This window comes from Arctopsyche grandis, chromosome 9 (assembly GCF_051622035.1).
Source record: "Arctopsyche grandis isolate Sample6627 chromosome 9, ASM5162203v2, whole genome shotgun sequence".
Classification (NCBI taxonomy): Eukaryota; Metazoa; Arthropoda; class Insecta; order Trichoptera; family Hydropsychidae; genus Arctopsyche; species Arctopsyche grandis.
In genome coordinates, this window is record NC_135363.1 from 1,356,447 (window position 1) to 1,500,625 (window position 144,179).

The 144,179-nt window shown below is 35.2% G+C and overlaps 13 protein-coding genes across 17 annotated transcripts in view; 7 read left to right on the forward strand and 6 right to left on the reverse strand.

Annotated features, from left to right (window-relative positions):
* Positions 1-326, reverse strand: part of LOC143916883 (uncharacterized) — a 1,481-nt gene extending 1,155 nt beyond the window's left edge. Inside the window, exon 1 of the mRNA XM_077438144.1 lies at positions 1-326. This exon is cut by the window's left edge and continues 111 nt beyond it. The gene's annotated coding sequence lies outside the window, so the exon portion shown is untranslated.
* A 5,519-nt stretch (positions 327-5,845) lies between these two features.
* LOC143916869 (uncharacterized) lies at positions 5,846-6,561 on the forward strand. The gene is made up of 3 exons (XM_077438128.1): positions 5,846-5,860; positions 5,930-6,259; positions 6,328-6,561. The coding sequence occupies exons 1-3, from the start codon at positions 5,846-5,848 to the stop codon at positions 6,559-6,561; spliced, it is 579 nt and encodes a 192-aa protein (XP_077294254.1).
* A 2,411-nt stretch (positions 6,562-8,972) lies between these two features.
* On the reverse strand, positions 8,973-13,542 carry LOC143916328 (uncharacterized). The gene is made up of 4 exons (XM_077437358.1): positions 12,579-13,542; positions 12,311-12,508; positions 12,134-12,237; positions 8,973-9,694 (listed from the first exon to the last, which is right to left on the reverse strand). Exons 1-4 carry the CDS (start codon positions 13,396-13,398, stop codon positions 9,107-9,109), a joined length of 1,710 nt encoding a protein of 569 aa, XP_077293484.1. The 5' UTR covers positions 13,399-13,542; the 3' UTR covers positions 8,973-9,106.
* A 1,816-nt stretch (positions 13,543-15,358) lies between these two features.
* On the forward strand, positions 15,359-19,908 carry LOC143916870 (coiled-coil domain-containing protein 39-like). The gene is made up of 20 exons (XM_077438129.1): positions 15,359-15,468; positions 15,536-15,644; positions 15,706-15,853; positions 15,929-16,086; positions 16,148-16,267; positions 16,338-16,439; positions 16,510-16,701; positions 16,783-16,908; positions 16,986-17,075; positions 17,171-17,276; positions 17,337-17,437; positions 17,501-17,728; positions 17,839-18,037; positions 18,085-18,241; positions 18,862-18,937; positions 19,004-19,163; positions 19,236-19,401; positions 19,474-19,621; positions 19,698-19,775; positions 19,891-19,908. Exons 1-20 carry the CDS (start codon positions 15,359-15,361, stop codon positions 19,906-19,908), a joined length of 2,592 nt encoding a protein of 863 aa, XP_077294255.1.
* On the forward strand, positions 19,236-20,789 carry LOC143916333 (uncharacterized). Its single transcript, XM_077437364.1, has 5 exons — positions 19,236-19,401; positions 19,474-19,955; positions 20,025-20,155; positions 20,229-20,280; positions 20,358-20,789. The coding sequence occupies exons 2-5, from the start codon at positions 19,910-19,912 to the stop codon at positions 20,528-20,530; spliced, it is 402 nt and encodes a 133-aa protein (XP_077293490.1). The 5' UTR covers positions 19,236-19,401; positions 19,474-19,909; the 3' UTR covers positions 20,531-20,789.
* On the reverse strand, positions 20,567-22,255 carry LOC143916331 (protein lifeguard 4-like). The gene is made up of 6 exons (XM_077437362.1): positions 22,181-22,255; positions 21,852-21,937; positions 21,615-21,778; positions 21,433-21,538; positions 21,216-21,367; positions 20,567-21,150 (listed from the first exon to the last, which is right to left on the reverse strand). The coding sequence occupies exons 2-6, from the start codon at positions 21,918-21,920 to the stop codon at positions 20,898-20,900; spliced, it is 744 nt and encodes a 247-aa protein (XP_077293488.1). The 5' UTR covers positions 21,921-21,937; positions 22,181-22,255; the 3' UTR covers positions 20,567-20,897.
* A 4,183-nt stretch (positions 22,256-26,438) lies between these two features.
* On the reverse strand, positions 26,439-35,708 carry LOC143916325 (putative phospholipid-transporting ATPase IIA). The gene is made up of 18 exons (XM_077437353.1): positions 35,522-35,708; positions 35,266-35,380; positions 32,818-33,020; positions 32,514-32,744; positions 32,223-32,443; positions 30,771-30,978; positions 30,472-30,694; positions 30,173-30,401; positions 29,972-30,087; positions 29,588-29,902; positions 29,339-29,509; positions 28,459-28,653; positions 28,190-28,379; positions 27,942-28,117; positions 27,753-27,857; positions 27,421-27,547; positions 27,142-27,345; positions 26,439-27,067 (listed from the first exon to the last, which is right to left on the reverse strand). The coding sequence occupies exons 1-18, from the start codon at positions 35,590-35,592 to the stop codon at positions 26,925-26,927; spliced, it is 3,243 nt and encodes a 1,080-aa protein (XP_077293479.1). The 5' UTR covers positions 35,593-35,708; the 3' UTR covers positions 26,439-26,924.
* A 3,062-nt stretch (positions 35,709-38,770) lies between these two features.
* Positions 38,771-42,882, reverse strand: LOC143916332 (uncharacterized). The gene is made up of 4 exons (XM_077437363.1): positions 42,517-42,882; positions 41,472-42,464; positions 39,407-40,628; positions 38,771-39,354 (listed from the first exon to the last, which is right to left on the reverse strand). The coding sequence occupies exon 2, from the start codon at positions 42,390-42,392 to the stop codon at positions 41,673-41,675; it is 720 nt and encodes a 239-aa protein (XP_077293489.1). The 5' UTR covers positions 42,393-42,464; positions 42,517-42,882; the 3' UTR covers positions 38,771-39,354; positions 39,407-40,628; positions 41,472-41,672.
* Positions 42,883-43,802: 920 nt separating this feature from the next.
* LOC143916326 (putative ATP-dependent RNA helicase DDX23) lies at positions 43,803-46,710 on the forward strand. Of its 4 annotated transcripts, XM_077437357.1 has the most exons (3): positions 43,895-44,128; positions 44,426-44,596; positions 44,690-46,710. In XM_077437357.1, the coding sequence occupies exons 1-3, from the start codon at positions 43,909-43,911 to the stop codon at positions 46,576-46,578; spliced, it is 2,280 nt and encodes a 759-aa protein (XP_077293483.1). In that variant the 5' UTR covers positions 43,895-43,908; the 3' UTR covers positions 46,579-46,710. The 4 variants fall into 4 exon arrangements, with proteins under 4 accessions (XP_077293480.1, XP_077293481.1, XP_077293483.1 ...); XM_077437355.1 differs by having other exon boundaries at positions 43,822-44,784; positions 44,827-46,710; XM_077437356.1 differs by having other exon boundaries at positions 44,255-46,710.
* A 975-nt stretch (positions 46,711-47,685) lies between these two features.
* Mic26-27 (MICOS complex subunit 26/27) lies at positions 47,686-49,507 on the reverse strand. Its single transcript, XM_077437360.1, has 6 exons — positions 49,428-49,507; positions 48,932-49,098; positions 48,689-48,855; positions 48,512-48,621; positions 48,303-48,438; positions 47,686-48,223 (listed from the first exon to the last, which is right to left on the reverse strand). The coding sequence occupies exons 1-6, from the start codon at positions 49,428-49,430 to the stop codon at positions 48,048-48,050; spliced, it is 759 nt and encodes a 252-aa protein (XP_077293486.1). The 5' UTR covers positions 49,431-49,507; the 3' UTR covers positions 47,686-48,047.
* A 3,247-nt stretch (positions 49,508-52,754) lies between these two features.
* On the forward strand, positions 52,755-91,038 carry LOC143916324 (FERM, ARHGEF and pleckstrin domain-containing protein 1-like). 2 transcript variants are annotated; one of them, XM_077437351.1, is made up of 27 exons: positions 52,755-53,006; positions 56,800-57,026; positions 57,104-57,261; positions 59,143-59,247; positions 59,325-59,547; positions 59,635-59,758; positions 59,837-59,901; positions 59,976-60,154; positions 60,225-60,385; positions 60,523-60,597; positions 63,043-63,170; positions 64,096-64,268; positions 64,343-64,426; positions 64,505-64,613; positions 83,280-83,426; positions 83,503-83,617; positions 83,688-83,877; positions 83,951-84,205; positions 84,280-84,469; positions 86,016-86,168; positions 86,257-86,354; positions 86,441-86,570; positions 87,822-87,962; positions 88,042-88,172; positions 89,129-89,271; positions 89,347-89,463; positions 89,541-91,038. In XM_077437351.1, the coding sequence occupies exons 2-27, from the start codon at positions 56,942-56,944 to the stop codon at positions 89,599-89,601; spliced, it is 3,540 nt and encodes a 1,179-aa protein (XP_077293477.1). In that variant the 5' UTR covers positions 52,755-53,006; positions 56,800-56,941; the 3' UTR covers positions 89,602-91,038. The 2 variants fall into 2 exon arrangements, with proteins under 2 accessions (XP_077293477.1, XP_077293478.1); XM_077437352.1 differs by having other exon boundaries at positions 52,765-52,925.
* LOC143917487 (uncharacterized) lies at positions 64,757-76,270 on the forward strand (the record flags this gene model as incomplete). The annotated part of the gene is made up of 4 exons (XM_077439074.1): positions 64,757-65,601; positions 65,665-67,000; positions 67,166-75,101; positions 75,210-76,270. Coding segments are annotated over 4 exons (11,178 nt in total), but the record flags the coding sequence as incomplete, so codon positions are not given.
* A 4,860-nt stretch (positions 91,039-95,898) lies between the features above and the next one.
* LOC143916329 (adenylate cyclase type 8-like) overlaps positions 95,899-144,179 on the forward strand; it is a 79,862-nt gene continuing 31,581 nt past the window's right edge. Inside the window, exon 1 of the mRNA XM_077437359.1 lies at positions 95,899-96,191. The gene's annotated coding sequence lies outside the window, so the exon portion shown is untranslated. The remainder of the gene's footprint in view (positions 96,192-144,179) is intronic.

Here is a 144,179-nt window from a genome sequence, read left to right on the forward strand (position 1 = left end):
AAATGTTCGTTTTCGATTTTATTGCTTGGTCCTTGATATGGGCATGTCGGATGTTCGATCTATGTCCGTCGGATGTTCGTGCGAGCGAATGAAACTATGTAGGTAATGGAAAATTCTTCGAAAGAATGTCGATTGCATCACAACGAAAGGGTTAAACGAGTATGAGGGCGAAAAAAAACGACGAAAATATTCGTTCCACTTTCGTAAAATGCGGCGTATGTTACGCCATCCGAATATTTTTACAATTGACGTGTGCGATTTTTTTAAAAATATATCAAGCGTGAATGTTGATAATTGGTATTTATTTTCAAACACACACTTTTTCTACCCATAGTTCCACTTTATTATGTGACAATATATAAAAAATATTTGCACGTGGAAGAGATGGAAATTTCCCTGGGGGTCATCTTTGGGAAAAGTCAAAATGGTTTTCTATATATTTTACCTGGTATCTAATGCCTAAATCATCTCCACGTCTTTATATATTGCTTCTCTCCAATTTTAGATCCTTTGTCAAGTCTGTATTATGACTTAAATAATCTGCCATGTCATTTCAATGCATCAATTCAGTGGTTTGAGGTTTGACATATATATTTACATAACTCTTAATACACCACACTCATTTCCGTCTTGGCTTTCTTGGCTTGTCCTTTTTGATTTCCCAGTTGAAATTTCTTTAACCCTTTGAGTGCTGATGTATTTTCTATTAAAATCCGCCATGCTGAAAATTTCACCAACATTTCCAACTAGAATTATTTTAAAATCCAATAGAAAGCAGATATAAAAATTGTAGCTAATTCAAATAAACCCTAGATCACTACCACCGACGATTTCGAGTTTTGTAAAAGTATGCTTAGACTCTCTAATATATCTTGTAGCAATATAAAATAAGCAAAAGAAGTCTATTAACGAATGTATTTTTCCAAAACTAGTTCCATATTTTTCAATTTTGTTAAAATGTAATGCTCACAATCTAAAATACCCAGTAGTTAGGGATTTCCATTGGGAAAATCCGCCATGGTTATGGATTACACGACCTATGTTTAATGCATTTTTTTTTCAATGCTACCTGGAAAGGCTTGAGATTCTTGTTGACTTTGTACAAAATACAAAGTTGCGTTGTTCAGCATTCAAAGGGTTAAGAATAGTACATCAACTGGAATGACTCAATGCAAACAATTAAGGGTTTAAGGTATACTTAATTATTTTATTAATATTTTTATACATGAACACTCCCCATTACAGATCGCTCCAAAGCGACGAGTACGCATAAACAGATAAAATGCAATCAATATATGTATATGTTACACCGAATCCGTGAAATTGTCTATTACACGCATTCGGCAAGAGAATTGCCGAATGCGTGAAAAATGCAAGCATGTTGCCCAGTTCACGGATTTGGCAAATTTTTTGGCGAATGTGTGTATTCGGCAAGAATTTGTCTGCTCAAAGCATGGAGTCGGCAAATAGACAGCAGCGCTCCGGTGTTGTTTTTTAGAACTGGACAGCGTGGACAAGTGTCAAAGTGACAGCTGAATGAGGATGTTTAATTTAATTTAATTTACATATTATTATGTATAATATGACTACATACATATGTTTCGATCATCTCATATGACTTATACGTAAATTAATGCCATTTTTATACATTTTGATCAATATTTTAACAGTGAAACATATGTATGTAGTCATATTATACATAATAATATGTAAATTAAACATCCTTATTCAGCTGTCACTTTGACACTTGGTTATAATATAACACGCTGTCCAGTTCACGCATTCGGCAAAGAATTTACAGAATCCGTGAACTGGGCAAAGTGCTTGTATTTTTCACGCATTCAGCAATTCTCTTGCCGAATGCTTGTAATAGACAATTTCATGGATTCGGTGTAACATATATAAGCATATTATACAATGTGAATTCATAAAAACATCCACAGTGACATCTATGGAGAAATTTTTGCAGCATTTTTTCAATCAAATTGGCGATCCTCAAGACGCCGAATAACTTGAGATTAGCAAGAGAGATGAGAAGTGAGATGCCAATTTTACAGGAACCGTTTCAATGAAAATCAGAAAAAATGGCAAAAAATTTGCCAAATCCGTGAACTGGGCAACATGCTTGCATTTTTCACGCATTCAGCAATTCTCTTGCCGAATGCGTGTAATAGACAATTTCATGGATTCGGTGTAACATATATAAGCATATTATACAATGTGAATTCATAAAAACATCCACAGTGACATCTATGGAGAAATTTTTGCAGCATTTTTTCAATCAAATTGGCGATCCTCAAGACGCCGAATAACTTGAGATTAGCAAGAGAGATGAGAAGTGAGATGCCAATTTTACAGGAACCGTTTCAATGAAAATCAGAAAAAATGGCAAACTCTGATAATAAACGATCGACCTGGAGTCGCAAACCAAGGTCTGGCCAGCAGCGGGACTCTAGTAGAAGTCAAACCCGTGATCACTCTGCCCGAAAGCATACTATGCCAACCACTGGATTTAATTTCCTATTTCTTCATTCCAGTTAGATGTAATCATTTGGTCGTTGTATTGAATAGTGATTTTTGAAACTTTTATTGCAAAAGTTAACTTTAACAATTATTCATCAGACTTGACTTAAGTAAATACCTGAATCTAACCTTTAACTGAATACTTCCTTCTACGTATGTCTGAATAGATTATTAATACGTGGAATAAGGGACAAGTCTGAAGCATATTTGATTGCGCGCAGGGAACAAGAAGACGAGTTGAATCCACAATACTGATATGAAGAACCAACAATACACAAATTGATCTTATTTGGTGCAAACTTCAAACCTTTGATACTATGTTGTAATTTTCTTTAGCGGATAATTTTACACATAAAACATTGATATTACATACTTGACATTGGTATCTGACGTATTTAAAAATTCATTGTGCGTATTTGAGTTCACTATAAGGATGTAACGCAATCAAAGCCCCCAAAACAACGCCTGAAAAATGAATATGAATTAGACGTGGCATAAATTTAACATCAATAAAATGTGGCAGTAAAGTCCGTCGTTACGGTCTGGCGGATAAGTGCGTTAATATCTTTAATTAATTTCAAGGTGTCGGTATATAATATTACATTTTTCACGCAAAACTATTGTTTAGTAATACACGAGTGCGTGAATCGAGGGAATTGTGTAACCGTCACGGACGCTTGCTTAGTTACGAGCGTATCAATTCATCCGTGCATGGGTAAGTCTTCAGTGTCATCACTGTTAGCCAATTATGTGCCATAATCAATAATATATTTTGCCAATTATTTGTATTTTTATAATTGAATGAGTCGAAATGATTATGTGAATGAATTGAAACATTATTTTGAACCCACGGGTAGCCTTATCTTCCCTATAATATTTATTCTAAATATGACGGGCTGAAAACCAGACTGGTACAAGTGACATTTTTAAAAAAAGCTGGTGCAAGTGCTAAAATAATAGCATTTCATATATGCTATTATTTTAGCACTCAAACCCATAGATATATAATACACATAGATCCGCCCTCACGCTTTATACTGGTCTCCCTTTTGGCGCATGCAAAATACATGGCGCATGCACAGTTTCTCTCAGTAGGTAGGTAGGTACCGCTGCGTCGTAGGAAAAAAAACCAACTTCCCCGCTAGTTAAACCCCCCGCACCCCTCAGTTAGTGAAGACAAGATCTCCGACCAAAATCACACGTCAGGGCCCATCTAGTGTATTATACATCAATGACTCAAACCAGATTTTTTTAAAAATGTCACTTGTACCAGTCTGGTTTTCAGCCATGAGAGATCCTAGAAATTTGTATTTAGCAGGAAAGGTTAGAATTTTATAAAGCACATAGATGTTTTATAAAGCACAAAGGTGTACAGAATGTTTTATAAAGCACGATTATGGAACATAAGGTCGTTGTGGGTGGTATGTAGGTAAACATGGTACAAGATATGGGTACCCAACCTTCTTAGGGCGAAATCACACAGCGTGGGACGTGGGACGTGGGTTTTTTTTTAGATAGTTTTAAACATATAAAAAAAATGTGGCATACGTGGTAGCATACCTAGTACAAACGAAATATTTGAGCTGTATCGTTGAAATGTGTAGAAGTGTTTATCCTTACTTGACAGTGATATATACCAAAAAGGTTTGGGGCATCCGCTCTAAAATCGCCAGATTAACAGAACGGCAGCTTTAAACGTAATTCTCGTTTTCTCGAATGATAGATTGCACATCAGATGACGAGTAACCTTTCGATGTGCACAGATGCAATTATTAAAATTGAGTTGGATTTTTCTGGCGAGTTTAATAAGGCAAGATTCGGAACTTATCGAATCTTGCCTTATTAAACTCGCCTGAAAGATCCAACTCAATTTTAATAATTACCATTTTAATAATTGCATCAGTGCACATCGAAAGGTTACCAGTCATCTGATGTGCAATCTATCATTCGAGAAGATGAGAATTGCATTTAAAGCAGCCGTCCTTTAATCTGTCGTTCAATTTGTCTGGCGATTTTAGAGCGGATGCACCGCATCCATACCAAAACGACATTTTCGGTAAAATTTTATCCTTGCTTGACAGTGGTCGATAACGGTGTATCTACAAGTTCTTTAAATATGGAATATACTGCTATCGATCACTGCCAAGCAAGGCTAAAAAAATGACCGAAAATGGTCCACAGGGCCGTTTTGGTATACATATATCACTGTCAAGAAAGGATAATCACTACTACACGTTTCACCGAATCAGCTCAAATGTTTTGTTTGTACCAGGTATGGTACCACGTATGCCACAGCCTTTCTATATGTTTAAATCTTAAAACAACCACGTCCCACATCCCACGCTGTGTGATTTCGCCCTTAGGGTGAAATCACACAGCGTGGGATGTGGGACGTGGGTTTATTTATCGATTTTCGAGAATAAGACTATATATATTTCGCCAAAACTTTTAGTTTCACCTAATTTTGTTCTGAAAATTCCAATGAAATAGGTGTCAATTTCGGAAAAATTTATTTAGGAAATAATGAAAAACTTTCAACTCATACAAACTAGTGCATCGTTGCTTAGGCAATCAACAAATTATTACCAATCTAATATAGCCCGATAAAACATATCACACAATTGAAGCAAATTCGGTTTTTAAAAACGTTAATCTAATGAAACCTGTATCCACCTGATTCATCATCAGAGAAAGAATTTTAAAATAAATGAAATGATCATTATAAAATTTGAATTTGAATCAAATATAAGCGGGTTAATATAATATGATCTTAATATTAATTGAGCAAAGCTCAATCTTCCAGATATTTTTTTACCATTAAGTATAATACAAAAATTATTATATTTAAAATAACCATTATATATATGTATGTACATCAATGTATTTTATATATAATATACCGAATCTATTTTTGTCAAAGTATTCTTAATACTTAAAGGTTACAATTATACTTATTTATAGCGTCGACTTTGAGGTTCTTCTTTTCAATTAAAATATAAAGTCCACGAGAAAGGTTAATTAATTTCTATTTTTAGCGTATTTATTTTCAATTTGAGAACAAAATTAAAATATTCAACTCGTACGAGTCAAGTCAACTTTCAGGAATTTGCACTAGTAGTGCTTACTTCGAGAATTCACGCTATAAAATTTTCAATGTCGAGGAAAAGCCTTCGATTTCGCGCGATTTCTACTTTTTAGCACAACCGGAAGTTCCACTACCACCATTCGGGCATGTATTGGCTACATATAAATATGTGGCAAATCGACACATTCAATATCAGTTACCAAGTGTTTGCCTTTTGGGAACAACACAACAAGAACCATGGTATTCATCAAGGTATGGCTTCAAACACTTTAAACATAACCAATTCTAATCAAATCATTAATATTTTATTATTTTTGATAGGTTACCTTCTGCCTTTTGGCCTTAGCTAGCGTATGCTATAGCCATGCTGTATCTCATAGCAACATGGTCAAGAATATAGTCCCAATTCATGGCGTATCAAATATTGGGTACGGATTGGGAGGTGTAGGATACGGTATCGGAGGATTAGGTTACGGATCTGGAGCATTGGGCTATGGAGTTGGGGCTTTGGGATACGGTGGTCTTGGATATCAAGGATTGGGCCTGGCAAACAAGGGTCTTGGATACCAAGGATTGGGATACGGTCTTGGATACAACACTTTGGGATATGGCGGTCTCGGATACGGAAAGCACATTGGATTAGACCACTATGTAAGTATCCATATTCAACTGTGATTTATAACTTTTGGGTTTTGTATTTATTTTTTTGATTTTTCTAGGCCTACCCTAAATATGCTTACAATTATGGAGTGAAAGATCTGCACACCGGGGATGCCAAGTCCCAGCATGAGGTTAGAGACGGTGATGTAGTGAAGGGACAATATTCCTTGGTCGAACCTGATGGTTCCGTGAGGATTGTGGAGTACGTCGCTGATGATGTCCATGGATTCAATGCCGTAGTCAAGAAGTTGGGACCCACCATCCACAAGATTCCATACCATCATCATTATTAAACGTGCGATTTTATGATCATTTTGTACATATGTAAATGACTTGTGACTCCTTGGCGACTGATTTTATTTTATTGTATTTAAATATATTAATAAATCACAACTAAAAAACAAAATCGTATTTTATTTTCTCAATATGTATGTATATGTAAGTTAGTACAATTTTTATAGTAAATTATTAAAAAAAATATATTAATATATGTAGTCTTAAAATTAATATTAAATACTTACATAGAATGTCGTTCAATAAATTTATAAAATATAACTGAACATATAATATATTAAATGACTGGACATATGATGTAAATACATATGTACATTCCAGTCATTTTCAAATCACATTCACCTGATTCAGCATCATCATTTTTATAATTATAATCACCTTTCATCATACACTATGGTTAAAGCCTTTTTAATTTTCTTCGAAATTTACTCGAAATCAATTATGTATATACGTATATAACATTATAATATGGAATATACAGTATATCAGCGGTGGCAAATCTATGATATGCAAATTTGATGGTTAAAAAATAGTAGGCTTACTTTAAAAATAAAGTAATATTTCACCTTATGCTCCTTCTAAATGATATACAAAATAATTATTGCTTAAAGATTTCTTGCAAAATTGATTCATGAAATGACTTGGACAATATTGAGCAAGAACTTTAAATTTGTATAGTAAAGAAAAATGCAAAAGTAGCGAATAATATATATAAAAACGGACGCGATGTATGTATGTTTGTGGGTATGTGGCGGACGCGTTGGCCAGCTGTCGAGGAGACGTGGGGAAGTAGGGGGGGGGGTGTGGATTGTCATTTAACGTAAGGACAAGCGACGACAGGCATGTGCGACGTCAGACCGAGCGACACACACACACACATTCATTCATCATTTTGAACGGGTTGGATTGGTGAGCGTGTAATGCGCGCACTTTTTATAATATAAATTGCCTTACATTATATATTTATATTTATGTATATGTATAGCATATAACTTTATTTTAATTCGTGTATCCTTTCCGAAACCACCCGTTAAAATCAACGAGCACAACACTAGTTTTAAATAATAGTTTAGTTCGTGAACGTTTTGTCTGTGAAAGTTTTATTATAAACAATTCATCGTATATATTTTGTCGGGAACATTTCGTCGTTGAACGTTTTGTCATGAAACCGATTAAAGGTCTGTTCATACCTATTCAGCACGAACCGACAGCAGCAGGTATCCTACAAGTACGGAAAGTATTCTTTGGTAAATTATATATGAACGCGTATTAAATAGCAGAATAGACTAGTGGTTAGCATATAATTCTTTGAACAGAGTGGTCACGGCTTCAAATCCCACTGGTTTTTGCTGGCCAGACCTTGGATTTGTGACTCCAGGTCGATTGTTTCCTATCAGAGTTTGCTAGTTTATCTGATTTTCATTGAAATGATTCCAACATATTGGAAACCTTACCCATTTTCTCGCAAAATCTCGAGTTTTCAGCAATCTCGAATTTTGCTGAATTGTATAAAATGCTGCAAATTTACAAATTTGATAATAAATGTCTCTGTGGATATCAATTGATATTTATTTATGTACTTTGTATAATATTTGTATCAAATGTACAATGTTTCTGGCTAGGAAGTCGCATTGGGGCTACCTTTTAGGCCTTCTTGATAAAATAAAAATAAAATAAATGTATGAATGCGTGAATGCGCAGTAATTGGATTATTAATCACATCACAATCGCCCAAAAGACAATTTTTGCCATGAAAATTGCGAATTTTCATGGCACTTCTTCATGAGTTCTCGTTAGTATTAGCCTATTAGTATAGCCTTTTCGGCTGCCACATGTTCCGTTATAGAGATTTTAGTGAGTTTTGGGCGAGCGCTTTGTGACCAATAATCACCGAACCGAATGTGCATGCGCGAATGGAGTATGAATGCGTCCATATGATATGTACCAAAGAATACTTTATCTACTTGCATGTTGCCTGCTACGGTTCATGCTGGATAGGTATGAACAGCCCTTAATACGCTAATCTATTCAAATCTGAAATTTTAAATTATTGGCACGTGGATGTGCCCAATGATGTTCGCCACCGTTGTATTATATATACAATAAGTGTTATTAATATTATTTCATTGCAATATAAGCCCCGTTTTTATTATAACATACCTCATTTACATTTCACTTTTTACCTCCTATCCGATCGTTTTCATACTTTGCCATATTGCTCAATTTGGTCATCAATATAAGTAAATGGATCCTCCGCCATTACGATGGTGCAAAAATATCGTGTAAGATGCGTTTGAAATCTGCCCGGCAAGATAGTCCCAGACGTCTGTCCAATTTTTAGTTTTAAACATAGATGGCGGTAGTATAATAAAATTATTGGTATTTTTATTCAAAATAATAATTTTTTGTTCAATAGTGTTATTTATTCCCAAATAAATAAACGCAAAACGTGTCGCAATTGAGATCGCAAACTTCATCGCGTATAAAATGTATTTGGACGTATTTTCCGACAATTTCCCGCAACAAACTCGACGACGCGAAGCCTTAAGGATAGATTTGTCCGAAGACAGAGCCGTCGTGAAAAATGGCACTCGAGACCGGGTAATCGTGCCTGATGATACCATCTTTATGAAACTGCTCATGCAAAAAGCTGAAACCGTCGCACACATCCGCGTTCGAATTTATCGTGGGACTTCCGTGATTTGACGACAGTTTTAAATTTTTCAACTTTTCCGACGGAGATGGCAGATTTTCCGGCGAATTCATCGCGTACACCTCACTCGACTTTCGGTACGGCTCGGCTATCGTTTCGTCGAAGTCTATCTTCTTGATGGAGTCGTTCAGGATCTCGTCTATTATGCTCTTTCCCTCGTCTTCGATCTTCCTCTTTGTCGTCGATCCATCCGTTTGGTCCCGTTTGATCGTCGCCTCTGAAAAGTCTAGTTTTCCATCCAAGGCCTTGTCGTCCATCGTCATCGACAGTTGACAGTCAAGTAACTGCTGATTGTTCTTTACATCCGGGTCGCTAAATACGTCAGTCTGGTTCTTGATTAATTTTAGCACCAATTCTCCTGACTGCCGAACCACTGTTCCTGGAGGCTGTGCTGTGCATTTGTGAGTCCTTTGGGATACCTGAAATAATCATACTATACATATTATATACATTTTCATGGAATCCTCATTTAAAAAAAATATGTTATATGAATCAAAAGGGTACAAAGGAGAATTACAAAGATTTCTTCTGAACTTTAATCACTTTCTTATACATTTAACGAAAGGTTGAAAAGAATGAATCTCACTACACTCTGGAGACGTGAAGAATAAAAGGCGACTTAATTGAAGTCTTTTAAATAATCAATAATCATTATAATTTTCATTTGCCCAAACTTATTACGTTCAATGAAAAAACTCATCTCAGAGGTCATACTCTCAGACTCCAAAAAGAAAAAAATCGAATAAATTGATCAGAGATTCTTTCTTTTCAAACAGAGTGGTTTCAGTTTGGTAGTAAATAAACCTTAATATTTTTAAAAACAATATTTAATTCATTAAAGTATTTTTTAATTCTTCTTTTCCAATATCTTTTATATATTTTTGTTTGCTCTTAGTTATGTATTATGTTACCGTTCCAGGTACTTTTATTTTTATTCCTTTTTACCTTATGGTATTTTCTCTTATGTCATATTCTTTTTCGTGTTTACTTTTTTTCTTTTATCATATTATTGTCAAGAGTTTTATTTTATTATTTATTAAGCCTATCGGCTTTGCCGCCTTCCCCATGTACATATTCTAAATAAATAAATATTAATATAATTTAAATCCATTTTGATACGCTTAAAGTAAAAAATAATTCCGGTCTCGGACTTCATTGCATATTCAATTGATCCCAATACAAAAAATTGAAACCATTTTTTATTTACATTTAATTAATGAAATAAACATAAATATTGTTTTTCAAAAATATTTTTTTTAACTGCTGAAAATTTGTTGGAATTTTAAATTACCATAATTAACATATCTTGTATCTAGGGATAATAAGTGAAATTCAAAATTACTGGTATAAAATATCAAGTAAGCATTTCTTAATGGAATTTTCGTGGAATAAATTTCGGAGGATTGAAGAATTTTCAATTTATAAGAGTTAAGTTTGGAAATCTAAAGCCTGGCGAATATTGTAATTAATTTTAATGATCATTTTCTTCAAATATACTAATTTGGTGGAATTACGTATTTATCGATTTTATTCCACACTTTAATACGAATCTATTTATGTATTCTGTAGTCTTATTTTACGTAAATTTTATATAGGTAGTAAATTAGAGTAAAAATAATTTAAAAAAAAAATCGTCACCATTATTAACAGACGAATATATGAATAACAAGATATTTTCTTATATATCACTCAAAATGTACCAAGATAGTATTTTATCTATTCGTATCTGCCTGAAGAAAAAGATTTTCGATCAATGTGTTTTGCCAGTGATGACGTATGGATGAGAAACTTGGACATTAAATGTCAAGATGCTACATAAATTCCAATGCACTTAAAGAAGTATGGAACACTGTATGTTCGGCATAACGAGGAGAGATAGGAAACGGAATACGTGGGTGAGAAGTATTATGTACAAGTGTAGTGGATATAGTGGATAGATAGAAGAGATTGAAATGGCAATGGGCGGGTCACGTGAAAAGAAGAATGGACGAAAGGTAGACAAAAGAAGTACTAGAATGGTACCCGAGAGAATGCAAAAGGGTAAAAGGAAAACCACATGGAAGATGGGTAGACGAAATGGAGATGAAAAACAGAGATGAGTGGAAGCGTGTTGGAAAGGCCTTCATCCACCAGTGGATGGTGAGCGGCTGTAGATGATAATGAGGTAATGATTAGAGGTCGGAATCTGAAGGGGCCGGAAACGTGCCACCTATTGTTCCAATGTTGTAAATCCTTTGTAAAAAAGGTTCGGCAAACCTTTAACAATGCATTTACAATCTTTGAACAATAAACAGCCCCTTCAGATTCCGGGCTCTAGTGATGATATACTATATGTTTGTGGATATTCGCTTGTCATACTTGTTTTAGCTCTCGTACCTGCTTTAAGGTCTGTTCATACCTATCCAGCACGACCCGAATCCTGCAAGTATCCTGCAAGTACGGACAGTATTCTTTAGTACATTCTATATGGACGCGCATGAATGCGTAAATGCGCATGCGCGAATGGAGTATGAATACGTCCATATAATGTACCAAAGAATACTATCCGCACTTACAGGACACCTGCAGGATACGGATCGTGCTGGATAGGTATGAACAGACCTTTAAACGTATCCAGAATTTTTAAAAATGCACATATTATATATTCAAATTAATTATTTGTTTCCTAAAAATATAATAAAAAAACTAATTACTCTTTTGTTAGTTTAAAAAAGGCTGTAAATATGTACATATACCATGAATTGAACGGTATAATCCACATGCTCATATTGCGTCACAGTGAAGACCTTTAAATTCTCCCAAATACTATCGTATTTATGTATGTATGTACTTAATAAGATTTACATAATAAATTATACCTTATATCTAAAACTTTTATCGCATGCCGTGCATTTATAAGGCATCACACCAGTGTGGATGCGTCGATGTACCAAATATGAAACACGTTGTCGGAAACACTTGCCTAAAATTCAAAATTAGCAATGAATAACACATGTTTTACATAAAAACACATATGTACATATGTATTCACGTACCACAGGATTCGCACGAGAACGGTTTCTCTCCGGTATGGATCCTCTGATGGTTGTGAAGCGTGGACAACTCTTTGAAAGATCTTCCACAGTGAGTGCAAGTGTGAGGCTTGTCGTCGTTGTGGTATAGGAGATGCTTATGGTAAGATTGCTGAAAGGTGAAAGTCTTGTGGCACTGATTGCAAGAGTATGGCATCTCGCCTGAAAAAATTAAAATTGCAAATTCAATACAAATCGAATGAAAGTTTCGAACATTGAAGATTAACCTCACCTGTATGCAATCTTTTGTGTTTCTTCAAGAAGTATTTGGTGGTGAACATTTTATGGCATATATCACATTCCCACTGCTTATTACTTGCACTGCTGGTTGTAGTAGTAGTAGTAGTAGTGGTGTTGTTGTTAACTTCTGTGATGTCAATTTTGATAGGAAATTTTACGTCTATAGGTTTGATGGTGAAATTTTCGACTTTCTCTTGGGTCGGTTTGTCTGAATGTGTGCCGTTCTCCAAGTGGACCATCCTCAAATGCACCATGAGAGATCCTCGCATTTTAAAAGTCTTATCGCACAAGTGACACGCGTGCTTTAAGCACTTCACTTCGGCCTCTTGTACGTTATGAATCAGCTTCTTGTGCATTTGAAGTATATTTTTACCCAAGAAGTAAAATCCGCACATGTCACATTGTTCCGATAGAGCTTTTCCGTTTTGATTCGCATGATTGTTTCCGTCTGAAATATTGCTGGGTATGCCTATGAAAGGCAACGTGCTGAACACTGGCACTTTGTTTACAGGTTCTTCTTGTGTGCTGATCTCGTTGTTGACTTGTGTCTTTTGGTATTTGAGCTTTTTATTTGGATTGTTGGAGTCTGTCGAAGCAGTTCTGACGTTTTCAGTCGTTTCGGTGGTTTCTGTTTGAACTTCGCAGTGGCTGAACAAGTGTATGGTTAGTTTGTCCAAGCCCATGAAGGTGTCTTTGCAGATGGGACATACCAGATTTTCGGTGGCCACTTTGATCAATCCAATTCTTAGGGATTCCAGGGAGTTGAAGTGAGGTTGGGAACACAAGGGACACGGAAGTAGCGTGGTGCACATCTTCAAATTGCATTTATTACGCAAAAATGATGCAATATATGGCACAAACGTGGTAGTTGTGGTCGAGTCAAGAGTTTACGAGGTGTTCTGAGAACAGTCAAACATTGAGATGTGCGCACCAGAAATAGATTTACCCGAAATAAACCAAGTACGCCATCTTGGCACCGGTCGCCACACACTTCAAGGATTTGCTCGAATTTCCCTGTGACTTTTGACGATGTCGAACATTAATTTAATCAATTAGTAAATTATGCAATGTTTCACTTGAATAACGGAATCGTTCATTATCGATTCAGTACATAATAATTACACACTTAAAGGGAATAAGTTGTTACTTTCGTACATTTCATTTAAAATATCAAATGTATCAAAACATAAACGAGACTTTTTCTCATCATTTTAAAATACTCATTATAATAATAAAAAAATATATATTAAAAATCATACACACAATCGTTTTGAATTATTTGATTGCTCATAATCATACACAATTCGACCATGTCAAATTATTTATCTTCACAATACATCTTATATATATTTTAATAGCTACTGATCTACTGATCATTTTCTATTTTACAATTTAATTTAATTTGGTTAGTAATCATAGCATTATATTATTCTAATGTTAATCTACATCATAATAGGAAAAAGAGCTCAAAAACCTATTAACAATTCTTAAGAGGGCTGGACACCAGCGCCTTGTCCATTCAAACGTATTACACTTCTGCCTTCCTCAATTATGGCACTAGAGAAATTATTTTTGAATATGCTATGGATATCCACCATTGGGATGCATCTATCGTTTTATTTTTTTGATTAGTTATTTTTTATAGGAGCTAGGTGCCGCCGAACATCTATAAAATCGCCTCATTTTTACACCCACGAAAAGAGTCCAGCGTGCTTATTTAACGGTCAATTTAAAAAAAAAATACGCACATAGTTGCACAGAAAATATCTTTCTCATACCGATGATGAAATTTTTTTAAAAATTGGTCTAGTTTTGGAGGAGAAAATAGGAGAATACGAAACCTCGATTTTGTCGATTTTAAATACGTATTATCTGGTCGAAGCGAAACTGTCGCATTCACTAAATATATATATTGATATATATTGTCGCATTCACTCAATACATATATCGAATAAAGGAACGGCAACAAAATGAAGGTTTCAGGTGTACAGCCCTCTTAATGTCAAATTATAAAACTTCTGGTATCTAGGAAAAATTTATGGTTGTTATTCAGTGTACTATGTAGTGTTTACCTTTTAAATATATTTAGTTTAATATTTATATTGAATTGTTTAATATGAAAAAAAAAATAGTAAAAATGACCTATGTACATATAAACAATATAAAACACCAATAAAAAAGTAATTAATTAGTTAAATAAATTTTCAATAGATGGTGTTAAATACCCAGAGACTTGATTCCCTAGAGGAAACATTGGTAGCAAACAGTATATATAGAAGTTTTTTGTTGATCTGTTATTATGTTCGTATTATATTCGTACGTTTTTTTGACAGTGTTTTAACTGTGACGTATGTATATATGTACATATGTCGAATCGAAATGACTATTATAGTACGGCGAGCGTTATCTTATACAGATAAGACACACAGAATAGCGCTATTATATATGTTATATGTATTTAATTTTATTTTTAGCCCCTAAATTTGATAGATCTTATTGATGTAAAGCAAATTGCAAAGTCCTTAGTTACGGAGGGTGAGTTAAATGTAATACATGATACATTTGTTTTTGCTTTTATTATTATCGATATGTTCATGACAACTGATTCAACATTTTTACATCAAGTATTGATTTCATACAACTTTAACAATGATTATAAACATATAAGTAACCGTTGCTACGACAACATAAACACTTCTCAAAAATCAATTGCATAGTTTGTTGCAAGGTGAAGAGTTCAGTAATATGAATACATTTTGCTAGCCACTAAAAATGGCTCCGTATCTCAATAATATTTTGGAAAATTTGGGTTGGAGCGATGGAATGTATATTCCAGTTGCAAATGAGGAAAATAAACTTCTGGAACAATTACTAAATTCCAGGTAAATTTTGATTGAATTGAAATGAGTTATATTAAGTTTTATAAATGTATGATTGTTTTAAATTTAGAAATAAAGAACTTCAACATCTCAAGGAGGAAATCGAACGGCAAAAGATAAAAGATGAAGAGCTTAGCTATCATAAAAGAAACATTCAAAATGAGCATAAAAAGAACATGGTAAGATAAAAGACTTCAATACAAATTTTGAATGACAGTTAACTTAATTTTCTTTTAAAAGCAACTTCTGGCTGTTTATAAAGAAGAATTAGACAAGGAAGAGAATCACAACAAACTCATGTCTAGTGAATTATCTAAAATTTCACAAGATATTGCCAATTTTAAAAAGCAGAGTAGCGAAATAGATGATAGAAGCGAACGTGTTCAAGGTATACATATTGTTGTTTAATAATGGTAAATAATATAATGTATCACGTGTACTAAAAATTACTGATATTTTACAGCTGATATTGCTAAGGTTTTGAAAAAAATCGAGTTACTTCGAGCATCAGTTGGTGAAGAACGAGGATCTTTGGATGAATGGAGAGCGGCTCTTCAACGCAGTGAAAATGACATAACCACTTTTAATAGTTTTTCCAAAGAAGACAATGCACTCATTAATGTAATGATTTTTAAATCAATATTAGAATACATATGACATATTAAAGTATTTGAAATTGTAGGATTTGGAAATTAAAAGACAACGACTAAAAATGGAATATGACAAAAAGCATCACAATCTTATTGAATTATGTGGAAATTTGGATGCCGAAGAGAAGAGTGCTGAAAGAGTTTCAGAGCAGGTCATATTTTTGTACTTTTTATTATAGAGTACGCACATTTTATTAAATTATAATATAAGAATCATTTCAGGTTGCAGAGGCTTTAACCCGAAGACGTCATATTGTATCAACATGGTCTGAAGCCATAGAAAACCTTCGACAAAGAGACAAAAATATAAAGCATATGAAACAAGTATTGATAATTGTCAATAAAGTGATGTTAACATTATTGAGCTTTTAAAGAATTATTTGTATGAATTTAGGAGTTGCAAATGTATCGAGACTATGCCGATTCTAGAGTGGCTTACGCTCAAGAAAAACAAGACTTTTTAAACATGCAAAAGGCTAATAGTGCAGAAGCCGAAAAAGAATTGATGGAAGTTAAAGCAACTTTGACAAATAAACGCCAAGAGTTGAAACGTATCAGAGAAATAGTCAAAGCTTTAGAAAGTGAGGTAATTTTGTAGCCGTAGAATGTTTGTATCTTTTAATAAAATACATGTATTGTAACTACCTATATATACTTATATTTAAAGCTCATTTGTACTAAAAGAGAATTAGTTAATTCCTCAAATGAATTGAGCAACTGTCGTATTGATAATAAAAAACTCGCTAAGGAAATACAAACTAAAGAGAAAAATATTGAAGAACTGAATAATCAGGTATTTATAAGCTGTTTTCCATTTTTGAGCTTTAGTTTAGTACTATTATAATAATAACCATGTTTTATTCATTTAAGGTGAAAAAGTATAAGGAAAAGTTGACTGAACTAATGACGGGCTCAAAAACTGCTATGCAGCGTCTGAACCAACTTGAAGAAATGTTTACTGTGAGTACAATAATTGAAAATTTAATTTGAATATTTATAAGCTGAATAAATTTGTATCAATGATTTTTCATTAGAATGAAGAAAAATATTTTAAGCAAATTATTGTCGAGACTGAAAGAACTCAACATCGCCTATTGAGTGCACAAAGGCAATTAGCAGCTTTGAAAAATGAAGAAGATTCATGCTTGGTTGACATAAGAGGTATGAAAGTACATTACAAATACAGAAAAGAGTGAATAATAACAAAATATTCAATTGCAGGATACAAATCGTCCGTGGTCCATTTGGAAGGAGTTCAAAGTAAAATACAAAAGGAATTATTAATGCAAGAAGAAAATCTTTACAATGTGGTGAGTAAGAGGGTTAATTGAAATTGTTGTGATTACATTTTTACAAAGAATACAATTGTATGTATAATGTTTTAGAACTATCAATTGGAAACAGCTTTGACCCGTTTAGGCAAACTTGAGGGCGAACCCGTAGATAACGTAGACTACGAAATGTACAAAGAGAGAGCCATACACCTTAAAAGTGTCTTGGAAGAAAAGAGGGCCACCGTTCAACTTCTAGCCTCTCAAATGACTAAACTCGAAGGCGAGCACCGTTTGCTGATCAAAAATTTATCAACGCGACAAAAACAATACGAGAATTTGGTATGTGAATCATTTATTTTGGGGCTTTAACAGTGGAAGTAGAATTATAATCCACACGTTTATTGACATAGTGTCTTTGATTTCTTATAATTATATCCTTACACTTGAAGCAAGATCGCTTGAGAGGTTTGATGGCGGAGACGGACGGAGCGTCAGCTGAACAACAAGTACTTCAAAAGTCAGGAAGGGCACTTCGTGCTGATCTGAGCGGTCTACAATTGCAGACGACACACACTGAGCAAACTGTAAAGAAGCTCTGCAATAAAGGGGATACAGTGGCCAAAGCGCATCTTGATTTAAACGCTGCAAGTACTTTTAATTTTGTATTCATATTTGATGTAAATATTTGTATTTAGAATTTTTCACTATACAGGCTGTAAGTGAAAGAATTGTCGAAGCTAAAGAGAGGCAAGCTGTAATACTTACACACAGAAGAGTCCTTCAAGAAGAGCGCGGTTCATTAGTCGCGTCGATCAAATCGGAGCAGACTCGATTGGAGCAATTGAAGAAACGGTAATTTATTTGTGTAAAGTTTTATAGGACGGGTTAAAGGTTTCGACCGTTTCCCGGCCTATGGAAACTCAGTTGAGTTTGAAAGAGGATCGTTTATTTTTGTTCAATTGTTACAATGGTTATTGTATGTACGAAGAGGTTGAGCTTCGGAGAAGTGATCTGGTTGAACTCCAGAGGTTCACTCTGGTGTTGGGAGCTGGTGCGTCGCTTTATACACGTTCTGGCTTGAAGCGTGCCGTGTGCGGATGCTTTGTCTTTGTTTCCAGGACACGTGTGTTAGAGACGCGTGTTGGCCTGTTTTCGAGGCACGTGTCTTCGGTACACGTGTGGTTTATAGCTATGGGGTCAGCGCCAAGACGATGTTCGTTTGAGAATGGGGTTGTGTGCCACGCGTAAACGACTTTTCAGGACATGTGTCGCCTGATGACATCACTGTTGGGTTTCGTTCGTTTTACGATCGAGCGATGAACTCTTTCTTCTAGAATGGTCGAAGGGGACGTTGCCCTTGATTTATGCGTGTTTGTACAGGATCGATGATGAGATCGCTGGTTTTGATTCTTAATAGCACAAGTCGTGCTATATTCCTACAGTTTGGTATTTAAATTGTGATTTGTTTTCAGATATGAAATATATGTGTCTACTTTGGGCGAGGATGAAAACGGAGAGGCTTTGTCCGTTGCATACTTCAAAGTGAAGGTAATTGAGAATGTATGAAGTGTTGTGTTTTGGAAATATAATTCGATGTCATTTATTTTAATTCAGAACGCACAAGAGAAGTCAGAACTACAACAGGAAGGCGATAATTTAGATGCCGACATCAAAAAGGGAGAACAAGAAATAGCAGCTCTGGAAGCCACTCTTCAAGTCGTCGATGCTACCAATAGAAAGTTCATTCGAAGTCTAGACACAGTAAAAGAAGATGGTATGATTTAATGGTTAGTATTAGACGTTGTCAATTATATATTTTTAATTTGAGTAATAAACTGTATTTTAGATCCAGAAATAATAGAATACAACAGCTTGTGCCAGGCGTACAACCATGCCAAAGATTTACGGTCACAGATCATATCACAAGTTCGATTCTGTTCTAAACGAATAGAAGCTGCACGCAAAGAAATTCAAGAGCTCGAAAAACGCACCGATGAACTTCATAATGCTAGGTAGTTTATTTTTTTTTTTATATATATAGATATTTTATTTGACAGGTTTGATTTTTTGTGCATTTTTATTAGAGATGATTTGATAGACGAGTTCAAATTAATCGAGAAGGACCTGAAAGAGCAAACAGAAAAACTAAATCGAGCTAATGAGTATCGCAAGAAGACAGGGACTAGTGCTAGGAGGAAAATTAAAAGCACGGAAATATGGAACATTCATGAGGCTTGGACTGCATTTTGACGTATCATATAATCATCACCGTGTATTTAGTGTTTTCAATCAAAATTTACTTTTATAGAAAGACATTCGTTCGAGAGAATTGTGGGAAGCTAACTGTTCAGCCGAAACTCAGCTCAAAACAATCAACGCAACGCTGGTGAATAAACGAGCGGCCGAACGTGGCATTAGCTTACCTCAGTCTTACAGGTTTGCGTTTACAAACAGATTATATTGTATGTGTATTACATTTTAATTATTTCTTGCTTTGACAGTGCACCGTCTGGTGTTAAGATGTCGGAAGCAGCTTCGAGTCAAAGCAGTGTATTGTCGGAACAAGGCAAGGCGAATTATCTTTTTAGTATTTTCAGATTTAAATGCATTGTAATTATGACGTTAATTTTTATAGAATCTTGGATGGAACAATCTATGGAAGAATCTTTTTCTGAACTTTCTGTCAATCGAGAAGAATTTTCGGAGGCGTCGGATACGAAAAATTCACCGTCATCTTCAAAGTCGTCTCAAATTTCATTAAAACAGGTTTGGTTTTGGTTAGGTATTAGATTATTTTTATGATAGGAATTATTGTAATACATGGAAGCTAAATTTTCAGGAAAAATATGGTGATTCTTCGCAATATAAAAGCAAACATCGTCCGCCGCATAGTGAGTTTTCTAGAATGCTTAGTTTTGAGATTGTATTTACTACATTTTAGAGTATAAAAGATGTGTATTGATTTTAGATTCAAACAGTTGTATGCCGATAAATGTAGTTATGCTAGGAATGGATGCACCGACTGTCGGAACTTCAAGAGAAATCCGTAAGAAGAAAGATATCGGTAAAAAGATTTCCAAGAGCAACATTAATATATCGTTGAGCAGTTCAAAAAATATTCCACCGCCTGAAAAATCTTAATAAAAAGAAAAATTAGAATAAAAATAAGATAAATTTCAATAATAATACACTAAAATGGTTTATTATCATAAATTGTTAACACCAAAAGTGATTAAATCTATACGGAATGCTATCAAATGCATATTGAATCACATTTTCTCGCACATTTAAAAACATTACAACTGTGCAAATTTTATTTCAGCTAGTATAATATACGTACATACAAATTTCTCTAAACAATTGTGTTTTGACTAAACGAGTAAAGTTGTGCTTAATACATTTTTCATTTCTTTTTTTTAATACATCCAAAATTTAATACACATATATGTATTAAGTATATAATATACATATATAAATACATAAATATATATATAACACTGAAAAATCTCTAATTACGATTTGCCGCTTGCAATATTCTCAATATGTAAAGGAACAAATTGAGTATATCCATATATAGATTGATCGTTGCTAAGATATACTCCTCGGGAGAGAGCGTCTTCATTAGCATTTGTGTGTCATAGACGATGAATAAGCTGAAGACCAGAGCTCCACCAATGCTTATTATGAACTCGAATGCGGTATTTTGAATGAAAATCTGTAAGATTCCACCGACTAAAAGCACGCAGAGGCCGGCGAATAATCTACAAAGACAAAAACTAGTATAATTACACGTTTTGAAGTGAATAGTTTTAGATAATACACATACGCTGAATGCATGGAGGAGAAGTCCCGCTTGGTGTTGAATGTGAATAGAGTTATTCCTGCGACAACGGCCAATGTTAAAAAGACGGCTTGCAATACAATTCGCTGTTCGTAATATGAGACTAGTACGCCGATGGTGTAAGCTTGGACGACCGTCTGAAAAGTCAAATGAATGTTATATTAAGAATATTACAATATATACAATGTATATGAAAACTTACAAAGGCTGCCAAAAGAATCAAATTGGTTGGGGTTTCTCGTCGTTTGACGTATAAAGCAACGAGTATTGCGATACTTGAAATAAATGCAACTAGTATCATCCAATCACTGAAATCAAACGATTATTATTATAAATGTTCTGTTGAGAATGTTCATGTATGTTTTCAAAATGAAAATGATATACTTTTGATGTATAAAAAGTTTAACGGGTTCTACGGTGCTGAAGACGGCACCGATGATGACCGTAGTCAACAGTTGCAAGGTCAGAAGAGAATATACTTTTCGAATAAATCCAAGGCGAATCTCTTTGTTTGCTTGTAGAACGTTGTTTTTATAGGCAAAGTCATTCTATGGAAATCATCAGAAAGGTTATATATTATGCTCCGTTGAATACGTAATGTATGAAATATGAAAGTTTAACCTCAATGTCGTCTGATCCATTTTTGCCTCCTTGTTCACAATCATCGTCGGCCAATAGAAGAGTCGTCATCTTAATTTATTCTGTTGCTGAAATTTAAATGAAAGCCTACAGTTTAATCGCAAGCTGTTACAGGTTGTTATGCGCGAAAAAATAATGTAATCAATTCAATTGGTAAATAAAGAGTGTCACAACTACGTCATTGACACGTATTTATTTCGCAAATTATGCGAATTGGTTATTGATTTGACCTTCTAATGATTCATGTGTATGTAATGTTTTCAATTATTGATTATATTGTGATGATAAATAAGATAATGGTATAAACATACGGTTGATGACTTTCCGCTGACACTTCGATAAAAACTTTGACAGTTCTAATATTAAAAAATTTGGTCGTAAAAAACAGAAACACATCCGTGCCTAAGTGGGTAATGAACTAATAATGAAAAATTTTCAGAATGAAATTTTTCTGAAAATGAAAATTTTCACTGACCTGAAATTTCTCGATACACGTTTATTCAACTTTTGCGTACTTTGTTGTCGATTTTGTACATATACAAAACATATGTGTATAAGAAAATGTTTATATAAAGAATAGTTCAAATTGAGTAACGCTAATTCAACATATTCGTTGTATGACGGTCCTCGAGCTGCTACACGCCTTATTTCAATTTCTGTATATATACAGCTTTCTGTCTTTATACAGCTACCGCGAAATCCGTTTGGTGCAGCTATACATATATAGCATCAAATATGAAAAAATAATTGGCTTTTGTTCGAGTTCCTGAGAAATCAGTGTATATATCTGAAGGTAAGAAAGTTAACTGATTCAGTGAGACCGAGACGCAATCCAGAAACAACGTGTGAACTTAACGTCTCTTTTGGCGTTTCTCTCTCGTAAATCATAACTATAGGCCGCTGCGACCCTGCCCCCCATTGTCCATTTCTATTGTGAACCTTTTTTTTGTTGCTCTCTCGCTTTGTAGTTTGCCTTTGTAGGCGGAGTACTGTGTGTTGACCGTATCCCGGCCTAACGAAACACTGTTGTGCTAGTTTTATAAAGTTTTATTGTTTGCCTATGGTTGTACAAAGGTATTATATTTGGGCAAAAGTATGGCGTTCAGCGGTCTCTGGATATGGTAGAGTGTCGCTGGCTCGGCATTCGTTTATGTTCAGAAGGTCTCTGGATGCGGCAGTGTGTTGTTGGCTCGTCGTTCGGCTATGTTCAGAAGGTCTCTGGTCTGCTGCTGTGTGTCGACGCTTGCTGCTGTGGGTCGACTGGCGTTGTTTGGGTTGTACCTCCTTTTATAGTGTTTCTGGAATCACCTGACCGATGGTGGTGGTTGTTGATGCGTAAGCGAGGAATTTGCTTTTGTCGAGGGGTAGAATTTTCTGGAACGATTGGCGCCGTTCCGCTCGATGTAGTTTAATGGTGGCGGCGTGTTTCGACCGTTTTGGTTCCGCTCGACTGGTAGGGGCGTTCCGCTTGAGTTTAATATAATGGCTGCAGGAGTGCGTCGTCTGGGTTTCGTTCCGCTCGAGTGTGAGGGGTGGAACATTCTTGAAGGTGTAGGCGGGGTACGATGTGTTGACCGTATCCCGGCCTAACGAAACACTGTTGTGTGGTTCAAAGATGGGGTCACCAATGTAGGCGGGGTAGCGATGTGTTGACAGCGCTGTTGGATGATCAGAAGGTTGCGTAGATCACGTCGGAGTAGTACCAATGTAGGCGGGGTACGATGTGTTGACCGTATCCCGGCCTAACGAAACACTGTTGTGTTAGTTTTATAAAGTTTTATTGTTTGCCTATGGTTGTACAAAGGTATGGTATTTGTGGGCAAAAGTATGTCGTTCAGCGGTCTCTGGATATGGTAGAGTGTCGCTGGCTCGGCATTCAGCTATGTTCAGAAGGTCTCTGGATGCGGCAGTGTGTTGCTGGCTCGTTGTTCGGCTATGTTCGGAAGGTCTCTGGATACGGCAGTGTGTTGCTGGCTCGTCCGGCTGGTTGATCTTCCAAGTCCGCGTAGTGTAGTGGTGGCTGGTCAGGAGCTGTATGTTGACTGGTCTGCTGCTGTGTGTCGACGCTTGCTGCTGTGGGTCGACTGGTCTGGTGCTGTGTGTCGACGCTTGCTGTTGTGGGTCGACTGGTCTGGTGCTGTGTGTCGACGCTTGCTGTTGTGGGTCGACTGGCGTGGTTTGGGTTGTACCTCCTTTTATAGTGTTTTTGGAATGCTTGATGGAAGTGGTTATTGACGCGTACGAGAGGAATTTTGTTTTCGTCGAGGCGTCGAATTTTCTGGAATGCTTGATGGAAGTGGTTATTGACGCGTACGAGAGGAATTTTGTTTTCGTCGAGGCGTCGAATTTTCTGGAATGCTTGGCGCCTTTCCGCTCGATGTATTTTAATGGTGGCGGCGTGTTTCGACCGTTTTGGTTCCACTCGACTGGTAGGGGCGTTCCGCCTGAGTTTAATATAACGACTGCAGGTGCATGTCGTCTGGGTTTCGGGAATGTAGTTTGTTGTTGCGGAATATTCTCGAATGTTTCGATGACGATGACGACGACGAGATTCCTACAAAGGATTTGGCACCGTTCCGCTTGAGTTGGATTTGGCACCGTTCCGCTTGAGTTTAATATAATGGCTGCAGGTGTGCGTCGTCTGGGTTTCGTTCCGATCGAGTGTGAGGGGTGGAACATTCTCGAAGGAACTGGCGATTGATTCCAAGAAGTGCACGTGTTGTGTGGTGAGTTCTGCGAGGAATGTGGTTTTTTGTTGTGGAATATTCTCGAATGTTTCGATGACGATGACGATGACGAGATTCCTACACCTTCTTTCCTAGAAAAGCACCCTCTTGCGCCTATCTCTAGTCATACCAATTAACAAATAGTAATAATTAATAAAAAATACTTTTTATGTGACACCACCCCTAGAGACGCCACTGACATAGTAGATACTTATTTTGCAAGATAAACATTATGGGGCGTATAGAGTGAAACGACGGATATGTTAAGGCACGACTGTTTAATGTGACGGGCGGGAAGAAAGTAAAGGTTCGGTGATTACTGGTCACAAATTACTCGTCACAAAGTCACTAAAATCTCTATAACGGAACATCTGGCAGCCGAAAAGTCCATCATACTATCGATAACTATCATAGTAACGAGAACTTGAGTGCCAAATATTGTGTATTCGCGATTTTCGTGGCAAAAATTGCCTTTGTGACCACCCCAATGTGACGAATAGTCCAATTACCGAAAGTAAAGTAGCAACAGACTAGCATGGCCAAGTTGGTGCCAACTCGCAGGATGGTGACCGAAATTCGACCATGTCGTATAGCCGCCACTATTAAAAAAATATAGTAAGAATTTGCTTTTACATTTTTTTTTTTAAATATTTTAAAGGTATATCAGTTGCTTAAAAATCCATGAATTATCACAATACGTCTCGTAAATTAAAGATATTACAGAAAAATTATGTATGTACATATACAAACTGCTGTTCAAGCAGACCAAAAGCCGAGAAATTTCGGTAGAACGGAGCGCACCAGCTGAAACGCTACAGTTGTAGGTCAGTGTGAAATTGGCCTCAATAAAAAAAATAATAACCTTTCGCATCAATGATGATGTTCCTGTTCACTACTAATTGATTGCAATATATTATTTGCCACTAGTTGGGATAAATTTATGTACATATGTATTGTTTTCGGTCAAGTGGTTAATAACCATACACTGGCTAACAATTTTGGATTGTTCATCATGTTTCATAAATTTTATTCCGTTTTACAAGGTTTTTATTATTTAATATTGTAACGTGGGAACACGAGAGAGTATCCACTGTCTAAGTGTATTCGGGGGTTAACAATGAAGATCCCCGAATTGGCCTAACGGGACTTGGTAAGAATAGGCTGCTAGAATTCTCTGAACCTGAGATCGTGAGACTCACTTAAAACTGTACGATAGATACATAAACAGATCGGGGAAGCTGTGGTGAGCAACTTGTCTTTTATAAGGAGGTACTTAGGCCATATCAGATTTATTTATTTATTTATTTTATTTAAATAGGCACACATACAGAATAAAATATAAAAGAAAGACTATAAGGGTGAAGAAGCAAATCAACCACATATTATTGTCTTCACCTTTGTCCTAAAAATACTAAAAGAGTCTCTAAAGAGGTCAGGACAATCATCTAAGCTATCGTAAATACGGCATATACGAACGATTGCACTATTGAAAGAGGTGTTGCTTTGACAAATAGGTGGATAAAAAAGATTTGTGCATCTGGTGAATCGGGCATTAACGTTAAAATTAATCTCACTTAAAACAGACGTGTCAAGAATACCATTAGCAATCTTATATAAAATTAACAAATCAGAAACCCTTCTACGCTGAGACAAACTTGCAATATGGAAAAAAGAAATTATTCTAAGAGATTATTCTGGAGCGAGCGCTGGCTACATGTGGACCTCCTGAATCATTCAATAAATGCTGTGAAGCAACTTTGGCCTTTCATTTGGATCCTGAACACACCCCTACGCAACAATATCGAATTGCTTTCACTAAAATTTCAGAAAAGAAAATTAAAAACACATTTTACAAAAATTTGTGTATTTTATCAATTATCTTAACAATACAAATAAAATTTCTTAACATTTCTGAACACATCGAAGTAAACCATTTTGTATTTACCATTGGTTTACAATAACACAGCATTCTTTAAATACCAATATAAACAACTTCAATTATTGTACTTAGGTCATAAATCTGACAAAATATAGTAGGAAAAATATTAATAAATAATTTTGTTCAGACAAATAACAATATAAGTTCAATTGTCTATCTATGTTAATAATTTAAAAATTTTCATTACATTAAAGTCCATGCCAAGATTTGTGACTTATTAGAATTATTAACATGCAAAATATATATTTACATACATAATACTAATACAAAATACATACAAAAGACAAGAAAACAATACAATTTCGTACATAAATAAAATTATAGTCAGGAATATATCACAACATCTTAAACATTTCAAGGATAATTAAAATGCAAATTCAACTAGGTATGTCATGGAAAATTAGCTGCCTTTCGACTGCGTCTTTGAGAGATTTTATAAAATATGTATTTCAGCAAATAGAGTGGCAGGCACGAAACCAGCGTGATCACGGCAACTTTCCAGAAAAAACTGAACGTTATTATAAACTCAAGATCTGAAATTAATAAAAAAATTAGTACAAAATAACCAAACAGAGCATTTTAAGTGTTTATATGTATTACAACTAACCAAAATATTCATGGAATATAAGTACAGCACACACATAAATTATTAGACTGATGACTTCGGCTAATATGATCAAATAGTGCCAAGTATGTATAATCAAAGCTGCCACCAACAATTCAGTGAGTATCAGAGCTGAAAAACTGATAGCTACGATGTGAATGAACTCATCTTCGAACATAATCAATGCACCATACATAATTACACCACCTTTAATTACAAAAAAAAAACTTTATAAATCATCATTTCATATATAATAGCAGAATCAAAACACGAAATACGAACCTTGAAATATCGATAAACCCACCCAAATAAAGAACATCTTATAACTAAACATCCTCTGCTTCACTAGCACTCTGTAAAGTATCGGCTTTTCTAATGCTTCTTTGCTGCTTATATCCTTATCTAGTACCTATAAAAATAAGTATATTGAGTCGCCTCATAATAAAAATTAGTATGTTTAAGGTTGTATTGATTTGACGATTCTCTAAATTGCAATCTAAAGTGCGTGCTTTCGGTCAACTGAAAACACTTAAACACGTGACTGCCAATCTCTTTTGGAACAGAAGACTTTCTAAAATTTCTATAAAAGCGATCTCAGAGCTAGTGATACGTACAAGTGAAAAAACTGGAAACATTGTGAAAATTGACCCATAGCCGACCATCAGTAAACCTTGATACAATGATACTGACGACAAATAAAACACCGTTGAGAATATAGCCTGAAAGCATACACACAAATTTATAATACATCATCTTCGAATTTATATATTATTGTATATATAATATTAATGTTTATACATTACCTGCATAGTAGATATAATTAATCCCCGATGAATAACAAAGAAACTGAGAGTCGAAGAGCGTAGACGGGAACGTCTCCCGTGCACCAGTAAGAGTCTACTGAGGCATCGAAATTCTTTAGCACTCACATCACCAGCTAGAGCTGCAGCTCTACCTTCTTTACCTTCTAAGCCGATTCCTAAAACAAAAATTAAACAATTAAAATAAAATCATCCAAAGCTGATACGTAATAAAAAAAAACGGAACATACCAATATCAGATTCTTGTATCATAGGAACATCATTTCCGCCATCGCCGACAGCACAAACAGACCCTTTGGAATTTTGCTGCAATAAACGAACTACGCTAGCTTTCTGAGTTGGCGAGCATCGAGCTACAACCACCGAAGAACAGCCCAAAACAGCTTTAGAAATAGCCTCGTCGTGAAACTTCAAACAATACTAGCACAACAACATAAGAACGCACATTAAAATCACCAATCAATTTATCATATATAGTCCGTAGTTCGACTATAATCACCTCTAAACTATCACCTTCGATGATTAAGGCAACACCGGAACCTTCAGCATTGAGTCTATTTATTTCAGCATGAGTATCAATTCGGTTGAAGCACTGTGCAAACTCAAATATTCCTTGTCCACCAACGTTGATTAAATGCAACGATTTAGCTATGCATAGAGCCGTTTCTAACTTATCACCGGTCAACATCCAAATCTGAAACAATACAAATATACTATCAATATATTGAAAAAAAATTCGGATGTGACCAAGACTTGTGTAACTTCATCTATTTTTTTGAGGAATATATGTAAAATGTATAAATAAAAAATAAAATTCGATAATGACGCACACATATCGGCTATGAGAACATTTTCGATAAAAGTTTCAGCACTAATGAGTTCGAAATTTCGCATGATCCCAAAACTTCATCTTTTATTACTGTTGCGTAGGGGTGGGTGGAGGATCCAAGTAAAAGGCCAACAGTCGTTTCACAGCATTTATTGATGATTAAGGAGATACACGCACTGGCAGTGCTCAGTACAGAATGACCTGATATCGCCTACGTACCGCCTTATAAAGGGTAGATCTCTCAGGACGTCTAATCTGTTTACCTGTTGTATATTCACGTATTCAGATATGTATTCCCACGACATTGGGTCTCCCCGTACCGATTCTGAGAAAGGACTAATAACGGTCATTGTTTAGCCTAAATGCACTTAGAGTCCAGATATAATCCTGGAAGTAAGTACAAGCACTTAGTTAATCCGTTAACAGATAACCCTTGAACGGTCACATAGTCTCTGGGATTCTATTCGCTTAATCCGCGGCGTACGTAACATTACTATATACATACATAGATAAAGTAAATATACTATATTATTGTTAAATATATAAAAACCTTTATTCCCGCCCTTCTCAATATGTCAATAGTGAGTGCTGCATCGTCTGCAAGACGATCTTCAACACCAGTAATAGATAAGAGCTGTAAATCGGTATGCAACGATGCAATGCACTCTTCAATTCTTTCCATGCGATTGTGGGTAGACTGTCTAGCAGCTTTGTATTCATCCTAATAAATAAAATCATACCATTCAATACATCACGTTCAACAAAAATCAATCTTACTATATAAAATCAATAATAAAACCTCAAAACTTTTATACTCCTCAAGGGTAAGGCGTTTCTTGGCGAAGACGAGCGTTCTCAATCCTTCGTTGGCCAAATAGCTGATCTGACTCTGCAGCCAAGACGGGTTGCCGACCAAAGGGCACAGTACAATATCAGCACCTTTCAAAAAAAAAGTAATCTCGCACGTGTCAATGTCTTGCACGATTATTCCCATGCATTTGGTTTCACTCGTGAAAGGAAACATGTGCAGTATATTGTAATTGACGATCTCATTGGCGGCACGGAGTTTCAAAGAAATAGTTGACAAATCCCGTTGATACAGAGAGACACCCATCTAAAAATCACGTTGAAATTAAACACGTACATTAAATGGAGAATAATTGATTTAAACCATTGATTTTACATAATCAGTCCATTTAACGAGGGCAACCTCGTCAGGACTCGCGGCTTGATAGTCGCATAGTTGCTGCTGAGGCACGGAACCACCTTTACTCATCGACATCATTGAACTCGTCGTATCTATTCATACAAATCAATTCATTTATTATAATATATATTCAGTCAAATAAGCTTTCATATAGTGTTTTCGGAATGCAAAGATTACCTCCATCAGCTAATGAAGATCCCGCAGCTTCATATTGATCTTTATCGTACACGGGAGTCACGTTGTGACACAAAGCCATGCCGAGCACAGCTTCCCAAATCTGTCTACCGGTCACTGGCGGTATACGAAAACTCGAAGACAAAGAATTGACGATATTGAAGTTTTCCACAGGAGTCATGGGTAATGAAGGTCCCTCTTTGGTTATGTATTGAGTTAATAAAGTTTCCACCTATGAAACACTACTGTTAATACAAAAGAAATACAATACGTAATATTTGAATACTGAAGAAGACAAAGACCTCATGAAAATTATTCTCCTCGTAACAAGTATCAGCTAAGGTGATTTTTTTAAACGACATTTCATTTTTTGTAACGGTGCCGGTTTTATCAGCAAGCAAATACGACACTCGTCCCATTTCTTCGGGTATCGTAGTGGATCTCATATAAGTGCCGTCTATTTTCTTATCCCTCTTTATGCACCAGGCGTAGAACGATTTGCCAACTTCTAAGTTTACACGCAAACTAAAAAAGATGCGTTCAATATATGTAAATTCTACCTACAGATGTTGAAATTTGTGCGAGATTCTTTCAAACTCACCTAATAGGAATTATATACGAGAAGAGTAGAATAAATCTGCAAAGATATCTGAACCATGGGCCGGAGAAACCTTTCAGCGAAATCATCAAAACTGACAACAAAACGACTACGACGAACAGTACCTTCATCATGTCGTTTACTTTCAAATCAAACTGTCCGACTTTGGAACGAGGCTTTGAATTATTCATGACACTGCGAGTTTCCGCTCCTGAATACACAAAACAAACCATCAAAAGAACAATCACATCAACATAACACATATTAATAATTTCATACCGGTATTTCTAGATTTTAAAAGGGCATTTGAAACGATAGATAGGGATATTCTGTTAAAAAAATTGTATAAACTAGGAATAAGGAATATAGCTTTAGATTGGTTTAAGTGTTATTTATGTAATATAAAACAGAGGGTGAAATTAGGAAAAGAAATATCTTGTGAAGTTAATATACCCCATGGAGTACCACAAGGATCTAAACTGGGACCTCTGCTTTTTATTTTATATATTAACGATATTATTAAAACAGTAAATAATTGTAAGATTCATCTTTTTGCGGATGATACGTTAGTATATATATTAGGTAAGAATGCAAAAGAAATTTATGATATTTTGAAAGTGGAATTGAACAATATAAATAAATGGTTGTATGTAAATAAATTAAAAATTAATATTAATAAAACAAGAATGTAATAGATAAATAATAAAACTGGTGTAGGTGAAGTGAAAATGGATGACAAAGTAATAGAGATTGTCGATAGCATTAAATATTTAAGTATTTACATAGATTCAAGACTGAATTTTAAGGTACACACTGAATATATTATAAAAAAATGGCTAGAAAAATTGGTGCTTTATGTAGGTTAAGAAATGTTTTAAGTAGAAAAAGTAAAGTTTTAGTCTATAATACAATTGTCTTTCCACACGTAGTGTATTTCGCCATTGTGCTTAACTTGTTTAGTGGCCAAGATTTAGGGGATATACAAAATAAAGCTATGAGAGGTATTTTGAATGTTGGTAGATTAAAAAGTATTAGAAGTATGTTAGATGAATTGGGATCGTTGAGTATTAGTAATAGTTTAAAGCTAAGCACATTATCGTTTGTTTATAAGTTAGATCATGAGTTATTATCCGATTATTTTAAGGATTATAGAATAAGAAATAGAGATATTCATAATCATTACACTACAAATAAGAATAATTTAGTTGTAGGTAGAGTAAGAAAAAGAAAGACAGCTGGGGGTGTCTTTCACAGGGGTGTGCTAATGTATAACGCCCTCCCTGAGTGCATCAGGTCTTCTAAGACCATGGATGCATTCTTGCGAGGAGCGAAGAGACACCTCTGTGAGGGACAGTACATATAAGTTAAATATAGAATTTTAGATTTCAGTTATTAAGATGTTTTTTTTTTAATTAGCTAATAGCTAAAATTATATATAAATAAATAAATAAATACCGGTATAGATAATCATTCCGATAGCATGAGACGACTCCAAAACACACCCCGACCACAACGTATGTTGTAGTTCCAATTCCATAAAATGTCCTGTATCGTGATTCGTCCAGTTTCCAATGAACGAATGAATGTCAGACTGAGGCTGCTCGGCAAAGACGGTTACGTTCATATTCAACAAATCAGCATCAGTGAATATTTTATGACTCGATACAACGGCGATCCTATCAACAAGAATATACACAATACATATCGTGAATTATAACAATAATGCAGATTATAAAAGACACATACCTGACTTTCCAATCGGTCTCACCGTCAAGTTGATCGGTGGCGACGAATATTGATCCTGTAGAATCGTTGGCATGTAAAAGTAATAGATCGGCGGGTATCCTTTGATTTCTTTTTAATACTAATATGTCGCCTACACGTAAACTGCTAGCTTCTACTTTTTCTTTGCATCCTTTTCTATCTCCTTGTAGTATTATGCGTTCGTATAGTTCACTGTTTATCAGACGATCCCGTCTTAAAAGGTAAATAAGCATCAGTTAATGTATCGGATACTGTGATAGTAACGATTTAATGGTAAAATAGTTACCTATATCGACCAATGTCGTCGATTGCTTCCCGGAATAAAGTTACGGACAGGACGAAAGCTAGCGGTCCCCAATATGTGTAAAGGTAACCGATTCTAATTTCAGGTATGAATTGACTTAAGGCCATTAATAGAAAGTAGAGATTTAAGAAGAATTTAAATTGTTGATATAATACTATTGGAAGGAATGTTATGATATTATATTTCTGTAAAAAATTAAAACAAGAATAAATATAATACATAATTATAGTCTACTATTACAATCTAGAAAATGTATACAAATAAAAGACGTTGAAAAAGTTCCAAGAAAGATTCGTAATTCGTAAACGGAATATTATTTTATTTTATTTTTATATATGTAGATACTAGTGTTACGCGCGTTGAAATTTCAACAGGTGATTTCGGAAACACATTGATATATGATTTAAAATAAAGTTGCAATATGAATAGTGATAATTAAGCGGAATCGGAACTAAAACAGAAATCGGGAATCGGTTATGCCAATTAAATTATGCCATAAAAAATAATAATAAAATTAAAAGTCAACATCGAAATCAAAATCGGAAATCGGATAATATGAAAAGTACGTATATTTACATCGCTTCATTTTTCTACTGGTCTAAAGCGCAATGGAGCAACAGATCGGGCCAGGTTCGATCCACGGTCTGCGACTTTGAATTAATTTTATTTTTCAAATATCGTTAAAATATCAATTAATTTCAATTAAAAATATATATTTAATTGGTTAACATGAAACAAAAAAAAATGGTTCAAAACCTCGCTAAATAAAATTATTATTAAGTATTTTTATATGAAGAGAAGGAAACAATTTCAATTAATGTTTAAAAAAAAATAGGACAATTGAACATTCGACGTTGGCTTCGTGGCTGACTCTCTGAAGTCAGATATACCTATAAGAGGATATTTACGGTTTGTTTGGGTTTGACACGCGTCTCGGCAAAATGAATTTATACAAAGTTTAGGCTTTTTATCGATTCATTATGTTCGGCTAGCGTTAGGACACACACATTCACAATAATATACCAGGAAGGCCTAACAGGTAAGCCCCTATGCGCCTTCCTAGACAATTAATTACAAACATTCCAGTATTTTTATTATATAAATCGCTGTATTTCGCGAGGCTGAAGAGCACGAAATTAACAATTAATTCATTAATGGATTTATCAATTGAGACATCTATGGATTTAGACTTGTACATACATTTTTACATATTGTACATAAATCAAATTCAGATATTTATGACATAGCGGTTAAGATGGTTTTCGCAATTAGATGGAGGAACCGTTTCAACAATGAAATCAGATAAATAGGCAAACTCTGATATGAAAAGATCGACTTGGAGTCACAAATATTCAAGTCTGACCAGCAGCATTAAAGATTAGCACGGGATCGAACCCGGTAACTTCTCAGTGCTATACATAAACGCAACCACCAAGCCATACTGCTGGCTTATACTATATTATATTACATTTAAAACTAATTGATGCGAGTGGATTAATGGTTAGCATATATGCTTTCGAACATAGTGGTCACGGGTTCGAGTCCCACTGGTTGCTGCTGGCCAGAACTTAGTTTGTGACTCCAGGTCGATCGTTTCCTATCAGAGATTGCCAATTTATCTGATTTTCATTGAAACGGTTCCAACAAATTGGCAGCATTTATACATTTCTCGCAATTTTCGAGTTTTAAGCATCTCGAATTTCGCTGATTCGTATAAAAATGCTGCAAATTTATCCATAAATGTTCCGAAAATTACTAGTTTTTCAGCATCTCGAAATTTGACCATTTACATACAATATAAAAATGCTCAGAAAATGGAAGTTTATTAAAAATGAGTAAAAATATTTATCCATAGATGTCTCTATAATGATTTGTTAAAATTATTCTAAAAAAAATGTTCGTAACCTTTACCTGTTAGGTTTTACTTGTTAGGCCTTCCTGGTACATATTTATGTAAAATAAATAAATTTTAAATTTGGTATTTGCGATAATACTGGTTTGGTTAAATTGGTAGCAAAAAAATCTGATCTAATTAAGGCTAATAAACGTGTTTCAATCTACACTTAATGAATGAATGAATCATTTTAATGAAATTCGATAGAACATCAAAGATGACTGTCAACTTTAATTTCTAAAACAAACCTCCGTGTTGTGAAAGATAAACAAATAGAGATCAGCAGAGACCGTTTTAAAAGATGAGCTAAATTCAAGCAAGCTTCGATCGTGATGGGTCAAAAGTCATTGCGCAAAATGAAACGATTTTTAAAGTGCAGTGGCTAAAATCAAAGAATAGTGTTTAAGACGACATCAAATAGACTACCGACAAATGTTTTGATTTAAATGTTACAAGTTTTCCAAGAACTTTCTCGACGGCCACCAATTGTACATAATATCGAGATAGAATTTGAATCCAAGAGGTGGAACGTTTACCTGGTTTCTGATTTTGTTCGGTGGGAATTTATCAGCGGGAATCTCACCCAACGTGATAATTCTGTGGATAGGTTTTTTGTTTCGCCCAAAACAAGATAGGATGCCATTTTTCAATCTGTATCAAAGAAGAATGTATGTAGAACAAAATATGGTCGATAGCATTGTTCGTTATCGGAACGGCGTAGTAGTGTCTGTGTGTACGTGGAAGAGTGCGAGTGAGTGAGTGTGAGTGAGAGTGAGAGTGAGAGTGAGCGACCTGGTGAAGAGGGCAGGGCGAGGAGGCTTGGGAAGCAGCGGGGTGGAGTCCATCGCACCGGAAGGACGCATCGTCCTTCGACTGCAACCGCCAGCTCCAGCTCCAGCTCTAACTCCAGCTCCAGCTACAGCTCCTACCCCAACTACTTTCCAATACCAATTGACACTGACAGCGAATTGTTGTTCAAATCATTGGCCATAAACATCCCCACTTTGTGCCACTGAGCAATATCAATCAAAAAGTTCAAAAGTTTACAATTGAGAATAAAAAATTTAACATCTTCCTAGATATACACATAGGTATTGTAGAAATATAGCTAAGGTTGTCAGATTTCATGCAAGTCAAACCGGGACACTCCCCCCCCCCCCCCCCCCCAAAATTAGATCTTTGACTTTTCTATAGATATATTTTTCAATCGAAGTGATAATATTGTGGCGGGTCGCTAGTCGTCTCACTCGTTCATCCTCCATAACTGGTGACCCCCGATATCGAGCCACGCAGTCTCCCATCGCCCATCCCAGCCTCGCCGAACCAGGCGGGTAAGCTATCCGCCCGCCTTTGACGCAGCATAACAACAACAACCGAGCAGACAATGGCCACCTACCTACAACTAGCGAGTCCAGCGTATAGGAACGAGCCGCCACTGCATAGGAATGGGGGAGCGAGTGAGGTGGCGATCTTGAAAGCTGGAGGCAGAGTCATGCACAATCCAGTACATATAGAACAGCCATCCAGCACCACAACATTCATCACACAATACAAACAACCTCAGCACCATCATCATCATCATCAAGGCCCCGTCCGTCCCCACGAGCGTCGTCACGCCGGGACGGGCGGCAGTTGCCACAACACCTCCACGAGCCACAACGACTCACGATTCAGCTCCGAGTATCATCAACCATATCGATGCCCCTGCCGCCCCCGCCGCCCCACCAACCGACATCAGACTCAGACGAGCGGCGCCGGCGCAGCATCGCATCGCCACGACCACCGGACGACCCACCGTCCTGCTCGCGACGTCACCGCCCTCGAATGTACCGACCATCCAGGGCGGAACACCAACACAGCGGATGGCCCACGTCAACAAAATTTTTTCTCTCCCCACTTTAATTTTTTTTCTCTTTCTCTGATTATATAATTGTATATATTGTATCGCTGATGCTGAGGGGGGAGTGATGTAGGGGCTCGCTATACGACATGGTCGAGTTTGGTCACCTTCCTGCGAGTGGGGACCAACTCGGCTGTGTTCAGAGTAGCTACCTCATTCTGCCTTCAGCTATCATACATAAAGCACGTGCATCAACATGCCAGTCGTCTCATTCTTTCATCCCCCATAATATTTAGAATATTGTAGGAATATAGCATGACGTGCTATTACGAATCAAAACCAGTGATCTCATCATCGATCCTGTACAAACATGCATAACTCAAGGGCAACGTCCCCTTCGACCATTCCAGAAGAAAGAGTTCGTCGCTCGATCGTAAAACGAACGAAACCCAACAGTGATGTCGTCAGGCAACCGCAACACATGTCCTGAAAATCGTTTACACGTGGCAGTCGTTTACGCGTGGCACACGACCCCATTCTCAAACGAACGACGTTCTGGCGCTGACCCCATAGCTATAAACCACACGTGTACCGAAGACACGTGCACCAACACGTGTCCTGGAAACGAAGACAAAGCATCTGCACACGGCACGCTTCAAGCCAGAACGTATAAAACGACGCACCAGTTCCCAATACCAGAGTGAACCTCTAGTGTTCAACCAGCTCACTTCTCCGAAGCTCAACCTCTTCGTACATACAATAACCACTGTAACAATTGAACAAAAATAAACGATCCTTGTTCCGACCAAGTCTTCATGGTCAGCTTTCGTGGCGTTACGACCAAAGGAGCCGTTTTTGGAGGGAGATCGGCGCCGAGCGCGCGTCCCCGCCTCCTATTCGTTTTCCGCTTCGGTCGAGTGAACATCTCTGTTCGCTACCGAGTTTGTTCCCACCACCGAGTCCCGATCAGCTCAGCCTGGATCGGCAGACGATACTGGAAGTACAGCTTCAGTATACGTCCGGTGAGATGTGAGGAAATCCTGGTCTTTCTTCGTCGAAGTCAGATCACGTAGTCACGTGAGGAGTGAGGTTATCATAACCTCTCGAACACGTGCGCGCTAATTTCACGACGGTCTCCCTCCCCCCTGTCCCCTCTGCTTGATCTCTGTATATACATATATATATAAAATACAGTCACCATACAAACAGAATTACAACCTGTTTTCATTATTACAATTCCCCCCTTTTTCCACATCACGCATCCCACGCACATTACGAAGGAGAAAGGGACATAGCAGAGCAGCCGACATCAGCAGAGACCAGACCACCGACGACGAAGGAAGGCACCTTGAGGAAACCAGCCCCGCCCACGCTTACCACGAGCTTCTACAAAACCGACTTCCGGGGTGCTCTCGAGTTGAACATCCCTGGAGTCTGTACAATCCTCTTACAATCTACACAGCATGTGTTTCGTTAGGTCGAGATACGGTCAAAATACCTTCCCTGCCTTACAATATCTATAATTTATTTTTTTTCCTTCTATTTTTAATATATTTAAATGAAAAATGCTACAATTACAACGAAGAAACCAAAGATAGACTTCACTGAGAGGATTAGTGAAAAAATCTAATAAGGTTTTTGGTACTTTTTATATTCAATATTAGCTAAATAACAGAAATATTTTAGTCTTTCTGTTCTAACGGTGTCTATTCCACATCTGCGTGTGATGAATTATTCAGAGTGTTAGAAAATTATCGATTCAAGATACATGGATTGATGCCTGATATACATTTTTTGTCTCCCTTCTACACGTAGTTCTCCAGAAAGTATAAGACAGAGACAAATAGTTCATTGTTGAATATTGCTGCAGTGTTTACCAGACTGTCTGGTCCAGATTCGACTTTTAGTTTATAGTTTATGGCAATTCTGAGTTAAAAACTTCTATACGAATTTAAAAAGTAGTAAACCGGGACATTTGGGCGTCCCGAGAGGTTTGTTTGGGACACCGGGACACTGGACTTAAAACTGGTGACAATCCCAATTAACGTCTGTTCATACCTAGTCAGCACGTACCGACTTCAGCAGGTATCCGGCCGTACGAAAAGTATTCTTTGGTACATTTTGTATGGGTATATTCATACCAAACGTCACGTTTACGCCACGGCAGGCTTACAGCAGTATCCGACATTTCCTGTTCATACTGTAGGAATCTCGTCGTCGTCATCGTCATCGAAACCTTCGAGAATATTCCGCAACAACAAACTACATTCCCGAAACCCAGACGACATGCACCTGCAGTCATTATATTAAACTCAGGCGGAACGCCCCTACCAGTCGAGTGGAACCAAAACGGTCGAAACACGCCGCCACCATTAAAATACATCGAGCGGAAAGGCGCCAAGCATTCCAGAAAATTCGACGCCTCGACGAAAACAAAATTCCTCTCGTACGCGTCAATAACCACTTCCATCAAGCATTCCAGAAAATTCGACGCCTCGACGAAAACAAAATTCCTCTCGTACGCGTCAATAACCACTTCCATCAAGCATTCCAGAAAATTCGACGCCTCGACGAAAACAAAATTCCTTTCGTACGCGTCAATAACCACTTCCACCAAGCATTCCAAAAACACTATAAAAGGAGGTACAACCCAAACCACGCCAGTCGACCCAGAGCAGCAAGCGTCGACACACAGCAGCAGACCAGTCAACATACAGCTCCTGACCAGCCACCACTACACTACGCGGACTTGGAAGATCAACCAGCTGGACGAGCCAGCAACACACTGCCGTATCCAGAGACCTTCCGAACATAGCCGAACAACGAGCCAGCAACACACTGCCGCATCCAGAGACCTTCTGAACATAGCTGAATGCCGAGCCAGCGACACTCTACCATATCCAGAGACCGCTGAACGACATACTTTTGCCCACAAATACCATACCTTTGTACAACCATAGGCAAACAATAAAACTTTATAAAACTAGCACAACAGTGTTTCGTTAGGCCGGGATACGGTCAACACACATGTAACCCGCCTACATTGGTACTACTCCGACGTGATCTACGCAACCTTCTGATCATCCAACAGCGCTGTCAACACATCGCTACCCCGCCTACATTGGTGACCCCATCTTTGAACCACACAACAGTGTTTCGTTAGGCCGGGATACGGTCAACACATCGTACCCCGCCTACATTGGTGACCCCATCTTTGAACTACGCAGCCTTCATAGCAGTCAACAGCGCAGTCAACATCGCAGCCCACAGCGCAGTCAACATAGCAGCCCACAGCGCAGCCTACATAGCAGCCCACAGCGCAGCCTACATAGCAGCCCACATCGCAGCCTACATAGCAGCCCACATCGCAGCCTACATAGCAGCCCACATCGCAGCCTACATAGCAGCCCACATCGCAGCCTACATAGCAGCCCACATCGCAGCCCACATAGCAGCCCACATTGCAGCCTACATAGCAGCCCACATCGCAGCCTACATAGCAGCCCACATCGCAGCCTACATAGCAGCCCACATCGCAGCCTACATAGCAGCCCACATCGCAGCCTACATAGCAGCCCACATCGCAGCCTACATAGCAGCCCACATCGCAGCCCACATAGCAGCCCACATTGCAGCCTACATAGCAGCCCACATCGCAGCCTACATAGCAGCCCACATCGCAGCCTACATAGCAGCCCACATCGCAGCCTACATAGCAACCGCAGACTTCACGCAACCGCAGCCTTCAACGCAGTCTACAACGCAACCCTCAACGCAGACTTCAAACGCAGTCCGCTACATGTCCCCACAACTAGTGACCATGTCAAACAACTCCGCAGCTTTCGCCACAACAAAACGCAACCCGGAGACAACAACCAAATGGATCCACTACTGTTGATCCGCCAGCACCGCTCATCACACCTTCGATGATTCATCACCTCGATGAGCCCATGCAGGACGCCGCAGCCTGCACAACAGCACCGTCCAGACCGACACAAACCTTCACTACCATTGTAACGACCGCAACAGTAACATGGTGTGAAAGTACATATGGACCAGCTACCAACACAACCCGCTGTTGAGTCAACCCACTCCAGCACAACCGGCGAAACAAATCGCCACTGAGCCAACTAGCTCCAACGCAACACAAGATCCGCTGTCGAGACAACTAACTCCAGCACAACCAACGAAGACCAGCACTCAACGCACTTCGTCAACCAACGTTCTTCACGCAAGATCCGCTGTCGAGACAACTAACTCCAGCACAACCAACGAAGACCAGCACTCAACGCACTTCGTCAACCAACGTTCTTCACGCAAGATCCGCTGTCGAGACAACTAACTCCAGCACAACCAACGAAGACCAGCACTCAACGCACTTCGTCAAACAACGTTCTTCACGCAAGACCCGCTGCCGAGACAACTAACTCCAGCACAACCAACGAAGACCAGCACTCAACGCACTTCGTCAACCAACGTTCTTCACGCAAGATCCGCTGTCGAGACAACTAACTCCAGCACAACCAACGAAGACCAGCACTCAACGCACTTCGTCAACCAACGTTCTTCACGCAAGATCCGCTGTCGAGACAACTAACTCCAGCACAACCAACGAAGACCAGCACTCAACGCACTTCGTCAACCAACGTTCTTCACGCAAGATCCGCTGTCGAGACAACTAACTCCAGCACAACCAACGAAGACCAGCACTCAACGCACTTCGTCAAACAACGTTCTTCACGCAAGACCCGCTGCCGAGACAACTAACTCCAGCACAACCAACGAAGACCAGCACTCAATGCACTTCGTCAACCAACGTTCTTCACGCAAGATCCGCTGTCGAGACAACTAACTCCAGCACAACCAACGAAGACCAGCACTCAACGCACTTCGTAAACCAACGTTCTTCACGCAAGACCCGCTGCCGAGACAACTAACTCCAGCACAACCAACGAAGACCAGCACTCAACGCACTTCGTCAACCAACGTTCTTCACGCAAGACCCGCTGCCGAGACAACTAACTCCAGCACAACCAGCAAAACAATCACGCGAATGACTCCACGCAGAACACAGCAGCCTGCACAACAGCACCATCCAAGCCATCACAAACCTTCACTACCAACGCAGCTCGCCCAAAATAAGCAACCTGGTAGAGAACAAGACTTGGACCGGCATGCAACACAAGACCCGCTGTTGAGACAACTTTCTCCAGCACAACCGGACAAACAACGACGCCATCGAGTCAATAGACTCCAACACATCAAGATTCCCACAAAATCACACACATCGTTAACACTCACCGGAGAGCCATGTAGGAATCTCGTCGTCGTCATCGTCATCGAAACCTTCGAGAATATTCCGCAACAACAAACTACATTCCCGAAACCCAGACGACATGCACCTGCAGTCATTATATTAAACTCAGGCGGAACGCCCCTACCAGTCGAGTGGAACCAAAACGGTCGAAACACGCCGCCACCATTAAAATACATCGAGCGGAAAGGCGCCAAGCATTCCAGAAAATTCGACGCCTCGACGAAAACAAAATTCCTCTCGTACGCGTCAATAACCACTTCCATCAAGCATTCCAGAAAATTCGACGCCTCGACGAAAACAAAATTCCTCTCGTACGCGTCAATAACCACTTCCATCAAGCATTCCAGAAAATTCGACGCCTCGACGAAAACAAAATTCCTTTCGTACGCGTCAATAACCACTTCCACCAAGCATTCCAAAAACACTATAAAAGGAGGTACAACCCAAACCACGCCAGTCGACCCAGAGCAGCAAGCGTCGACACACAGCAGCAGACCAGTCAACATACAGCTCCTGACCAGCCACCACTACACTACGCGGACTTGGAAGATCAACCAGCTGGACGAGCCAGCAACACACTGCCGTATCCAGAGACCTTCCGAACATAGCCGAACAACGAGCCAGCAACACACTGCCGCATCCAGAGACCTTCTGAACATAGCTGAATGCCGAGCCAGCGACACTCTACCATATCCAGAGACCGCTGAACGACATACTTTTGCCCACAAATACCATACCTTTGTACAACCATAGGCAAACAATAAAACTTTATAAAACTAGCACAACAGTGTTTCGTTAGGCCGGGATACGGTCAACACACATGTAACCCGCCTACATTGGTACTACTCCGACGTGATCTACGCAACCTTCTGATCATCCAACAGCGCTGTCAACACATCGCTACCCCGCCTACATTGGTGACCCCATCTTTGAACCACACAACAGTGTTTCGTTAGGCCGGGATACGGTCAACACATCGTACCCCGCCTACAATACCTTACAGCAACATCCTTCAACGTATCGTATCCGTTTTTTTGACCATCTTGGAAATATACACGCGAATTACGTGCCATGAGTCTGCCGCTTTGCTGTTTTGGACCAATTATCGATAGTGACAGTTGACAGCTGTTCAATCTTTCGACATGGTTTTGGCGCGAAATATTTAAAAAATATTTTAAAATTTTTTAAATTTTTTACGGAAATATTTAAAAAAAAATTGTCCATCATCCACAAGCTCCTTATACAGTGTCCAAAACTCTCCTTCGGTTTTTCTATTTTTTAACATGGGATGCACATCAAAACGCCTCCGTGCTTTTTTATTGCCTTCTTGAGCTTCTTCTTCCAACAACAGCGCGATTATACATAATTTTTCGTTCGATAAACGTCGAAACATTTTTGCTGACTTGTATTCTGACGCGTAGCTACGAATGCACGTGTATGCATTCATATTGCAAGTACTCGACAATACGAAGTAAGCAATATTGCGCCGTATCGTCATGGCCTCTAAAGTATAAGTAAGCCGATTTTGCCTTGCACTCGGCCAAATTGCTGTAAACGTGACGTGACCGCGACGTTGGTAGATATGACTAGAAATGTAATAAAATGACATATTTGAAACGGAGTCGTGCAGTGCTGTTAAGTATGAACAGACCTTTAATCGGGACGCCTGACAACCCTAAATATAGCACAACTTGTACTATAAGAAACTGGGTCGATGATATCACCTATTTCCCTAATCGAATTCATGAGTACAAAAGTTTTTCAGTAAGTTTACGGGACTCTTAATTATGATTTTTAAATCCAATCGGCAGAAGTAAGTCAGCTACCGGTAAGTCAATAGCTGAATCATTTCTCTCAGATGCTAATTTCATTGGTAAAAATTAAAAATGTCGGTTTTGTTTCTAACGCGTATATCACATGTAATGTTACATATTACGGAACGTGCGTCGCGTGTTGGTCTTGTCAAATAAACAGTTGCGGTCGTTTGCGAGCGTTTATTTGACGTTTCCTTTACTTTGAAGAATGGTGAACGATAAACGTCGTCGATCTCGCTCCAGGTCTCGCTCCAGATCCAGATCGAGAGAACGACATGAACGGGACAAGGAACGTGAACGTGAACGTGACAAGGAGCGAGAGAGGGAAAAGGACAAGGAACGCGAAAGGGATCGAGATAGGGATAGAGATAAGGATCAAAGGATAAGAAACAAAGAGAGGGAGCGAGTGCCCGAACGAGAACAGGATCGCGACTTTTACAGGGATAGGTTGAAGAAAAAAGAAGATCGTCCTGAGCGTACAGAAAGTACAGAACGAACAGAACGGCCAGAACGACCAGAACGTCCAGAACGCCCAGAACGCCCTGAACGTCCAGAACGTCCAGAACGCACAGAACGCACCAAAAGCCCACCGTACAAGCGTGATCATCGCGAAAGAGAACACGACAGGGATTCAAAGAGGGGTGATTCATCAAAAGACAAATCAAAATCGTCCAGAGACGACGATAAAAAGAAGTCTACAGATGCCGCTCAGGCTCAACTGGAAGAGGAAGCTAAAGATGATGTTAAACTAGTCAAAAGGGAACCGCTCTCACTCGAGGAGTTATTGGCTAAGAAAAAAGCTGAAGAAGAGGCCAGGAGTAAACCTGTGTTTCTAACCAAAGAACAGAGAGCTGCTCTAGCCCTTCAAAAACGGCAGGAAGAAGTAGCAGCTATCCGTGCCAATGTCAACCGTCCTACATTCAGTACAATTGATCTCACCGGGGATGCCAAACAAGCAGATGATGATCGGAAAAAAGCTGTCGATAAAGAAATGGAACGGGACAAAAGGGATAAAGATTTGGACAGGGATAAAAGAGATAAGCGATCTGATGATAGAAAACCTAATTCAAATTCTGACAGAAAAGCAGACCCAAACGATAAAAGGAGGGACAGGTCAAATGAAGAGTATGCAAAGAATAAAGATAAAGAACGCGAAGAAGAAGCTATCAAGGCTAGATATTTAGGCCTCGTCAAAAAGAAACGAAGAGTTCGCCGTTTGAACGATAGAAAATTTGTATTCGATTGGGACGCCTCTGAAGATACGTCGAACGACTACAACGTTCTGTATAAAGATAGACATCAAGTTCAATTCTTTGGCCGAGGTCACGTCGCCGGTATAGATATAAAAGCGCAGAAGAAAGACCACAGTAAGTTCTATGGAAATTTGTTGGAGAAGCGAAGGACCGATCTTGAAAAGGAACGCGAAAAATTGAGACTGAAAAAGGTCAAGAAGAAGGAAGATAAGCAAAAATGGGACGACAGGCATTGGTCTGAAAAAGATCGGGATGAAATGACCGAAAGAGACTGGCGTATATTCAGAGAAGATTACAATATCACCATCAAGGGAGGTAGAATACCAGATCCGGTGAGGTCTTGGAAGGAAGCTGGATTCCCAGACGAAATCATGGACATTATAAACAAAGTCGGTTATAAGAGTCCTACTCCCATTCAAAGACAAGCCATTCCGATAGGACTTCAAAACAGAGACATCATCGGCGTGGCCGAAACTGGATCCGGTAAAACTTTAGCATTTTTAATCCCACTTCTTATGTGGATTCAATCTTTGCCCAAAGTGGAACGACAGGAAGACGCAGACCAAGGTCCTTACGCAATAATCCTAGCTCCAACCAGAGAATTGGCTCAACAAATTGAAGAAGAGACTAATAAATTCGGTATACCTCTCGGTATTACGTCTGTAGTCGTGGTAGGAGGTCTTTCAAGGGAAGAGCAAGGATTCAAATTGAGGCTTGGATGTGAAATAGTAATTGCAACACCGGGTCGTCTCATCGACGTTTTGGAGAATCGTTATTTAGTACTCAATCGATGCACTTACGTAGTATTGGACGAAGCAGATCGTATGATAGACATGGGTTTCGAACCAGACGTTCAGAAAATATTAGAATTCATGCCTGTGACCAATCTAAAGCCTGATACAGAGGCTGCCGAAGACGCCACCATACTATTGGCAAATTATCACAGCAAGAAGAAGTATCGACAAACTGTCATGTTTACGGCAACGATGCCAACTGCCGTTGAGAGATTGGCCAGGAACTATTTGAGGAGACCTGCCGTGGTTTACATAGGATCAATAGGCAAACCGGTAGATAGAACAGAACAGATAATCTACATGGTGAGCGAAAGTGAAAAACGCAGAAAGCTAACGGAACTATTGCAGAGAGGTGTAGAGCCGCCTATCATCATCTTCGTCAACCAAAAGAAAGGTGCAGACGTTCTGGCTAGAAGTTTGGAGAAACTGAGCTTCAACGCTTGTACTCTCCACGGTGGTAAAGGTCAAGAACAGCGTGACTTTGCTTTGGCGAGTCTTAAGAATGGTTCTAAAGATATATTAGTGGCCACCGACGTTGCCGGTAGAGGTATCGATATCAAGGACGTGAGCATAGTCATCAATTACGACATGGCGAAGTCTATCGAGGACTATACGCATCGTATCGGTAGAACTGGACGAGCTGGAAAGACCGGCAAGGCTGTGACTTTCCTCACCAAAGAAGATTCGATGGTGTTTTATGATTTGAAGCAAGTTTTGATGGCCAGCTCGGCGTCGACATGTCCTCCCGAATTGATGAATCATCCCGATGCACAGCACAAACCGGGAACAGTAGTCACGAAAAAACGACGCGAAGAGATGATATTCGCCTAATTTATATTAAAAATGTGTTGATTCTAAATTAAACCTACACTTAATTATGTACTTTAGATCATTTTCAAGGATTGTAACTTAATATTGATTTTATTTTTGTAGAAACTGTTCATTAAATCCAATTTATAGATTACAATATTCACTTGTTATTATTTTACAGTAATTCCCATATAATGTGTTTTCTTACAACACGGTTTCTATATAAGATTTTTGGCGGGAAAATAATTGTGTTTTGTATAAAACATATAACCTTCAAATTTTTTTCAGTCCACTTTCCATATACATAACATGTTTTCCCATTACATGTAATTAACAGTTTGCCCGCGGCCGTCTTCTATGGAAGCTTTGTGCGACAAGTCTGTAACGCGACTGTCTTCCATAGAATTTCTGAACTTTGCACGGGATTTTGAAGCTTATATGCGCCTATTTCAACTGTTTTAAGGTTCAAAATTGGTTGAATATATTACTGAGAGTTGAATGCCATCTATTTAATTTGCTTAAAATGAATATATACCAGTCAAAATTAGTTTTTTGTGGAACCATAATGAAACCTCGTTAATGTGACGTCACGTCTGTTGAACAATGGCGACGATACGTCTCAATTGTATGAAGAGTGATTATTTGACAATTAAGCCAAAACTACGAGATATATTATGTATTTTACTGTTTAAAATAATACTTTATGTGTTAATTAACATATCTGGTTACTTGAGTAAATATTAAAATCTGTATTTAAGGTCGAAAAATCGATTGCCAAATTCGCGAAAAAGGTGCCGCGTACAGGGCTTGTTCGCTATATTTATTGCCGTGGGCAAAAACACTGAATAGTACAGAACTTCATGTTCTTAGATCCACGCTGTGACAGTGAGTGTTTTCCAAACCGAATTCGGGTGTAGTTGCACATATTTCTCTTACATTTCTTCAAATATGGGATTATCGATCACTGTCAAGCAATGATAAAATATCACCGAAAATACTCTAGGGGATGATTTTTAAATATTCTAGGGGACCATGTATATGAGCTAGGGGTTATTATATTATGTGTATGTTTAATGGTAAGTTTTAAATGCTACAGGATGGTGAATATTGAAAATGTTTACAATAATATAATATGTATGTATGTTCATCATAAATTTTTATTCCTATCCATTCTGTCAAAATTGATTTTGTATATTTATATATATACATACATACGATATAATTGGCTAAATAAATACATTCTGATACTTAAAATTTATATATCAATAAATACATAGTAAAATAAAAATGTACAAATTTATGTTTTAAAAAAAAAACATTCACAATTTGGAACGATTATGCAGAAAATCAAAGATTTACAAATTCAATCGGATAATACTTTTCGTTTTGTCATATATGTATGACACATTAAGATAAAAATAATCCCAAAGACATCATTAGGTGTTCGTGCTTGCAATAAATAAACATACATAGAACTAGTATGTGACACTCTACTTCTTCGTTTCCTCAGGTTTGGTTGAAGCTTCTAGGGGAGACGCTGTTGGAGGCATTATAACATTCTTGGCAGATTTACCTACATTGCCGACTAAACTGATGAGGTCGTCAAAATTTTTAGGTATAGAAATTTCCGGAAAGTTAATCTCTGGTTGAGGATCGCCCGGTTTAACTGTAGACGAATTTAAGAAAGTATAAATACACGACAATTAATAAAAAAGGTAATTAAAATATCATGTAAAAAATAATACCTCCATAAACGAAATTGTAAATAATATTAGTCAACAATTTTCCTTGGGCGACTCCTTCAGAAGCGTACTTATTAGTTTGTTCTGGAAAGCATATTGCTCCCATTGTTCCAGTTCCGACTAAAGTATAAGTCACTTTCTGCAATAAAATATAGTATTAAATAATAAAAAAAGACATACATAATCAAAATTGATATTATGATCAAAATTACTTTGAAGAAGCCACCGCGTAGTCCAAATATAAGACCAGTCAAAGCACCCATGGCGACGGCACCGACACGTTGAGCTTCATTGTCCTCTTCCCTCAAATAAGCAACGACGACTGAAATCAAAACATAACGATTCAAAATTTGGATAAGCACAAAGCTAGATTACAAAACGATACTAACAATTGAATTTATCGGCACTTTCAGATACATAATCCCCAGTTTTTGTCGTTAAACCCTTGACTTCCTTTAAAGCGCTGATGACTCCCACACGGACTGTGCTTATGGGTTCTAATAGGATTTTTTCTAATTCGTTTGTTTCTTCAATTTTTACTTTGTTTACGGTTGACCTGGAAAGTAAGCAGCGATAGTAATTTAATAGTAAATTTAATATGCCGTTGCTTGATTAATTCCATTGTAACTTACATATTAGTGGGATAGACGGGAAGCTCTGAAGGTCGGCATACTATTTTGTTGGAATCGTCTTGTGTGTCGGGTGTTTCTTGAGATTTTATTATGGGAGTAGCCGCCAGCATGATGGCTGGCGGTCCTAATATATAACTGGATGAACCGGAAAAAATTTTGCGGGCGAACTGTGAACATAAAAAAATGATTATGATTTCATTTGAAAATTTAGTCAATATTTCACACTATCTAAATTTCAAGTTGAAACTATGAGCAATGTTGCAATTTTACGTCGGTTTATATTTTCATATAATTGATTTATTTGATTTTCGTTTTAATTGATATAGAAAATTGTATACATTGAGGTTAAATTTAACGACTGAAAGATTGATTGATCGTTTTTGAAACGTTAATTTGACAGTTGTGATAGGTTCTGCCGAAACGTCAGATCAATGGAGAATTTGTGATTACAACGTGCAAATCGTTTGAATTCGTCTACAATATAGAAACATCTTACCATTTTAAAGATATTGCAGAAATTACATAAAAGTGTCAGCTGCCACTTGGGTGTACGTATTCGTAATTTTTTTTTGGCCTTAACACATGTGTTGTCAAAACTTTTGATGTTTTTTAAAAATTGAATTTAACGATTCAAATAGATTGAAATTGTGACAAATTTGGCAATAATAACTTAACCGATGTTTAAAATGCTATGTAAAAATAACAATACTTGCTTTGTCTCTACATGAATGCAAAATATACTTTATCGAATAAATATAAACAAAAAATTCTTTAAGCGTAGTATTTCATTGGAACTATTTGCATTTTCTAGCGCTTATAAAACATGAAAATGAAAAATGTTTACATATTTTAGTGGCTGGCTGAAAAGGTTTTACGTTAGGTAGGAAGGTATGTAGGTATACTTGTTTGATACAATATTGAAAACTTCAGCTGCTATCAACATTTCTGAAAACCTTTTTTAATAAATATAAAATTGGATGATGTTCAATCGACTGTGCGACTAAAAAATATTGTAAAAGGTCATATTGCGGGCAATACATTGTCATGAAAATTTTTGAAAACATTGTCATATTCCGAATTCCGATAAAAGTGGTTATAATTTCGTGGATCCAAATGATAGTGAAATACATACGCAAAATGTGGAAAATATGTGGATGCGTGTGAAAAGAAAGATGAGGCGTCAATTTGGCACAACGCGTGCCCGTTTTGATTCATATTCAAATGAATTTGTATTGAACCACAAACGAATGCGTGTATATTTCATTCGCAATGTGTGGAATATTTCCGTACGCTGCCCAACCGTCCGAAATTATATGCGAACCAGGCAGTATATGTCGGAGTATTTCATCAGGTAAAAGTCGAGTTAATTCAGGGCACGGCAATACTAAAGTAGTCGCAAAGATTAACCAATGACAGGAAGGAGCGGGTCGACCAAGCCTCGCTTCCGAGCCTAGAGCAGAGCATCGTAACCTCTGGATATACGACTCGTAGAGTTTGTCAGCTATGTACTTCATCGGCAGTCGCTAGTTATTCCGTATATGCATAGGTGACAAAATGCTGTTGCGTAGGGGTGGGTGGAGGATCCAAGTAAAAGACCAAAGTCGTTTCACAGCATTTATTGATGATTAAGGAGATACACGCACTGGCAGTGCTCAGTCCAGAATGCCCTGATATCGCCTAAGTATCGCCTTATAAGGGATAGATCTCCCAGGACATCTTCGACGTCTAATCTGTTTACTTATTGTCATCATAGATGTATAATACATAGATCTGCCCTCACGGTTTATACTGGTCTCCCTTTTGGCACATGCAAAATACATGGCGCATGCACACTTTTCTCTCAGTAGGTTAGTAGCTTCTAAGTAGGAAAGGTCGATTGCGGAGATCTTGTCGATAGATATGCGGGGATCTTTTCATCTTTTCGTCACTAACTGAGGGGTGCGGGGGGTTTAACTAGCGGGGGGAAGTGAAAAAACGCCAACCGCTGCGTTGTACGGGAAAAAAATTTTTTTTCCCAACTTCCCCCCCCCGCTAGTTAAACCCCCCGCACCACTCAATTAGTGGTGACAAGATCTCCAATGAAATTTGTTGTAATGCCATATCTAGTCTATTCTAGATCTATGATTGTCATGGTCACGTATTCGGATATGCATTCCCACGACATTCGGTCCCATGGTACGGTCAGTTCTGAGAAGTGCAATCATTGTTTAGCTTACTTGCACTTACATAGTTTGCAACTAATCCTCAAAACCAATTATCACGGTCGCACGGCCTCGACGCTTTGACTTAATCCGATTGTCCTTAGGCCAAACCGATCCGATTGTCCTTAGCGCGATAAACTGTCGCGCTTACTATGAACACTATTAGATATTAGTATGAACAGCGACACTTCTGCGACTTTGTCGCAGCGACATTGTCGAGACTATGAACAAGGCCTTAACCGGCGGCTCTTTACTAACCTCTTATTTTAGTATACGTAACAATGCTAACTAACATCGCTTTTCTCCCTAACTCGCACGCATTAGGCCGAAGTGCTGTTCGGGGAACACATATGGAAAAATGTGTAATTGTGGTTGTTAATAATGATTCCTTTCTGTTGCTTTACTTTCCTTTATTGAAAAAGAGAAGAGGGACTGCCGGCTGGTGTGTAGAGATTGGCACATCACCTATCGAATGTTAAATTGATACTAATATTAATGAACCCAGTGCACCGTCGGTAGCCCTCTATTTATACATTTATACTAAATATCTGGTGGGGAGCGACCATAACAATATGAAGATTGTCCAACATATTGTTACGTACGCCGCGGATTAAGCGAATAGAATCCCAGAGACTGTGTGACCGTTCAAGGATTATCTGTAACGGATATCTGTTAACGGATTAACTAAATGCATACCGTGAGACTGGTATAAGTGGTTTGAAGGATTAGCGACAAGCTAAGTGCATGAAAGCTAAACAATGATTGCACTTCTCATACCGTGGGAATACATATCCGAATACGTGACTATACAGTAGGTAAACAGATTAGACGTCCTGAGAGATCTACCTCTTATAAGGCGGTACGTAGGCGATATCATGTCATTCTGGACGGAGCACTGGCAATACGTATATCTCCTGAATCATCAATAAATGCAGTGAAACGACTGTTGGCCTTTTACTTGGATCCTCCACCCACCCCTACGCAACAATATTGTTACGTACGCCGTGGATTAAGCGAATTGTACTTAGACCAACGGATATCTGTTATCGGTTAACTAAATGCATGCACTTACTTCCAAAGATTATATCTGGACTCTAAGTGCATTTAGGCTAAACAATGACCGATATTAGTTATTTCTCAGAATCGGTACGGGGAGACCCAATATCGGGGAAATACATATCCGAATACGTGACTATACAACAGGTAAACAGATTAGGCGTCCTGAGAGATCTACCCTTTATAAGGCGGTACGTAGGCGATATCAGGGCATTCTGGACTCAGCAGTGACACTGCGTGTATCTCCTAATCATCAATAAATGCTGTGAAACGACTGTTGGCCTTTTACTTGGATCCTCCACCCACCCCTACGCAACAATATTATCGCGTTGCACAAGTTACGATGCTCTAGCCTAGAGGGTCCACCCTGTCGAGAATTCCGACTTTTACCATTTTTGGTATGAAATATTTTCAAAATGCAAACATTGAAACTTTACAACTTGGTCGCATGCAACCTCTTTTGTGATACCGTTAGGTGGATGAGTGATGAGTGATGAGTGATGAGACCCTCGCTCACTTCAGCTGTGACGGATGAGCGCAAGAGCTGAAAAGGTTAAGCATCGCTCGGAGCGGTACGTGTGGGAGTGCAGGAGTGTGGGTGCGAGCGTGTGCGTGTTTCGAGTGGCGAGTGTTTGTATGTAGCCGGTAGCGGCGCGGAGCGTCTTGTCAGTGGGGCGCCGCCCTGCGACTCGGGACTCCGCCACCACCCACCATCCCCCTCCACCCTCACCCCGCAAGTGAGTGACTCAAACGACGAGTGATGACGGTGACGGACACGGACACGGACACGGATACACCCCTAGTCGGTGCGAGTGTAGGTGTGTCTCGTCGTAGGATCGCGATCTCGCTCTCGCTCTCGCTCTAACGCGCGCTCCCCGCATCTCTCCGTCCCGCTCCCCCGTTAGGCGGGGGCGCGCCTCTGACCCACATTCGGCCACGGCTATCGACATCCGCCCCTCTCCCTCTCCCTCTACCCCTGCACCCCACCCCACCCCACCCCCCGCGCCCCAATCTTCCCGACGGGCTTCCGGTGCGCGTTCCCCCGCTTCCGGTCGACGAGCGCCTGAAAAAGATAATAAACTCGCCTGTCAACTTGGCCTGTCATCTCCACTAACATTGCACGTCCATCATTTACTATGTTCATTCATGATTTCGTTCCCAGTGCGCGAGTGTTAGTGTGTGCGTGCGCGTGTAATACACATACGGGGTTTAATTAATGAAATCGAATTTGTGTGCCATTTCATTCTTAGAAGATCGATTCGATCACCAGTGGCGTGGCGTAATTTGCCCTTATATTTATTTATTTTATTTATTTATTTTATTTAAATTGGCACACATACAGTGAGACAAAATAAATACAAATATAAATGAAAATATTATATTCCATGCACGGTGAGCACCACATAGTAAAATTAATAAACAATGAAGGTGATCACAATTTTTTTTTTTTTGATTTTTAAATGCTTTTAATTATTACGAAATTTCACAAAATGTTCACAAAACATCTTATATCTATTTTAATAGCTACTGATCTGCTGATCATTTTCTATTTTACAATTTAATTTAATTTGGTTAGTAATCATAGTATTATATTATTCTAATGTTAATCTACAGCATAATGGGAAAAAATAGCTCAAACATCTATTTACAATCCTTATAAATGTTCATAATACATCTAATACATAATATTAATTAAAGACTCTCTAAAGTCGATGACCTAAAGAAGACTGTGTGTAGGTAATCTGTGTGTTATACCTGAAGGGTATAGACATTTTGTTGTAATCACCGAGACTCTTCACAAGTGTGTTAGTATGGTTATTGTGATCACAATCTAAAATACTCGGCAGTTTTCGGCAGAAATTCTGCTAGTTATAAATTCAGAAACTCCAGTGTAAACCAGTCTTTATAAACATTGACAAGGATTACACGAAACATGTTCAATGCATTTTTTTTCAATGCTACCTGGAAAGGTTTAGCGGGTAGTATTAAAAATAAGCTAATATAATAATAATAAAAATAAACTGCCACTTTCAGTTGACGGATGCTTACCAAATTTTACCTATACATAAGTTGGTATTAAGCTTAAACTTCTAGATATGAAATATTCTGAGAAAACACATAAAAAACCTCGATTTTCCAGAATAAAAGTACTTATTTCGGTTGAGGTAAAAATATTCAAAATATATTACAGTATAAAATTTATAATGTCTATTACACGTTAAAAAATTTCAGTCTGCTTCGGTTAGCGGTTTGGGAGATGATTGAATTCAAAAACTTAAAAAATAGAAGACACTATAAGGGGAGATACCATTTCTGGTCAACTTATAAATTTGAAAAAAATTTACGCCGTATCGATAAGAATTTCAGTAACTGATACTAAGTTTCAGTTCGATAGGGCTTACGGTGTTCAAAAAATCTCCAAAATACACACACACATTTTTTGTTGATCATGAAAACGTGTTCAGTGATCGATTCTGAGTTTTAATCAGTCAAAATCTCAAGTTCGAATTTTCGTATGATCACAAAACTTGATCTATTGTTACTACATACATAGAAATTACTCATATACACTTGTATATTAGTAATTTTAATGACGAGTTACATCGACTGAAACTGAACCGTTTTTTTTTTCATATAAATATGTATAGTATGTGCATACGTTCTACCGAAAAGGAGAATAGAGACTCGGAAGTTTCCATATTAGAATTCGTCGATCGTAAATCAGGGACTGCTTTGCATATTTTCTCTTTTCCTTTTCGAACTACTTACATATGTATTGTATATAAGCTTGTTATTTTTTGATGGAATTTTCAACAACTTCTTCTATTTGGTCTGTCTTTATTTATAAAATCTTCTATATGAACATTTAATCATATATAATTAGTACTATATATAATTCGTACATTTATTCATATAAATTTTATTTAATAAATATTATTCATATACATACATATATAAGTTCACAAAACCTTTTAAGACTATTTTAGTTAATAATTACCGATCCAGTGATCGTTATCTATTTTACACATTATTTTTCTTGTTATTTAAAGCATAACAGGATAAATAGCTCAAAAACTGATAAAACCGAGTCATTGAAAAATGAAACAATTCTAAAAATGATATATGTATCTGAATAAACCGACCGATCAAATAAATTTTAATATAATATATTGATGCTCAATAATTTATTTTTATCATTTTTCAGTATTATTATAAGTCATTTGATATATTAACTGAAACTTTTCATTTAAATTTTCGATTTGCATATTTGCACAGTATTGGAGTGATTTTTATACAACTCGTATGACAACAAAATAGCATATATGTATTTAAATGCAAAATATTTGAAATTTAAATTATGCCATAAACGATTTCTATAAATTTCTATCGTAACATGTTTAATTTATATTCCAACTTTTAAGTGGGATTCCAATGTTAATTCTATTCCAATGCTAAAATTTTATTTTATCAAAGGAATTCTTCATCAGTTATTTCGCGAAAGCTTGCATTTTTCAAATTTAATTTAATTCACATACATATTTGGGTGCTACTTTAGTATGCGATCTACCTTCACGTTTTTACTTTAATATGCGGTCTCAGTTCTCGTGTGTGACACTGAGACTTAATAATACTGACCCTAACAACCTAATTTTAAATCAATAGGGCCAACCTTAACTTAACCTAACCTATTCTGACCCTTAAATAAATAGGTGTTGGCTGCTAAGATATCTTTTTTTTGTGAAAATATTGATGAAATAAAACTTAATAAAAACATATCTTATCTGCCAACACCTATTTATTTAAGGGTCAGATTAGGTTAGGTGAAGTTAGGGTTGGCCATATTCATTTAAGATTTGGTTAAGAGATATGTATCTGCTGACGATATTTTGATAAAAATTGTAATAAACATTTCGTTGCTACGATACAAATAAAAAAAAAATAGTCGACTGCGATTCAAAAGTAGATCGCATACTAAAGTAGCACCCATATTTGACTCTTTCGGAACGTACCACAGTATTGTAGAGCTGGTGTCAACACCGATGTGTTAATTATACAATCAAATCATATTTAAATCATTGTAAATATTTACCTCTTAGACGGACGCTAGTTATTGTTGTTGATTTAGTAAATTGAATGATCACTCTGGCATTGATTGTATCACCGAACTAATATTTACCGTGGCAGAGATGCTAAAATTATTCGTGCTCTTTGTATATATGTAATTATAATGAAGTTTTTCAATAAAATTATCGTACATCCATCTAAGAATAGAATTAACACTGCATAATTATTGTAAATATGCATATTTACTACACTATCGAAAACATTTTGCAGAAACAGTGACACATTTAGAAAACGTCCGAAGATAAATTTATGTAATTATTCATATAAAATGATGTTTATATGTTTAAAACGAATACAATATCAGATGATTTCTGTTGTATTCGTTTTAAAGCTGTTGGAATTTTAACGCTCGAGTTTGCTTGAGTTGAATTTAATCTTCAATGTCGTCGTCGTCGGCAGATTAAAAACACTCCCACTATGAAATCATCATGAGTCATTGTTATTTACCTTGCGCTGTTGTTAAACGTGCACGTTTTCACGTTACAGGTGTTGGAAGATTGACGGAACTGATTTTGGCCTAGTGTAGTGAAACACCAATGCGTTGAAATGAGTTTTATTACAAAATCGCACGCAGCACGTGATTCGACGCCTCGCAGAATAACCGACGACTTATAGAAGTCTCGTCATCATGGAGTCGGAGCTGCCCCTCGGGGGCTCGAACTCGACCGGTCACTTGTCATCGACGGGAGTCGCTTTCTCCGGTGGCGGAACTGGTAATTTTCGCTATTTTGAATGCTCGAGGTTTTATAGTTGAGATTATGTGTTGTTTTTTTTGTTGTTGTTTATTTAGGACGAATGCACCATTCTTTGAGCACTCCGGCTGGAGTCGACTGTGGAGGTGGAGGTAGTCTGTTCCGGACGCCTCCAGCCACGCCGAAGAAAGGCGGGAAGATGTTGGCCGTCAGGGTGCAAATGCTCGATGATTCTATCACAATGTTTCAAGTGCAGGTAAAATTAAAATATACCCATTTGACCCTCATCTGAGAACCCTCATTCTAAACAATAGTGATTTTTCAAGACATGTAGTGCCCACAAAATCATTTCCATGAGTTGTCACTAGTTTCAGCTATAAAGAGATTAAGCTCATCCGTTTCTTTGAACTTTTTATTAGTTTTTTATACACAGAAAGAATCCTTTTCAGCAACCTTTGCTTTGGCATTCTGAATACATGTCTTAGTTAACCTGATTGATACTTCTCCATATAAATGGTTAATGGGTCAATCTCTAGCCATTGTTTAGTTACTCTCCTGACCCATCTCAATTCTTCGGGGTTCGTAATTGGTTGATGGATGAACTATTACTAGAATTTACTCGCCTTTATAGTTCCAGCACTGTACAAATTGATCGGTTCCCGGAAGAATGCACCGAATTGCATTGAATATCTTAATTTTCAAAGGCGCTCAAAAAGAACTTACGCAATAGAATTCCACAAAAAAAGGGTAAGCACCCTCGGATAGCATACAAATACCCCTTGAGACGCTTTTTTCTGGAATTCTATTACGTTAGTTCTCCTTGAGCGTCTGTGAAAGTTTTGATGTCTCGAAAGTGCGGCTCTGTTGAGTGCATTTATCCAATCATCAGATTGATTTTTCTCCATTGAACCGGTAGTAGCTTTTCTGCTGCTCGAATCCTGGATGCGATACTTCGCTAGGATCCACAATTTATGTTTGTAGATTACTTTATAGATGCTCATTTTTGCTTTTTGTTTGAGTTTTATGATTATACACAGAGTTGTAATGATTTTATAGATGTTATCTTAAGCTGCTGCCATTTTTCTTTCATCTAAGATCACCTGTTTCTATTCCCTGACAATAAGATACTCGATATCGAATCGTCGGTAATTGTCTCAGAATTACAACAAGACTGTCTTTGTTCAGCAGTTTTTCAATTTAGTAAAACAGAAACATTAAAATATCAGCAAAAATGTGTGGTATGAAGCCTCGTTTTCACTATATTTTTTAAATGCTGCCGAAATTTGGACAATAAAGGAAGAAAGAAAGTTTGGAGACGAATGTTGAGGATCAATTTTGAAATCAATTAAATTCTGGAAGAGTTGTATATTAAAGATCGTCTGTCAAAAATATGTTTGCTACCAATTCTCCAGTTTTTTGGACACTGAGCGAGAAGAGACGACTAGCCTGGAAAATCTTGTTGTACTTGGTGCCATAGAGGGGAAAATATGAATTTATCTCTCATATGTATGTATGTACAGTGGGATGATCAAATCAGGTCGGCTATTGAATGTTCTGTTGTTGATGAAATGTTGTTTCAAACTCACCCCAGCTTATAGAGGTCACCGTCCTCAGTATTGAAAGACCAACTATAATATAATGAAAATAGATTAGTGAATAATATGTACTTATCAAATTAGCGTATTGTTTAGTTAGACAGTTCAATCAGTGTTCATATGAAAAAGTCAATCGTACAAAATATTGTGTGAATATTTCATTTGACAAAATCTGAACCAAATCATAGTCGCCGTTGAATCAATTATGGCAATAATAATTGCAGCATGTCTGTACGTAAACATAATTGCCGTCATTGCGACAGGTTCTCTGTCCACAACATTGTCAGAAATTATGAGACCAATTTATCCGTTTGTTCGTTCGGTCGGTTCGACATTGACATTTTTTTCCCCCGTGGTTCATCATGCGGTTGGAATAATAATGAAATTCAATTATGAATGTGACAATTGCATGTTCGTGACTATCTATTCAATTGGCGTCGTTGATCTTTCAATTGTCTTTGTCGCGTATATATCGCAGCACTACGACAGGTACAGTTAAACGGCTTGCAGTTGAAATTGATTATTGTTTCGTTCTATTTCAGGCCAAAGCTCTCGGCAGGGTTCTCTTCGATCAAGTGTGTCGGCAGTTGCATCTATTGGAGGCCGACTACTTCGGATTAGAATATCAAGAACTCGGTGGTACAAAGGTAGCGATTTATTTCACAGTTATGAATATTGTTTGTAATATTGCCGGGTGTTTATTTAAATGTGAATTATTTTTTAGTATTGGCTGGATCTCGAAAAACCAGTATGTCGTCAATTAGGGCTCTCGTTAGTGGACCCGCTCCTCAGATTCTGCGTCAAGTTCTACACTCCGGATCCCGCTCAGCTCGAAGAGGAATTCACCAGATACTTGTTTTGCCTGCAGATTAAGAGAGACCTCGCACACGGTTGTATTCAGTGTAATGAAAATACTTTGGCGCTCATGGCTAGTTATATCGTTCAAGGTATAACAATACGTCGATGTTTTGTTTTCGTATGTTTATTTTAATACGGGTTTGTTTTATTCTGTTTATAATTTTTTTTTCTTGTAGCTGAATGTGGCGATTTTGTACCGGAAGACTATCCAGATCATACGTACTTAAGCAGTTATAAATTCTTCCCATTACAGGATGCCAATTTAGAACGGAGGATTATGGAGAATCATAAAAAACATATGTACGTTTATATGAAGCATTTAAATGGTTTGGTTTTTTTTATGTATGTTTTGATTTTGATTTGTGTTTTTCATTTTAGAGGTCAAAGTCCTGCCGAAGCCGATTTAAATCTATTGGAAACTGCACGAAGATGTGAATTATACGGTCAGAATTGCTTCATTGCTGGTTCACTTTGGATTTTTTTTTGTGTTATTATTAACGTTTCTAATGAATTGTAGGTATGAAAATGCATCCAGCTAAAGATCACGAAGGTGTGCCGTTAAATATTGCCGTAGCACATATGGGAATCGTCGTTTTCCAACATCTGACTAAAATCAATACGTTTAGTTGGGCCAAAATAAGGAAGATTTCCTTCAAAAGAAAACGTTTTCTTGTAAAACTGCATCCCGAAGGATACGTTAGTGTTTATTGTGCACGTTTAATATTTAAATTAATGATTATATATATTAAATTGTGTTTAATTTTAGGGTTATTATCAAGATCTGGTAGAGTTCTTCTTCGAAGGTCGAAACGAGTGTAAAAATTTTTGGAAAAAGTGTGTAGAAAATCATGGTTTCTTCCGGTGTTCAGCGGTTAAAAGAGCACCTCGACATAAGACTCGTGTTCTTTCCAGAGGTTCCTCTTTCAGGTAGAGTTTATTTGTTATTATGCGGGTTTATCTGGGTTTAATTTTGTTACCAATTTTTGACCCATTTGAACTGAATCAATTTGTTTTTGAATTTTGGACTAATACTTGATCATTGATGGTTTTGTTGGTGTGTTTAGGTATAGCGGACGCACTCAGAAACAAATGGTCGAATTTGTCCGAGATAACTACGTAAAACGTCAAACATTCCAGAGGTGAGTGAACTGTTTTTAGTCGTTGATTTTTATTTTTGTGTTATACATAATAGTTTGGCTTATTGATTGCATGTATTGTGCTTAAGTAAAAAGATATATACATATATAGTACCTGTGAAGAGTTTTTTATTGAATTTCTTCCGTACTATGTATTATTTAGTGTATAAATGTTAGTCGTGTTTAGTAGCTGTGAATTTATTCGATTTTATTTTTACTGAAAGGTTTCTCTACGTTGTTTCATATTCGCGTTTCTATCTATATTATTATTTTAAAATAGAGAGCATGATTATTTTTGTCTGTAAAAAAATAGTGGAATTTGGTTATTGAAAGAAGGAAATATTTTTGAATGAAAGATGCCATTATTTATGTAACCATATTTCACTTTTTAATAATAATAAAACAGCAGTTTTGGACTTCTCGATTGTTGTCATACTATGTATATTATTAATTGAGAAGTACTGATTTTAATATTTAATCTATATTAGGGTTCTTTTTATTGTTTTATAATGATGTAATCAATTTGCTTCTAAAAGGCCTCTTCCTCGACAGTGACTTTTTGTCGCCATTTGGCATACAAACTTGTTTCTAGCAAACGAATTATTACATGTATTTGGAAGCTTTGATATTTTGCGTAAACCAGTGTCGACTTTATTGAGTGTATTCGTTAAGAGCATCTTCTGGTTTATGCTAAGTATTGTCGCGTAAGGGTGGGTGGAGGATCCAAAGTCGTTTCACAGCATTTATTGATGATTAAGGAGATACACGCACTGGCAGTCCTCCGTCCAGAATGTCTTGATATGGTCTAAGCGACCTGTCCTTATAAAGGACAGGTCGCTTCACTGTCACTTCTGAGAAGGGTCCAATAGCGGCCAATTCGGTGGCCATTGTTTAGCCTACTTGCACTTAGTCTGGAGATAATCATTGAAACCAATTATAACGGTAACACAGTCTCTGGGATGCTACTCGGCCTAATCCGATTGCACTTACTCGGCGGTGTACGTAACAGTATCAATACGGTATTCTGTGACCACATGTACGACCCAGTTGCCAAGAAGCAAGTTCCTATCACACAGCCTCGATGCTGAAGGGGCCTTTAAAATTACTATGTACATATTACATATATATATATATAATATCTTGAACATATTTTATCACATTTTTATTTAGCTTCATATTCATCACCAAAGCTTTTTGATCCTCGTGCTTGCATTTACTTTTCATAAACGCTTAGACGACTTAAATATTAGCGAAATTAATGTTGTGATTTGTATCAACAATTTTATACACTTAATTTTGTTTGTATATTTTCTATTATTATTATTATTTTTTTTAATAAGATTCCTTTTTTCTTTCCATTTTTTCCTGATTTTAATCTGTTCATTGAAAAAAAAAAATGGCCTACGGCAAGTGACTGAGGAAATATTTTTACAAACGAATCGACGCGCTGTTTACATAATTAGTGTGATAAGATACGACACTTAAAGTAATGCATATTTAGGTTTTAAAATAGATTGACGTGTTCGGAATATTGTATTAAATCGAAAGGGAACATTTTTCGCAAATTAATTACATATTTTTGCATGTTTTATACATATTTTTAAATGACTTCGAAAATCTTACTCTACTAACAATTGAATCGTTGATTTTCTTATCTAAAGATCTGTTCCGTGTTTACACTGTAAATACATACTAGTGTTTCATTCTGTTGATTTTTAATTAACGAAATTAATTTTAATAATATACTAAAACACACTACTGATAGCACTATGCTGATTTTCTGTATCTCATTTTCACAATCTTTACTTTTCAGTATAAATATTCTTTTCACTTTTTTTTATTCATTATACTTGTAATGCTAGATGTGAACCTAATTATTCCTTCTGTCGTACTCTCGTGTTTTTCATTTCATCATTTCATCTTCATATTAATTTAAAGTATATAAGTTTTGGAAAAGATCGATGTATTTTTTTTTTTTAACAAATAGTTTCATGCTCATCATGTGATGTGTTTTTTTTTTATTCAAATATACATAGGAGCTTATTATTTCTCCTGATTTGATTTTTTTTTAATTTCAAGTATATATAAAAATATATATATATTATTTAATACAATCCATTATTGTATTGGATTATGGATTTTTTTTTTTGAAACTGAAATGAAAACGATTGCAAAATACATTGTTTTTTTTTTAACACTAAGAAAATTAATAATTTAGATTCAATTCTTCTTTTCAATTGTCCTTTTATATTAATATATTTTAATATAATGAAAATAAGGCACACCGAAGCTATATATTCCGGTGTGTTTAAGTAAGGTCAATTATGTTTTCATTTGAATAAAGGTAGACGTATTTGCAAACACTGAATTAGCATAGATGGTATAAAATTAAACATCGGTCTGAAAGAAATACTCGCTTAGATGCCGTCCTCTGTCGCTTGTCCGCAGGTCACAGTCGTTCCGCGTAAGCCGCTCCCTGCGATCGAGCCGTGCCAACGTCAGCTCGGGCTCTGCCAATTTGATCAACTCCAGCATATCGGCGCATCCTTTGCTGCCGCTGCCTCCTGGATCTGATGGTTTGTTTTCATTTCAGTTTATGTGTCCACCCCCCCCCCCTTCGCTCTCTATCCTATATTTTTTATTTATTTTTCATATATTTATTATACATTTTTGCTCTTTGAAGTGCTTCGTGTATATATACATTATATTATTTTCATTTATGTTGAGTGTGAACAAACTGACGTTTTTAATTTCGTTTTTTAGATAATTGGAATGAAACTTGTTTTGATTTTAATTTTTGATTTCATCGTATCATATCATATGCATTTTTTTTTTATTAAATTTATATTTTAGTACAGTACACAATTTTGTTTTTAATATACTATATATGAAAAGATTCTTATAATAGAAATGTGTAGTTTATCGACAAAAAATGGTTTTGATGACACCTTTTTTTATTTTTATTTATAGATTTTTACATTAGTGAATCCAAAAACTTTTTGTAAATTTAATACGTTTAGGTTTAACTTGATTGTTATAAATCTATGTAATTATTTATAATTGAAAGTGTGTTTGCATGGAGTCAAATCTATTACAACTTGTTGTATATATGTACATAAGAATATATTATATTTTGAAAGGCCAAGTATAATCTGGTGGGGAGATAAATTTGAGACTAGTGTAATCGTTTTCTTGCACTGGAAAAGGGTAAATTTGATCGATTTTATCCATTTATAGAGTCGACAAACACACATACTGTTTGTTTAACAGTATAGGAAATTCACCCAGGTCAAAATTGTTTGATATTGTCCTCTATTTGATTGTATATACATATATTATTTAATTTTTGACTTTAAAAGCGTATTCTTATATATCAAAGCTAGTATTAAATATTATGAGAAATTATTTTAAAGTAAACTATTTGTGTTAATTGTTAATTATATTATATTACAAATTAGTACATTTGATATGTAGAGTAAAAGTAAATTTCTTTGTTTTCAGCAATCTCGTTGGAATGGGACAAGCAACCTCAATATCTGGAGGCTTCTCTGATGATGAAGGGCTACACGGGGGAGGCAGCCAGGGAGGCATTGGTGCGGAGGAAATCGGAAGGGATGACGGGGCCTCATCGCCAGCTCGGTACTCCTATGAGCTCTGCTGCCACGAAAGAGCCGGTATTTGATAGCATCACATTTTGTAAGATGGCTGTACCGTGAGACGATTTAACCAATTTAAATTTTTCTTTTAGGCTATCGGATTGGTGACACACGTGGAAGTCAACCATCACCGTATGGGGGATGCGTCTCCTCCGCGTCAGACGACGACACCGCTGGTAAAAATATGTTGTTTTTAATTGTGCTTTTAGTAGAGTTTGTATCTTTATTCGTTTGTTTGTGTGTGTGTTTCGTAGGGTTCTCCGGAGAGTACATGGAGCCAATCGACATCCCTGCACAGCAACAGCGCTCCAGAAGCTGCTCAGGTTCATCGGCTGGCTTCCAATTGGGCCGACGCCCAACAAGGTCAGACAATCATCTCTACCAACACACCCCCTCTCTCCATTGGCCTCCACTATAGGCCCTACACGCCCACAGACGCTAGAGACACCCCTACATTCAGAAAATCATCGGAACGGTTCGAGTACGTGCTATCAAACGTGAACATTTACTCGGCTGTTTCCATCACACATTCTGTACCGGGTGTTAATTCGTTGTCGAAGCGCAAAGTTTGGCAACGTAGTGCTAGCTGTAGAGATTTGTACGATTTTAGTTTTGACGACACCGGTCAGGCCAAGAATAAAATAAATAAAACCAAGGCCGTGTCTCAGTCGGCAAAGCTCCCCGACATGAGTCAAGGCTTCCTCGTCAATTTTGACTGCGATCGGAGGATCGACTCGCCGGTCACACGCTACGACGCTTCACATAGGATTCTCTTTAGCGCTAACGCATCTAGAAACGCGTCTATAGACGTGGAACAAAATACTTTTAAATTCCTCAGTAAAGTTTTCTCCTCCAGTTATCCTGGCACGTTGAACGCTCGCAAGCGGGAAGCGTACGCTGGTTTCGAAGTAGGCGGCTCTCAAGACGATATATCACACGATAGCTATGAACTGATCGAACGTTCCGACGATGAGTGCTTCATGTACGATCGATATAAAGACACTCATGTAAACACGCGTTCATGCTCTCTAGATTCCGGTAATTATATACCTTCTGACGATGATAACTCCGGCTCTCACATAGGCTCAGATGTCGAAAGACAGACGATACCCAAATCGAAAATCATCACATACGTCAAGTATAAAAGCGATAATGATATGAATATTCAATTCGATCCGTTCCTCATGGACGATCCTAGAGATTTACCTCGCGAGAAAATGTGCGTTAGGTCTGACGGTAGTTTTTATAAGGAAATCAAACGGTGTTTGGATTCGAGAACGTCTAGTCAGGAATCGAAAAGCGACTATCACGATTCGAAAATATCAAAAAGCAGCGGCGATTCCAGTAAAAAGTCTAAAGATAGCGTCTATCATACTGATAGTAAAAAATCGCGAGAGACTACCAAAAGCACCAGGTCCGGATCGCGTACTTCGAGCCAAGAGTCCAAATCTGAATATCACGATCATAAAAAACTCAATTATGAATATGTTGAAATTTCAAGACGTAGGAGTTCTGTATTGTACGACACTGTAAAAACTATTCCCCTTGAAACTATATCGCGTACTTCAAGTCAGGAATCGAAAAGCGAATATTACGATACTCATTCCAGTTTGCAAATTAATGAAAGATCAGCTGAAGGCGAGGCTGAAGAATTCAAAGTGAAAAGTAAGACGCAATCGCACGAGGATCTGACTGGCGAGTTCAATTCAAAGTGTTCTAAGTCTAATTTTTACAATATTCAAAATCCATACTCAACGTTTCCTAGCAATATCAAACACAAGGAAACATCTCATGTTCATTCGATAAGCCTTCAAAATGTAGAGACGGAACAGAGCATGCGCTCTTATGGTAAAATCACCGAAGAGAAGACGTCTTCGATGGACAGCTCTCCTAAAGATCCGGATAAAAAGTATCAAACTATGACTCATATTTGGCCAGAGCAGATCGTCGGAATGAACACTGAGATCGATAGTAGGGCTACGAAATCGCTCGCTTATCAGCGGCAACGTTCTTCTGATGCCGAAAACATATTCAGTTTCGATAAAGAAAAGATTGAATCATTGACAAATTGTCACAAACCTGACACATTGCTTTTAACAGATTCATCGAAAGATTCGGATGTACCCCTTCCGCACAAACTTCCAGCTATGGATAGTATTGAATACGCCAAATCACGGTCTCATCCGTCTGTTTTGCAATCTGAATTTGATAAATCGACCGGTATTGATTTTGTCAAACCTAATGCTAGAAAAGATACAAGGAAAGAAGAACTCATTGCTAAAACTCACTTTGATGAGTACAATCCGAAGTTGATTCTCGATACAAGTTCTAGCAGTCGCATTTGCGATTCTCAAATGACGTACACTCACGCTACCGTAGAAAGAACTAAAAGCGATCCGAATAGCTTAGCGAACAGACAACGGTTGGGTTCATCCAGGAGGCATGTTTTAATGCATCAAAAATCTATAGATTTGACTCCTGCCGATTCAAGCGACGAGGAATACATGTTTAGACAGATTCCAAGCGCTCCGCCGCTGTCTTCAAAGTACGGCCATTTCGAAATGCCATCTGATATCGTGAAACCGAACGTCGACATGCCTAAAACAGACTTCGATCTGCCAAAAAACTATTTTAAAGAGTTCGATGATATAAAAGCAGGGTATAAAAAACCGACTGAACTAAACAAAGACTTTGAAATTCCGTACGTTCTACATAAGATTCATGTAATGAATGGAACGGCACCTACTCCGGTATCCGATCGTCCCGGCATAAACCTCGATATTAGTTTTAGTAAAAACTCCAATAATAAGTATACTCTCAATAATAATGGCTCTCGCTGTCGCTATCATGATCATCCTAAATCGCCCAAATCACCTAAATCTCCCAAATCCCCCAAATCGCCCAAATCTCCCAAGTCGCCTAAATCTCCAAAGTCGCCTAAATTGCCTAAAACTGGTGAGAGTAAACAATTTTTAGATGCTGAACCACAAAATTTTCTTTTCACGCAAAATATTGATTTGTCTAAAATTGATCCTGTTACGTTGGAAGTGGATAAGACGGCTCTTTCGATACATCACTTTTCTAGTCCGAAGCGAGATATAACAAAATCGATTGATCCTGCTTTGATGGAAACACTAAATTCGAAGCTGAGCCAGATAGAAAGCGATTCAGCGACCAGTTCAAAGACTGAAAGCATCCAACAGGATAAAATGAAATATAAAGCTCACTTAGAGGCAAAGTTAAACTTGAATGCAAGTATGATACAAAACAAGGAAGTTCTGTTGACAGTTGGTGTCGAGAAACCTAAAACTGACATGAAATATCGCAATGATAAACCGGTTCCGGCTAAAAGAATAGTAAAACCTAGAGGTCAAGCTAAAAAAGGCGGTGCCATTAAAACCAAAAACAAGCCAAAGACTAGGATCACTTCGTTCTCTTCAGACGACGAGAGTTTGGATTCTGATGATGTGTTCGGTTCGGCTGAAGCTACTCCAACGCGTTTAGAATTTTCACCTCCCCAATCTCGCAAAGACATTGAACCTATATTGCAGTTGGAATATGATAAGATAACGTCGGGCGCTTGGCATAGAGGTCAAACTATGAGCTCGACTGAAATAGAAGGTTCTCCACCTCAATGTAGAAAGCTCGTAGAGTTGGAAGCCAAGTATCATCCTCAAGTTTTAGATCCGAATTTTGCGAGTGCGACTGAACTGCGTAGAATTTCAGAACGTTCTATTTCGATACCGAGCTCGGAAGACGATATAGTGACACAAAAGCGTGATAAATTACCCGATGCCAAGGAAAAAGAGCATTCTACATGGGAATACCATTTGACTGAGAATATTCCCTCGCCTATTTTGGAGAGTTGTGAGTTTCTCAAGTCAGACGGTGAAGAGGACTTGGCTGATAAGGAAGTCGAAAGGGTCACATCAGGTGATTTGAGCTACGTACTGAAAACTATAGACAGTTCAAAGAGTCCGAACGAAAGCGATATGTCGAATTCTAAGTTGGGTTTAGACGATAAAACGTTGGCTAGGAATAAATTGCGCGATGAGTTGATTTCGCCGATGCCTCGTAAAAAAGGAGGGACACCCATATTGTTTGCTCATGCTAGGTTGAATTTGTCTGAAGGTTCCGTTTTAGCTTTGCAGAGGCAGAAAGCCACGCAAGAATCGCCAACGGCTAGCCGAAGAGCTAAAAGTTTAGACACTCCAGTCATTTCTTTACATAAACTACCACCGATGAATGCTTTTTCTTCTAAAGATGATACTGTCGGTGATTTTGATGAAGAGGGAGAAATTTTAGAGGAAAAAAGTATAACTGAAAAAGTTTCGCCAGTTATAGAGGAAGAAATTGATGAAGATCAAAAGGCTGAAGAGGTTTCTACGCCTGTTAAAAGGCCCAAAGAATTAGAGGCAGTTGTGCTCGATTCTGATGAGTTGGCTCTCTTGGATTGTTTAACTGAATATAGAAGGCCTAGATCTTTTAAGCGTAAACCGGAACCACGTAAAAAAATCAGTAGAAGTCCGAATAAATCTCCAGGGAAGTCTCCCAATAGATCGCCAGTATCCAAATCACCATTGTCTAAATCACCAAGTAGGTCCCCTTGCTCGTCTTTGAATTCGCCGAGAGATAGTATAAGAAAATTTTCAGATTTGAGTGAAAACGATCAGATCGTGCCGGATATAGAAAGGATTAAAAATAAAAAGGAAAAGAAAAAGCCTATGTCCAAGGAAAAAATGGTTAATAAGTTTATTGAAGATGAGAATTTGAGAAATATTCCTCCACCTAAGACATTTCAAAATAAACTATCAGCAGAAGGTCAGAAAGGTTTACCACCTAAAGGAAAATCGTTGGATAAATCTGATCCTAAAAAAATTAAGCCATTGACACTCACAACTCAAAAGTCATTACCTTCATCATTGAAAGATCGACCTGATTTCCTCACGGTTCCGTCGATGGATATTAAACGCACTAAGAGTCAAGAGTTGGAACAAATAAAGAAGGCCGGCTCAAAAGAAAAATCTAAATCAATTGAAAAAATGGAAGTTAGACGGGTGAACAGTAAAGAGAGATCTAAGTCGCAAGATGAGAGTGATTCTGAGATAGCCAAAAGAAAAGAAAAACAGCAGATGCTTTTTGAAGCTGCTTTGAAACATACCAAAACTCTTATAAGTCCTGTGAAAGATGCGCTACCGCCTTTTCCACCACCTGAAGATAAAATAGTAGTAAAAACAGAAGGAGATAAAATAATTATTGAAACTGAAATAAAGAGCAAGGCTGAAGATCACGTTTTTATTGCCAAGTCGCCTAAGAAGTTAGACAATACATTAGGTGGTATAATAAGCAAGAGTTTTGAAGATCAAAAGACTACGGTCAAAAATGGAAAAACCAAAGGTCTCGACGAAAAAGTAAGTAAATCTTTTGAAGAATACAAGAAAGATGAAATTGAATCGCTTCAGAAGTCTCCGAAAACTTTATCGAGGAAGCAAGAGTTGAAACAGCAAATTGAAGGTAAAGTTGTGCACAAAAATATCAAGTCAAAGAGTCTCGAAAAAAAGATTGATTCACATGCAGCATTCGAAAACAAGTCTAAAAGCTTGGATCATAATTTTGAACTATCCGCGGAAGATACGATAGAAGATAGGTCTATGAACGAAGTCACTAAAGCTGATATTCACCATGATTCCGATGCAGCTGATGAAGTTCAGGATTTTGTAATAAACAATAGAAAGTATGGAGTTAGATCGCCGAAATCTAGATCTCCCATCAAGTCGACTGATAGCGAAAAGTCTGATAAAGAAGAAAAAGTTGTTTTACACGGCACTAGTTTAGATATATGGCTGTCAGTAGACGATGATAATTCAGCTGTAAGAGATTCAAAGGATTTTTTTAACATGACTTACAACGAGTGCATTTCACCGCAGCCGCAATTCGACGAGACTGATATGCAAACGATAATTTTAGAACGGCGACAGATGGATATAATCAATAAGCAGAGGCAGCTTTCGGAGTCATCAGATAAATCGAAAGGAGAAACAGAAACGTCGTTCGATTCTGGGGATCATTTAAAGGAAGAATTTGACACCCAGCTTAAAAGAGAGGATAAAAGCTGTGAAGGAATTTCTAGAATAATCAGTGAGGAGGAATCCCTAACTGAAATCAGCGAATTGAAAATGTCCGATGATAACAGTCCTTATGTGGTACCCGTGTCGTTCGTCGACACTGAAAGTTCGTCTGAAAATCATGAGAATGATGTAGATTTGTGTCAAAAATCGAAAAACATCCCTGTGTCTTCAAAGTCTGGATATTTCAAAGATCCGGAATCTAGTCTCGATACTAACAATAGTTCTAGTTGTGGAATTCCATATAAGAACCTTAAACAGCAGAGTACGACTGAAGATGGAAGCTTGGTGGAATTTCTGAAACATGAATCTTCAACTTATGGATTCTCAGATTTGGACGATTCAGATTCAGTTTTGAGAAATAAACGAAAGGATGTAAATTTAGACCTGTCTTCATGCAAATGGAAAACTAAAGTCATTGTCACTCCCCCGCAAGAAAATAGTCCTACTGTTGAAAATATTACCGTTTTAGATTCCAAAGATTATCTTGAAAAAGTGACCAACTTTCCTGATTCAAAGAGCAATGGGAACAATCATTTGAATACAACGAGTCGCCGTCACGAACTGTTGAAATTAAGCAATGACCGATCTAAAAGTTCAGAATCCACATCTTGGACGAGCGTTGAAAAAGATATGAGTCCCTCTGGAGTGAAAGATTTCAAAGGCAGTTCTGTCGATGACGAATCTAGCGTGAGCTGCTCGATAGCCAGACCAATGGGAATATCGCAAGACGTAGAAAAACTCAACAAACGAGACAAGAGTAAACTCGAAGAGTTAAAATTTAGTTTGGACTATGGTGACGATATTGCTATGAAAAAATCTCTCTCTAGTGAATTATCACCGACTGCTTCGCTTACGGATTTCATTGGACCTGATGGACAACGAAGCCCGAGAATTATACGGAAATCGCCGACACCGACACTTGAAAAGCAAGGTCAAGTAGACTCGCTCAAATCTCCATCTGATACGGATTCAAGTTCGGAGAGCCATCACAAGATTACAGAGCATCGTGTTAAAATAATCGACAAGGGTGATTTGAAAGTGAGCTCTAACGAACCAGAAGTCATATTGGAGCCGTGTCCTATACCTCCCCCTTTAGAATATCGTCATAGAAAAGTATCTAAGAATATGAAAATCGAAATCACTGTGTCTCAAGACGATCAAAGCCACCAAGCCTACATAGATGATAACAATGATCATAGATCCAAAAGTTTGGATTTGCCGAGTAAAAAAAAGTCGAAAGAAAATATCGACGGGAGAAATTTACCTAAAACAAGCTTGGAAGGTGCTTCTAAAGGTTCTCTCAGCGTTGAAGATTTGAAGTCGAAAACTAAAAAGGGTAGGCTGAGAGATGATCAAAAGAGCTCGTCAAAATCAAGCATCGACTCTAGAGGTTCTTTAAGTGTAGAATCAAGAGGATCTTTCGAAACCGAGTCCAGTTCAGGATCCTTAGGTGCTGCGTATCGTAGAGGAGATATCGACAAAGAGTTGAAACCTACGTGGCGTCCCTTTCTAGTTGGATCCGGTAGTGAAGGAAGTTCTAGCATAGAAGAAGGCTGGATACCACCAGATGGAGAAGGTTTTGATCCATCTTTGACAGTTAAAGAACCCTACGAATACTCCAATCAAAGAACAATAGATCAATTCCATACATTTTCAAACGCGAAATATTCCTCAATATCAACCGGCACTTCTAAAGATTCGTCCGATACTGAATTCACTGATGATTTTAACGATCGCCCGGTCACTTGCACTTACGTACCTCCCAACACATCCATCAGCGTCAATACACCAGATTTAATCGTTAACTACGGTAGTAGTTTTGCCGTCGGTAGAACATTGTCTCGAATTTCTGAAAGGAGTACGAATTCTGAAAAGTCTAGTGGCGATGAAGATTCGACGAAAGCCACGTCTCATTCGGACAGTTTGAATGATGAATCGAGTGATCATCAAGCTAGCTTGAGCTCGGACCCTCCCAGTCATACTAACTTGGCTTACGTTTCTGATACTGATAGAAGAACGTCGGCTGAGATGCCAGATATTCCTATCGATCAAGGTTTAGCTGATAAAATTTATGAAATGTACACTGGGCAGACGATGTCTGATTCAGATCCAACACGGAAACACAGATTTAAAGTAGAGCGTGTTAATGAAAGTCATTTTTTTCAAGCGATGATCGAGAAGAAAAGTAGATCAAATGATAAAGTTGATGTTTCAAACCTGAAGGCCAATTTAGATTATTTGTCTAATACGGAAAGTCAAGATTCTGATGATTGGCCGCTTCCAGAATTGCCCCCGAAGCCGTCGGAATCGCCTCAAGCGAGGTATGAAGCTGAAAACTACTCGCGTGCTACTAAAACTATATTTTGGAAAGGTCAGACAGCCAAGTCGGTGGATTCCGATGCGTGGCCGTCTCCCCCGAGTAGTTTATTGGAGACGCCAATTGTAGAAAATGTCAAAACTTATTTCATGGACACCAAGCGGGAGACTGCTCAAAAAGTTCTTTTAACCGATTCGAACGATCAGAATACGTTTGAAGATAATCACGAATCCGACGATGAGAATAACACGCTAAATGATGATTTAGATTATAAAGACGATGATAAAGATGAATTTTATACAAAAAGTAAAAGTCAAGATAAGGATAAAGAATCAACAGAATCTCCGTCAAGTCGAATTGCTCCGAAACTTTATATTAAACCTATATCGTACGAAGAAACTAGTTATATGGTTGAACCTTTGCATGGCAACGAAGAAGGTCTGTGTATGAAAGGAACTGTAGTACCGAACTATGATCGTTCTTGTTTGGGGCATACTCTATCTTCGGCTTTGAATATAGGAAGTTGTTGTTCTCAAAATCATTCTAAATTACAAGCTCTGGATGTGACCCTTTCAGACAGCGTTTCATCTAACAAAGTAATCATAGCCCAACCGACGAAGTCACCTCAAAATCACAGTCCTATATCGGAGGATGAAGTATATTTCAATGACGATGTATTCGGTACTAGTAGCAAATCAGGAATTTCCCCGGACACTGAAATCGCTTTACATCCATTCACTTCGCACAAATACTCGCACGGCTCTAATAATTCAGACACATCTATAGATGATATTTTATCTCAGAATACGAACATGGACGAACTTTCTGGCTTGACGTCTAGGTTGAGTGTCACATCGTGTAAACGTTGTAGTCATAGCAGTCATTCTGAAGAGGAGACAAGCTCACTTGGCACTGATTTAGACGGTACTGTAAAAATGGGCGTTCAGCCAAAGAAATGCACCCACAGTTCCCATTCGGAAGATACTTCGATCGGCTTGAGTATATCTGAATGGTCCACTGGTACTAATACCGTGAGGCAGTATGCGAATCTTTCAGCTTCGGAATCAATATCCGGAGTATCCAATCTTTCCGGTGCTAAAAGTGAAAAGTCAGCGAATAAAAGCAGCGATTTTTCATCGAATATAAGTAGTAATTTGAAATCGATCGATAATAATGGAAAGGTTGCATTGCATTCGAATACTAAAAGCAGTTCTGATAATCTCTCGTTCGATTTGAATAAGTATGATAAGTTGTGTAATTCTGAAACGTTGTCCAGTTCAAAGAAGACCTTTGATAATTCTAGTTCAGGTACTAAGAGTGATAGTACGCTAACGTTGGCTCAGTCGATATCGGAATGGTCAGCCAGTACTAGTAATACATTAGTGCCAACTATGATTGAACCATTAGATACTGGAGCGAAGCAGGTGGCATTGGAAGAGGTCAGAGTTGTAAAGCATTCGGTAGATGCTAAAGCTTCTGAAGTGAGTGATGTCCAAAAATGTAAAACTGTAGTTATTGAAAGCTACTCGCAAAGCGAGAGCGATAAGTCAGATAAATCCAGCTCGAGTGGACAAGTGAGCGACAAGCGCTACAAACCTCATATAGGTCCTAAGCCTATTTTAGAAGCGTCTGATAAATTAGTTAGGGTGCCTCCAAAAAGTTTAAGCTATGAGGAAAAGTCTAATAAAGAGATGCCTAATTTCAGTCAACGTTGTCAGAGTGAGGATAGTGCCGTTATGGATCTCTATCAGTTGGCGTCTCCACAAGGAGAATTTTCGGGACGTGCTCACTCTCAGCTGTACAGCCAAGAGGAAAAATTAACACTTCGGTATCAAAGTCAAGATTTTGCTAATTTTCACGAACGGCAGCGCGTTATGTTTCCCGTGCCCGAAACTAAACCGTTGACTAAACATTCCAGCTATGATGATAAAACATTGTCGAAGCATCAAATCAGGGAATATAAGTCTTCCCAACAGTATAGACTGAAAACTAAGAGTAGATCGTTCCATGAACATCTTTTAATGTCGCCGGAGGGTTTGCAAGGGAGTTTGATGGTACATCCGGTGACTCAACATTTGACTAAAGAGAACGTTACTAATTTGCCGGATAATTTACGCGCTATTGATAGATCGTCGAAGACTCCGTTGAAGCTGTCTAAATGCTCACCGTACTATTCTAGTAGCTTGAGCTCAGAGTCTCCACCTATTCAAACGTCAAAAACGACGGCCAAAAAGTCTATTCTTATGAGGAATTTATCTATGAAGAGTCCGCCGAGTGGCAACGATACAGACAGTTCGCTCGATTTGATGCACGATCCTAAAGAGAGGATTCGAAGCTATCGTAGAAGACGGCAAGTTTCGACTAAGAAAATCAAAATGGAAAAGGACAAGAGCGATTTGAAAGATAGTATGCACGATTTGATGGAGGAAGATACGCCGAAGAGTCAAAACTCTTCAGAGGGTGATCGCACTTCGCATTCGGAACAGTGTAAAATCGGCACTGAGATGGGTAAAGGTGCCGAAAGTTCCGAATGCTCCGAAGGTTACATTCCGGAGATCGAATCGGGATCGTCGGAAATGTCAAAGACTGACTACCAAGAGTGTCAACGCAATATAGACTATGATGAAAATCAAGAAGCTTACGATGACATTTATGCTAAAATCCCAAATATCGGGTTCGACGAACCATATCCTCAATTCGAAGAAGCCGATCAACGGTTTAGAGGCCTCGACGAACGTTTTCCAAACGTGGAGGCATTTACACCGGTGTATGAAGGATTTGGAGCTTCAGCCGATGAAGACGAGATGGGCTACCCTAGATTTAACCGCCACGGTCGGTTGAGGCATCCATATTTAGATAGTGATAATTTGATGGAGGGAAAAGTACCTTATTCTTCGTCTAACGAAGAGAAAAATGACGACGGTAACTATCGCGGTGAAAATAGACGCTCGTCGGTCAAACGAAATAAATCTACCAAGAGTTATATGCCGAGCTCTTCCCGTGCCAGTCCTCCGTATCAGATGGAGTCAACGTCTCACTATCCTCAAGAGCCAGACGACCAACGACGTCTATCGATGCCGGAAGTTTATAACGATGATGACGACGATAACGAAGACGTACCCTATCATTTAGACACGTTCGTATACCAAACGAAGACTATTAAAAAATCGCCGATCAGTACCAAAGCTAAGCACATGTTCACTCGCGAGGATTCGATCTCGCAGTTCACCGGGTATGACAGTCCATCGGACCGGGCGTACGAGTCCACTTCGTACCCAGAAGGCTTCGAATACAGTTCGTCGGGCATGTTCAAAATGCAAGAGGTCTATCCTCAGTACGACGATTACGAGAGCGCCGAAACGAGCGACGCTTATTATCCTAGCGACAGATCGTCGATGAGGTTCCCAAACGAACCGATCGAGTATGAAGCGGGCATGCGATCGGACGCCGATCACTTCTCGAGGCCCGTGTACACGTCAGAGCCGAGCTTCGAAGGCTCGGAGCACAGCTTCGACGTGTCGTCGATTCCACCGCCTATTTTACCCGAAGATGAGGAGATCGAGAGCAAAAAGTAATAGCACAATACTGTATACACGTTTTATATACATAGGCACCCAAACCCTTAGTTTCCAATATGCGTTTCTGTCGCTTGTTTGAGATGTACTTCATCGTAGAAGTGTGAGCGTTATTATATATTACTATATATACATATGTGTACTTCGGCGTTCGTTCCGTATAAAGTTGTCTTCCCCTGCTTCATTTACTGAGTGTATTTAATAATAATCCATTATATAATACGGGGTGGGGCGAAAACAATCAGACGATCGGTATCTTAAAAATGAATGCTTCAATTTAAAAGTAAATATTCACTAGTTTAATAAAAACAAACTACACACATATGTAGTATACCGTAATAATACCACAGTCATTTAATGTTATTCGGGGGAGATGTAGAATACATCGAGCAATATTCAATCCCCGTTGAATATAATCTGTCTTATGTAATCTTTAACCCTTTGCCCGCGGCAATAAATATAGGGAACAAGCCCTGTACTCTGCACCTTTTTCGCGAATTTGGCAATCGAGTTTTCGACTTTAAATACAGATTTTAATATCTACTCAAGTAACCAGATATGTTAATTAACACATAAAGTATTATTTTAAACAATAAAATACTTAATATATCTCGTAGTTTTGGCTTAATTGTCAAATAATCATTCTTCATACAATTGAGACGTATCGTCGCCATTGTTCAACAGACGTGACGTCACATAAACGAGTTTTACAGTATGGTTCCACAAAAAACTAATTTTGACTGGTATATATGAATTTTAAGCAAATTGAATAGATGGCATTCAACTCTCAGTGATATATTCAACCAATTTTGAACCTTAAAACAGTTGAAATAGGCGCATATAAGGCTCAAAATCCCGTGCAAAGTTCAGAAATTCTATGGAAGATGCCGCGCTACAGACTTAGCGCAAAGCTTCCATAGAAGACGGCCGCGGGCAAACGGTTAAAACTTTTGTGGAAATTGGTCTGGTTTTATTTAACTATCGAGTATTTTCATACTTAACAATTGAAGTGTTCATTTTCAAGTATTAATAATCTAATCATTGCTTCCCCCGCACCCTGTAGTGTCATTGAACTCGACTAATGTCCTTGGTAGTGTTTTATATATGATATAAACGTTGACGCATTATTACTAAGCATGAAAAGTGTTAAAAAACGTTTTTTTCAATTGACTTTTTAATTTTTGAATTAAAATTAGTGTAAGTCAGTCGAATCAAAATCGTTTATATAGTAATTCGTTGATACTATTATCGTGGATATAACATTGTCTGGACATTAGTGAAGTTTATTATGTGTTTTTCATCAACGTCAATATTCGTTTTGATACAAAGACTAACGTTATGTACTAATATTTAGAAGTATGAACCGTAATTTGCATTAATTTCATATAATATTTCTACGCTCTAACTAAGATACGATACTAAGGCTTGTTCATATTAATCTTTGCTATTATTATATATAAATAAAACCTCTACGGTAATTTGTGAATCCTATTTTTATTCCACCACTAAGGAATTATTATCATTATAGATTTGAGCAAATAATTAGCCGTGATTTTCAATAACATCAGTAGTGTATATTCATTGAATCAAATATTCCTTTTTTTAATACATATTATATCAAACGTTATTGCGAACTGATTTTTTCAGTATTATTATCAAAAAAAAAAAAATCAAAGCTCGACGACTCGTGTGTGTAATATTGTATCAATATTATATATCAAATATTTTATTTGGAGTTTAGTTCGTTTTTAGATTGTACGTATCCCAATTTTACAATAACCGTTTTATTGAGGGTTATCGGCTCAATGATTTTTAAATGTCGTGCACAAATATATAATATATATATACATACATATATACCTATACCTATACAAAATATTTATTATGTATTATATCCGAAAATCTTGTATATGTATGATGATATTGACTTATTAAGAATTTATATAGAAAATTATTGTATAATGTAAAGTAAGACATCAAAACGCGTAAAACTACGTTTTAATTACCATATTATAGTATTAATAATTATTGTATGTGTATAACGGTTAATCTATTTACATAGTGTAGTATTTTCTCTGTTTTGTATCGGATTCAAGTTGTTTTCGACTTCATTGTATTATTATATTCGCTTTTCTTGGCAAAAAGTACATCGATGAATAACCGATAGGTTTGAGGCTGGGAAGGTTTAATGCATTAAGTCTCGGACCATTGTGATTGAAAAAAACACCATGTATGTACATATGTGTGTAGACGGGAAATGTGCGTAATATTTTTTACACGAATAGTTGATTTTTTTCCTTCGATTAGTCTTCACTGTGAATTTTGACTTAAAATTTACTATTTGTATGGTTAAAACGAGTCTAAATACAGTAAAGTTCTTTTTTAGAAATTTGTTTAGATGACTTTTTACTTTTGACTTTTTTTTTCGTTACTAATTCAATATACATACATATGTATATAGACAATGAATAATCAGTATTAGTATTAAATGGTCAGAAAACATTCACAGAAATTCTTTTAGTACCATTTTTATAAGAATTGCAACGTACTGTAATAATATTATTCTTGCTCAGTGGTTCTGAATTCCTCGGTTGTTTTGAAAACGGAAAATTTGTTATTAATTTTATTATATTGAGTATATTTAATGTCAAATATCGTATTCCAATTTTAATTTGATTGGAAGAAATTGCACATAACATAACCTCAAACTATATTCTATCTATAAAAAATGTATAGAAATGTTACTCACTTATACCGTCACATACTTATTTCTTTTCGCTATTATATTTGTATATGCATTTTTTGATGTTTTAAAATATTTATCATTGTATTGTAAGTTCCTCTTTAATTATATTATTATAATATAGTATTCAATTCGGTCAATTTTATGCTTTCAAAAAAATATTTTGAAAATCTAAATATACATAGGTGGAATTAACTTATAAAGTATTTTAGTGTTTAGAGTGGTATTTATGAATATTCGTTTCGCTTATTCGTATTATATATTTTAAATTTTGCACCCGTTCATTTATATTATATTAAAAAAAAATCAGTAATGAAAATGTGTGCGCTCTTATGTAGATGTTTTAAATATACGTAAACGTTTTTTTCTCCACTCGCATAATTATTATTAAATATAGGCACAATTGTATAATATATTTTACGTACCTATGCATTTATTTGTGTATCTATATTTATATATATGCGGAATCATAGTGATAGGGGTGACTAAATGTTTTTTCGGGGTTTGATCGTTTCCTATTAGATTTTTTTTATTATTTCGGAACGCATCATCACTATGACTCTGTTTATGTATATATTTTTTATACATATGCATTTATATATATAGGAAATATGTAATATATTATATTGATATTATAATAATCGTAAAGTGCAAATTAGTTAAATTGAATCTTATTTGTATTACGAAATATACTTGAAAAGTTTTGCACGATATATTAATTACTAGTCAATCTTCGGCAACATTCTCTCATACATCATTGTAATGGTAGAGCAGTAACAATTTTAATAGAGTTCTCTTTGCTTCTTTCATTGTACGTTTATTGTTATTTTTATTATTGTATAAGATTTCTAAATCAGTTTAATTTTAGCATAGATTTTAAGAATGTTTTTGACTTATTTATTTAATATTATATTTAATCAAATGCTTCCAGTTAATTTTCCAATGAAAAAAAAACAACACACTAGGTGCCAAATAATGCCAAAATGTTTTTTTTTTATTGTTTTTGTATGTGAGTGATATACTTTGTACCTACATATATTATATTACATAGTTACATATTTGAGCCTGAAGTATTCAAACTTAGAAGTAAAGAATTTCCCACTAGTGCCCTTATCATCATTTGGTTGTTTTTTTAATAAAAAACAAATCATACTAAAAATGACATGTTTATTCGGTCAGTGTTTTATTCAACTTCTGGACAGTATTAATATTTAACATCCGATATACAGTAGTCCGTATCAAAGCTGCCAGTATTTGTTTTTAATTGTCAGTATTTTAACTTTCCTAACCTAAAATTATATATTTCTACTGACCGAAATCGATATAAATACCGACCTTTCAATTTCTGGTCCGTATTTAAATTTATTCGTTATACAGTAGTCAGTATCAAAGCTGCCAGAATATGTTTTTAATGGTTAGTATTTTAACTTGCCTAGTTTAATAATTAATATTTCTACTGACCGAAATCGATATAAATATTGACCTTTCAATTTCTTGTCTGTATTTATATTTATTTAATAGCCATTATACAATCGTCAGTATCAAAGCTGTAAGAATCTGTTTTTAATGGTTACTATTTTAACTTGCCTAGTTTAAAAATTAATATTTCTACTGACCGAAATCGATATGAATACTGACCTTTCAATTTCTGGTCCGTATTTATATTTAATAGCCATTATACAGTCTGTATCAAAGCTGCCAGTATTTGTATTGAATGGTCTGTATTTATTTAAAATGGTCAGTATTTTAACATAACCTAACCTAAAAGTATATTACTACTGACCAAACATTGTATTTATAATGACTAGAATCAATGTAAATACTGACCATTTCACTAAAATAATATTGACCATGTTGATAAAATTCTGACCATTTAAATAGCAGTCACCAAAAAATTTCTTGATATTAAATATTTATTGCTTTATTAGTTTGAATCAAAACTATGCAATATCTGATTGGAAAATAATTTCAAATGTAGTCCTTCGATTAGATCTTCAACCTAAGTGCATACTATATTGCAATAAAAAAAAAATATACATAAATATATATGTACATATTTATGAACTTTTAGAATCGTTTTGTCCTGTTATGTATTTGTTCAATTAAAGGTTTATGATATTATTACTATGTATATTTATAAATTTAATATTCCTTAGTGAAGAACGCATGACGTCACATTATATTTGACAATCATCAAAGACCAAGTATTTTCATGCGAACTTTATTTTTAATTTATTTCAAAAAATAATTTTTATTTTATTAATATATATTACAATGTATTAAACCCTAATTAAAAAATAATCATTTATATAATTTAAATTTTTCTAAAAAATATTGGCAAAGCCCTGATAAAACGCGATTTCAACGTATGTTTAAACTATGCGCAAATATAAAAAAATATAAAAAAAAAATAATAATACTTCCATGCGATGAAAGTTAAGATAATAGATGCTTTGAAGTTATATTGTATGTATTGAAAATTCATCGAAACGATCTGTTCTAGCCTAAATTCTAGTTCTATTTATTTATTACTTTAAAGCATCTCTATCTTGACGTTTTGAATTATATAATCAAAATATACATTAAAAAGCTCAATGTTTTAAATAATTACTACATAAAATACATTTATATATATATATATATATATATATATATATATATATATATATATATATATATATATTATTATACAATATATATTCATTATTAAATTTTATTATATTAATATGAAATTGTTTATTGCGATTGTTAAAAAAACGTATTTGATTATAATATAAATAATATGAATATGTGTCACGTTGTTACGTGAAGTAATAAACGTAAACTTAAATACGAATTGGTAGAAGTACCCAAAACTTACAATTACTTTCGACATACTTATAAATAATCTATTGTGTAATTTTTTTGTTGTTGTAATACTTTTAATGGACTCGTTAACCCTTTGAATGTATTTAAAGTGCGTTTATTTCAATGTTATTTATTGAAAATATTCAATTACTTTTGTAAGAAAGTACGATGAGTGTATTAATTATTGATTTTACATTTTATTTTTTTGATAATTGTCTTATACGGTTTTGTTTGTCCCTCGTATGTGTGTGTGTGTGTCGAATTTATTTATTTTCAACGTTTCGTTTAAACGTATTTCATTGTAATATTTGATTGTGATAGATTAAATTTTAAACAAAATAACCTTTTTAGATAATGGAATCGTAAACAGTATTATATTATTTATTTCTTATGTGAACAATTTGGTGAGTTTTCCCCGTTGTAGGGATAATATCAAAAATAAAATTTAACGATTATAAAAGTGTTTCAGTATTCAGTTTTTATTACAATTTTTCTTTTTTACTATAATTTTTTTATACTATAATTTTTTCCAAATTGTTTTCGTAAGTTACCTGAAAATATTATAAATCCTTCATATTATTATTTTTTTTTGAATATAATTTAAATTCAATGCAATCAAAGCTTACTCAATAGTGAAAGGAAATGTAAACGTAAGTGAAAAATCGTATATTTGCACATCATATTATATATGTACTTACAAATACTTATAGGTTGTGGCTATTTGCAGGTACTATATCTGCAAATTATTGGCTATTTGCAGGTACTATATCTGCGACAGGCGCAAAGCCTTCTGCGCATGCGCGTGAACTGTCACTGTCAGCGTGTTTACTGTTAAAATTTTGTTTTAAACCTCTTAAAATTTAGTTAAAGTAAAGTGACGTAGATTAAAAAATATAATCCAAATTAGTTAATATTATTAATTGTTAGAAAATTATTATCATATACAACGTATAATACCTACATACAAGTACAAGCCGCGAACTAGCTAAATGATATAAATCTATTATAATAACGTGCGAAATTTATTTGCCTCATGTATAATGAACGATTGATTAATAAACAAGTCTAACATACATTAAATGTAAGAAATTATAATCGGATTATAAGTTCACGCGCATGCGCAGAAGGCTTTGCGCCTGTCACAGATATAGTACCTGCAAATAGCCACAACCATACTTATATACTTAAGTTTGTATAATACGAGGCTGTTGTAATATTCTGACACTGAAAGCCTACAAAAGAGCCATCAGTTGAAAAGAAATTCATAGTAAACATGACAAATTATAAGTACTTTACCGCAACAGCATCGTTTTATGGCTTTCACATTTTATTTTTGCATTTTTCTTATATTGTATAGCATATTTTGTACCAGCGAGTGTGCGTTGAATTTTGTTTTTATCGTATGTTATGAATTTGCAGACGTTATCGAAAAGGCCGATCAATTGGATGGTAACTCTACGATGGAAGTCGACAATAAGGATCAGCCGCTGTCCGCGTCTACTCCGCGAGCCAATCCACAGTCTTCATTAGAAGTCAACGGTAAAATGGATAGTGTCAACGGAATAGGTGATTATTTTTTAATTCGCAATTTATTTTTAATTAAATAAATCATTTATGTTTATTAATTTGTGTTTAATTTTAGATAAAGCCACTACGGGTAGAGATAAATTGCACAGTGATTCGAGCTACAGCATTGATATCCTCAGCGGTGGTGAGAGCGAATATGAAAGCCTCCGAAAGAGACGACACGACGACTCGTAAGTTGTCCAAATTGTGTCTCTGATGTGTTTAAGCTATTTTTCGTATTGATTTATTGTTTGATTTTAGACTTGGACGACTGCTGAAGTCTCCGATTTCAAATAACGGAGTCGCAGCTAATGAATACATCAATATAGGCACGGAAACCTTTGATCACAGACAGAATAGAAGATATCCTGCTGATAATGCTTTTTATATTGCAAAGGAATTGTTGATGACTGAACGTACATATAAAAAGGATTTAGAAGTTATTTCTGTAGTAAGGATTTGTATATTAATACATTAATGTTGTTTTTTTTTTGTTATGCTTATTTGAAATGTTAAATTTTTAGTGGTTTAGAGACGAGTTGCCGTCTGATATAGAGATGGAATTGTGCGGTGAGTCTCTTTGGGATCCGATTGAAAAGCTGAACGCGTATCAAACGGGATTGCTGAGAGCTTTGGAAGTGCGTTTGGGTGCTCGGTCGCCTCAAATTGAAAACAATAACGGAATAGACGGAAGCGAGTCCAAATCGATCACGTCTAATTCGCTAGATCCTCATTTCATTGGTCAAATTATGCTCGATTGTCTACAGGAAACGTTGCCGGTGTGTTTTTTTACATAAAAATTGGACGTGGTTTGTGGTTCAGCTTGTTTATGGATATTTTCTTTTTTTTTTAGCTGTATCAAAATTGGACCAGGGAGCATTTGGAATCGTTGAAGAAGCTCGAGAGGACTTGCAATCAAAATCCGTCGCTTGAACGACTTTGCCGCGAGTTGGAAGCTCATCAGAAGGCTTGCTATCTGCCGTTGTATACGTTCGCTCTCAAGCCGCTGTATCGGCTGTTGCATTATCGGCAGATATTATTACGTACGTTTTTAATACACTTTTTTCGTTCAAAACACGCAATCGATGATACCAGCAGCGTTGACTAGTGGTTAGCATCTATATATATAAAATTGAATGTCTGTTTGTCTGTCTGTATCGTATAGGCTCTTAAACCACTCAACCGATTACGATGGAACTTTCAGGATTTGTTGTATACATGTCCGGGAAGTATACTGTGGAAAAAAAACGGGAAAAACCGCTTAACCCTTTGCCCACGGAAATAAATATAGCGAACAAGCCCTGTATGTGGCACCTTTTTCGCGATTTTGGCAATCGAGTTTTCGACCTTAAATGCATATTTTAATATTTACTGAAGTAACCAGATATGTTAATTAGCACATAAAATATTATTTTAAACAATAAAATACATAATATATCTCGTAGTTTTGGCTTAATTGTCAAATAATCATTCTTCATACAATTTAGACGTATCGTCGCCATTGTTCAACAGACGTGACGTCACATTAACGAGTTTTCAGTATGGTTCCACAAAAAACTAATTTTGACTGGTATATATTCATTTTAAGCAAATTGAATAGATGGCATTTAACTCTCAGTAACATATTCAACCAATTTTGAACCTTAAAACAGTTGAAATAGGCGCATATGAGGCTCAAAATCTCGTGCAAAGGTCAGAAATTCTACGGAAGACAGCCGCGCTACAGACTTGTCGCGCAAAGCTTCCATAGAAGACGGCCGCGGGCAAACGTTTAATAATAATATTCGTATTTACGATTTTACCGACGCGAAATTTTGAAGCGCTGTTGTGTAGTCAAGGAAATGTGTTCGTTGGTAACCACATTACCAGTTGGTTTATGACGACACGGCGTTGAAGAGACGTTAGTAGAGCTGCAACCATCACTTCAAACGGGAACGGGAATTGCACGCCTTATTCTGGCATTGCAACGCATGCCGGGTTCAGCTAGTATAGCATAAAATCTTACAAAAAAGTGTAAACGGAATGTAAAAGAAATTTTGATATATATATTCAATTTAAAATATGTACATACTAAAAATTATGTACATGCAAACTTATTATGCTGTAGAGTGGCCACGGGCTCGAGTCCCACTAGAGTCCCGCTGCCGGCCAGACCTTGGTTTATAACTCCAGGTCGTTCGTTTTCTATCAGAGTTCGCCAATTTATATGATTTTCATTGAAACGGTTCCAACAAATTGTTAATCTTGTCCTATTTCTTGCGAAATTTCGTGTTTTGAGCATCTCGAATTTTATATCGCTGATTTATAAAAATGCAAGAATACAGTCTAAAAGACCCTTTTGTCGGAGAACGAGACGGTTGTTCATGAATATCGCACAAGAACAACCGCACATCAATGTTCTAATAAAAAAAAAAACACTGTACACAACCAAGTACAAAATAAACAACAACGCATGAACACATAAAGCGCGCATGCGTTAGGAAATAATACCTGAAATTTGCCGTGCGAATGCACGCACACCTCAAGTAAATACACTAAAAAAAAAAGCTTATACACTAGTATGAATTAATTTTGAATGTTTTTGTATAGGTTCGTTAGATTTGTACGCCACTTCCGACAACGAATATAAGATCATCAAAGAGTGCCTGTCGCAGTTGCAAACTTTGTGTCAAAGTATTGAAGAACTGTTGCCGGAGAGTCTCAATTTTTATTATTTGTGTCTTTTGCATCGTGATTTAGACGGTTCGTATTCTATCTATTTCATTTTTTTTGTATTAAATGATGTACATATGTTATTAATTCGCTTTGTTTTGTATTTTTTTATTTCTAGGACTCGATAGCTTAGTAACGCCTGATAGAAAATTCATAAGACAGGGTTGTTTGTTTAAATATACTAGTAAAGGTCCTCAGCAACGCATGTTTTTCTTGGTGAATATATTTTAGAGATGTGTCTCTTAATTCAATTAAGTTTTTCAATACGTCCTTTAATGTATTTACACTTTTATTTTTTTCAGTTCTCTGATATTTTAGTGTACAGCAATAAAGGATCGAGTTCTCAGCAACAATTCAAAGTGCACGGTATAATTCCGCTTCATTCGATACAAATCGAACTGGCCGAGTATACTAATTCGTTCTCTATATACGGTAAATTATTCAAACTTCTTACTATGTACACGTATAAAGACTAATGGGTGCTACTTTAGTATGCGGTCTTCCTTAGCATGCGATCTACCTTTGAATCGTCTATTTTTATTTATTTGTATTGTAGCAACGAAATGTTTATTACAATTTTTGTTTTTTCCTGCCGCCCCATAATGTCTAAGCATTTCTATCAAAATATCGTCAGCAGATACGTATCTCTTAACCAAATCTTAAATGAATAGAGCCAACTTTAACTTAACTCTAACCTAACCTAACCTATCCTCACCCTTAAATAAATAGGTGTTGGCTGCTAAGATATGTTTTTTTTTGTGAAAATATTGATGAAATAAAACTTATAAAAAAAGATATCTTAGCAGCCAACACCTATTTATTTAAGGATCAGGATAGGTTAGGTTAAGTTAAGGTTGGCCCTATTTGTTAGGGTCTGTATTATCCAGTCTCAGTGTCACACGCGAGAACTGAGACAGTGAGACCGCATATTAAAGTGAAAACGTGAAGGTAGATCGCATACTAAAGTAGATATGTGAAGGTAGACCGAATACTAAAGTAGCACCAACTAATGTTTGTTAGTACACAAACTATGAAAATAACAGTTTTCAATTTAGTAAATTTAGTATACATATATGTTACAGTCGAAGTGTGTTTTCAATTGTAATATATTCCAACTGGCGTTTTAAGTCATTCATATTCAAATACGACTTAACTAGTAATTATAGCTCTACAAGCGCAAATATCCTTTCAACAATGTGCGCCAGTTGTGTTTTGACAGTTCTAATGTTTTTACGAATGCTTTAGAATTCAATAATGCGTTAATATTTGCTAGGTATTATGTATTATGGTAATTAGTATCGTATTACGATAACTCTAAGAATGTGTTCAAAACAAAAATGTGACTTTCCAACTCAATTTACTAGTCGAGTGACGTTTTTACGAAAACCTAACCTCTCCATCCAATCTGGTACCAACTACCGTTATAGTTGAACTGTATTTTCAGTTGTAATATATTTTAACCAGTTGGAATGTATGTAATATGATTCAACTTGCGTGGGTTAGACGGGATATATTTTAACTATTCAAAATATATTACAACTGAAAATACATTTCAACTATAACGGTAGTTGGTACCAGGTTGGATGGAATATATTACAACTGGAAGATACACTACATACTATCTGTTAGTGCTCTATGTTGCTTAGACTTGAAGTCTCGTTTATACGAATCTAATATTTTTAGGTGGAGGACGTGCCATGACATTGAGCGCAAATTCGCCGACAGAAAGAGACATTTGGATGAACGAATTGGAGAGGGCTGCCGCGAATGTCGACGGAGACTCGACGGAAACTTCTTTGATATCACGATCGTTGATAACTTCAAGTATGTCGTTTGAAATTTGATCAAAAATCAAATATGCGTGGTTGGGTTGTTTTTAAACTGTTTTCGTATTTGAAAAAAGATTCCACCGAAGAGTTGGCCGACGGTATGGAGATGGCGAGCAGTGGATACCAGCGAAGTAACACCCTAGCTCATGTCTGCTGGCATCGAAACACTTCGCTATCGTGGCAACATCTCAAAGTCGCTATGGAGGTACATATATATCATCATCATCATCTACAGCCATTCACCTTCCACTGCTGGATGAAGGCCTCTCCAACACGCTTCCACTCGTCTCTGTTTTGCGCAACTCTCATCCATCTCACCTCACACATTTTCCCAAATTCGTCTACCCATCTTCCCTGCGGTCTTCCTTTTACCCTTTTGCATTCTCTCGGGTACCATTCAAGCACTTCTTTTGTCCATTCTTCAAGCCACGTGGTCTGCCCATTGCCATTTCAATCTTTTTACTCTATTCACTATGTCCCTTGTCGTACTTCTCACCCACTCACGTGTTCCGCTCCCTGTCTTTCCTCGTTATGCCGATCATAATTTCTTTGGGTGCATTGGACCTTTTGTAGCATCTTGGCGTTCAATGTCCAAGTTTCACATCCATACATCATAACTGGCAAAACGCATTGCTCGAAGATCTTTTCCTTCGGGCAGTGGCATTTTTGATTTAAAAACGATATTCATTCCTCCAAATGCACTCCTTCCTAATTTCATATGTCTCTTTTTGTCTTCATCTTTGCTACCGGACATGTCAATTATTTGATTATGTACTACTTCTACTGGTTTATCATCTAATGAGATGCTATCAGGCATGCAATAACTATTGATCATTAATTTGGTCTTATCTATGTTAATTTTTGATCCTACTTTCCCTGTCCAGCTGTGTTAGTCTATTAAGTAGGTCAGCTGGATCGCGAGCTATTGAAACTATATCGTCTGCGAACCGAAGATGATTCAATTGGTTTTTACTCCTGCTGTGTCCCATTCCAAGTTCCTGAAAACTCCCTTAAGTACCACATTGAATAACTTGGACGAGATCCTTGTCTTACTCCCTTTCCTATGCTAAATTTATCAGTATCTGAAAAACATATACATATAGCTTCATTTTTTTTTAAATTTATAATTTGAATTACTCATTATGTTGTTTAATTTTACAGAATCAACTTTCTGGATATTTATTGAGAAAGTTTAAAAATTCTCACGGCTGGCAACGGTTGTGGGTCGTGTTTGCCTCCTTCTGTTTGTACTTTTACAAAACGTGCCATGATGACTATCCTCTAGCCTCGCTACCCTTGCTAGGGTATGTTTCTTTTTTAATCGTTCGTTTTGGATTTTAATTTTTGGATTGTTGTCATTGTTGTGTTTTTAATCTTAGGTATATTGTGACAACGCCGAGCGAACGAGACGGTATAAATAAAGATTATGTAATGAAGTTAGTCTTCAAGAATCACATTTACTTCTTCCGAGCTGAAAGTGAATACACTTTTAAAAGGTGATTGTTATATCGCTCATTTTTATTTAGTTATGTATGTAATTATTGCTATTTTACTAATTAAAATTCTTTTGCAGATGGATGGAAGTTATCGGAAGCGCCACAACGCAATTTCCCAGTGAAAAATTACAAGCTTAATACGGATTTTATTTTTGTTGGCTGTCAGAATAAGAATTTTAATATAATTTATGTGAATTTCAATACTAAGAAAGCTAATAATAATTTACAGAATCTCCTATTTTGGAGCGAATAAGAATTATAATTATATATTGAGAGTTTTTTTTTTAAGAATCATCATAATTGTAATATTTCTGGATATGTCTCCCACTCCAATCTGTTTCTACCAAATATTTATTTTACGCATTGTATATTTATAAGACTGAATTTTAACTAATGTGATTTCAAATCGATGTTTCGACGATAACGTTTGACATTATATAGATAATTTATTCTGATTTTTGCGTTGCATTATATAAGTCTTTAGAATTTTCATTTACATTCCTCTTTTATACTCTTCTCTGGGTGTTTGTGTATTAACGATTAATTAAATATTCCATTTTTAAATCGATATTTAACAATTATAACAATTTTTTATGGAGATTTTTTGCATTAAATAAAAGACTTGATGTTTATTTTGTGATCGTGCTATTGACTAAATCTAATAATAACACCAAAGTGGTAATAATATCTTTCAAGATACGGCTGATTCATCGAACTGATGATGATATGTAAATGGCCAAAATTGATATATTTTATAGTAATTTATGTATTTAAAATGTGGATGGAATGGTTGAAAGAGTATATTTTTGACATTTATTAATACAGGGATGCATTTTATGATTACTTTACAAGTTTGACCAAAATAAAAAAATAATTATTTAAGAATTTGTTTTTAAATTGTAGCTCATTCCGTTCTTAATGATTTTGTACCTTTTTGTTTTTGTTTTACTTAAGCACAAAAGACAATTACATTAAAAGGATTGTTTATATTATTATATGTACAATAATTCTTAATCGATTGAACCCTCCAATTTTTTCAGTATTCGTAATACACGTTTAGATAGTTTATATATAACATTTTGGTTCGGTGGCAATAATCATTGACATTGTTCAATACTTAATTATAAAGTTTTTGATTATTTATTGTTTCGGCTTAGGATTGTTTATTTTATATGCAAAGTATTTGTAAATATGAAATTTTTTGATTTTTTTTTTAAATAATCACCCAAATTTGTTATTATATTAATATTGTTGTATTTATTTTAAGACGTGTGCGCGTGCGTGTGTTTACATTATAATAAATAATAAAATTTAATTGTTGAATCATTCTATGTATGTATGTATGCAATAAATTAAACTCACACGAATCGGTCTAACTGTCGTTTAATAAATATATATACGTATTGAGTGCCTTATATGTAATACGTATTTATGCATGTTGTATTTTATAGTGAATGGAACAAACTATGAGATTAAATTATTAATTTGCTTTGTTACAATTGTGAAAATTTGATTGGCAGCTGTGGATCAATTGTACATGTGAATATATATATTAAAGAAATTTTAATACACTCTTATTTTACATCCCCATTCCTTTATGTAATACATCGTTGTTTTTCATTAGCTGAGGGATGTTTATATAAGTTTATGATATGATGAAACGTAAATAATATCACGTATCCTACTTGGGGAATACTCAAACTAGGTATGCAAGATTAAGCAGTACACAGACCTGAATATTAAATACATAGTACTTTGTTCTATCAAAGGATGTAACTTACACCCTCACCAGCATAATTAGTTATACATATGTATCATAAAAGCTTTGAAGTTCTATTTGTAGTTAAAAGGACATAACCAAGTCAAGTACACTGAAATAATTCTTCCCTATGGTAAAACATGAGACGTTAAGGGAATTTAGTAATTGTTCATGAACCATTAATTGTTTGAACGTGAACGTTTTTCACTTCTTAATATACTTTTCGGATGCAATTCTACAGGTAGCCAACTATTGCTTCCAAAGAATAGTCATTTTTACGAGCTTTTACTATTTATTTATTTATTTCAAGTTTAAGTTTGTACAAGTCTCTAATGCGCCACATTGGTCGAAAAAATATAGACAGAAGAGAAAAATAAAAATATATACATTATATACACAGACGAAATATGTACATTATACATAATCATAATTATTTTGAATAAAAATACCAATAATTTAATTTTACTACCGACATCTATGTATAAATTTAAAGAATACAATATTAAAGCAAACTTCAAACGCGTCTAATGGTGCTTATGGACTAAACCAACGACGATTTTGGGCCAACTTTTTAACCAACAGTAGCGTACAAAATATCGAAATAAAAATTAAATTTTAAAATTGAAATTAAATATCAAAATCAAGCTAAAGAGCGAAATTGAGCTAAAATTAGATCATCGTTGATGTTTTGAATTACAACAATGTTTTGAATTACGACGAAACGCATTTAAAACCAGAGAAATATTATAATTTCTCTGCTTACGAGCGAAAAAAAAAATTGTTAAAGTCGTCACGAGATGTTACTGTATTTCCACATGGATGATCGATAAAAAAAAAACAATTCATAAAAAAACGCGGTGTCGGATGTCGGTGATTTGTCAAAGGGTTTTTTTTCTTTCGTCGAAATAAAATTAATAATCACACATTATCCGATAAATTTTACCTCTGAAATGATTTAATTACTTGATTTATTTCGACGAGAGAAACAATTGAAGAATAAAAAAATCCGTTTGATGTGACCGACAACACCCCGGGATAGCAAAAATCGTTGGATCACCCATACTAATACATGATATATTCTCAGTAACTGCGCATTACGGGGAAGTAAAAATAATAATTCTTTGATTTTTTTTCGATCTTAGTGCGTATCTTCGTAAGTCAAAACATCTTCGACAAACAAAAGTCGAGGATTACCCGTATGTGATTGTTGATGATCTAATTTTAGGTCAATCTCGAAAATTTATTTAAATTGTGCATGTTCTGTTTTAACTTTCAATATTTAATTTTAATTTTAATATAATGATTATAATTTTATTTTGATACTTGAATTTAATTTTAATATAATAATAATAGTTTTAATTTTGATATTTAATTTCAATTTTTAAATTTAATTTTTATTTCGATATTTTGTACGCTACTATTTTTTATTTCGATATTTTGTACGCTACTGGTTTTAAAAGTTGGCCTGTTCGTTGGCTTGGTGCGTACGCACCATATAACGATATTTTATCTCTATCGTAATGGCGGAGGATCCATTTACCTATGTATGTATATTGATGACCAAAATGAGCAATATGGCAAAGTATGAAAACGATTAGATAAGAGGCAAATTTTTTCCTGAATTGTAATCGTAAGTGAAACGTAAAGGAGGTTTGTAAAAAATCAACAGCATTATAATAATAGCAGATAAAGTAAAAATATCAAATAATAAGATACAAAGTAGGGAGTGTCTTGAATCTACAGCTAGCACCAATATATTATATAAGAACCAGCCGCAAATACAAAACATCCCTGCGAGGGCTAAATGGAAGAGATAAGATCAAAATTCCACTCATACATCACATTTAATTATGAAAATAATGATGAGAGCAGGCTACCAGATAAATAAGTTAAGATAATCTCCGATAACCTACGCTCATTATGATAGAAAGATATTGAAATGGCAAGAGGTGGGTCACGTAGCTAGGAGATCGGACGATCGATGGATGAAAGAAGTGCTCGAATGGTGACGAAGAGATTGTAAAATGGTGCAAAACAGGTACACAAGGGAGATGGATGAGAATTGCCCAAAATAAACGAATGGAAGTGTGTTGGGGAGGCTTTCATCCAGCAGAAGGTGGTGGATGACTAAAGGATGATGATATATGTGTGTATTAAATTTTAGCTATTTTGGTCTCCGTGACGGGCCCGAATGTGAAACGCCCGAAAACGCAAATATCGGAAGGCAAAGATCGAAAATCGAAAGATCTTAAGTGGAAAGATAAAAAAAGGGTGCATGGTAAACGGTACATACTCACTTAATTTGCGCGAACAAGAGGAACAGGCTTTTCCTCCCGTATTAATGTGCGCGCGCAGAATACGGGAGGAAAAGCCTGACAAACTAAGGTCTGGCCAACAGCGAGACTAGTGGGAATCGAACCCGTGACACCTTGCACGAAAGAATACGACACTCTCCACTAAACCCCGCTGCTGATATTATTATTTTTTTATTACATTTTATAGCAGGAAGGCCTTACAGGTAAACCCCAATACATCTTCCTGGCCAATTACAAACAATGCAGCATTTTTATTACACAAGTCGCTGAATTACAAGACACTGAAAAACTCGCAAGTTTACGAGACATCTATGAATTGTATATACATTTTATTGTACATTAATCATACTCAAATAGTGGTGACATAGTAGGTAGAAAAGTTTTTAGCCAATTTCATCGGGAACCGTTTCAACAATGAAATCAAAGAAATTGGCAAACTCTGATAGGAAATGATCGGCCTGGAGTCACAAATATCTAAGTCTGACCAGCAGCATTATAGATATACTGAGAATAAATTCTTTTCAATCAAGGTCAGCTCATTGGACCGAACCCGGTGCCTCTCGGTGTTAGGCAGAAGCTTAACGATCGAGCTATGCTGCTGGCTAAATCTACATACATATGTAGGTATAATTAATTAATACATTTTTAAAACTGATTTTAATGATGACCAAATTAATATTTAAGAGTTTGAAGAACGCAAAAATTGAACCGCCTGAACTCATTTGAAATTCAAAATGTTTTACTTTCAGTGATTTATTATCAACGATAAATCTGAACATGCATGATACATTTTATGGATATAGAAAACAATACATATCTAATATATACATAATTTCGAAAGAGACTTTGTATGTAAATATTGTTGGTTGGATAATAGTTGGGAACTTCCAAAATAAGTCAAAATTTCCATGACGACATGGGGACAGGGGGCACCGGGGGCGAAGGGCTGGGGGGGGGTGGCGCCAGGGGCGAAGGGCGCCGAGGGATAATATATAATTTCTAAAGTGACTTTGTAAGTTTGTAACTATAGTTGGTTGGAAATCGAAAAGAAGTCAGTTTCTATGACGATTCGATTGGTTGAATTTTTTTTTTCGATTAAAAAAAATGTAATAATAAAAAAACAAATGAATATTTACTATTACATAGATTCGCCATGTTTAAGCTGTTTATAATACAAATATTGAAAATACTGAGCGAAGCCGGTTAAAACAACTAGTCTACTATATAATTTCGAAAGAGACTTTGTATGTAAGTATTGTTGGTTGGAAAATGGTTGAGAACATCAAACTTTCAAGGTCAAAATTTCAATGACGACATGAGGACGGGGGGCGCCGGGGGCGAATGCCCCCGGGGAGCCACCGGATTCTGGTATAATATATAATACATCTAATATATAATTTCGAAAGAGCCTTTGTAAGTTTGTAACTATAGTTGGTTGGAAATCGAAACCAAGTCAGTTTCTATGACGATTCAATCGGTTGAATATATTTTTTTCGATTTAAATAAATTAAATAAAAAACAAATGAATATTTACTATTAGATTCGCCATGTTTAAGCTGTTTATATTATAAACACTGAGCGAAGCCGGGTAACACAACTAGTCTAATATATAATTTCGAAAGAGACTTTGTATGTAAGTATTGTTGTTTGGAAAATGGTTGAGAACTTCGAAAACAAGTCAAAATTTCCATGACCAGAAGGGGACGGGAGCCGGGGGGCGCCGGGGGCGAATGCCCCCGGGGGAGCCGCCTGATTCTGGTATAATATATAATACATTTAATACATAGCAAGCAGCATAGCTCGGTCGTTAAGCTTCTGCTTAGCGTCGAGAGGCGCCGGGTTCGATCCCAGGGCCGGGCCTCGAGTGAAAATGAATTTTTCAGAGTATGCTGTTGGTCAGACCTGGATTTGTGACTCCAGGTTGATCGTTTCCTATCAGAGTTTGCCAATTTTCTCTGATTTCATTGTTGAAACGGTTCCCGGAAAAAAATTGGCTAAAAATCCTTCCCATACAATAATGTCACCTATAATTTGTGATTGATTAATGTGCAATAAATAAGTTTGTGTACAATTTGATAGATGTCTCATTGATTTGCGAGTTTTTCAGTGTCTCGTAATTCAGAGACTTATATAAGTCACTGAATTACGAGAAGTAAGAAGCCGGGTAAAACAACTAGTTATACTATAAAATGAGGATAAATTATGAAATGACCATACATACATATGTGGACGTGTGTGTTATCTATTATCTGTAATCCTTATGTGTATAGCTAACTTACATACATATATACATATGTATACACTTGTATTATATCTGCGGAGAGACGTGTCGGTGCAGAACGGTGTTCACACATCCGGCTCAGTGTTGGTACGCGCGCGAAGCGAAAGAGACGTGCCGTTTTCCCTCGCGAAAATTCGCAATCGAGTTTTCCGCAACGTCCGCGACGCTCGTGCATTTTATCTATAATATATTGTTGGACAGTAAGAGGGGGGGTGGGGAAAGTATCACTTTATCAAAGGGGTGCTATCGAGTGTTCAAGGCCGAGGAAAACGTTCGGGATTTTCCGGGAAAACTATGAGGATCGGGAAAAACAACTGTTGCGTCTGGTTGCAGTAGAAAGTGAAATCGACGATTTCCACTTCATCAGTTCATGGTGAGACGAATTTATTGTTGTTATTATTATTTTTTGATTAATTTCCTGGTATATTAGTCAGTTGCATGTTCTGATTAGTTTACACATTTTTTATTTTTTATTTTCCTTAATGTTTTTCTTTTATTTTTTGTTATTTGAATTGTTTAGTTTTGAGTAGATTTTTTTTCCATGAATGGTTCGTAATGTTGTAAGTGTTTTGCAGATTATTTAGGATTTTAATTGTGAAAAGTTAATTAATATTAATTAGACAATGTATGAAAGAAACGGCTGAAATATATTATTTATTAAATACTAGTGGTTTTACCCGGCTTCACCCGGTATTTGTAATTTAAACCGCTTAAACATGGGTAATCTAATGGTGTAAATATTTTATTAAATTTATTTGAATAGTTTTATTTTGATTAGATTTTTTCCATGAATGGTTCGTAATGTTGTAAGTGTTTTGCAGATTATTTAGGATTTTAAGTGTGAAAAGTTAATTAATATTAATTAGACAATGTATGAAAGAAACGGCTGAAATATATTATTTATTAAATACTAGTGGTGTTACCCGGCTTCGCTCGGTATTTGTAATATTAACCGCTTAAACGTGGTTAATCTAATTGTATAAACATTTTATTAAATTTTTTTGAATAGTTTTATTGAGTCATTTTTTCCAAAATGGTTCCTAATGTAGTAAGTGTTTTGCAGATTATTTAGGATTTTAATTGAGAAAATTTAATTAATATTAATTAGACAGTGTATGAAAGAAACGGCTGAAATATATTATTTATTAAATACTAGTGGTTTTACCCGGCTTCGCCCGGTATTTGTAATTTAAACCGCTTAAACATGGGTAATCTAATGGTGTAAATATTTTATTAAATTTATTTGAATAGTTTTATTTTGATTAGATTTTTTCCATGAATGGTTCGTAATGTTGTAAGTGTTTTGCAGATTATTTAGGATTTTAAGTGTGAAAAGTTAATTAATATTAATTAGACAATGTATGAAAGAAACGGCTGAAATATATTATTTATTAAATACTAGTGGTGTTACCCGGCTTCGCTCGGTATTTGTAATATTAACCGCTTAAACGTGGTTAATCTAATTGTATAAACATTTTATTAAATTTTTTTGAATAGTTTTATTGAGTCATTTTTTCCAAAATGGTTCCTAATGTAGTAAGTGTTTTGCAGATTATTTAGGATTTTAATTGAGAAAATTTAATTAATATTAATTAGACAGTGTATGAAAGAAACGGCTGAAATATATTATTTATTAAATACTAGTGGTTTTACCCGGCTTCGCCCGGTATTTGTAATTTAAACCGCTTAAACATGGGTAATCTAATGGTGTAAATATTTTATTAAATTTATTTGAATAGTTTTATTTTGATTAGATTTTTTCCATGAATGGTTCGTAATGTTGTAAGTGTTTTGCAGATTATTTAGGATTTTAAGTGTGAAAAGTTAATTAATATTAATTAGACAATGTATGAAAGAAACGGCTGAAATATATTATTTATTAAATACTAGTGGTGTTACCCGGCTTCGCTCGGTATTTGTAATATTAACCGCTTAAACGTGGTTAATCTAATTGTATAAACATTTTATTAAATTTTTTTGAATAGTTTTATTGAGTCATTTTTTCCAAAATGGTTCCTAATGTAGTAAGTGTTTTGCAGATTATTTAGGATTTTAATTGAGAAAATTTAATTAATATTAATTAGACAGTGTATGAAAGAAACGGCTGAAATATATTATTTATTAAATACTAGTGGTTTTACCCGGCTTCGCCCGGTATTTGTAATTTAAACCGCTTAAACATGGGTAATCTAATGGTGTAAATATTTTATTAAATTTATTTGAATAGTTTTATTTTGATTAGATTTTTTCCATGAATGGTTCGTAATGTTGTAAGTGTTTTGCAGATTATTTAGGATTTTAAGTGTGAAAAGTTAATTAATATTAATTAGACAATGTATGAAAGAAACGGCTGAAATATATTATTTATTAAATACTAGTGGTGTTACCCGGCTTCGCTCGGTATTTGTAATATTAACCGCTTAAACGTGGTTAATCTAATTGTATAAACATTTTATTAAATTTTTTTGAATAGTTTTATTGAGTCATTTTTTCCAAAATGGTTCCTAATGTAGTAAGTGTTTTGCAGATTATTTAGGATTTTAATTGAGAAAATTTAATTAATATTAATTAGACAGTGTATGAAAGAAACGGCTGAAATATATTATTTATTAAATACTAGTGGTTTTACCCGGCTTCGCCCGGTATTTGTAATTTAAACCGCTTAAACATGGGTAATCTAATGGTGTAAATATTTTATTAAATTTATTTGAATAGTTTTATTTTGATTAGATTTTTTCCATGAATGGTTCGTAATGTTGTAAGTGTTTTGCAGATTATTTAGGATTTTAAGTGTGAAAAGTTAATTAATATTAATTAGACAGTGTATGAAAGAAACGGCTGAAATATATTATTTATTAAATACTAGTGGTTTTACCCGGCTTCGCCCGGTATTTGTAATTTAAACCGCTTAAACATGGGTAATCTAATAGTATAAACATTTTATTAAATTTATTTGAATAGTTTTATTTTGATTAGATTTTTTCCATGAATGGTTCGTAATGTAGTAAATGTTTTGCAGATTATTTAGGATTTTAATAGTGAAAAATTAATTAATATTAATTAGACAATGTATGAAAGAAATGGCTGAAATATATTATTTATTAAATACTAGTGGTGTTACCCGGCTTCGCCCGGTGTTTGTAATATAAATCGCTTAAACATGGCTAATCTAATAGTATAAACATTTGAATAGTTTTATTTTATTTAAATTTATTTGAATGTTCATTTGTTTTTTTATTAAATTTAACGTCACGGATTCTACCACCCAAACCTTACATACTTACATACAAAGTTTCTTTCGAAATTACATATATGTATATTAGATTATTTTTTCAATATTGGATTAATCTTAACCATATTAATGCGATCAATTATTAAATAATATATTTTGATATTCTGGTCAAAATTTAATTCTGACCATATAAATAAATTTTATGTGTGTATTGAATTAGTTTTTTTTTTCAGTATTTTTGTTTTTAAATAAATGGTCAATTTATTATAAACATATTTTATATATTTATTATTTAAAAATTTAATTGTAGAATAAGTTTAACAAGATTAATTATTTCATTATATTGATGATATTTCAAGCAATAATTATTATCACGTTAATTTGAATACGAATAAATTCTAAACTTTTCATTATAAAAATCAACGCATATCTTAAACTTTATATTGATTACTTTGGGATAAAATTTGACTTCCTCGCAAAAGTTTTGCAAACTCGATTAATTAAGCATTAATTACACAAACAGCCCTACTTTTTATGCGGAACATACGAACACTCTAAAATTAAGAAAATTACCATAAAATTGAGCAAATTGAATACGAAGATAAGTAAACGATACTTATATAAATTACATGAAACGAGCTGCATGAAAATTTATACAGTCATAAATGATTTTGGTAATATATGTATGTATACATATGTATATACCAGAACCCAAGGGGTTTGCACATACTTTTCCTAAATGAAAAAATGTTAAGAACCTCTAGCATAAATCAAATTTCAACTCTGCGGGGTATTAACTTTTCTTGAGTGTGTAAATTCGCAATTTTATCCAATACTTCGCGCTCAACTCTCAGGGGATGGGACTTTATGAAGCTGTAATAAATATTTTCAGCGTGTCGGAGAGCGATAGATTTGCTTTATTTTTCGAACATAACACGGTGGATATATTGTTATTATTACCTATAATTAAGAGTGGTGATAGTTTAATGAATTTGGATCGATCCATCAATCGAGTTGAATGGTAGAAAATTGAAAATACAATAAACGGTTGGACTTTATAGACGTAACACAATGGAAAGGGGTTGTTTGTCAATTGGAAATATCCCCGGGGACCCACTTACCGTTCGAAAAACCCCACTTCGGCCATATTATTCCACCAATTACCAGTCGGGGATATTGAATTTTTATAGTTCCTATCGACGTAAAAATCGATCCTATCTTAATTTGCCGTTTGACGGGTCCACTAATATTAAAAGGACTCGTAAAGTTCACGTTAATTTCCCGCAAATCGTATCGAGGAAGAAAAATAATTGAATCGAGACGTTCGTTGGGATAATTGGGATGAAACTGTCGAGATATATATATTTAATTATACTTGGCGTCGCAAAGTATATACCTACATATATACATATACATATACTCAATAAATTGGATTTTTATTTGTTTGTTACGATGACTGCGAAAAATGCACTGAAGGTGATTTATTTTTATTTTTATAGATAAACAGTCTCTCTAAAGACAAATAAAAAACATAGATAAAGTAATAAGAAAAGCTGAGTACTCTTATGGTTCATTTTTTACTTTATCTATGTATGTTCGTAGTAACAATATATAGAAGTTTTGTGATCATGCGAAAATTCCAACTCGAGATTTTGACTGATTCGATCACTGATCACGTTTTCATGATCTAGAATTATTTTACTACCGCCATCTATGTATAAAACAAAAGACTACCACCCAGTCACCCAGATTTAAAATTTGGAAACTTAAATCGCGTCTTAAACGATATTTTATCTCTATCGTAATGGCAGAGGATCCATTTACTTATATTGATGACCAAAATGAGCAATATGGCAAAGTATGAAAACGATCGGATAAGAGGCAAATTTTTTCCTGAATTGTAATCGTAAGTGAAATGTAAAGGAGGTTTGTAAAAAAATGTGGGTTTGTGTCTATGTATTTTGGGGATTTTTCGAACACCGTTAGTCCTATCGAATTGAAACTTATTATCAGTTACTGAAATTCTTATCGATACGATGTTAAATGTTTTCAATTTTTTAAGTTGACCGGAAATGGTACTTGCCCTCTTTTTGTCCTCTTTTTTTTAATTCAATTATCTCCCAAACCACTAACCAAATCAGACTGAATTTTTTTACATGTAATAGAAATTATAAATATAATGCTGTTATATTTTTTGAATATTTTTACCTCAACCGGAAGTAGTACTTTTACTCTAAAGAATCGAGGTTGTTTATGTTTTTTCTCAGAAACTTTTTGGTTTCTTAAACTGAAATTTTATATCTAGAAGTTTAAGCTTAATACCAAGTTATGTATAAAATTTGGTAAGCATCCGCCAGCCAGAGGTGGCAGTTTATTCTTGTTCGATTTTTCTTCCATTATTTGTTTCGATCCCTTAAACATGTGTGCTCTTCACAAAAAAATTCAAGTATAATTCTTGTATCAATGTGATGAAAATAAAAAAAATCACTAAATTTAATAAACTGGAAATGGGATTTTCCCTTTTAGAAAAGTCAAATATGTGGTGACCATGATTTTTCAAGAATAAATAATTTAAGTATAATTCTTGTATCAATGTAATGAAACTAAAATAAAATCAGTAAATTTAATAAGCCGGAAGTGAGATTTTTTCCTCTTAGAAGAGTCAAAAATATTGTGACCACGATTCTTTCCATACCACTGAATGTATCAAGCTGAAAATTTATATTTGTATTCTTTATGTACTAACTTAGAGTTGATAAGGTTTTGGTCAGAATTCGTAAACCGAAAGTAGTAATTTTTTTTAAAACAATATTTCATTATTTTATTTTGACCTTTGAAACTATTTTTATTTTCTTGATATTTAATGTGTATAATATTTATAGAGATTTTAAGTAAAAAAAAAAATTGAACAAGACCCGACAGCCGGAAGCTGAATTTTTGTCTTGTGTAAGTTTCCTTACATTTGCGCTCAATTAGTATCAAAAATGCTCTCATAACCGGTATGTTTGAACCTATGTTTAATTATCGAATTTTGGTTTGGGGCCCTTTTATATTTCTCAAATACATAAATAAAGTCACGGGTTGGTCACACCTGAATTTTTTACTTTTATTTATGTACGTATACGATCGGAATTGCCCAGCGATGCTCGAACGATTGAAATCGGAATGAAAAAAATGAGATTATGACCAAATTTGTTGGTTCTAAATTTGAAGCTGTAGCACTTAATTTTTGTCATGCTTTTTACTCAAGCATTTATCTTTCTTTGTCTTCTCTTAAAGTAATAAAAAATAGGTGAAACAATATTTTTAAAAATGAACCGCGAGTAATCTTTTTATGAACGATTTTTTTTCAGTTCAGAAACGACTTGGAAATTTGAAGGTTGTCGATTAACAATGAGAGCTAAAATTAGATTAGATCACTCTTCATATTATCTATTGTTTTAATGAACTAGCAAATATACTCGGCGTCGCCCAAGTGTATAACAATACGCCGTTAAAACCAAAGATTATATAAATACGCATAAGCAATTGAACATTGGCTGTTATTGAATATTAATTTAGAATTGGGCGACGCCTAGCAGTATGCAAATATATTTTAAATCATAAAGAATACGATGTTGTGTTTTGATTTTAAAATAAAATACACAGAAAATTTTGAAATTTGAATACATTCATAATAGTTTTATTTTATATAAATTTATTTGAATACTCGTTTGTTTTTTTTTTTATTAAATTGACTGTTACTTACAAATAAACATATATACTAAGTCTCTTTCGAAATTATATATTAGATGTATGGTGATTTGATTTATAATTATACGCCACATATGAAGCTTCACAATCGAGCCGAGCAACGCCTGGTAGTATTTGCCAGCTGGAATGTGTATGAATACAATTCCGAACGTACCCAGATGTCGTACACTAGAATCTGATTATGCGATTTGGCTCAATCGTCGTTTTTCCGTTTCAGCGCACTTTACAGAGCTTTTCAGCGTAGAAAGCATTCGATATAATTTCACCTGAATTGTATGCAAAGCAGAAGAAGAAGAAGAGAAGGAAATAAAGCCAAAAAGGAGTCCCAATAAACGAGAGGCGAATGATTTAATCGATGCGATCCTTATAAGATCCAGCTTTGGGTTGTTGAACTGCTTTGAATCACCCACGCCAGGTACCTTTTGTGTGTGTGTGTTTTTTTTGGGGTTTTGGACATTAAAGAACATAAAGATCTCTTTGATGTGTTTTCGAAATATAAAAAAGTGCGGTCGTAAAGTTTGTATGTATCTTTGACGTCAGTAGTTGTTCGAGTTTTTCATTCGCGCGATGGTTAATGCATTATAAACGTATATATATTTTCATATATATTTTCATCTACAGGTGGGGTTCGTTAGTCGCGTCGCGTTGCGTGCCCTCGACTATTGTTGGGTTCTGTTTATTAGGTTTAATATGTAGTTTTGTCGCCACACCTATGTAGATTCGATGTGTTACTTACTAGCGAAACAATGGTGGCGGAAGCTCGCCATTATAAAGTGTAAAAGGTTCTAATTAGATCAGACAAGTCGTTGTTTTTTTTTTTTATATTTTTGGTTGAAGGTACCAGCAGCGTGGTCTAGTCAGAGAAATTTTAAAATAATAATAGAAGTGGCTTTAAGGTCTGACCGCACTATGCGGCAACCGAACGATACGACCCAACACAACAGTACGCGACTAAATATTGTTTGTATGAAATTGTATGAGACATAACGCACTACGCGACAGCCGCATGACGTAGAACGACACCTTGCGTCAAAGTTGACTTGAAGGTGTCGTTTGCGACGTGACGCAAGTGTCGTTGAGTGGGGGTTGCCTTACGACAATTATTCTCCTTCTTCATATCGTGACTTTGAAATAGCATGTAGCCATAATCTTTTGGTTTTTCTCGACTGTTCTTCTTCCTCGCATATCAAAGATACTATTATATAATACTATAATACTGAACGAATGATTGACATAATTTACTGTGTAGTGTCGCATTGATGTCGTTCATGTGCGGTTTACCTAATATTGTCGCACACTGTTGTGAAGTGTCGGATCGTTCGTTTGACGCATAGTGCGGTCAGGCCATTAGGCGTTATATTGTTGTCAAGTGACGATTGTCCATAGACATTGCTAAATAATTTTAGCATCAGTCGTATTTGATGCTTGGTGGTCAACGTACATATGTATGTATGTCCGATAAAAACTTCTCTGGGCAAAGGCAATGGGCATGTGCATCGTTAAAAATTGCACAATGCATTCAAAAACACACAATAAACAACATGGAATACATTTTTATAAGTATTTGATCATTTAAGTAACATATTATTCAATTAACATCGTATTCATCGTCCGCATTCTACATAAACTTTCAGGGGTGGCACCAGAGAAATGTAAAAAATATTTTTAAATAAATGTAAAAACTTTCTCTTGGTGGCGCTGAATACTCAATTATGTATATTAATGACCAATTATTTGAGTTTAATTAATATAAACATCGTTCATTTTATATTATACATATTTTTGTTGAAACATTACACGTTAATTTAAGAGTTTCCAAGGACAGACAAATAATAAAAATGTGGATAAAAATAATCCGCCAACTGAGAAAATACACGGATTGGCCACCAACGCCCAACACTACCATATACTCAAATTGGGTCTACCTCACTGCACCGAAAGTGAAAAGGTCGAAAAAGCAAATATCGGAAGGCAAAGATCGAAACTCGAAAGATCAAAAAAAAAGTGTGCATGGTAAACGGTACTATGTATATATGTATAATATATACACATATATACATAGTACCGTTTATAGTGACATGCGGTGAAATTATCTCTCTTTTTGTCATACGGCCTTGTTTAATGTGCGCGCGCAGGATACGTGAGGAAAAGCCTGATCCTCTTGCAAATTAAGTGAGGATGTACGACGGGGGAGAGAGAGTTTTACCGCACGCCACTGATATATATACTGACCGTTTTTCATATGTATGCATGGTAAACAAACATTTTCGACTTTTTCACTGTCGACTTTTTTACAGTCACCCACTCATCAAAATAAAACTTTAATTTCTGTAGTGAATATGTGATGACCCTGATTGTATTGCGTGCATTTTAGCGTAGTTATGGAGACGTACCGCGTAATATTGAAACAATGTACTTATTCGTAAAGGCGTTTTTATTAATATAACATTTCTCTGGGTCTAGTGGTGAGTTTTGCATTTTTTCGTGCAATGTGTCACGGGTTCGATTCCCACTAGAGTCTCGTTGTTGGCCAGACTTTGGTTTGTCGAGGTCAACTTTCGTCTCGCCAGATTTCTCTCCATAGATGAAACATCCACAGATGTCTCTGTGGATGTTTATTGAATGTAAAAATTCGTATTGTTACATGAAAAATGTTATTGATCGTATTGTATACGATGTTTGTAATGTCTGACCACAGATGTCATGTATTGTTTCGATTTACATGTGTATGTATTTAATATATGTAATATATAATTTCTCGAGTCTTAATCTGTTTAGCATACTCGCCGCTTTGGAGCAATCTGTTAGGCGAGTGTGCATGATTAATTGAAAATAAAATAAAATAAAAGGGATTTGAAGCTGAAAAGTACTACAAATGAAAGATAAAATACCCGACTATAGATTCCAATATTTATTTTGAACAGGAAATTGACATATTTTGAGACATCGACCGAATAACACCAAGATATAGAAAAATCGCGCGATTTAAAAACACATATATCCCCGAATCTCAAGTCAATCAACATTTTTTATTACCAGATTCGTGTTCACTGGGCATCGATCTATAAAAAAGTCATATCTCGTCTCTGAACCATTTTTCGTGTCGAACAGTGTATTATGAAATATTATAAATAAAGATTTATAAACTGTCCAATATACCTATATAAATCACTAGATAACATGCATTTGATGTAATCGACAAAATAAAAAAATTTCACATTAAACGTGAATCACTGTTATTTACAGCACATTGTCTTTCAGGAGCTGAAGTGTTTACTATCAATAGTGATTGTTTGATGACTTGTATGGGTTTTGTCGAAAACAGAGCTTATTTAAATCCATTCCATTCAATTTAGAATATAGAAATAATAAAATAGTCTTATTGATTGCTTATAAACGATATCGTATAATTGTGGCCAGATACAAAGATTTTTAATGTTCATTAATAAATTATGCACTGGTTGGACACCCTTTATTTCTGTATTTGAAGAGTGACAGAAAGCACTGCTTATTGCTAAGCTATTTATATTCTGTTCTGAAATTCATTTCATCTAAAATTTCAATAAATTTCCGATCCGAGTTCGTTCATTAAAAGGATCACGAGTTTCGCTGTATTTGCACGAAACTTACAGTTCGAAAGCAAATATCCATACGCACGTGCTCGAAATGCTTTATCGAGAAAAAATTTACAGTTCGCATATAAAATAAAGTAAAAAATGATAATCAAAGCCAGACTAATAAAGCGTTCTCGGAATTTTCGCGAGAAACACGATTTCAATTCGTTTTTTCGACAGAACTCTCTCCGAATAAGGACACGGGTCGAATTTACATACCGATCCGAGACTGAAGTTCTTAAACTGATTTATAATTACTATAACTTATATATATATATATATATATATACGGACCTGTTTATGATTCACCGAAACTCGTAAACAAAGAGTTTGCTTTTCGCACGAACGATTCTACGAAACCAAGTAAGTGTCGTGGGTCATAAAGAATTATGTTGAACATTTTTCGATGTCACAATTATTATTATCAAGTCTCCGGTCGTTTTAAGCTGGGGCCGAGGTCCTAACGATGATCCCTATTGAGGGTTTCGATTTAAAGTGATCTCACGACATATTTGCGAATGCTATAATTCGGATTGTTTGGAAATTTAACGAGCCAAAGGTTAAGTCCCTTAGGAACCGGTTCAATTTGATATTTGCAAAGCGTTTGATGAAATTCGGAAATTGTGTCTCAAATTGGTCTTTTAGGCTTTCGGGATTTGCACCAATATTGTCACAAAGCACGTTGCGAAATTTGTATGTGTGTGTGTGTGTGTGTGTGTGAGTCAATTTTGAAAGGATTAATTAATCTGTGTATTTGTGTTTTGAATGAAGCAAATGATGAACGTTGGAGAAATTTGATTCGAATCATTTTTTCAAAGAACGTTAGGTATGAATTTAAGCCCTTATTGTTGTCAATTCGTTAGGGAATTCCCGTCTTTTCGATGGTCCAGTTTGGTCCTTATAATAATCCTTTCTTGACGTTTATATAAGATTTTTGACGTAATTACATATAATATTCAATTAAAAAAAGGTTTTTTATACAGCAAACTGTTATTGAAAAGGTTGTTATTATTGTTGTTAATTAATTATTTTTCATTACATTTCAGAATATTAAATTTTAATTTGAGCAGTCAAATTTAGCATTTTGTTTGTTATTCAAACATAATTATCGATTCTATCGTATCGAGTACGATTATGATAATGAGATTTATCTCCCAAATTGTTCAAATTATAAGAAATTATAAATCTTATATAATAACACTTTTTAAATACATACATATATTACCCTAACCGAAAGGAGTACTTTGGTTAGGGTAATATATGAGTTTTTTATTTTTGTCTCAGAAAATAAGTGTATTGAACTGAAATTCCATATTTAGAAGTTTAAGTTTAATATCAAGTTATATGTATATTAAATTTAGTGTACACGGATCAAACCGGAAATGGCAGTTTACTCTTGTCGATATTTCTTCCACTATTTTTTTAGATCCTTTAAATACGAAAAAAATCAAGTATAATTCTTTTATCAATGTTATGTAAAAAAAAAATCCGTCATCCATCAAATTTCATTGGCCGGAAGTTGGATTTTTCCCTCTTAGAAAAGTCAAAAATGTTGTGACCACACGATTTGGCCACATCCCTGAACGTATCAAGTTGAAAATTAATATTTGTATTCTTTATGAACTTACTTAGAGTTAATGAGGTTTTGGTTTCAATTCAGAAACTGGAAGTAATAATTTTTTTTAAAACAATATTTCATTATTTTATTTTCACCTTTGAAATTATTTATATCTTCTTGATATTTTATGTTTGTAATATATATAGTGATCTTAAGTAACAACAAAAATTTGAACAAAATCCTACAACCGGAAGTAGAACTTTTGTCTTTTGCGAGTTTCCCTACATTTGCGCTCAATTTGTATCGAAAATGCTCTCATAGCCAATTTTATACTTTTTATATTTCTCAAATACATATGTATAAGTCGTGGGATGGTCAAATAAATGAAAGTATTTATGGCACTTAATGATGAATTTTCAGTTATACTATACGAATCGAATTAATCTATATAAAAAGCGATAAATATTCATTGAAAATGCGACACCAATAAGCTTAAAACTCTTTCGACCCCTTTCCCTTTGATCGGTTGCAAATATTGAACCTTTTGTAATTGAAAAATTAACAAAAGAAAGAGACGGAAAGCACTTGACCCAGCGTCTTTCAGATTCTGACATAATTCGGATTCATATATACATACATAAGCGTCGCAGGGGAAAATTTTGCGGAAAACTTGAATTTTTCACATACGATAAGTCAAATGATCGAAAATTCCGACCCGGGCTATTTCAGTAATAAAACACAAAAGCGAAGATAGAAGGCCAAGAATTTCGATTTTCTAACATATTTATATTATGGGAAAAACTACATGTATGTATGTACGTTGCAAGTGAGCTCTACATAGCTTCGATTGGTTTAAAATGTATCTTTTTTTTTTCGTACGACGATGAATTTTAATATTGGCTACATTGAAAAAGAAATTGCTCAGCGTTGCCCCAAATTTTTATATATTTTACTATAAATTGTATTTTTAATAACCCATTTATAATATGATACCGAGCGAATTCTGTCCCAAGCATGTCGTGTATTGTATTATTATATATATATAGGAATAGTGGTTCTTTTGAAATATGTACATGTGTATATATGATGTTTGGGATAGCTTTGACGCTCAATCCTTCCATTGATAAAAAGGATTTTATTCATTGGATTGCTTTTCTTAATGCAAACATACCGCGTGATCCGACACGGATACGTTTCAGCACATTCCTTCTGAAAAAATTCTTCCGGGGTCGGTATTTTAGGCTTTGTAGCCTCGACGAGGTTTGCATGCCGTGAAAAATTGTTCAAATACATATTTCATGTACAAAAAACAAATGTATTATGCGGGTATTTTTTTTTTTAGTCCACTAGCATGTTTGCGTTCATGTCTTACAGAGATAATTAATTCATAGTTGCATTATTATATATGTATATACATACATACGTGTTGGGTCATTCTACGAGCAATTTTACATATCATTTTCCAGAACGGAAACTAATTAAAGGCAATTATATTAGTGGCGATAAGCGCCATGAGAATGTGCTAAAAACTAATCGAGTTGAATAGAAGTTGGCAGTCTACATACGTGTTTATTGGGTTGTTACAGTCAATAGGTAGTCTGACTTTGGGATGGTTAAGGTTTAAACGCAAAATACATACCTTCTGAATGAGAAGTAATTTTTGCTAAATGTGTACATTGGATAACTTGCAAAGTATCATAATATATTTTTGATAATTGTTGTTATGAATTTATACGTGAAATTAATGTATTTTTTTTCAAATCATTAAATTTGCTTTAATATTGTAACGTAGGGATTAGGTAATCGATTCTCGTAAATAACTGGTTATTATTTTTTTTATTTTCAATAAGTATTTCTTAATCAAAAATAAAATACCATCTTTATTCAATATGTTCAATTAGTAAAATGCATGCAAGAAATGTTTTTTCGGATGTTTGACAAGGCTTAGTGTAGAATATGAGCTTGAGGGGCCACTGTTCGAAGAAGAGTATCTTCAAAAATCATCATACGTATGTACATATGGCCAGCATTATGGCTTAATTGTGCGTGTATGTATGCTTAGCACCAAGTGATCAGTGGGTTCGATCCGCCATACTGCTGGTCAGATTTGGGGGTATTTGTTACTCCTGTTTCTTATCAGAGTTTGCCAATTTTATCTGATCATTGTTGAAACGGTTCCTCAAAATTGGCAAAAAATCATCTTTCCTGTTGTCACAAATCTTCTGTATTTATTGTGTGTATAATTTGTAAAAATTATGTACAAAATCTAAATACATAGATGTCTCAATGGATTAATTATGTAATTAATTGTTATTTCGTGTTCTTCAGCTTCTGGATATACATACAGTGATTTATGTAATAATAAAATGCTGCATTGTTTGTAACAAATTGTACTTAAGTTTCTGGATTTCACGAAAGGGAATACCGCTATATATGTACATACATTTCGGGTCTGGGCGTAGTTTATTTTAAGACCCATCTTTAAGATCAATCAATTTTTGATTTAATAATCTTTTAACCAATTATAAATATGTACATTAAATTAATATTAAATTGTTTTTTTTTTAATATATGTATACATATATACAATACGGCATAAGGCATAAGAAATATTGGAAAATGATAAATATTATACTATAAGAAAACTCCAGGGCACGGCAGCTCTGCTACAAATTACCACATGTTGTGAATTCATGGCAAAAGCGTGGCAAATTAAAAAAGTCATATTTTAATTTCAAGAATTATTATTATACCTATATACATACATATATGGAATGAATATATTTTGTTTTTATTTAAGAAAATTCTTATTGCTAGAATCTTAATGCGGAAAGCATTGGTTGTATCACAATGTGTTTATCTTTTTGAACAAATACAAAAGCAGCGAATTCTTTATATACTATTTTCTAGTTATATATAGGCTGTTATTAAAAAAATAAACACCCAACCTATTCACTATCCCATAAAAATTGCGCGTTTTCAAAGAGTGTGTAGTTAAAAAGCTTTTAAATTTAGTTTTATGATTCACATCCATATGAAAAACGAACATACATATTCATGTACGAACATATGTATCTATAGACTGCCGATGTGCATAAAATTGATTTTTGTTCATATATTTTTTTATGTATAACAATTTCAAGCATACCCAGCTTTTCTCAATTTAATAATAGATCAGTAAATCACCTTATTTTATGCCCAGTCTATTGCACATTCATATAATTAAAAATTCACTTCATCTAATCTATAATTTGGAAAGAGACTTTGTATGTATCCTTGGTCGTCGTCGTCGTCGTCGTCTTCTTCGTCGTCCGTAGATCGGTGACGTCATCGAACACGTGATTCGTTTTTTTTTTTTTCGATCCATGGGCGCCGATTTGTTTTTTTCGATTCAATGGATTCACCCCCGCGGGGGCGCAAGGCGAGTAGCTTCATGGGGCCACAAGGGGCGCAGCCCCGTGGGACCCCGAAGGGGGCCCGGGGGGCCCGGGGGGCGCAGCTTTATGGGGCACAGCCTTATCGGCCGCAGCCTTATGGGGCGCAGTCTTATGGGGCCCAGCCTTAGGGGCGCAGTCTTATGGGGCGCCGCCTTATGGAGCTTAGCCGCATGGGGCCTCGAAGGGGGCGCAGCCTCATGGGGCGCAGCCTCATGGGGCGCAGCCCCATGGGGCCCCAAAGGGGGCGCAGCCCGATGGGGCCCCAAAGGGGGCGCAGCCTCATGGGGCGCCGCCTTATGGGGCGCCGCCTTATGGAGCTTAGCCGCATGGGGCCCCGAAGGGGGCGCAGCCTCCTGGGGCGCAGCCCCATGGGGCCCCGAAGGGGGCGCAGCCTTATGAGGCGAAGCCCTAAACGGCAACTGATCATGGGGGCGAAGCCCTTGACGGCATTTAATCATGGGGCCGCGGAGGGGCGAAGCCCTAATAGGCATTAACTAAGGGGGGCGAAGCCCTAGACGGCAATTAATCATGGGGGCGCGGAGGGGCGAAGCCCTAAAAGGCAACTGATCATGGGGGCGAAGCCTTAGACGGCATTTAATCATGGGGGCGCGGAGGGGCGAAGCCCTAAAAGGCATTAATTAAGGGGGGCGAAGCCCTAGACGGCATTCTATCATGGGGGCGCGGAGGGGCGAAGCCCTAATAGGCATTAACTAAGGGAGGCGAAGCCCTAGACGGCAATTAATCATGGGGGCGCGGAGGGGCGAAGCCCTAAAAGGCAACTGATCATGGGGGCGAAGCCTTAGACGGCATTTAATCATGGGGTTGCGGAGGGGCGAAGCCCTAAAAGGCATTAACTAAGGGGGGCGAAGCCCTAGACGGCATTTTAATCATGGGGGCGCGGAGGGGCGAAGCCCTAAAAGGCAACTGATCATGGGGGCGAAGCCTTAGACGGCATTTAATCATGGGGGCGCGGAGGGGCGAAGCCCTAAAAGGCATTAACTATGGGGGGCGAAGCCCTAGACGGCATTTAATCATGGGGTTGCGGAGGGGCGAAGCCCTAAAAGGCATTAACTAGGGGGGGCGAAGCCCTAAACGGCAATTAATCTTGGGGGCGTGGAGGGGCGAAGCCCTAAAAGGCATTAACTAAGGGGGGCGAAGCCCTAGACGGCATTTAATCATGGGGGCGCGGTGGGGCGAAGCCCTAAAAGGCAACTGCTCATGGGGGCGAAGCCCTAGACGGCATTTAATCATTGGGGCGCGGAGGGGCGAAGCCTTAAAGGCATCAGCTAAGGGGGGCGAAGCCCTAAACGGCAATTGCTCATGGGGGCGTGGAGGGGCGAAGCCCTAGAAGGCAAAGGCTCAGGGGGGCGCCGAGGGCGAAGCCCTAGAAGGCAAAAAAAAATTCGATTTTTTTTTTTGATTTTTTTTTAATTTTTTTTAAATTTTTTTTTTTGATTTTTTTTTTCAAATTTTTAAATTTTTTTTTAAATTTTTTTTTAAATTTTTTTTTAGCTTAGTCATGTTTAAGCGGTTTATATTATAAATACTGAGCGAAGCCGGGTAATACAGCTAGTTACCTATATTCATGAATTATTTAAACGATGGTTGATCCAAATGATCACCGTGTTTTTTTATTTTTAAGATTCAATATTGGTATTTACTTTTGATGACTTGCTGAGGTGTGGCACTGTCTTGTTGAAGCCAGAACTGATTTATGCACATCCAATTTATATCATAATGATTATCTGTGTACACTTGAATGATCGCATTAAAGTTAAATCGGTCGTATGAACAATATTGTATACCACGTACATGGGTCTACGTGACGAGCCAGAATGTTAAATTACAGAAAACACAAATATCGGAAGGCAAAGATCGAAAATCGAAAGATATTAAGTTGAAAGATCAAAAAAAAAAGGGTGCATGGTAAACGGTACATACTCACTTAATTTGCGCGAGTAGGGTACAACAGGAACAAGAGGAACAGGCTTTTCCTCCCGTATTCTGCGCGCGCACATTAATACGGGAGGAAAAGCCTGTTCCTCTTGTTCCTGTTGTATCCTGCTCGCGCAAATTAAGTGAGTATGTACCGTTTACCATGTACCCTTTTTTATCTTTCGACTTAAGATCTTTCGATTTTCGGTCTTTGTCTTCCGATATTTGCGTTTCTGTAATTTAACATTCTGGCTCGTCACGGAGACCGCACGTACATATGTATATACATAATTGTCGTAAATCAAACTTTGAAGCACGATAAAGATTTCCGATGTTCACTCATAAAATATGTATCGTATTAAAAAAACTTCCATATAACCGTTGGATACATTTTATGGCTTTTTTGTTATTTTATATGTATACATACTTGGGCGATGCCGGGTATATGTACCCTGGGCCGACGAGAGGGGGGGGGGAAGGGTATGCAAATAACCCGGGCCCGGCCTTCGAAAGAGGCCTGTGGCTCCCGTAAATAATATGGACATTTTTAGCAAAAGTATAAAAGCATTATTCGGCCTTTTACTCTTAGGGTTTTTTGGACCCTTAGCAAAATGGTATAACTGTTTTCAAGTAACGGATTTTACCTACTTACGGCATGATAAAATTTAGGGAAAGATCCGTTCTGTTGTTCAGAATGGTCAGTTCCCTCGTTACAATATCCAAAACAAATTTGTAAAATAACCCTTGACCCATTCAAGCAGGTAACATGCGGACAGTTAAAAGTACGAGATTAGTGCATTTTTACATCGATAATAAAGATAAAATCTTTCACATTTACCTATTTGAAACTTTTAACTTAAAATTGCAAATGTGATGCACGTGCTATTCCTAGAATAATTCAACAGAAATATAATAATAAATGATTTATTTTAACCGTTAAAAGTATCCGTTTGTCTTTCGACTTTATGAAAATACGTTATTCAAACATGTTAAAATTTTGCTGTATAATTGCGAACGTTAGACTGGATTTAGAATATTTCAAATCATAGTTAGTTTTTAAATTAATAATATTTGTCGTTTACTTGTGTGTTGATTATTTTTGTATGTTGATTATTTTAACCCATAATGAACATGTATCAATCTGAAGTACATATACATATATGTATATGTATAAAGAGACATTTTAAAAAGCATCACAGAAAAAAATCATCCCAAATTCAATACATTATTACCTACTATGTAATATAATAAGTTGATATTTTACGGTTTTTTATGTTATGTCCGGATTTTCTCTCTACGGCCCTGTATATACCTAGTGGTATTTTAATAAAAATATGCACTCACTCGTTAATAATACTATAGTTATTATATACACCGACATTCGTTGACCCTCTACGATAAAATCTCAACGTCGTGAATTTACACGACTCAAAAGCTCCGGGAATAATCCACACGTTCTCAACCGAAGATGCATCCCATTGTTCCCTCGGCATAATACCGCTCTGGATTCGCACAATAGTCGTCTTGACAACCGCTGCAACTCCAAAGCAAGGACGAGGGATGTGTACATACTATGTATGTATGCAGTTCGAACAATAGAATCTGTGACGGTTAAGAGTGTTATGACCAACATGTACGTGAGTGTGCGAGTGTGAGTGGTGCGTGACGACAGCTCGGTGCAGTTTCCACTTCCGGTCGGGGAAAACCTTTTGCGATTTTCCCGCGCGTCGACAGAGGTGTGAAAATATCGATTCGCTGTATATAATATATACAAACATATGTGTTGACTGCGAGTCGCATGTTTGTTAACCCTCTCGATTGCTAATCATACAGACGCCTCACGTTAACAACTTGCACGTATCGCGACCATTAATTACGCACACTATCAAACGTATGATACGACGATCGATTTCCTCTCCCACTCTTTCTGTCTCTGTCTTTTTCTGTGTCTTTTTTTTTGTTTTTTTTTTTTTGTATTTACTTCGTAGGGATCGGATTATGGTGTGTTGAACTATGTGGTGTGTAAAGATGTATATGTACATATACATATGTATGTACGTAGATATTGTGTGAAGGTCTTAGGCCATTTTAGTTTTCAGCGCTCCATATGACAACAAATTCTATTTTCATTTTTTTTTTGCCCTTTTTATTTTATTTTATTTATTTATAAACAGTTAAGTTATAGTGACATTACATACATATGTATTCCAGGGCGTTACTATAGCCAGGCGTATATATACACGAAAAAGCAAAATATACGAAATAAAAATTAAATATCAAAATTTAATAAGTTGTAAATAAAAATAAAGTACGAAAATAGTGTAAAATAAATATCAAAAATAATAGAAAAAATAAAATGAAATATGAACATTTAAATGCGAGAACACATTTATGATCTCAAATTAAGCTAGATTTTTGAGCTCTTTTTCCTATTGTGCTGTACATTAACATTAGAATAATATAATACTATGATTACTAACCAAATTAAGTTAAAATTGTAAAATAGAAAATGATCAGTAGATCAGTAGCTATTAAAATAGATATAAGATGTATTGTGAACATAATTTCGTAATAATAAAAATCATTTAAAAATCAAAATCAAATTAAGCAATTCCTCAACCAGATATTTAATCAGCATATTGTATATTGAAAAAATCTAAGTTAACCCTTTGAATGCTGACCAACGCTGATCGGCGTTTTGCCAACAAGTCCATGGGCCTGAAAAACGGCGATAGGCGTTGTATTTTATGCATGTATAAAGTAAACAAGAATACTACTGCCTAAGCCTTTCCAGGTAGTATTGAACATGGATCGTTTAATCCATGGCGTTCATTTGTCAACGTTTATAAAGACTTGTTTACACCGGAATTTTTGAATTTATTACCATATCAGAATTTCAAGATGGAAATCACTAGCTGCTGAGTATTTTTGATTGTGGCTTGGCATTTAGATTGTGAGCATTACATTTTAACAACAATGAAGAAGATGGAACTCGTTTTGGAAGTATACATTCATTAATAGACCTTTTTTGCTTATTTTATATTTTTGCAAGATATAATAGAGAGTCTAAATACACCTTTACAAAACTCTAAATCCTCGGCGCTAGTTATCTAGGGTTTGTTTGGATTAGATGCAATTTTTATACATGCTTTCTATTGGATTTCTAAATAATTCTAGTTGGAAATGTTGGCGAAATTTTCAGCGTGGCGGGCTTTCAACAGAAAAGACGTCAGCACTCAAGGGGATATCAGAAATATGGTTGAAGAGCTTGATGCCCGAGCAACAGGCGACGAAAATATAAAATTAGTACAGGAGAGGAAAAGATAAGAACAAACTGCGGCATCTAATGTACTTAATGAGTTGGCTGGGAACATTTGAAAAAATTGAGGATCGCTCATGAAAACAACCAGTAATTTATAAAATATATACAATATACCTATGTATATAAATGTAGGAAATGAGACTCGTTGGGTGGTTTAAAACACTGTTTACTACTTGGAGACCCGCAACGACCTAAGCGTCACATTACATGGTACCAAATTCATTCTACTCGAGCGTACCAATTTGATCATTAATACATGCATTCTTCTGGGTCAGGAGTCCCCAACCTTTTTGCGAAAGGTTCCAGTTTGGAATTTCAATGCATGTAATGTTGGTGAGCCGTATGAAAAAAAATCGGTGCCACTTTAGTATGCGGTCTACCTTAGCATGCGGTCTATCTTTGAATCACAGTCGACTATTTTTGTTTATTTGTATTGTAGCAACGACCGGTTTATTATAATTTTTGTTTTTTATAGGGCCAACCCTAACTTAACCTAACCTGACCCATAAATAAATAGGTGTTGGCACTCAACACAAAACCATACGCGCACACAACATAAAACCGTGTTCCACTAGTACGAGTTTTTAGCTCGAAATTTTACCGATTTAAAATTAAGCACACTTCCAATTAACCATTTTAAACGAAAAAAAAATAGTATGGCTAGAACACTATTCCAATAAACATGTTTCAATAGAAAATACTCAATATAAAATAGTATTAACAGTGGGAAAAAATCCCAAGTGAAAATACGTACTTTTGACTTTTGATTTGAACTGAATGACTACTTAGAGAGATTTGAAAGCTGAAAAGTACTACAAATGAAAGATAAAATACCCGACTATAGATTTCAATATTCATTTTGAACAGAAAATTTACAGATTTTGAGACACCAAGATATAGAAAAATCGCACGATTTAAAAAACACACATATATCTCGATTTCGAGCCAAACAACATTTTTTATTACCATATTCGTGTTTACTGGGCATAGATCAATAAGAAAAGTCATATCTCGTCTCTGAACCATTTTTCGTGTCGAACAGTGTAATTTGTGCATAAGGAATTTATACCTAATTTTGCATAAAAATTTTTGAAAAGACGTTCTGTATCAAAATTCTGTAAAAGTTATTTGCATTGCCACCATCGTGAACGTGATTTTTTATGATTTTCGAAAGTTTTTTTCTAGATTAAACACATCTTTATATTCACCCTTATTATGTAAACGGGGTAATTTCATATTAAAAAATCTTTCGTGGGATGTTTTTTCACATAGTAAAGTAAAAAAAAAGTTCTGAAACTTTGTTCAGCGTACTTTAAACGTCAGTATTTCCAGTCCATTACCAATGTTTCTAAAACATGTAACACACTCGTAGACCAAATCAATCAGGAAAACGTTTAAAATGTTGTCATAAATCGGAGGGAATGAATGTGAAAATGATAATTAATTGCTATTGTACTCCATTCAAATGTCTTTCAATTCAAGTTCATTTGCTACATATTTATTATTTATTGGAAAGGTGACGTATATAAAAGTCTCAGATAATGATTTCTGACTCTAATGAAGATAATGTGATTTTGCCCGTGAAAAAATCGACTGATTGAATATTTCTATTGGTTAATTTTTAGAATTTCATCATGTTTTTTAAAATTACGGTAAATTATTCACCAAATTTGAAAATTACTGTGAATTTTCATTACTTAATAGCAATAATTAAGCCGTGAGATGCTTTATAGAGGAATATCTTGAGATTTGGATTTATATTTCAAAAAATTTAAAGCACTGTTATTTAAAATGTACCTTCAAGTATTTTTTAAAAAGAGAAATTACCAATAAATAGCAATAGCAGTATACATTTTCAATTTATGTACATATAAACTGATGTCATCGCGGTGCTTTACAGTGCTGTTTGTTTATTATTGTACCTATAATATCGTAAATATGTACATATGTAACTTGTAAATTTTCGTTGTATTCGCGTAGGCAAAGGTGGTATATTATTTATTGCAAAATTTACGTGAAGTCAAGGTTGATATTAAATGCATCTGCGAAATTGCAAAATTTGCCGGAATCATCAAATATGCTTTTGACGAACTTGTAACGAAATCAAGGTCAGTTTTTTTTATCTTTTTATAAGTGAGTACAAAAGTAATCGTTTAAATGAAATTGTCCTACATATATGTATGTATAAACATACGAACATACGTTTGAGCTAAATTGCCGAATTTTAGCCATAAAGTAGTGTAATAATCATTAGGGCTCGCTGTTTTATAGATAAACTTGGGGGGAGAGCTTTCCATGTATGGCAAAAGTCAAATTATGGTCAAAGTTCACAATATATATAATCCGAGTTTACACATTTTTCATAATTTACGATAGGAACGGCAGATTAGGAGCTGGTTCGATTAATATGAAGTGCCCAAAATCCGTCAGCTTTAGCCTTGGCACGTAATGTGCTCGAAGACAGTGTTTATCAACCTTTATTTGCTCGTCGATCGGTTTTAATTGCGAGGAAATCGACCAACTTAGTTTGTACAATCATTTTTTATAAAAACTATAAGGAACGTAATAACTTTATAAGGCGTTTGGTTCATTATATAACCTTTAAAGGACGGTGCGTCGAGATCGATCGAGTGTCTCGAACCGGGGTCGAGTAAGACCCCAGTATTTTTTAATCAAAATACAGCTTTTCTCAATACAAATGAGTTCAATATATATTTTATTAATCATTATATACATAAATATATTTTTTTTTTAGTTTTATAGCATGTTTCTGACTATTTTTGTATTAAAAAATAGCGACAAGCATCAACACGCAAACGCACATAGGTAAGGCCAACAGGCGACTGCGTGACTCAATAGCCACGCGCCAAAAGTGACGAAAACAATAGCTTACGAAAATATAGCTGTCTCTTTCTCTCGCATTTATTCATCGATCGACAAGAATATGCAAGTGAACAGTCAAAAACATGACTTATCGCTACCTCCTTTAAATCATACTTTGTAACGTAGACATGTATAAATGTATTTTTTTACGATGTACCCCTTTTCTAAATCATACAAAATCAATTAAAATATATTTCTTGTAGTTCATTCTATTAATCCAAGAAATTTAGGGTGTTCAGCTTTGAAAACCACATAGTTATTATGAAAAACGTAAAAATTGGGGCACTTGCATACCCCACTTCGGTGAGGGAGGGTTAATAACGTTTATAGTCCATGAAATTTTGGCTGTTTCTACCTAATAGTATAATAATAGTACCTAATGATATAATAGGTACGATTTCACATGGATACAAAGAATGCACGGATCAAAAAATAATAAGTATTTAGCATTAAAGAAATATATGTATTTTTATGTAGAATAATATAAAATATCAATATCGATCAGTTGAATGTCGCAATACGGGGCCTCTCAAGTAGTCCGGGCCCTGGAACTTTAACCCCAGCTTCCCCCCCCCCCCTCGGTGGCCCTGCATATTTTATATTATTATTTTTAATTAATCAATCACATTCAACAGATTGATTCAAAGCGGCGAGTGTGCTAAACAGATTAAGACTCGAGAAATTATATATTACATATGTATATTAAACACATACTTATTACATACATACACATGTAAATCGAAACAATACCTGACACCTATGTATGGTCAGACATTACAAACATCGTATACAATACGATCAATAGCATTTTGCATGTAATAATGCGAATTTTTACATTCGATAAACAAACACAGAGACATCTATGGTGAGAAATCTGGCGAAACCTGAAATAGTTTCAATGAAAATCAGAAAAATTGGAAAATTCTGATAAGAAACGATCGACCTCGACAAACCAAGGTCTGGCCAACAACGAGACTCTAGTGGGGATCGAACCCGTGACATCTTGCACGAAATAATACAACACTCGCCACTAGACCACGCTGCTGGTTATATATGTACATACATACATTAATGTACATCTATCTTATTATTCTATTTTTTTATTTATTATATGAGTGGTTTGTCGTTTGGATAATTGTCTTGTGCGTGGACAAATCATACGAGCGATAATTATCTTGTTTAGTTGTGCAACTGATTGAAAATATGTTAATCACTCCGTCTGTGAGATCCGTTCGGTTTCAAAATTTTCGACGTGTTTATCGTTGATAGATGTATATAGTTTACAAAATTTAAAACTGGCTATTTTCATATCGGAAAACAATTATTTTATTTTATATAGTAGAAGATATATTCGGACGATCCTCTAGCAGTTTTACATAAACTTTATTTGATCTAAAGTGCCGTTTTTCGATCTCAGGTTGAGATTAACTGCTCTAGCATACATACATTGTTACACATCCATATAGTCGGAGCCATATGTACATAATGTAACGTGCGAATAACTTGCGTGGGAGTTGCTAAAAGATTTACGTCTATCGATAGCGTGCGATGATAATGCGAACGTGCTATGATGATTTATGCACATGTTTGCGAACGCAAATATTAACGTTTTTATCGCGCAATTAAACATTATTGAAAATGCATCGCATCGTGGCCGCCATTTTATTTGCGAATGCACCGGTGGCGCCACCGTGCGGTCTCAAACACCAACCACAACCAGCGGCCATTGCCCGTTTACACGATTACGGTGGAATGTTTGTTGTTTTTGTGAGTTTATTTGGATTTTTTTCGCACTCGTAGTAAATATTTAGACTGCGGATGTTTATCGGCGGTGCCTATAAACGTTTTATTGCTCTTAAACGATTGCTGTTCGCGAAAATATGTTCAATTTGCAATGGAGTTGTGTAATTTACTAGTTGAAGTACCTGTTTTTTTAGGGTGCATTTGGTGAGGATAGGAGTAGGAGATGCCTTAATTTCGATTATATTCAAAATTTTGTGCAAAAAATGGTTGAGCATTGCATAAGGGCCGGGCCGCACCGTGCGACTTGCGAGCGACTTGGTTGAGGACGACCAGACCAATGCATGCCGTCAACTTGTTTGTCGCACACATTTACATACATTTTTTCGTGTCGCGCAACTAGTCGGCCGACAAAGTTGCACGGTGCGGCCTGGCCCTATGGAACAAACAAACACGTTTACTTTCTGTTCATTTAAAGATATGTACATATGTGTGTACCTATGTAGATATATTTATGTACATTATCTTTGCATATTATATATCAGTAGCGTACGGTAATATTTAAGATAGGACATGTTGTTGGAAGAAAACATATAAACATATCTGTGGTAGGTACTCGAGAGAAACAACGTTTTTTTCCAAAATTATTGTTTTGCTGCACAGCCATTTGAATAAGAAATATTAGAGATTTATTAAAACAGTTATTTATTTTTTTGTCTCCAATTTTACTGAAGTAAATCCACTATATACAAATCTTAAAATGATTCGTAAAATGTACATGCCATCGCATTCACTCCGCGATGGCCAATCACATTTCGTTTCAGTTTTGTTTCACATTTCATAGAGACTTTGTATGTAAGTAAATATTGTTGGTTGGAAAATGGTTGGGAACTTCGAAAACAAGTCAAAATTTCCATAATGACATTGGAACGGGGGACGGGGGGCGCCAAGTGGCGAAGGCCCGGGGGGCATCGGGGGTGAAGGGCGCCGGGGGAGCCGCCGGATTCTGTATAATATATGTGGTAGAGATTCCTGACAGATGACGCTGTTCAGGACCACGGTTGGGATGTGGCGGTTTAGGTTAAGATCAAACACGTGCGTTTTCAGTCATTTTGTTTATTAAGATGACACATGCGGAGGTTTAGCGACCAACCGCGCGGAGCAGAGGTCCAACTGCTACTAACCGTTACGTCTCTACCCCTTTTCATCATCCCCTTCTCACAATCAGTCGTAACATACCCTTTCTCAGCCATAGCCCATACATCAGCCTTTCGTTCAATTTCAACCCTACATATATAATACATCTAATATATAATTTCAAAAGAGATTTTGTAAGTTTGTAACTATAATTGGTTGGAAATCGAAAACAAGTCAGTTTCTATGACTATTCGATTGGTTGAATATATATTTTTTCGATTCAAACAAATTTAATAAAAAAATAAATGAATATTTACTATTATTAGATTCACCATGTTTAAACTGTTTATATTACAAATACTGAGCGTAGCCGGGTAAAACAACTAGTATTTTATATAAATGGAAATTTATATTTTTTTTAGCCGATAAAAGTAATTGTCAACGTCATGTTATGGACAGTAAAACTTACAGTCATATTATTAAAGACCTTGCATTGAATTATATTGAAATAATGTTATATAAGAAATAATTTAATATATGTAAATAAATAAATAATTTTACGTCCTTATAATGTTAAAACACATTGCAAGTCTGACATAATTTAAATAATTTCTTTATAAAAACCCTGATTTTGAATAACATTATAAATAAAATCGTTGAATTGAAGGTATTTTGATTGAATTGAGTTGAATTAAACCGATTGTTTACCCCGTCTCATACTTTTTATTATTCTCATATTTACTCTTATTGTTTGCATTGATTTATTTGTCAATGAAATTCAATCACATACTCTATTAATGTATTTATGTACTTTTTATTTATACCTATGTATGTATTTCATTATCAATACTTCAATAAATTGGGTTATTTGTCAGTTATTTTTAATGATTTATATGTTAAAAATCGCTATTGTTTTTAATATTAACAATTTTATACGTTGGCAAGAAAACTTGATATATCTAAAACCGTTCAATTTGGAGTCGGAGTCAAATCATAAAATAAAGTGGTCAGTAATTTATCTGACTTCACAAGCCTGAAAAAAAGGGAAAAAATATTAGGACTACTCCAATGTATCAGTGTATAATATATAAAAGTTTAAAATACAATATAATAAATAGTTGCAGACATCACTAGTGTGCAGTTGTATTTTTGATAACTTTCACGTTTCAAATTGTGTCGGATGACAACTTTTCAGTTGAATAATTGAGTCACCTCAAAGTTCTGGCAAAATTAAACTTGGTGAAACTGATTAAAAGTTTTACTTAACGTAGTAGTTGAATGAACTGAATAGATTATCAATTTTGGATTCAATATTAAATGCAAGAAAGCTATTTTCATATAACAAAATATACAACGCATATGTGGATGTGTACATAAAACGTAGATTAGATATTGAAAAAAGTGCTATGTTCGGTTATAATAATTTGGTGCAGTCTATTTCTGTGCACGTTGCAAGTGTATTTATGAATGAAAGCATGAAAGTACATATTTAGATATTAAATTGTATTTTTTTTAAATATACGATTTATTACGCTTTCTCATTGTGATAAAAAATACAATAATAAAACAAATACAATAATATCATAAATAATATTATATATCATGAAGATAACAAACTTGAGTCGTCGTTGTAGTTTCTGGAGTAAAATTGTACATTGATGAATTTATTTTTAATTTAAATAATTTATGTGACATGAAAAAAGGAAAGTTTAACCCGAGTATGGAAAATCTTAATATGGCATAAATTGTTAACGTATGTTCCAATTGAAGTGTAACTTCCAGTTGTAATATATTTTGACTAGTTAGTATATATTTTGTCTAACCCACGTAAGTTGATACATATGGCGAATTACATTCCAACTGGTCAAAATATAATACAACTGAAAATACAGTTCAACTATAAGTTAGATGAAGAGGTTAGGATTTCATGAAAACGTCACTGGACTGATTGAAAAAAAATATTGAGCTGGAAAGTCACATTTTTGTTTTGAAAACATTCTTAGAGAAATCTTGATACGATAATTTGCAATACCTAACAAATATTAATAAGGGAGGGGGGCTGATGGGGCGCTCCCTCGGTACGGTAGCCTCGATTACTGTTTCAGTTCCAGATCCCGATTACTGTTTCAGTTCTGGATTCCGATTCCGTTTTATGTTCCAGATTCCTTTTTCAGTTCCGGATCCCCATTATTTTTTCAGTTAATTATAAGTATTTTAAAACAAAAAAAAAATCACAATCAATCGAAAAAACATCTGACTATTGATTCCAATATTCACTTTGAGCACATCAATACTAGATTTTGAGTTAAAGACCGCAAAAGCCAAAAAACGTTTTTTTAAACGCCCATATCTCGTAAACGATCACTAACCAATAAAAATCATTATCATATTCGAATTCAGTGAACTGTCTCCGCTCTGGTAACTCAAAAACGTGCTCAGTGTTATTTATAAAGAACTAGCTGAACCCGGCATGCATTGCAATGCCACAATAACGCGTGCAATTCCCGTTCCCGTTCTCGTTCCCGTTCCTGTTCCTGTTCTCGTTCCCGTTCCACAGCCATTCAATTTTATATATAGGTATAGATAGCTTTAATTTCGCTTCAGTAAAATCGTAATTACAAAAATTATTATTAAGAGGTTTTTCCCGTTTTTTTTTCACAGTAATCTTCCCGGACATGCATACAACATATCCTGAAAGTTCAATCGTAATCGGTTCAATGGTTTAGGAGCCTATACGAGACAAACACACAGACACTCAATTTTATATATATATATATAGATCTCATATATGTATGTATGTATTATTAATATCTATATTTCTGAATCTCTATTTTTCTGGCTGAAATAAATTAGCATTGATACTGACTTTTTTCTAAAGATACTGTCAATTTTTATCCTTGACGGGGGGAGGGGTGTTATTCACACGGGGGGTATGTGTCCGGGGGGTATGTGTCCAGGGGGAGTAAGTGTCCTAGAACCATTTGAAGGTAGCGTAGGCTTGCGCTGATTTAAAGATCATTTTCCTAACCCTTCTGCGCCGAATTGTAGAAGTTTACACTTGAAAAAAATTTAAATGTTTCAACTTTCACCATAATAATTTCAATCCAGAAGTTTTCTGTTTACAAGCGAATGGTTTGCGGAATACGCTAACCTCTCTGGGTATTAGCGTTATGCGTAAGATATACGGCGATTGGCCACGTTGGATTTTTGAATTTGAATTGGTAATGAGATGCGAAAAGCAATTTTGCCACGACAAGGGGGAGGGTGGGTGAAAGCTGCACCCCCCCCCTCCCAGGACTCACCCCACCCACTCCCTCCCCCTCTGAATAGGCTCCGACAGGTGTTATCGCTTGTTGTCGATAACACCCGTCGATAAACGACCAGATCGATACGAGAGCCTAAACATCCACGTGATTCACACGATGTAATTCTGCCGAAAACATAAGCATAAGCGGATAAGATAAAATTGCCTGTCTGACATTTTAACTATTCGCGATAGGTACGTGCATAATTATCGGTGGTGTGAAAATTTTACGAGAAAATTTATTTATTTATTTATTTACATATTTGCCACAGTGACATGATTAGAATACTCTAACGCGACACTGTGACCAAACGTTTAAGTATAATACAAATACTATATTTAAATTTTACATTTAAAATTTTATAAGAGTAAGACCTTACAGGTAATTTAATCAGAGTATAATGGTGTTACTTTATTGTTCGCTTGTACGGAGCATATTGAAGTTTGGGTCTGTAATTTGGAGTCCACTGTAATTAAATTCTCTCTCTTGATAGAAAGATTTCAAAATTTTTTTCTTAGATGCCTTTATATGTATGAAGAAATATAAATATTACCCTTATTTATTTCCCCACTGCCTTTTTACAAGGTATGCTAGGCTTTGACTCACTATCTTTGAGAATAATTATTGCCATTTCCAAATATTTCTTTGATGTGCTAAGAGGGCTGGACAGCAGCGCCTTGTCCATACAAACGTACTATACTTCTCCCTTCGTCAATTATGGCACTAGAGAAATTATTTTTTAATATGCTATGGATATCCACCATTGGGGTGCATCTATCGTTTTATTTTTTTGATTAATTATTTTTTATAGGAGCTAAGAGCTGCCAAACATCTATAAAATCGCCTCTTTTTTACACCCACGAAACGAGTCCAGCGTGCTTATTTAACGGTCGATTTTAAAAAAAATACGCCGATAGATGCACAGAAAGTATCTTTTTCATACCGATGATGAAGTTTTTTTAAAAATTGGTCCAGTTTTGGAGAAGAAAATAGGAGAATACGAAACCTCGATTTTGTCAATTTAAAATACGTTTTATCTGGTCGAAGCGCAACTGTCGCATTCACTCAATATATATCGAAGAAAGGAACGGTAACAAAATTAAGGTTTCGGGTGTACAGCCCTCTTAAAGGGAAGAATCGACAACCCTCCGATTTTATTGGAATTTAAATTTTCGGCGCCTGAATGCGCCGAAAATTTATATATTTTACATATTTATGTATGTGTTTGTGTGCATATTTATTTAGAGAGATTTTTACACATCCATTTGGTATCACTCATCGCACGAGCCGTATAAATGGAAGGCTCGAATCAATCATCGTACTTTTCCCGGGCAAACAGACGCAGTTAACCCATAAACGGCCCGCCACTTCAGTCGAAATAAAGCGTTATCGACGCGGATTTAGACCGGGGTCTGGCTTTTCCACAACAAATCTCCATTTTTCCCGGGCCGGTCGGCCTTCACGCGCCAAAAACTTCCAATTTCTTTTTTATACCTTGCCGGTATCGATGCGAGCTTGCCCGCGGGAAAGCTCGCCGCACGCCACGCTCTTGCATGCCGAAGTGGAGATTTTCAATGGCGTCAATCGAAGCGTTTAATTTCAAAATCCTGAAAATACACCAAGAAAAGAGAGAATTTTCTTTAAACCTCCCTCATCAAAGTGGGGTATGCAAGTGTCCCAATTTTTACATTTTTCCTAATAACTATGTGGTTTTTAAAGCTATACACCCTATATTTCTTGTATTCCTAGAATGAACTACAAGAAATTTATTTTAATAGATTTTTTAATGATTTAGAAAAGGGGTACATCATAAAAAAATACATTTATAAATTTCTACGTTCCAAAGTATTGTAGCATATGCTAAAAGGAGCCGCCGTTATAATTGGTTTTCGAGGATTATCTCCAGGCTAAGTGCAAGTAGGCCAAACAATGACCACCAAATTGGCTTAGTAACGGCACCCGGTCCCTTCTCAGAACTGACAGCGATAGCGTGGGACTGAGTGCAGTGGGAATGCATATCCTTCAAGGCAATATCAAGGCATTCTGGACGGTGCACGGGCAGTGCGTGGATCTCCTGAATCACCTAATAAATGCTGTGAAACGACTTTGGCCTTTTACTTGGATCCTCCACCCACCCCTACGTAACAGTATGATGAATCAATGCGAGAGAAAGAGACTATATTTTCGTAAGCTATTGTTTTCGTCGCTTTTGGCATGTGGCTATTGAGTCATGCAGTCGCCTGTTGGGCTTACCGTTGTGCGTTTGCGTGTCTTGATGCTTGTCGTTATTTTTTAATACAAAAATAGTCAGAAACATGCTATAGGACTAAAGCTTTTTTAGGTTGATGTATAAAATTATTAATAATATATATATATATATATATATATATATATATATATATATATATATATATATATATATATATATATATATATATATATATATATATATATATATATATATATATATATATATATATATATATATATATATATATATATATATATATATATATATATATATATATATATATATATATATATGTACATATATTGAACCCATTTGTATTGAGAAAAGCTATATTTTGATTAAAAAATATAGCTTTTCGGGACACTCGTTCGATATCGACGCTCCGTCCTTCAAAGGTTAATCAAATAAAAGATTTTTTCCGAATTTTTTTACCCTGAACTTTTAAAATGTTGGTTTTTTATCGCGTATATGATAACCGATTCCTCCTATAGCGCGTTAGATTAGTATCTTGAGGAAACGCAAAAATTTATATCACAATTTGTTTAAAGTTTGAATAGAACTATGATTTTTGAGCTTATTTCCTATTTTGCTGTACATATGTATGTATACTAACCAGAAAAATATTATGTAAAATGGATAATTATCATTGGGTCAGTAACTATAAGGGATTGCAATACCGGTATACCGGCTTACCGGAAAATCGACAGAATTTCGCCATCGGTTAATACCGGTAAATTTTAAATGTTAACCGGTAATTACCGGTACCTATTTTATCGCGAATTAAGTACATACATATATAGGCATATAATTGCATAAAATTACATTAAAATCTATGCAAATGGCGTATTGTGGATTAGGTGTCTGGAATTTGTTTATTTTCAGGCTTAAATGTGCCAATTTAAAATTGATAATTTCACTAGCAACAAAGACCAAATGCGAGAAGACGGTTGTTTCAATTATGATTGAAACTTTTGAAATGGTCCAAACTTTAAATAAATAAATTTGGTTGGTTAAAAGTGAAAAATTTAATTTATTAATTATTAAAAATTTACTTTAATTCATTTATATGACATTATTCACCTGATATTTATTTTTAATTATTTACGATTTAATCTAGATTGACATTTTTAGGAAAAGTAACCACATACAGTTATCAAATCCACGAACTTTTTTCAAGTTACCGGTAAATACCGGTATACCGGTAGTAGGAGAAATTATTAACCGTTTACTGGTTGGTGACATTTGATGGTAAATTGCAATCCCTAGTAGCTATTATAATAGATTTATTATGAACAGTAAAAAGTCTATTTTAATCAGTATTCCGAATTTTTTAATGAAGTTTATTTCTAGAAAAATAAAATAAATATAACTCAACACTGATATTACAAAGAAATGTTGACTATTTGAATTACACTATATTTTAACAGCTATTATGAACTACAAATTCGACTAAAGTATGTACATATGTAGTCCCAATCTCACATTTATTACAAGCCTGTGCCTCTAAGCTTTCCATTTATTTTGCCCAATTGTTCAATGTACTGTAAGGGCTTTTCTTCAGAATACAAAAAAATAGCACTATTGATTTATTTCAGTGATAATTAAAACTTTTTGTATCCAATATATATAGAAACTTTTTGCTTTTAACATATTAATATAATATAATACATATTTTAGAATTGATTTAATGATAACTTGAACCAAATGAAATAATTTAATAATCAAGTTAAAACAAGCGAAGTTTTGATGCATGTTTCAAATTTGGCAATAAACGACTACGCCTCATACCATTTCGTAAACTGTGCAATTTATGCATGTATTATTTACGAAGCTACGTTTTCAGAATATTAAATTGAAATAGTTGCATTGTTAGAATGGATACTCGGGTCGGTAGAACTGTTCAATAATGATATGCAAAGTTCGCACACAACTACTTGAAAATTAAAATTTATATACCGTTCGCTGAACTGAGAAAATTCGATTACTCGTTGTCTGAACTGAAATGTATGTACATACATATGTACGTAGATACTATAATATTAGTCGGTTTTCTCATGAAAAAGACCATTTGTTGGACTATTTTCAGTTGGTCTTATTATAAAGTGGATCTGATAATTTAAGATGTGCTCTGCGATTGCTTCACAGTGGGTGAACTGTTGGAATGGTTGGTTTAAAAGTGTGTTCAAAAGTTATAAAACTCTTCTTGTCGTGTGATCATTGTTCACTGTGCTGTCAACTGTAATTGTACTGTCTCTGGAAAGAATATTATATAAGTCGTCTTGAGAATTTGATATGTTTTATAGAACTGCATTGTATGATTGATTGAATGAGTAGACAAGGTTAGTATAGTTTAAAGTGGTTTCAAACACACGATATTATATTGATATATCAAATATTGAACATTAAGCCTTCCAATATTTAACGTTTTAACGTTTTTTTGACAACACATAAAATGAAAAATTAAAAATTTAAACATATGTATGTATACACACGTCAAATATAATAGTTTCATTTAAAAAAAATAATGCTGTCATACATGAAATAAAAATTAAATATATGTATAACATTATATATCATAAAAAACCGTAAAATATCGACTTATATTATGGAAATGGAAAAGCAGGTACATAGTAAGTAGGTAATAATGTATTGAATTTGGGATGATTTTTTCCTGTGTTGCTTTTTAAAATGTCTCTTTATAAATATGCATACATGCTTCAGATTGATACATGTTCATTATGGTTTAAAATAATCAGCATAGAAAACAGTTGAATAATAAAGATGAATTCGTAAACGACAAATATTATTAATTTAAAAACTAACTTTGATTTGAAATATTCTAAATCCAGTCTACCGTTTGCAATTATACAGCAAAATTTTAACGTATTTTCCTAAAGTCTAAAGACGAACGGATACTTTTAACGATTAAAATCAATCATTTATTAGTATATTTCTGTTGAATTATTCTAGGAATAGCACGTGCATTACATTTGCAATTTTAAGTTAAAAGTTTCATAGCAAATTGGCAAATAGGTAAATGTGAAAGATTTTATCTTTATTATCGATGTAAAAATGCACTAAGCTCGTAATTTTAACTGTCCGCTTGTTACCTGCTTGAATCGGCCTGTGGTTATTTTACTAATTTTTTTTTGATATTTTGACGAGGGAACTGACCATTCTGAACACTAAAACGGATGCTTCCCTAAATTTTTTTACGCCATAAAAAGTATGTAAAACCGGTCACTCGAAACAGTTTTACCATTTTGCTTTGCTTTGCTTTTTGTTAAGAGTATAAAGGCCAAATAATGCTTTTATACTTTTGCTAAAAATGTAAATATTATTTGCGGGGGCCCCAGGCCCCCTTCGAAAGCCCAGGTTATTTGCATACCCATTCCCCCCTCTCGTCAGCTCTGAATACATACATTATATACATGTTGTATATAACTTATATTTTATTTATTTGTTTATTTATTTATTTACATATTTTACCACAGTGACATTACAGAATACTCTAACGCGTCGGTGTGACCAGACATACATATATATAAACATAATACAAATACTATTAATACAATTTTGAAATCATACTCAAATAGTGGTTAGGATTGTTTTTGACAATTTGATGGAAGAGCCGCTTTAACAATGAAATAAGCTAAATTGACAAACTCTGATAGGAAACTTGGAGTCATAAATATCCAAATCCGACCAGCAGCATTGAAGACGAATTATTTTCAGTCGAGGTCAGCTCTCGGGAACGAACCCGGTCACCTCTCGGTGCTTATTATCAACGAAATCATTAAGTCACGCTGCTGGCTATTTACAACTCAAAAGTAAGCGCTGATGAGTGAAGATTGAAATAGGATGAAATTTTTTGAATGTGCGTTTAGACATCTGGACAAACAAAGACCGAATATTATAAAAGCATATAGGGCTTTAATTTGGATATTGAAATTGAAAATATAATATGATTTACGTAAAAATTTTTTTTTGCGTATTTGAAGGATTATGGATAGAGTTTGAGATTTGAAAATATTCCTCATCTCTTGCTTTGACATTCAAAATGGCTCTCAATTGATCACCATAATCTATGGAAATTTGGTTCGATTCATCTTAAATTTGACGAGTGATGTTTCTGACCTACTTTACATATGTATGTATGTAGACATGTATTTAATAATTATGAGAGGAATTTTGATGAATGCGTCACTCGAGTGTATTACAAATTTCGTTCGTCACCCGAGTAGGCCTTTGTACACTTAGAAAAGATTATGTAAATAGGGCTTAAAAAAGTTATATAGGCATACATAATATCGCATTATATGTATTTACTATGTACATACATACATGCGGAATATCTTCGCGACGAGCAAATCTACTTTAATAAAAGTTATTATTATTTTCAAATTACTTTTGAAAATAAATTAATGCGGTCGAAGAATTTTTTTCTGTTAAAATTTTGCGTATGAATGTGACATATCTTCAATTTACATATGAATGATTTCATTTCGCTCACGAAATTGAATATTATCCTATCAATTTTGTGATCATATTAAACTTTGATTTGCCTAAAGTCAACACAATGCGTATTGAATTCGAATGTTTGAAATGTAATTTTAAAAAAAATTAATTAAATTTCAGCGTTTGCCGACATATCGATTTTATAGCTATTCACTGTCAAGGTAAATTGGTTGAAATTATTTAAAAAAAAAATTAGGATGTGACCAACCCATGACTCTATCTATGTATTTGAGGAATATAAGGTCACAAAACAAAATTTATAATAATTTAACGTACATACACGTTAAGAAATACCGGTTATGAGAGCATTTTCGATGCAAATTGAGCGCAAATGTAGGGAAACTTACACAAGACAAAAGTTCTACTTCCGGTTGTCGGATTTTGTTCGAAATTTTCTTATTACCTAAAATCACTATAATTATTATACACATTAAATATCAACAAAATAAAAATAATTTAAAAGGTCAAAATAAAATAATGAAATATTGTTTTAAAAAAAAATACTACTTCCGGTTTACGAATTCTGACCAAAACCTTATCAACTCTAAGTTAGTACATAAATAATACAAATATTAATTTTCAGTTTGATACGTTCAGGGGTGTGGACAGAATCGTGGTCAGAACATTTTTGACCTTTCTAAGGGGAAAAAATCCCACTTCCGGTTTATAAAATTTAGTGATTTTTTTTTTATTTTCATCACATTGATACAACAATTATACTTGAATTTTTACGTGAAGAGCACACATGTTAAAGGGGTCGAAAAAAATAGTGCAAGAAAAATCGAACAAGAGTAAACTGCCACTTCTGGTTGACGGATGCTTACCAAATTTTATACATAACTAGGTATTACGCTTAAGCTTTGAATGTTCGAATTTTAAACTTTGAATGTTTGAACTAAAATGAAATTTTAGTTCAAAAAACCAAAAGGTTTCTGAGAAAAACATAAACCTCGATTCTCTAGAGCAGCGGTTTCCAAACTGGGAGGCGCGCCTCCCTGGGGAGGCGCGGACTATTGCCAGGGGAGGCGCCAAAACTTTTTAATAAAAAGATAATTTTCATACCATAATATCTACAAATAAATAAAACTTCATATCGTAGCTTAACAGTAAAAATTCAATTCATGAATATTTATTTTTATTTTTCTTTCATTTTTATATACACATTTAATTAGCAACCTTTCTCGAAGAAAACCAACATGAAAAGACACATTTGTGGACGAATGGTAATTTTATTGTTAAACTTGCCAGATATGGTTGAAATTTTTGGAAAATTGAGCGGTTTTAATAAATCAATGCACGGATCACAAATACATCCACTTGATCAAAAAGACAAAGTAAAAGCTTTCATTAAAAAGTTGAAGTTATGGAAATAAAATTTACAATAGAATGAGTTGGATATGTTTTCATTTTCCAAAGATTTCTGGGCCACAGTCAATATTGAAGCTAGTAAAAATCTTTTTATTGACCACTTGGATGGTTTAGTGTTGCATTTTTCCAATTATTTAAAAGACCTTGATTTCTCAAAGTTTTTGTGGATACAGAATCCATTTAACTACAATGAAGAAGACGAATTCAAGCTGACAACCATCGAAAAAGAAAAATTGATAGAATTATCATGCGATAGCTCACTAAAACAAAAGTTTCAAAATGAAATCATAATTAAATTTTGGATGAATCTTAGTGGAGAGTATGAATCTTTGTATTGCAAAGCAATGCAAATGCTTCTACCGTTTGTAACGTCTTATTTATGCGAAACGGGCTTTTCGGCACTAGCTGCAATGAAAACGAAATATCGAGCCAGGTTAATAGTCGAAAAGGAGTTACGAGTGGCTCTCTCCATATTGCCCCCAAGATTTGATAAACTTTGTGACAATAAACAACAACATCCTTCGCATTAAATTTTGATGGGTTAGATGTAGTTTAATTAGTAATTTAATATAAAAATAAATATACGTGTTCGTATAAATTTATGTTATAGCAAAACCTTTTTATTATTCTGTCTATTGTAGTGTTCAATATTTTTTTTTAAATAAAGGTTTATTGAATTATTTAAAACTTGTCTACATATATTATTATATCTATTAAAAAATAAAAGGTAGGGAGGCGCGGAAAAAAAAATTTTTTTTAGGGAGGCGTAGTAGCATTAAGTTTGGAAACCGCTGCTCTAGAGTAAAAGTACTACTTCCGGTGCAGGTAAAAATATTTAAAAAATATAAGGTTATAAACATCATTATTTATATTACACGTAAAAAAAATCAGTCCGATTCAGTTAGCGGTTTGGTAATTGAATTCAAAAATTAAAAAAGAGCACATCTATAAGGGGAGGTACCATTTCCGGTCAACTAAAGAATTTGAAAAAAAATTACGTTGTACCGATAAGAATTTCAGTAACCGATACTAAGTTTTAATTCGATCGGACTAACGGTGTTCAAAAAATCCCTAAAATACATAGACACACACACATTTTTTCTAGATCATGAAAACATGATCAGTGATCGATTCCGAGTTCGAATCAGTTAAAATCTCGAGTTAGAATGTTCGCATGATCACTAAACTTCATCCATTGTTACTACGTACATAGATAGAGTAATATGTCAATTCCTATATAAAACTGTAATATTTCAAAAGTCTGAAGACTGGCTCGATTAATTATAATGACATAAGATCAAGGGTTCGACAACTTGAATGAAACATAATTCGCAATTATATAAAATTAAAATCGTTGAAATCCAATACTGGAAGAGAGTATGTATGTGTTTATGGCCGTTTTCTATTAGCGTTATTGCCAACCGAAGAGCCGGCAGCGCAAACATTTGTTAACGAAATCGTTCCATTTCCGTTCAGTGTTGCCAACGGCGCGATACACACACTCATACCAAAAACGACGCGAAATGTATAATACAACTTCATATCCATTACTGGCGCGCTTCCGATCTATTGTGACGATGAGTCGCTGGAAAAATGTGGAAAAAGCAATAATAATGCACATATCGGATATGTAATACAAACATATACGCATACAATATGTAACATTGTAAAGGAGGTCACGTTACAACTTCCCCTCTATTTATTTGTTCCGATATAATGGAGTCGATGTGGAAAATCGAGTTAATAATAATATACTAAGACTTACTTTTCACAGATTGTATTTTATGTACGTGTGTATAAGTACGTGTGTTTAAGTCGTACGCCAGTGAAGTTGTTTTCATATTTCTGATTGTTATTTATGACAGTTTTATTTTAAGAGGGGTAAATCGTAATTGTGTTCGATTCCAACTGTGAATTCATCAGTTTTATTCATTGAAGTAGAATGGGTAGAAGCGCTCTCAGCTTCCAAAAATGTTGCTACAAAAACTCCGTGCAGACGGAGATTTCGGCTGTTTTGCTCAGTTGTTTGTTAAGCTCTGTAGCAGTAGGATCTCTTTGAAATAGGCTCTACTAGTGAAATTGTGTGGAAGTATTAGTTCGACAAAGTCCGAACATCTGTATGTGCACGTGCTAGATGTTCGGACCAGCCTCACTCATTTAAAAACAGGGCCGTACACCGTATTATTTTTTAAAACTATTTATTACTTTATTTAAATTGAAGTAGTATGCATAGAATTGCTCTCAGCCCCTGAAAATGTTGCCACAAAAAATCCGTGTGCCCGGAGATGTCAGCTGTTTTGTCCAGTTGTTGTAAGGGACGATCACTTCCACGATTTTTTTTTCCTCACTCTTTTGTCTCTCTTCTGACATTCCGTCTCTCTCTTCGATGGCTCGCTTTTAAGCGATACTTTTGCTAGGAATGACTATTCTATACATTATACTTCAATGGTTTTATTCAATTTTATAGAAAATCCTGAGCACCAATCGATGCATTAGATGGAATGTTTTGATTTGATTTTTAAATGCTTTTTATTATTACTAAATTATATTCACAATATATCTTATATATCTATTTTAATAGCTACTGATTTACTGATCATTTTACAATTTTTATTTAATTTTGTTGGTTATCATAGTATTATATTATTCTAATGTTAATGTACATACAGCATAATAAAAAAAAAACACATGAAATAGAGACAATGGTTTTGCTAGCAGCTATTGATTTGGTTGAAATAATGTTTGGCGAATCATGTGCGAAACCACTTACTGATTATATTATTGGAAGAAGAATTTTATTGTTCTGTCAATATTATTTTATTTATTTATTTATTTTTATTTTATTTTATTTTATTTTACAAAATCAATTAATCAAGCACACTCGTCTAACAGATTGCTCCAAAGCGACGAGTGTGCTAAAAAGATTAAGAAGTATAAAAGGAAAAAATACAAGTTAAATAAACAAATTATATATACAAATATACAAATTAAATAAGGAAAAGATAACTAAATAAAACATGAAATCATAATAAAACACTAACTCAACCTTTCTAAATGGTCGCGACCTCCCTAACTTAGGAAGTGGTGCAGTGAATGAAGAGAGACGTGACAAATGTCAATGGCACCATCCAGTGAATTTAAGAAACGGAGGCCGCGAGGAATGGGAGAATAACTAAAAGCCACAGTTCTAGCCAAAGGAGTGTGAAAAAGGGGACGATGGCGGGTCCATATCACACTCTCTGGAGCATGAAGGCCCAACTCAGTCAGGATAGACGGACAGGAGATACAGCCTCTAAATATGGAAAACAAGAACTTGATGAGGGCAACACTCCTCCTGTGGTCAAGAGAAGTGTAGCCGACCATACCCATGACGAATTTTGAAGGAAATAAGTATGGGTAAATCCCATATTGCTCTTTATAAAGCAGTCTGAGAAATCGTCTTTGGACAAGTTCAAGCTTCACAGATAGAGACTTAGTGTAAGGACTTCAGATCATAGAGGCGTATTCCAAGATACTCCTAACTAGAGCATTGTACAGCAATCTCAAAACGGCGGAATTATGGTAGTGTCGAGAATTATATTTGTATTTTTTTGTATAAATACATTTAAAAATGTGTTTGTATTATTTTATGAAATATAGAAGGAGAGGGGTAGGGGAGGCACCAAGATTAGATTTTTTATAAAAAAGGGAAGCTTAATAGCAATGAGCTTTGAAACCACCGTCTTTCTCAGTATTCAGATTTAAATTTGTACATAAGTACATAATAAATAGATTAAATTTAAACCTCACATATTAATCAACAATTCACATACTTCATGAATAGAATTTTAGCATTTGCCAAACACACGCACATTTTTCGTTCAGTGATGGAATCTGAATTCAAATCAATAACACACTCAAGGTCGAACTTTCTCATGATCTTCATGATCACAAGCTTCATCTATTGTAACTAAATGAAAGTAAATTGTATATTTTCACGGTTTTGATTTTTAAATGCTTTTTAATAATACTAAATTATGTTCACAATACATCTTATATATCAATTTTAATAGCCACTGATTTACTGATCATTTTACAATTTTAATTTAATTTTGTTCGTTATCATAGTATTATATTATTCTAATGTTAATGTACATACAGCATAATAGTAAAAATAGCTCAAAAACCTATTTAAAATTCTTATAAATGCTCATAATACATCTTATACATAATATTAATTAAATACTCTCTAAAGTCGATGAACTAAGGTATATTGTGTTTAGGTAATCTGTGAGGAAGAATGTTTAGTTAGCATAGTTTCCACTTTAAAGGTAAGATATTTAGAAATTTTAGCTTTTTGGTGCAACCAGCAGAATAGTCTAGTAAGAATATGGTAAGCATATAATGCTTTGAACAGAGTGGTCACGCCAAGCGTGAATATTTCCACAGTGGTCAAAGAATACCGGTTTTGCTCGATACGTTACGGTGACATACACTGCTGTATAATATAAATAGATTGTGTTGGCTACTGTTGTAAAATCTACGAAATAATAGACAATTTTTTTTAACATTTCATTCCAAGAAGGCCTTACAGGTAAACCCCAATGCGCCTTCCTGGCCAATTACAAATAATGCAGCATTTTTATTACACAAGCCAATTAATTACAAGACACTGAAAACTCGTAATTAAGGAGAAATCTATGAATTGTACATACATTTTATTGTACATTCATCATACTCAAAAAGTTGTGACATAGTAGTAGGAAGGTTTTTAGCCAATTTAATCGGGAACCGTTTCAATAATGAAATCAAAAAAATTGGCAACGTCTGATAAGAAACAATTGACCTGGAGTCACAAATATCCAGGTCTGACCAGCAGCACTACAGATATACACAGAAAGTTTCATTTCAATCGAAGTCAGCTCATGGGATCGAACCCGCCGCCTCTCGGTAATAGGCAGAAGCTTAACGACCGAGCTATGCTGCTGGCTAAAAATATCCTGTGATACGAATGAAATTGAAAAAAGTTAATATTTTTCGTTAGTTTATGATACATTCAAGAGGTAGTGTCAAGGGTTGGCACTAAACACATATAATAAATCGAAATCGAATCGGAATTTTACGAGTTGTACTGGGAATGAATTTATTGTAGGATTTATAAATAACGAAAGGTGAATATAAACTTCAACGAATAATCTAGCTATTTTTGTTTACAAAAACTTTTATGTAAGATTTCCAGATGTATAGAAGTTTCTGCGTGTGGCTTTTCATTTCCCCTTTCGCATTACACGTATTATGAAAAATCGTTTGTCTGCTTGTAATTTATAGCGGGTATAAAATAATCACATAAACAAAATTAACACAGACTGTCTTGGCGAAATGAAACCGAGAAACCGCGGTTCGGTCGAGAAGAAAGATATCTCTTCAGAAAATCAGCGCCACTTTAAGGGTTGCGAAACAAACAAAAATGAAGCTAACCCACAAAGTTTCAGAATTAACTTTAACCTTTAGCGGCCGAGGTTACGTTTTGCGCTCTCGGGTAAGTTAATTTAGTCGGTTTCCCGGCAAATTTATCGGACAAAATAAGTCGCCACGAACATAATTCACTTTGCCGGTCGCCGGCTTCCGGGTTTGTCAACGTTTTTTGCCGCCATTTTAAAAGAGATGGCGTGAAAATTAAATTCGCAAATAAAAGAGATGCTCGCTTCCGGTGTGCGGTCATTTTTCACGCGGACCGCAATTTGAAATGTGGCCTGCAGATGACAATCGAAAAGTGCATTTATCGTTGGCATACATACATATGTACATATGAAAGTTTAGGTCTGCAGATATGCGTCAAACATACATATAGCTGGTGAACCAATAGTTGTTTTGGAAAATAAAACATTTTTTATAAAAGAAATCTGAATGAATGTGAATAAAATTTGGTTTTCAATTTTTAATAATCACATAAAAATAAGTAGTGGGAGTAATTGACATTAGAACCGTCAAAATTTTCTGAAAAAATGTTCTGAATTATTTTTCTAAAAATGGTCCAGCTTTCAGATACATATTTCAGTATTTTGGAATAATTTCAATATGTATATTTGAGCTTAAATAAGATATAATTTAATTCATTTGGCGAAACATGCAAACATTTTAACTTCAATTGAATGCATTCATACATGTACTTCAGATTTTATGTATGTACATACTAATGGTTTCACTCGGCTTCGCTCGGTATTTGTAATATAAACTGCTTAAAAATGATTAATCTTATAATAAACATTCATTTTTTTTATTAAATATTCAACGACATTTATATATGTTTAAGTGAAACGGAACTCAAAAATGGAATCTGGAACTGAAACAGGAAGCTGGATCTGAAACTGAAACAAGAATCCGTTACTGAAACAGGAATCCGAGTCGGAACTGAAAAAGAAATCGGGATCCGGAACTCAAACAGGAGTCCGGACCCGGATCTGAAAAAGGAATTGGAAACCAGAACTGAAAAAGAAATCGATATCGATATCGTCGTCATAGAAAATTTGATTTTTTCGATAACGTCACGGATTCTACGAACCCAAACTTACATACATACAAAGTCTCTTTCGAAATAATATATTAAATATATATTTTACGCCATAAAACATCACTATTTTGATTTCTTATCTTGTATATAAGCATGAATTATAAAGTTTAATGTATTATATTTTTTTTTTACTTTTCATGTCATTTTATTTATTTATTTAAAATATATGGCAAAAAGCCGATAGACCCACGGGGTTTATAAATAAATAAATAAAAATAATAAGATAAAAGAAAAAAAAATACTTCGAAATAACAAAATATAAAAAATAATAAAAATAAAAATATCTGGAACGGTAACATAATATCTAAAAGAAAACAAAAATATAGAAAAGATATAAAAGAAGAATTACAAAAATCTTTAAGTTTAAAAAAGCCATCTAGCTTGTTTTTAAAAATATTAAGGTTTTTAGAATACTGTTCCAAACTGTAACCAATCTGTTTGAAAAGAAGGAATCTCTGATAAATTTATTCGACTTTTCTTTTTGGAGTCTGAGAGTTTGACCTTTAGATGAGGACATAGGACAATTATAATGATTATTTATTATTTTAAAGACATCGATTAAGTCGCCTCTTATTCTTATCGTCTCCAGTGTAAGGAGATTTATTCGTTTCAACCTTTTGTTATAAGAAAGTGTTTTAAGTTCAAAGGGTATCTTTGTAATTTTCCTTTGTACCCTTTCGTTACACGTAACATTTTTTTTTTAAATGAGGATTCCATATAAAAGGCGTATTCTAATTTAGGTGTGATAAATAGGTTTTTGAGCTCTTTTTCCTATTATGCTGTACATTAACATTAGAATAATCTAATACTATGATTACTAACCAAATTAAATTAAATTGTAAAAAAATAGAAAATGATCAGTAGATCAGTAGCTATTAAAATATATATAAGATGTATTGTGAACATAATTTCGTAATAATTAAAAGCATTTAAAAATCAAAATCAATTTAGGTCTGATTATTACTAAGTTATGTAATAAAGTTTTATAAATTTTTGTCAAGATCTTTAAGTTGAGAAAATTGAATACGCGTTTTATTATATACAAAAATGAATAGTTCTAATTTGAAAAAACAAACGATCAGAAAAAAAGGTTTACTTTAAAATACATAGACAGTATATTGACTGGATCTCGTTCAAGTGAATAGCTAGGATAAGATATTCTCTAGTGATTTCTTGTAACTTTCTTAAAGGAACGAATAGAAATTTCATGAATATCCTAATTGAAATTTCCAAATTTAATAAATCTTTCAACCTAACAGGGACTAAATCTATTACACGCAATCACGCATTCCTTGTTTATGTATTAAAAATATATTTAAAAACAACTCTTTCGATTCCTGATCGTCACAGTCGCTTTCTTTAAACCTCTTCGCGTTAAAACGATTTAATAGTTTACATGTGTATGCATATAAAAGTGGAAATTATATGTACATATGTTGACGTCACAAAAGCGTCAAAATACGTCACGAGCAAATCAAAGGACTTGCACGTCAAAAGTTGTAAGCCGATCCTTTGACAGAGTAAGATAACTGTTTATGATGAATTTCTATGACGCAATTCAGACGAGCCGAATATTATACGCTTCGTTATAATTATCGTAAAAGGATGCGGTTGTGGTCGGTTAAAATTAGCGTCATTTTTACGCATGTGAAGATATGTAGTTACGTAAAAATATATGTACATATAACCTTTCAGTCAATCGTGGTTGGCGTAAGTGTGCAAAACTCGTATGCAGATTATCTTTATTACAATAGACGGTGTATATTAGCCATTTATTCGAACGAGCTCTGTTTTAATTATTGTAGATTTAATTTTGAAGTAGTCCGCCATTTTAAATTCAATTTGAACCATTAGTATGCATGCAATGGGAAGTGCTTACATATATTCGAAATTAAGTGGTTGGATCGATTCGAATCGTTTATATTATAATTTATTGAGTGATAGTTTATATTCAATAAGGGAAGGGATAAAGTTCCACTTGGGTTTCATTTACTTCATCTATTATGTACGTAGTAACAATAGATGAAGTTATGAAGTTGTGATCATGCCAATATTCGAACTCGAGATTTTGACTGATTCGAACTCGAATCAGTCAAAATCACTGATCACGTTCTCATGATCTAGAAATAATATGTGTCTGAGTGTTAGTGGATTTCTTGAACACGGTTCGTTATATGGAACTGAAACTTAGTATCGGTAGCTGAAATTCTTATCGAAACTACGTACGTTTTTTCACATTTTTAAGTTGACTGGAAATGGTATTGTACATATACATATATACCTTATAAGTGTTCTCTTTTTTTTGAGATTTTGAATTCAACTATATCTACCAAACGGCTAATCAAATCGGACTTCAAATTTACTTTTTATTTTTAATAGAAATTATAAATTCTATACCTGAATATTTTTTCCTAAACCGAAAGAAGTACTTTTACTCTAGAGAATCGAGGTTTTTTTAATGTTTTTCTCAGAAATATTTAAGTTTATTGAACTGAAATTTATTTCATATATGGAAGTTTAAGCTTAATACCAAGTTATGTATAAAATTTGGTAAGCATCCGTCAACTGGAAGTGGCAGTTTACTCTAGTTCGATTTTTCTTTCACAATTTATTTCGAACCTTTAAACATGTGTGCTCTTCACGAAAAAATTCAAGTATAATTCTTGTATTAATGTGATGACAATAAAAAAAAATCACAAAATTGAATAAACCGGAAGTGGGATTTTTTCCTCTTAGAAAAGTCAAAAATGTTATGATCACGATTCTTCCCGCACCCCAAAACGTATCAAGCTGAAAATTTGTATTTTTATTCTTTGTGTACTAACTGAGAGTGGTTAGGTTTTAGTTGGAATTCTTTTAATTTTATTTTATTTTGACCTTTTAAATTATTTTTATTTTCTTGATATTTAATGTGTATAATAACACTGAGCAGCAAAAAAAAATACCAAAGCGAAAACTAATCAATATTTACTATGTCTGACCTACTGAATTTGAATATGATAACGATTTTTCTTTTTCGAGCTATCGTTTACGAGATATAAGCGTTTAAAAAAATGCGTAATTTTTACAGTTTTTTTACTTTTGCGGTCTTTAACTCCAAATCTAGTATTTTTGTGCTCAGAGTGAGTATTGGAATCAACAGTCAGATGTTTTTTCTATTGTTATGAATTTTTATTGCTTTAAAATAATTATAATTAATTATATAACAAATGGGTCAGTTTTATATTTCACTAAGTTTACAAGGATTGGTTTTCAATCTCAATATATTTTTTAGATCTAATTTGATCGGTAATTATTTACGAGATGAAAACCAACAAAAATCACTGCTATATTCACTGGGTCAAACTTAGTATAGACTGAAGTCTTAAGTGTAAAGTCTTCGCTTTGGTAAGTAAAAAGCGTGATTTTTTTTGTTGCTCAATATTATTTGTAGTTGCGTAGTTGTTTTAATTTTGACTGCTATTTAGAAAGATAAGTAAGTCTAGACTAGATGTAAAACCAAACGGTTTAGCTTAGTGAGTCTTAGGGCGACGCCTATCGGTTGTTTTGGAAATTTTGACAGCTCAAGCTTTGCCTCTGACGTTTCGATGCCCATTTGTTATTAGTGTGTCCACGTAGAAAGAGGAAGAGTGAGAAGTGGTATAAGACGATGAGAAATGTGAATATTTGACAGTGTATAATATATTATATGTACATACATACGCATTGTGAGTTTACAAAAACATGTTTTCTATTTTTCTACATTTTCAGCGTAAAGT

What these genes read in the sequence shown, in the direction of transcription:
- LOC143916325 (XM_077437353.1), bottom strand. Translation starts at nt 35,592, where the DNA reads ATGCGTCCTTCCGGTGCGATGGACTCCACCCCGCTGCTTCCCAAGCCT. An exon ending in GACGACATTGGTCGATATAG is followed by an intron (nt 32,745 to 32,817) that starts GTAACTATTTTA and finishes TTACCTTTTAAG; the next exon opens with ACGGGATCGTCTGATAAACA. An exon ending in ATCTTCATTAGCTGATGGAG is followed by an intron (nt 30,088 to 30,172) that starts GTAATCTTTGCA and finishes TTGTATGAATAG; the next exon opens with ATACGACGAGTTCAATGATG.
- LOC143916869 (XM_077438128.1), top strand. An exon ending in ACATTGGATTAGACCACTAT is followed by an intron (nt 6,260 to 6,327) that starts GTAAGTATCCAT and finishes TGATTTTTCTAG; the next exon opens with GCCTACCCTAAATATGCTTA.
- LOC143916332 (XM_077437363.1), bottom strand. Translation starts at nt 42,392, where the DNA reads ATGTTGACTGGTCTGCTGCTGTGTGTCGACGCTTGCTGCTCTGGGTCG.
- LOC143916328 (XM_077437358.1), bottom strand. Translation starts at nt 13,398, where the DNA reads ATGTGCACCACGCTACTTCCGTGTCCCTTGTGTTCCCAACCTCACTTC. An exon ending in ACACAAAAGATTGCATACAG is followed by an intron (nt 12,509 to 12,578) that starts GTGAGGTTAATC and finishes TAATTTTTTCAG; the next exon opens with GCGAGATGCCATACTCTTGC. An exon ending in GTTCTCGTGCGAATCCTGTG is followed by an intron (nt 12,238 to 12,310) that starts GTACGTGAATAC and finishes TTTGAATTTTAG; the next exon opens with GCAAGTGTTTCCGACAACGT.
- LOC143916324 (XM_077437351.1), top strand. Translation starts at nt 56,942, where the DNA reads ATGGAGTCGGAGCTGCCCCTCGGGGGCTCGAACTCGACCGGTCACTTG. An exon ending in ATTTAGAAGTTATTTCTGTA is followed by an intron (nt 83,878 to 83,950) that starts GTAAGGATTTGT and finishes TTAAATTTTTAG; the next exon opens with TGGTTTAGAGACGAGTTGCC. An exon ending in ATCTCAAAGTCGCTATGGAG is followed by an intron (nt 88,173 to 89,128) that starts GTACATATATAT and finishes TTAATTTTACAG; the next exon opens with AATCAACTTTCTGGATATTT.
- LOC143916870 (XM_077438129.1), top strand. Translation starts at nt 15,359, where the DNA reads ATGGCTCCGTATCTCAATAATATTTTGGAAAATTTGGGTTGGAGCGAT. An exon ending in TTGAAGAACTGAATAATCAG is followed by an intron (nt 16,909 to 16,985) that starts GTATTTATAAGC and finishes TATTCATTTAAG; the next exon opens with GTGAAAAAGTATAAGGAAAA. An exon ending in AACTTGAAGAAATGTTTACT is followed by an intron (nt 17,076 to 17,170) that starts GTGAGTACAATA and finishes AAATATTTTAAG; the next exon opens with CAAATTATTGTCGAGACTGA.
- LOC143916333 (XM_077437364.1), top strand. Translation starts at nt 19,910, where the DNA reads ATGTCGGAAGCAGCTTCGAGTCAAAGCAGTGTATTGTCGGAACAAG. An exon ending in CAGTGTATTGTCGGAACAAG is followed by an intron (nt 19,956 to 20,024) that starts GCAAGGCGAATT and finishes TAATTTTTATAG; the next exon opens with AATCTTGGATGGAACAATCT. An exon ending in CAAACATCGTCCGCCGCATA is followed by an intron (nt 20,281 to 20,357) that starts GTGAGTTTTCTA and finishes TATTGATTTTAG; the next exon opens with ATTCAAACAGTTGTATGCCG.
- LOC143916331 (XM_077437362.1), bottom strand. Translation starts at nt 21,920, where the DNA reads ATGACGACTCTTCTATTGGCCGACGATGATTGTGAACAAGGAGGCAAA. An exon ending in TGATTCTTTTGGCAGCCTTT is followed by an intron (nt 21,368 to 21,432) that starts GTAAGTTTTCAT and finishes TTGACTTTTCAG; the next exon opens with ACGGTCGTCCAAGCTTACAC. An exon ending in TTCTCCTCCATGCATTCAGC is followed by an intron (nt 21,151 to 21,215) that starts GTATGTGTATTA and finishes TTGTCTTTGTAG; the next exon opens with ATTATTCGCCGGCCTCTGCG.
- Mic26-27 (XM_077437360.1), bottom strand. An exon ending in TACGCGGTGGCTTCTTCAAA is followed by an intron (nt 48,439 to 48,511) that starts GTAATTTTGATC and finishes ATTTTATTGCAG; the next exon opens with AAAGTGACTTATACTTTAGT. An exon ending in TTACAATTTCGTTTATGGAG is followed by an intron (nt 48,224 to 48,302) that starts GTATTATTTTTT and finishes ATTCGTCTACAG; the next exon opens with TTAAACCGGGCGATCCTCAA.
- LOC143916326 (XM_077437354.1), top strand. Translation starts at nt 43,909, where the DNA reads ATGGTGAACGATAAACGTCGTCGATCTCGCTCCAGGTCTCGCTCCAGA.